This window comes from Aptenodytes patagonicus, chromosome 4 (genome assembly GCF_965638725.1).
Source record: "Aptenodytes patagonicus chromosome 4, bAptPat1.pri.cur, whole genome shotgun sequence".
Classification (NCBI taxonomy): Eukaryota; Metazoa; Chordata; class Aves; order Sphenisciformes; family Spheniscidae; genus Aptenodytes; species Aptenodytes patagonicus.
Window position 1 is genome coordinate 31714887 of NC_134952.1, and position 118328 is coordinate 31833214.

Sequence of the window (118328 nt, forward strand, 5' to 3'; positions counted from 1 at the left end):
TAAATACGAGTAAGGTCCTGAGCTTAACTCTATTCCTATTCAGCAAAGCCACATAAGCTTGGGTTTAATCCTTTGCTGAATAGGGACGGGCTCCTAAGTCAGCTGCAAGATAACTGAATTTGAAGGATCAGGGAGAGTCACTCTTGCCCAGTTAGAGCTGTGATGTGCTACAGTCTGTCCTCTTGGCCAGCAGTGTTCGTGCACCTCGCCAGGCCAGGCCACCAGGCACAGACCCATCACGCACAACACCCAGTGCTTCTGTCCCTACATCCCTGTCAATGAGAGCAGGAGACAGGGCCACTTACACCCTTCTGAAATGGTGTAAACGAGTGGCAGTGCAGCAGAGGTCTTTATCACTTATTCCCCTGTGCCCTGTCTACCCTGAGCGCTGGCTCAGACAAGCCAGCCTAGAAGGTTTAGTGATCCTACCTTGGCTGTATTTCTTCTTGCACCTATGGGCTGCATGGTTGGAAAGAAAAACTAAATTGTTTATGTACTGGTCAAAATTGCTACCATTTTCATCTTCCCTTTTTTGATTCCTTTAACTACTTCAGGACTGGGAGTGATTTCAGCAGGAATAGTATTCTGTATGTAAAGCACAGCAGAGCTATGGGTATAGCAGAGCCAGTGCATTGCTCTATGCTCCCGGCACGAAGGGCAGAGGCACATGCAAGCAACACATCCCTATTGCTCTGACAGTCATCTTGTTGCTGTCATTTCAAAGGTTTTAAGGCCTGTCAGGGTAAGACTTCGTTAAAACAGCCCAGAAATCAGCAGCCTGCATCTCCTCCTAGGTAACAGTGCGAGCCCCATGTGACCTCAGCTTTGTTTTGAGTCTGGACAATAAGAATATTTATTAACTGCTGTCTCCATTGCTGAACGGCACACAATGAATCTGGCAAGTAAGTCGCGATGTTAGCCAAACCTGCTTGCAGTATCTGAACACAAGGGCTGAGATTATTTATCGTCGGAGACCCCACATGCCTCAATCATATCTACCCGCTCATAACCGTTTATTTTTCTAGCCTCTAGTTCAGAGAGCAACAGAACAGCCTGTCAGTGCAAATCTGTAGGTAAGGCACTACAAGTAATTAACTTGCGGATGACCTTTTATTTGCTTTTACCACTTCCAGATTTTTTTTTTAATTATTTTGCCCAGCCGTGCACACAAATGCGAATGAAGTGGGTACTGGCACACTTGCCCAGCTGTATCACAAGAAGCCTTTCTGGCTTTACATGTGTGTATCAAACCAAGACCATTTCCACTGGGAGAAGCTGCAGTGTATTTTTAGAAGTGCTTTAAAACCAGTGTCAGCCCCCAGGTCCCCTCGTTTGGCTGCTGCCATTTTAAGAGAATTGCCTCTTAATTCTGTGCCCCCGACTCAGGAGCTAATCCTGCGCCGTCATGCATCTGACAGATCTGGTAGGTAAGGAAAGCTCAGCCCTCCTACCTAAAAATCACCAGATACTTATCACTGATTAGCTGCAACTGAACATGCTTGCAGCACGCAGTGCTCTTCAGGCCCTGTTTCTGTCTCGGCTGTAGTCAATATTTGTCACAATTCTACAGGGGTTTGTAGTGTTAAGCCTCTAATAAATATTTATTGAGAAAATTACTAATATAACACTTTCCTGATAAATATTTACTAGAGATTTTCTGTCAGGAAGCACACCGAAGAAAAAAAATTTCCTTTAAAAATCTGTTACTACAAAAAATCAATTAGAAAAGCAAGCCAAGATAAAAATTAATCAAACAGTTGGCAAAAAGAAGTGTACAAAGCAAGGGAAGAAGTACACAGCAAAGTAAGGGTTTGCCAGAATAAAAGAAGATGTGTGAGCTAAAGGGGAGCTGATTCTGTTCCCACTCCCAGTTTCATTCAGAACTAGACTGGGATTTGTAACCAAAAGCTACAGATAAAACTAATTTCCTTTGAATAAAATCACATTGTCTTGCACAGAGACACCTTCATCTGGAAATGCTGCAAAGCGGTATTTGTCTCATTTCCAACCCGCACATCAGACTGAAAGCTTGAGCTCAGACGTATTTAGGATCAAGTCCTGCTAAGATAACTCAGCAGTTTGAAGCACAAACTGTTAGCACAGACCTTACACGCTATCTATGCTATCAACTTTTTGCCCTTTATAACAATGTGTGAATACTTGTATTAATAAGAAAACAAAGACGTTAAATTATCTTGCAGATATTGCTCTGAGTTAATCAGGAAGAGTTAATTTGCCAGAATTATATTTATACAATAAGGATAAATGGAAAAAAAATTGAATATTCATAAACAGCTTTCAGTTCCCCTGTGACATGTTTAAGTTTAGCAACACAAATTATTTTCTACAGCTGTTTTTACAGCTGTTAACTGTACTTAGGAGTTGAAAACCTGAATTTCTTTCTAGTCACAGGACATGGACAGTAAGGGTTCATTGAGCCGCTGTATCTTTCCCAAGGCAAGATCACCAGTAATTATGAGCAGATACATGAATGAACCCTATGTCTTCATATTATGGCACAACTCAGCAAAACACAGATAACAGGTGAAAAAAATACACATCTGCATTCTGGAACACAGCAATAGCCTGGCATTTTCAAACCTAGCATTTGTCTTGATGAAGCAGGCAGTATCATCTCTGGAACACAGGCGCTTTCTTTAGCCTCCCATACCAAGGGAGAGGTGCCCACTCCGAATGATGCTCATTTGAGAAGGTGCTTCTGCTACTCAGTAATAGCATTCCCATAGCCCACAATAAACGTGGGTGATGTTCTTCAAATGTTCTGGTATGGGATTTCATGTATAGACATACTTTCAGGCTGGCCCTCTGAATGAAAAGCAACCTCAAAATGGAAAGGAGCCACAGAGTGGTCCACAAGATGCAATGTAGACAGTGTCTTTCTCTTCAGATAGTTTTGAAGCAACTTTTATCCTCCTCCAACAACTTCTACAGCCCCAGAGAACAGCAGCTATGTCCCAAACTCCCTTCTGTTTCCCACCTGATTCTTATGAAACAGGTACCAGCATTAAAATACTTTCTGTTCATAGTCCCAGAGGGCGTAGGAAAGGGCCACTAATGCCATTCATTTCCATGGAGCGCATAAAGCAGCAGACAGGTCTTTGTTTCCTTAAGGAAATTTTCACCCTTCCCAATTGTGAGTTATAAATGTTGCTATTACCTTTCTCATTGCCTGCCAAGTTTACACAGAGCTTTCCATCTTCAGCTGATAGCCCTGTTAAAACTAACTGCCCTCCATGGCTTTTATCAGCATTGGTCTTTCTCCTCTGGCAGGCAGTCGGTGCCCCTGAACTCTCAACTCTTGTATTTGAGTCTGAAAGTTTCTACAGGAATCTCAAGGAAAAACCTTTACTTTTGAACCTGTGCCTGAATGTAGTCTGTCTATTCCAGGAAAACCCCGATCATTTTGCAAGCTAGGTTCTGGCGTATTTCTAAAGTAACATAAAACAATATACAGAAGACAGAGACAGGTGAGTATGTCTTCCATAAATCCTTTGAGGACTTTGATACAGAGTCAGAGAATTATTTGCTACTATTAAGGGTCTGAATTCTGCTCCTGCCAAGCCCTAGGGTTGTACCACAGGCCGGTGCCCTTTGACAAAGAAAGTGTTAGCGATTCATTCCTGAGAATTTTAAGTCATCTTCCCTGCCCTCATTTTAACCATAATTTACCTATAATCCTAAGTAAAGGCTTATTTATTTTTCATTAAGTTATTCTGCAAATCAAAATGATTCAAGTGATAGTTATGAGCTTTAGGTAGTTTTCTCCCTTACAAACTTCCTTAGATAATGATAGTTTTTTAAAAATCCAAATGCAGGTTCATATATCAAACAACAACTTGCCCAGACTTAGCCTTCACAGCACGTGACCGGCCCACGATCAATACTATATCATACAAGCTGTAATAAAGCTGCTTTTATTCTCAGGGTGAAACTCCAAATTGTCTCAGATTCCAAGTCGACTATGTCGGCAAGATACTTGCTAGCTGTGACCAGTGAAAACTCAGCAAATAATAGAGCTGAATAGTGAATAAATCACGTATCTTAGTATCATGGCTCTAAGAGATGTAGAAGTCATGCCTTGAAGTCTATGGGTTCATGTGTATGAATTATGCATTAAGAGCTATGCAAACATAACAGTCTTTATCCCAGGAGCACAGCACCAGTCCTACACGGGAGCTCTCGTCTTATCAGAGAATAATTCCTGCTTTCCATCAGCTAGTGGAAACACTCACATTTTCTAATTTGAAAGCCAAGGGCACGTAGTGATCCTTGAATGGTGGGAAGTGCGTTTCAGCGCAAGTTTCTCACATCTCTAAGCGCACTTTTTTTGTGCTCTGAGATTTATGTTTTCTTGGCCCCAGTATCTCGGTATTATCTTCCAATGATTAAAAACAGTAGAGCACAGGCTACTATTTTAACCTTCAGAATGTAGCGATCTGTTGGCTTTCTTGGTTTATTTTCCCACAAATCACAGAAGTGTGTGACTTTACCCCATTATGCTAATTAGCTGAATCAAGGAATGTTATACTAATTAAAGTTCCTAGACCTGCTGGTACCAACCAACTAAATTAACATAGATTATCATGTCCTGTAACTGAGTATCTAGATTTTAGGGTCCTCACCCATATTGGCTTTAAGCATGTTCATAAAGGTCTGAAGGACAGTGGCCTCGATTCGTACTTTCAAGGTTGCCCTTATCCTAAATTCACATCGAATCCTGTCTCACATAGATTACCAAGACGCCCACCTGTAGTTATTTTACTCACAAAGCTTTTTGAGCTTTGTTAGCAAATTAAAATCTTCCTTGGAAAAAAAAATCTGAACACAGCAACCAGCAAAAAGTATCTGAGGAACAGAATAATTTCCCTATTCTCCCTTATAAATTAAAAAAATAAACCAAAATCACCACATAAAATCAGCGGGTAAGTCTATTAAGTCCAGAGTTGCTGTGAAATCTGCTCCGGGCTGGCCAGTAAACTATGCTGATTTTTGTCCCTCACACAGACAAATTCTTTCGAATAATATGATGGTCTGAGTTGGCAATCTCCGAAGCAGACCTTTGCTCTCCCACCCCTACAGGCATTTCATGAAGCGCTATCAGACATTACGGTCCACTGTGGCCCACACGAATCTAGCTTTGTGGTACATAAATTTGAGCTCTGATCTGTTCTCTCCAGCATTTTCTATATGGTTCAGCCAAGCCTTGACCCTCCTTCCCACCTTTTGCACAGCATCTTTTCAGGTTCTCTCTCCATCCTCCTTGGTGAACAAGTGATGTCTCACAGAAGTCTATAAGCCGTCCCCGGCAGGTCTCCTTTAACAGGCAGGAAATGCGAAGCAGTTACATTTACAGATAACTCTCTTGCGTGGCCCAGGCCTTTGTGGAAAAGTGCTTTTCTTAATCAAGGTGAAAGCCTCGTTGCTTGACACTCATCGAACCAACTCTAGATCCAGGAGCATAAATAATTTATACCCATTTTTATTCCAGATCCTTTAAGATTCTCTTTCCACCAGGAGGATCTTCACCAGGGAGGACAATTCAGCTCAACAGCTGAGACATCTGTGTTTAGGAAGAAAAAACCTGGCACTCTGGAGGTACCTGTCTCCATCAGTTATACTAGGAAGCCACCTAACTAATTTCAGCTAGATAGTTGATTTTTAGATGGGTAAAGTTAGGTAAGATGAACTCCACCCATTAAGATGGGATAAGTGTCACAGAGCTGAGAACAAATATTTGCCACGAAAAGCTAACACGCAACCACAAACGTTTGCAATTGTCAAATTGCAAAGCCTACAAATGCTATCGGTATATCGACTGTTACAAATCGCTAACGCCAGGAGGGGCTGCGAGGTGAGAGCCCCGCAGGGCTGCTGGTGGAAGGATGCTCGGAGGATGCTCGGGGACCGCCCGAGACCTCCCGGGCAGCAGGAGCTGGAGCCCAGCGCAGGGCGGGCGGGCTTCGGGGGAACCGAAGAGTGCTGGTGCCACCTAGAGGGAATTATTGGCCTAAAAAGTGGGAAAATCATTACCACACACGGGTGATAGAGTGTGCCACAGATGCACAGCACTGGGGAAAAAATTCCTAGAGGGAAGGGCTCTTACTGCTGTGCAAAAAATACACACAATTACGAGAAGTAGCAGCGTACAACTTACATCTTCTCAACACAACTTGCAAATATAAACATAGAAGGCGTATTTAAGATGACTAACTGCTGATTCCTCCCTCCTTCAAACCATTTCCCAGGCTCACAGCTGTATTCCTTCCCTTCTTCCTCCAATTATCTGAACTCTGAGGAAACAGCCAGCAAATTGACCACATCTGGAGTTCGGATCCCGCTTCCCTGGGCTGCTGTAGCACCGGCTGCGGCTGGAGCCAGCTGGCCGGGGAGGGGGGGGTCCTTTGGGCGTCCAGGAAGCACCGACTGCGTGGCCGAGAAAGCCTCGGGGATGCAACTTCACAGCCCTCTGCTGATCACCAGCTTTGCCGAATGACCCACCTGAAGCCTAGCATCTGCCCGTATAACTTAAAACTGCTCTGCCTTATAGCGGGAAAAGAACCAGCATCCACAAGCAAAGGAAGGGACCGGTGCATAAATATAAGTCACCTTCTTTCTTCCACCATTAAATCTGTCACTTGCAACCTATGGTTGACTGTGATAACTACAGCAGCAATGGTATCTCATGGGGACACTGTGGGACTTGGTGGGGAACTGCTGATGGGTGGACTTTGCAGCTTCTTCATCGTAGATTGAAGTAATTTTTGAGCAAGTGTTCACCAAAACAGTGCTTTTCTCACCCTTAAGCTGCTGCACGTGGTCCCTGCCATGGGCTGGTCTGCAGGCACGGCATTCATGCTGTGGCTCTTACTTGCCCCACAGGAAACCCCACATGGTAGCAGTGCTGGAGCCAAGGAATAAGACAGATACTAGAAGGGATCTGATTTGTCTGTTACAGCTGTACTTCTCAGACACTCATTTCTCCCCCTTCTCACCTATGTATCCTGGTAGAGAGCAGAGCAAGACTTGGCTCGTGCCAACTAAATCCCTCTTTGCCTGACTTTACTAGTAACATTGCAGTCAATGCAACGCGGACGGTGACACAGGGTGCCAAGGAGAAATAGTGCCTTGATCCTACTATGCACTACAGACCCACGCATAGAGCCTTTCTGCTCTGTGTTCCTTAAATAAAGGTTAACTGACGGAAGAGTATTTGATACTAGACATCTGCTAGTTCACCAACCTCCTTGAAAGCTGTACCTTCGAGACTCTGGGTTAGTTAAATTTAGGAGATGACTGAAGCGCCAAAAAGTTGGGTACCTGTCACCCCAAAAGGGAACATGGGACAATGCACTTCGTGTCTCTGGGTGAGTGTGACTGTCCTGCTGGAGTCCTGCTGTCGTTCATCAGCTCTATCCCCCAGCAGCACACCTGTAGGCCCATTGGCTGCCACTGCCTCACGGGCACTGTAATGGCCACATTCCTTATCCTTCACTTTACAAACACCCCCAAAGCCCAAACTGCACAGAAAAATATAACTTGGGTGCAGTGGAAGCCAAGGACCTGCTCAGTATGCTGCAGGGCCGGGCCATGCCATACACCCAGCCAGGAGTCTTCAGACCATGATTTCATGAAAATGGCACCCACACTGGCCACCAAAATTGCTGAGCAAAGCTATTTTAAGTTTTAAAAGTTTGCTGTTCAGAGAAAAGGAAAGACCCTCTTTATGGGCCAGACCGTTGCTCCCCCTTGCCTTATCTGTCTTGTGAAAGCTGCAAAAGGACCAGCCTGCAGAGACAAGGCTGCAGTGTGTCTCCTTCATGTTTCAAAGAGGAGCTGAGGCTGAAAAGAAAGAGGTATGTCTGCTGTGCTTCAGAGACACATGCTGCAAGAGCAGGCAACCTCCAGCTCTAGGGAATGTGCAGCCCAAGAGGACATGGGGCCTCAAGTCAGGACCTGCAGAAGCACATCGCTGGCATGACCTGTCGCGGGGGGCTCCCGTGCCGTTGCTGTTTGCAAAGAAGACATGGCTGCTCCCTGCTTAGACAAGGCCTGCTCTGCCCAAACCAGTCACCGCAGCAGCACTTTTGAAACATGGCCGTGTGGGATGCAGAAATACATACCTGCCTGTGTGCTCCCCGGGACAAGGGTGGCCACGGCAGAGCAGCTGCTGCCTGAGCTCCCCGGGGCACGAGGCTGGGGAGCAGCAATGGCAACACCCCTCCCTCCTCCCCAGTGCTACCTGGGCACGCTCTCCTGTCCCCCACCCTCACCAGCTGTGGGATTACCCGCACCATCACCTGCTCCTCCCTCCCACACCCCAAAAATGTCCACCCACCTGCCTGGTATCTTCACCTCCTGCTAATTACCCAAAACAATTAGCCATGAAATCCCCGAACCAGATTTAGGATTCAGTTATACTGAATTGACAAGAGAATTAGACTGAGCTCCAAACCTGGACATAAATTACATCGACTTTAAAATATTTATTATAATCCATTATGCAGATATAACTGGAGAGCTACCAACATATGTTTTAGCAGAAAATGTGAACTCCAATGATTTTTTCCCAAAGCAATGTTATTGATGTCATGAGTGCTTCAGCTGAGCATGTGCTGCTTTGCAGGATTCACTGATAGGATGGATTAACAGAGACATTCATGTCAAAATAATTTAGGGAGGGTTTATACCTGTTTAGGAAAGTACATTGGTAAAATTTAAAAATTTTCTTTCAATCAAGCGTGATCTACACCAAGAAAAAGATACTATATGGGTTTTGTAGCTGGTAGGGATGTAATTAAAGTGCTTATGATGTAATTCAATCCCATATGGGAAAAAGTCATCAACACCTTTAAAGATACCTTGGGAGGTACCACTACCAAGGCAGCCACACCAGCGTCGTGGAAGCACGTCTGTATCAACAGAAGTTCCTCCTGAAGTCAAAAACCTGTGTGTACTTCAGGCCTGAATCTCAGTGAGCTGCAAGGTGGTGGCCATTGCTTTATTCTCTTAATCTATTGATTTCATGTTGGTTTGAAGTAGCACTAAAGACTAATAAAATTAGGTTGTCCTGTATCTAAAGGCTTGGAAATACAGTCCAACTATTTTTGCCTTAGAATCCTGACTTAAAATCTTATTTTACCCTAGAGCATTAATAAGTACTAGCATAACTATGCCCACACTAAACATCATTACTTTTCTCATATATATTATGAAAAGTTCGAAATATCTTTTGGTGTCTCCTTGGAGGCAGCGAGTCAGATAATTGAGTCAGTGATATTTAGTCAGATAAACCAACACCTGAACGCCTGCCAAGTGACACTCGGGTTTCTCTTACGAAGGGAAGGCTTGACTCACATCCCTGCAGGAGGGATGCGGGCAGGACATTTTTCGGGGGGGGGTCAGAGGGAATTGTCTCCCTCTGGTGCCAAGCTGGTTTGGCTTCGTGATTTCTCAGGGCAAAAGAAAGGCAAAGAAAGGGTTTCCTTTCTTGTCATGACAAAACCTATAATGTTAGTATAAATAAAATTCTGAACACGGGACCCCACATACATGTAACACGAAGGTGGCTGACGGGTAAGCATGCAATTGAGAGAAGTCCCGAAACGGGAACTCGGCGGGATTACAGGCAGCTGCAGGGAAGTTGCTTCTGGCTTACCGGAGGAGACCGCGGTGTAACTAGCGGGTTTGTGTCTCCCCAGCGTTGTTAAACCTGCGACAGCTTCACTACCGCCTCTGACTCTAAACGAAAAGATACGACGGAGACAGCCCAAATGCTGAAAGATGCACAAGGTAACGTTATAAACACAGATTCCCCACCCCACCCCACCCCACCCCCCGCGCTGTTTTGGGCGCCAGCTGCAGGGACAGAGCACTGCGACCACGACTCCTTCATCCCCCGGGTCCCTTCGATTCCCCCGGGGCTCACCCTCTTTCCCGAGAGCGGGAAGAGGAAAAAAAGCGGCCGCCGCCAGGCCCCGGCCGCTCTCGGCGGCGGTGGGCGGAGCGGGGCGGGCCGAGGCCGAGGCCGGGGCGGGCCGAGGCCGGGGCCGAGGCCGGGGCCATGCCGGCGGTGCTGGGCGCCGCCTGGGCCTTGCTGGCCGCCGCCTTCCTGGCGGCGCTGCTGCTGCTGCTGCTGCGGCGGGCCCCGGCGCGGCGGCTCGGCGGCGGCGGCGGCGTCGTCTCCGACCTCTTCCAGGATCTCATTCGCTACGGGAAGACGAAGCGTGGCTGCGGGCAGCGCCCGGCCTGGCTGCGCCTCCTCCAGGTGCCCAAGAGGTGAGGGGGCGGCTTGGAGGGCAGCGCTCCTCCGCGCGAGGCGGTTGCCTGCCGCCATTTCTGTCATGTGAATGCTGCGTGCCTTAGGCCACAGTAGCATAGGAATAACTATATATGCATTTCAATTAACTCAGCTGAAGATGTAGAAAATAAATAGCATACGCAGATAGCATCGCGTATTTTTATAGAGTTGGGCTCAATTTTTTTGCACAAGTGTTACTGTGTTTTTAGAGATGGTGTACCGAGGAGCATAGAGACTGCGATCACACAGAGTCCATATATTCCAAATTGGAACAAAAGCCTAATCCTGTGAATCCCAGTCCCATGCGGTATTTGCAAAAGCAACCTTCCTGCAAGAGTCGGGTCAGGGACCTGGGAATATGGATTCCCGAGTGCAACTGTGGCTGTGCAAATACACTGCAGGTTTACTGTTTTAAACCGATTCTCAGTTGTCATCTTCTTCCTTCAAGATTTAAAGTGTGACTTAGGATACTAATAACAGCATGTTAACACAACGATCTGGACCCTGCATGAACAGTCTCTGATAAGGCAAAAGAACCGCTGCATTATCCAAACACATCTCTTAATAGATGTTTAATAGGATGAAAGAGGGAAAAGAGGGGGGGGGAAAAAAAACATTTACAGCTTTCTATACGTTACTGGGATTTCATTGTTTTTGATCAGCCAAGATTGGTGACTAGAACTAGCCTCTGACTTGAACATAGGCGCGACAGGATCTTGCAAGGCCAGCAGGACAGGACTGGGAGGCTACTTAACCCAAAGATCCAATCGCCCCTAATGTAACGATCTTGTTATCACTGACACATTTTATATACACAGCTTTCAAACCAAATGTTAAAAAAAAGTTTTGTAGCACAGCATGTTATTCATGTAAAGGTTGTAATGTAGTATCTTGGTTATCAGGCTTCTGGTTACAGAAAATACTCAGGGATGTGTTTAAGCTCTGTGGTACCCTCAGTGAAAATGAGGGAGTCTTCTCTGACTATACAGTTATATCCTAGTTTTGTACCAATAGTTACATTGTCAAGACAAGGCCATCAGCATCTTCCCATGGTACGTATTTCATCTCTTTGCAGGTGTTTCCAGGAGTCCTGATTTTTATTCATAGCCAGAAGGACTTTTAGTTTTAAAAGCAAAAGGAAATACTGGATCACCTGGTTTGAGCTGGGTATTGTAGGCTGTTCAACTCCATCCAGTAACCTGTCTTGACCGTAATGTCTTGCATTTCAGTAATGCATAATTTGCTTTTATAACCGCATTATGGGGTTGGGGGATTCTTTGTTTTCTTCAAAAAAACATGTGGTCTTGCCTTGTAATCACCCGGTCGTATTGGTGGTCTCTCCTTTTTTTCTGTATGATTGTTGCAGACCTTGAACTTGCAGAGAGACAAGATATTTTAGTGTACAGCTGAGTAATTACTTCTGGGTGCCTCTTACCATCTGCGTTTGTCATTTATGAACTTTAGCATGTCATGTAATGCATCCATTAGAACTGAGGAAAGTGGGAGTGCTGCTAGGCGCAACAGCCTGGAAATGCCCAAAGAATTAATTTGGATGTGCTTTCAGTGGTGTAAATGATAAAGTTGTGCACATCATGATTCATTGTAAGCATTGAAGAATACCTTTGCAATGTGTGGTTTTCACTTTCTCCTCTTTAGTGCAGCTATGGTTAGTAAGGTAAGCTAAGTTAGGCAGCATTTTGCTGCTGTTAGGGTTATTCCTGCTTGGTACCACTGGAGTCCCGAGTTCTCTACTTATTGATGTGGGGACCAAAAGGGAATGTACTCGCCATCAGGCAAGCATGTCCTGCAGCTACATTTCCAACTAAGGAACAATGAGAACATTAATGAAGACCCTTTTTGTTCCCACAGGTGGTTTACTCACTTTTATGTGGTTTCTGTGCTCTGGAACGGCTTTCTGCTGATCTGGCTTTTCCGAGCTGAGTTCCTTGGAGGGTCGCTCCCATCATGGATTCAGCATGTGCACCGTGCTCTTGGCAGAGACTCTCAGAGTGAGGACACGGGCAAGTATTCCAGCTATTATGATGCAGCCATATAAATATTAGAAAGCTGCACTACCATCCTGTGCTGAATTTGTATTCTTCAAGTGCTACTTCATCAGCTGCTTTTAAACTAGGCTCCAAGTGACTTTTCTGGAATACCAATTCACTTTGTCATTATTCAAGGTAGAAATCATTCTAATTTATGGATAGCAGTCCTTTTAGCAGAAAGGGCCATTAGCACCTTCTAGAAGTATTCTTGCTGCGGTCAGCAGTGCCTCACATGTACAAATATTTTCCCCAGTGCTCAGTTAATTTAAAATGGGGATAAAATTTTGCTGTGGGGAGAGGAAAAAATAGCCTTTTTGAAGCACTTAAATTGTTCCTATCTGTCTCAAAGTCGCTGTTTCTTATCTGCACGCAGATAGTGAGCATTTCTCTGCGCTCCTGGTTCTCCTGCTGCTTTGGCTGCATAGCTGTCGAAGACTTGCAGAATGCCTCTGGACCAGCGTGTTTTCCAATGGCGTCATTCATATCGTGCAGTATTGCTTTGGACTTGGTTACTACATTGCCATTGGCTCAACTGTGCTATGTCAAGTGCCTACTAATGTCAGGAATGGTAAATGCCTGCTTAGTTACTACCAAAGATGCTGGTTTACTCCCATTTGTTTCCATTGTGTCAAATGGTTTCGTAGAGGCCTGCTTGTGTGAGAAGTGTGTTAACTGATGAGACATAAAAATACTTACTGGCATAGTTGAAAATAACTACGTTTCAGTATATCACATAATCAACCAGCATTATACACAAACAGACACACAGACACTGACACACACTTTCATGTTAACCATCACTGTTATTTCCTGAAAGACATCTCACATAGATACTTTCAGAATCATTACCGATCAGTTTTGCATTGAGATACATATACTTTGTGAAGGACAGTAATAGGTACCAGTTCTCAAATGCCACTATGCAACTTCAGTTCTCAAACTGCAGTTTGGTTTTTTGTTGTAAGCTTTCCTGTAAGGTGAGTCTGCAAGACCGTCTTGGCCATCTCTTTTGTTCTGCACTGAGAACTCGCCACTGCTCTGCCTTGCATCAGTCAGTCTCTTCTTTCCCTCGGTACTGTAATGTCTCCATTAATACAGCAAAAATTTGAATTATATGACTTGTTTCTGCCAACACATTTCACTGAGTCTCACAGCTGAGCTGCTGTTCCCCTGCACAGATGAACCATGAGCTGGTTGTAGGACTTCTCCCATGACTAATTTTTGTAAGGTGGTCGTTACCAAGTATGTAACTTTAGTGAAGTTTTTAACCGCTTCCAATCACATCAGTTCTAGTTTAATCCAGTGATTTTTCAAAAGAACCTTCAGATCTCCTACGTGTAGATAAAGCCTTTTTCTTTCTGGACCTGTCTTCTACTTTTCACATCTTGTAGATTCTTAGAGATGGTGTATTGGCTTGTACGTTGGAAACCATCCTTGATACAGTTAACATTTTTTTGAAGGCCTAAATGGTTCGCACTGTGCGTGTGTGTGTGTGTAGGTGTATGTATGTATGTATCTCACTCAGTGTGAACAGGACAAACAGCTGTGTACTTAAATGTTGACCTGAGCCATGACATCTTTAATTAGGATGATAAGAATTACCAACAGTGTTGAATATTGAGGTCTTAGACTATCAATTATGTGTTGGTTGTACATCATGCTGTACCTCAAGCTACTGGATTAAAAACTAGGTGTATTTTTAGTATAGAGCTCTGCTACCAGCAGAGCACTTAAATGATGCAGGATTTAAAAGCATCTTTCAAGGAATTAGAGGCTCACTACTAGGATTTTGTAAGACAGTAACATTTAAAAAATGTATACAATGTTTTGGGATGATGCTTGGGAAGGTATTTCCTGGCTGTATATTAATGAAACATATTTCATTCAGGAGAAGTGCTTTCTATGCAGATCTGCTGGTATCACATTGTAGGAATTACAACGTACATTTGGGCCTCTCTTCACCAACACAGATGTCTTGTGATTCTAGCTAATCTTAGAAAAAGTAAATCAGGTAAGATGTTTCATTTCTGCCAACCATTTACTTAGGTAATTTTTTCCTGGTTGTTTCAATAGGCTTCTGTAGCTTCTAATACCTTAAAACACGAGTATTTTTCAGTTCCAGTAGTGTGGTCCTCTCTATAAGACTTTCAGTAGATAAAATGAGGCTGTTTGAAGAAGAGATTGGATGGCTGAATGGGGGGGGTGTCTGTGTCTGTGTCTGTATATATAGTTCTATAGAACTTAAAATGAAGGTCTAGCTTCTGGTATCCTAAGGACAGACACATGCTAATGCTTAGGACTTGTGCCACTCCTTGGGGACCTCACTTCTGTCTCCATATGGGCTAAAAATAGGTTTCCTTACTCTGTATTTGCGCCAAACAGCCAGAGGTGGCATCTTATTTCATTAAGAAGTGCAAAGCTGCCAGATCAGATGGAGGTGGATGATGATGATAACTTTAATGAGCATGTTGTTCTGTAATTATGAGTAGAAAAGTTTGTTTAATGCACGTTGTTCTCAACTAATTTCTTTCTGTTTGCTTGCAGGAAAGGTCGTAAGTCTGAGCCACAGTGTACCTTTCGGAGACTGGTTTGAGAGAGTTTCTTGCCCTCATTATTTTGCAGAGCTCCTCATATATGTATCTATGGCCGTCACGCTTGGATTTCACAATGTGACATGGTGGTGTGTAGTGATGTATGTTCTTTTTAACCAGGCACTGGCTGCTGTTTTGTGTCACGAGTTCTATCGGAAAAACTTTAGCTCCTACCCAAAGCATCGAACAGCATTTATACCATTTGTTTTTTAGAATATTTCTTCTAAAAGTATCTTCAGTGCAAACTGGGAAATGTTTTCTATAAGGGAATAAGAAATTTACGGTTTATTAAAGCCAAGGTAAAATCGCACATTTTCTCTAATTCTAGCTTAAAAGCTCATAATTTTAATGATAATCTCATCCATGTTACCAATTGATGTGGGGAAGTGTAAGGTCTCTGCATATCATATAAGCTAAAAAAAGGTTTACTGAAGACCTTAATTCAAACTGAAGAGATGCTAATTGGCTCTTTTCTGTTTTATAATCATATCTTATGCATAAAACACTTGCTGTTGTGCAGCAAGCCCAAATACATAGACGTGAAAACTGTGTAGAGAAAGGAGGGTGCAGGGAATCATTTGCACTACTGTATTTCATGCCTTGTCTAATATTTAAGCATATTTTTTCCTAGTCTTTTCTTTGAATCACTTCAGAGGGAGGCAAATTCTGTATTGTCTTTCTGTGCTTCCCTGTTGGTAATTAAAACCAGTTGCTGCTTTATAACTTCAAGCACAAAAACCGGTGGAGAAAGTGAGAAAGCTGCGGTGGAGGAATGACTCATGCTCAGCAGCGGAGAGAGAAACAGACCCGTTCTCTGCATTATCTCTTCTGCACCAAAGTGTTTTCATTCATTGATGAAAACTCCTTGTTTATCCCTAAACTGGGAAAATCGTGGAAGGTTCTCTGTCTAGAGAGACAGTAGAAGAGAATTTGCAGAAAATCAGTGTTCTTGGTTATGGTTCTGTCGTCCTTACAGCAGGTTTTGAACCCTTGTGTGTTAGAGGGGGCAGTTATGCAGGATGACCGTAACCACGACTACACTGCTTTTTAAACAGCCTGTGAGAGCAGATGTAATGAACTGCCGAGGCAGAGAACTCACAGAAACCAGTACCTGACAAGCATTGCAAAGAAATTCTTGACTGGGGAGATGATGTCACTCAGCACAGGGGTTTTTTGCACTTAACCATTGAATATTTTGGTCCTTTTCATGATACTGGAGTGAGTGATCAGTTTGCATGATGGACCAGCAGATGGATGCTGGTCTTTCAACGTGTTTTCTACTTACATGCATATATTATTTTGTATGTGAGAAGAATTTTTATATACTGAAGTATACCTTATGAATTATCTGATTAAAACAGTTTATTACACCTTCTATTTTGTATAATTTTTCAAAACTGAGCTATGTATTTGCAAAACTTGAGCAATTACTTTGCACAAAATGTTGGTCCTCTCTTGGCTCTCGCAACCCTCTCTCCATCGACACTTCCATAGCTTCAGTTCACCGTGGAATATAAACAACCCTGTCGCGGGACCGCGCCTTTCCGTATTACTCTTTTTTAGTCATTCTCGGGAATCCCCCCTTGAGCCTGCCTCCGAGCATCTCCTCTTCTGCTGGCGTTCTCGGTCCTGCTCACTAGACTGTCAGTTGCTTCTCGGGCAGCACGTTCCTGTCCTTGCCCCGGGGAGAGCATCGGGGCGCAGGGCCCTCCTGGGGCCGCGCACGCCCCCAGCGCTGCTTTGTACTTCGGCTTGCAGAAACCTGGACGTGCCCAGGCCGTTTCTATGCGGTTTCTTTGCCTCCTCACGCGGCCGTTTCGCTTTCCGTCCCTCGGCGCCCTTTGCCTGCCCGCAGGCAACTCCGAACGGAGGAGGGACGCGCTTCGACTCGCCCGCTCCCCCGGGAAAGCTGCGCGGCGGCCGCCCTGCCCGTCCCCTCTCGGCGCCGGGAGCCGGAGAAGGGGTTAGAAACCGACGCCCGGGTCTCATCCCGGCTGCTGCGGCGCTGCCCCGGCCGCGCCGGGACTCGCACGGGGTCCGGACCGGCCGCGGGTCCCCCGCCCGTTCCGGGGGCGGAGGGCGGGGCGGGGGCGCTCGTCAGCGGCGGCCTCAGCCAATCGGCGTGGCGCGGCCCCGCCCCCTCGGGCCAGGCCGTTGCAGGAAGCGGTTGGGGGGCGGTTGCGGAGCCGCGCGGCTGGGGCGCTGCGGGAAGGGCGATGACGCGGCGCCTTTAAGAGGGCCTCCGCGCGGGCCGCGCCGTGCCGCCCCCCCTCACCACCGCGCTCGGCCGCCATGGGCTCGCCGCCATCCCCGCCGCCGCTCCCGCGGGCCGCTGCGCTACTGCTGGCGGCGTCGCTGCTGCTGGCGGCCCCGGCGGGTCTGCGCGCCGCTCCGGAGGAGGAGCCCGGCAGGAAGAAGGAGCCGCCGCCACCGCCGGCGGCGCAGGGAGCTGAACCGCGGGCTGAGGTGAGGTGAGGTGAGGCGAGGCGAGGCGGGGCCGGACCGGACCGCGCCGGCTGCCTGCACAACGCCCCCTCCTCCCCATCTCTCAGCCGGGTCGCGGGGCCGGGAGCGGCCCGGTCGCCCCCCGCGGCAACTCTCAGCCGGTGGGGAGGGCCCGGCCTGCAGGACGCCTCGCCTTTCGGAGGCCATCGGACTCCTAAATTCCCCTCTTTTAGCAGAAAAAGGGGAAGCTGCAGGGTCCCCTAACGTGGGAATTTAGGTCCGACGTGAAAAATGGGCTAATGCTTTTTTTCACCAGATAAATATTTTTGTGCCCCGCTTGCTTGCATGCTGAGGGGGCGAACCGACCCCTCCAGGTCTTCCTCACAGAAGCAGATGAAAGCAGGCTTTGTTGCGACTCAAAACCTGCCAGTTATTCCTCAATACTTAGGATTCATTTATTTGCGTTAAAACTTCTTAAATGGCCTTCTTGGTTAGGGGATTCTAGTGCCGGGTGATTGCACAGAGGGATGAAAAAATTACTAACATACAGCTTGATGTAGCATACAGAGCATGCCAGGTTTTAAATATCAAACCCAGGAATTTACAGCACTGCTAAAGGTGAAGGAACTCTGGGAAGTTGCCGTGTGTCGTACAGAGCATGGAAACTTCTAAATATCAAAACAAAAAACTTACAGCACTGCTAAGAGTGGAATGCTGGGAAGTCACCATGTTAAAACACGTTGCAATCTGTCTCTGCTGGTAGATGTGCTGAAACAAGCTTTCTTACCCATCTCTGGTCAAGCATGTGAACATCGAGTTCCTTGTTTTGGGTCTTGCTTTCGACTGTAGATATCTTAATCTCTGTAAAAGTAAACGCTTTGGTGACTAAGTGAGATCTGGAGTGTGCTGGTCTGGTTTGACCACTGGAAAGTCTTAAAGCTAGTTTTCAACAAACAGAGCATCCACAAAAAAAAGCTGATAAAAACTTGTGTAAAATTTTAATGCGGCTGAGATGCAAAGATTCTGCAAGGGAAGAAACTGATCCTGACAATTTTAGAAAGGACTTTGTATTTCTGCTAAGCTATCCTAGTCACCCAATTTTAGTTTGAAGAGTTTAATTCTTAATATTTATATCAGAAAATTGCTTGTTTGGTCAAGGTCATAAAGTAAATAGCCGGGGATTGTAAAGACAGCAGTATCAGAGCTGAACTAAAGCAGCTTTCCCCATGTTTTGTTGTAATGGTGGTTCTCATGTTCTGGTAATAGTGTGCACAGTGAAGTACTGCTTTAATAATCAGTGCACGATCTGATCTTCCGAAGTGCCTAACTAGCAATTTGAGGTAGGTGTCAGCCAGTAACTAGTTAATGATCATTTATGCGTGAGAGGTGTATACTTAAAATGTCACACTGCGCAGTATGATATGACAGGAGAAATACAAGGCTCAATGCTTCTGCAAACTAACTATTCAAGCCTGATTAACTAGTGGTGTTTTTGTTGTGTTTCCCCCCCCTTACAGAAGGGGTCCTCGCCAGTTGCTCCGGTTCACATTGTCAATGAAGAGTCAGCTGACAAGACTAACTTGGGCTTTATTCATGCATTTGTGGCTGCTATATCAGTCATCATCGTATCAGAACTGGGGGATAAGACCTTCTTCATTGCAGCCATCATGGCAATGCGGTACAACCGTTTGACTGTACTGGCTGGTGCTATGCTTGCCTTGGGACTGATGACATGTTTATCAGGTTAGCACTCTTTTCTTCTTGTTTCATCTCTTAAAATGTGCTGGGTACATATTTATCAATAAATCTTAATTGAAATTAAAATGAAGGTAGTAGTTATATGCAGTTTTCTGTTTTGAGGAGAGTGTGATGGTTTTCCTGGGGACCATGGCTCAGATTGAATATTTAGGCTCTTACCTGTAATGAGGTGTTTGTGCTCCCTAGACCTCACTATGAGTTTAAGGAAGAGAAATGGGATTGGGATCCTAAGCGCTTCCTTTGATTTTTGGGCCACTACTTTCCTTTTTATTTTTAGCTTCTCTTAAATTAGCATGCCTAAAGGGAGTGTGGGAGTGACTTCTCTTTTCCCTCCTAAGGCAACAGATTCTTAATATGATGACAGATTTCCCTTGTCTGACTTGTGTCCCTGTATGTGTGGCTGTTTGGATTTCTGCTGGGAGCTGCGTAAGTGGAAGATGACGTTCTGCTGTGATCCTTTGGGATGGGTGGTACTAACAGAGCCAAGAGCTGGTGGGGGGAGGAGTGAGGTGTCAGGTGGCACTTGAGGAACCTGTAGCTGCGGGTGCTTACATAGCTGTGATTGTAAAATGGAGCAGCCTTCAGGTACATCAGATGCAGCATAAATTTTGTGGTAGATGTGTTCATTTCTAACTATGCCCATTTTGGAAATAATTGAAATAGTGTTCATTGGTTTATATGCACTGGAGACAGCCGATTAACTGGCTTCAGGCTTGTTGGGAAGTGTTTCTATGAATGGTTTTTGGATGTGTAGCTATTGCTGTATATATTGCTGCAATTATTGCAGTCTTGGAGCAGTTTCCATTTGCACTGTGTGTAATGATAGCATTGTATGAGTTTCTTCTACTACTCACTTAGTGTAACAGTCTTTGATGCTTCTTCTGCTTCTGTACTTCTTGCTTCATTTAGTGTTATTTAGTACCGCAGGCAATGCACTAATCGGTAAATCTTGTAATCTCTTTTCTCCTGCCCATTACGGCTCTCCCATTTTCTATACTAAGTCTTTCTTCAAATCTATCTTGATGCTTTTTCATAAAAGCTTTCTTTTCTGCTTTATCCCCCAGTTCAGAGGTTCCCAACTATTTCTTCCTTTTCAGAAAGGAGCCTTTTTTCTTTTCTTCTTCCCCCCGCCCTTGTTTTATACAAGCTGTGTCTGGAAACTCCTGGGGTTTTTGCCCACCTTGATTTCATGAAAACGTGCTCACTTAAACTCACTGGCTCCAAGTAATCACTACTTGGGGTGTTTTTTCAAGCTGTGCTTAGAGACAGTTCTACCCTTATGACAAAATAAGCTGCCTTATCATTCTGATTATTTCTATGCTTGTATATGCAAGTAATGCTAACAAAAAAAAAAAATCTTTTTGTATAGTTCCTTGCATTGCTTTATTTTAGTATTTTCGGTCTTTAAAAAGAAGCTTAGTTTAACTCCCTTTTTATTTAGCTGTGCAACTAATACTGTTATTCATATACATGTGCCATGTTTTCTAATAGTACAGCCTGATTAACTTTGGTCTCATAGCGTTACTTTTGGTAGTTGCAGTGCAGATTAATTTCCAGATTATGTAGTAACTTCTGAGTGAATTTTTCAACTAGGAAAGTGTGTGCAAGAAAATACACATGGTAATATGCTTCCTTTTAGCTAATTGCACATGGAGTAAAACAATAGAAACAGTTGTGAGTACATGGTCCAAGCAGCCATGAATGTTGGGTGAGGAGTTTTAACTTCCTCTCATTTATACAGGCCTTCTTTGTCCGAAACTGCTAACTAGTCTTACTTTGTGAAGAAGCAAGTACTTTGTCCTGGATACATATTTCTTCTTCTTTGAGAACTAGTTTTGGCTTAGGTTGATCGCCTTCAATACCCGTAAAAGTAGATGCACCGTGGAGGTAGCTTTTTGGTCTTTGAGTGGGATCAGTGCTTTTAAATTAAAGGAAGATCAAAGCTGGTCACGTTGTGTGTTTGTGGGGAGTGTGGGAGAGAAGGGAATAGTAACATGCAGGTATTTGCACTTGGCAAAAGAAGACAGACGTGGATTCACGCAGCTGAATGATTTGTGGGTATGTCTAGCAGATTTAACTTGCAGAAAATCTTATTCTAACTTTATCTGATAAATGAAATGATTGGAAAGAGATGCTATCCAACATGTAGTCATATAAAAAATGGAATTAACTGGTATACACCATGACTAATCTAACATGATTACAGATGATAGTTTCATGGCATGCTTGGAGAAAGGCAGGACTTGCATAGTCCTTGATGGGAAAGATAATGTTGCTTGGACTGGCTCTTGGGAATAGCAGCACATCAACTTTGCCTGGTGTGCCTTGTCTGTGTGTTAATAGACTTCAGTCTCTGGTACGACCAGTAATGGTTGGAGTTACTAGAGTGTTGTTATCTTGCAAAAAAACCCTAGAAAATTATGTAAAACTAACAGAAGATGCAATATTTATCAGTGGATATTTGAATCACAGACTTTGCTAGTGAGCATTTCTTAGATATGGGAAAAACAATTATGATCCTTATGCTTATTTTTTTAAATGACACATTTGTTTTCTTTTCAGTTTTATTTGGCTATGCCACCACAGTTATTCCTCGTGTGTACACATACTATGTGTCAACGGCACTGTTTGCAATTTTTGGCATCCGGATGCTTCGGGAAGGCTTGAAAATGAGTCCAGATGAGGGTCAGGAAGAGCTGGAGGAAGTTCAAGCAGAAATTAAAAAAAAAGATGAGGAAGTAAGTCATAAACTTTCTGTGAATTATGGCTGATGAAATAGTTACAGCTGTGAAGCTGCAGAACGGCACTGGCATGTTTGGGGGGTTCAGTTGTGTCTGTGATTGATAATCTGACACAGAAAATGTCTGGTAAATGGGACAGAAGTGGCCCCTGGAGGCTGTTTCAACTGGTGATTCCAGTTCTGTGGCAAGCCTGGCTTCTCAGGGAAAAAGGGACTTTCTCCACAGAGTCCTTTGGGGTTTGGGGAGGGGGGTGCGTGTGTTAAGCATTACTAGCAGAGAGGATATCAACAGTTTACTCTTGCCTCTACTTTTATTTCTTTTCGTGGTCAGGCAGAATAATGCTGAGGTTTGTAGTGTTGCAGCGGAGGTCTCTGTTGTAATAACTTTCTAAATATACTGGTCCACTTCTAAGGAATAGTGTGGAGTATTAATCTTATTTCTTTCAAGGTTCCCCCCCCCCCCCCATTAATTTTATGAAATCCTAATTTGAGAGCCACAACCTGGGAAGAGGGGGATCCCTGCTTTAAAAATAGGAGGAAATCTGTGGTTAGAAACTGGGCATCATTCCTACTGAAACTGCTGCGTAAATGCAGGCAGTGCAAGATGGACGATAACTGGAGGTTAGAGGTCATTACAAGTGTATATATGTATGTGTGTATATGCACACACGTGTGCGTGTGTGCATATATACAGCTAGCTAGCTTTTTAAAATGGTGTCTAATATAAATAATACACTGATAATGCAGTAGCCAGTGGCTAATAACATTTCAGATACTAGCTTTACAGTTTAAGTATTTCATTTGGGTTGTTTAGATAACATTTCTAATCTTATGGTTGGGTTTGTTTCCCCCCCCCCCTTGTCCTCCGCAGCTTCAGAGAACTAAACTGTTAAATGGGCCAGGAGATGTGGAATCAGGGCCAGGCACTACTATACCTCAGAAGAAGTGGCTACATTTTATTTCTCCAATCTTTGTTCAAGCTTTTACTTTAACGTTTTTAGCAGAATGGGGTGATCGTTCCCAATTAACAACCATAGTCTTGGCCGCCAGAGAGGTGAGTGTTGCAGAATGCCCACTGTTCTTTTGCCCTCTTTGGGTTGCCTGCAGAGAAGCGGGAGAGACAAAATACTCTTGCAGGAGGTATCAGATTCACGCCTGCTGCCTTGCTGTGCCTTACTTAGTGTTACAGATGTGCCGACACCTGAAAATAAATGCACTGAAGCTCTGTGTATTATTAAAACTATTGTTACATGATTGGGACTGCACAGGCATTTCTGGAAGTAGTTTTATATCATGCAGCTGAATACAATTGTTTTTGTTACAGTGTTGAGAGATGTTACAGAACCCCTTTTTCTTTGATCTGTGTGGTCATACAGTTTTAACACAGTAGCTTTAAAAAGAGACCTTCGTCCCAGCAAACTTAAAGCTGTTAAAAAGATGCCTCTTTTTAAAAATCTAAGTGACTACGATACGGTGTATAGAACTAAAATAAACTCTAAACTGCTGTGCAGTAATACTGTAAATGAAATGACATTCAGCATGATGATTGGAATGTATATGACTATTATATTTAAAGGAAAATTAAGGCTTATAGTCAACCTTTTAATAAACATAAGTAGCTTGCCTGTGCTCTTTCATGCATTGAGATAATTTACATTTTTCCCTAGGACTCATACTTCTTTCAGTGCACTTTTAGACCTTCCCTAGGGATAAATCAGGCACGCGTGATGAAGGAGGCTATAATCTGTAAGAACCTCTTTATTACAGTGCAGGGAAGGTGCTTAGAGCTCAGGAGGCAGGGAACAGCAGGACGAGAGGATGATATTGTTCAGGCAGTTACATGCCATCTTGGAAAATGAGGAATTATTACTGCCTCTGCGCAAGTTTTTATATGGTGCTAGGCAAGTTGCTTAAGCCTATCTTTTCACAGATGGTGGTTGATTTCTGGGTTGCATTTTCTGAGTGTCCAGTTAGGAAGTGTCCATCAGACTCTGTGGTCTGATCTGTGAAGTGCTGAGCATTGCAAGTAAAGACTGTGGATGTTGTGCCTTTGCTGTATGTGTTTGTGTAAGTGCTACAAAAACGAACACTACAAAAAATGAATTGAAGGTATCTTGATCTTGGCTTTCAAAATTAGTGAATGATTATGATCTGGATCTTTTTTCACTTTATCTGTGAGATTCTTTTATACCCCTTTGTTTCATAATATATTCAGATAAATCCTAGTTTGTGAAGTACTAAGATACACAGCAGTGCTTATGAGGAAAGAAATTATCTTCTTACAGAGATTTGAGTAGTGTGGTAAGTCAGCTGGCACCATACATTCTTCAGTGAAAAGAAAACAAAATACTATGTGAATGTTCATTAAGTGAGTAGTGTTCATCTTGTCACAACAAACAAACAAACAGGGCTCCTTAGGAGGGAAAAAAGGTGATAATTTGGCTGCCTCGGTGTATACACCAGGGGAAGGAGTTAAGTCTGTCTTAACCTAATCCTGACAACAGTCCTTAAGAACTTGATTTTACGCCTTAATAGTTTACTGTGTATAAGAATTGTTCATCTGTTTAAGGAAACAGAAAAGGAAACTCCGTAGTGTCCTACTAGACTGGCTTTGCCTCGGCTGCTGCGTCTGAGCACTTCTGCTCCTGGAGATGCTACGCTGAGGGAAGCCGTCCTAACTTGCCACCTAAAAGGGACAGCTCTAGGGAATGGGGGGTGTGAGATCTACCCTCTGCCAGTGGGGGCTGTACAGGTAACTGCTGCCAGCAGAGGGAAGCAGGGATTTCCAGGAACTTTGGGTCCTGCTCCTGATCCTGGAGGCAAGTGTGTTCTGCTGGCACAGCCCTGCTTCTGACCTGTGCTTCTTGGTGGTTTCCTACCTGTCCTCTGCTCGGTGCTCGCCACCTTTTCTCACTGGCATGTGGTTTTGGTTCTCTTGGCCAGTCGATGTTGTCTGTTTTCTTCGTACTGTATCATTTCCTAGATAGTTTTGCTGTTTGCCTGTTAGAGATTTCATGCATTCCTCATGTGAAGGCAGCAGCTTTTTTTCCTCTTGGAGCTAAAAGTCTCACTTAGAGATGTGGAGGGGACTCAAGTCCACTTTCCGTCATTTATCTTTGCATAGCAGAAAGTCATGCTCCTACCTTGCCTTCTTTATCAGTCATTAAAAGATTGATTTCTGTTTCAAATGCTGAAGTCTTCTGTTTTTGAGCTGTTCAATACATATGCTGCCCTTAACTGTGTAATTTGTAAGTAGATCTGAGAAACTCCTTCACGTAGCAGACTTGTTCACGTATTGAGTAGCTGTTTGTTATGCAGTGATGTGAAAGCTGTCATTGACAGTAAACTTTGAAAACAATTTATTATCCTCTGGACTTACATTCTTTTATACTTTCCTCTTTGGATGATTGGGGGGGAGAGTGTAGAGCACAAGCTTGTGAAGCTGGACAAAGGAGTCTGTTTTAGCTGCTGAAAGCTTTCATTTGCAGTTCATGGATTTATTTTTCTCTTTCTTTATAATTAGGTTGGTGTTCTTCCAGCTGATGCATATTGTGTTTCTCAACAGCTGCCGCCTTCCCTCTAGAGGTTGTTTAATTGTTTAAGTACAGCAGAGTGATTTCTGGATCTATATTTAACGACTTGAAGATGCTTCTTGGTTGAAACATGCCATATGCTCCTATATTAGTCAGATTTAGATTTAAGTCTGTCTCGCTAGCTGATGCACACTGTTACTGGCCTTTAAGGCAGTGATGGATAGCAGAGCAAACACCAGAGAGTATCTTCCATGCTTGACAGTGTGCGACCGAGGAATCAAGGCATTGCTCCTTCATGGCAGGAGGTTGCCGTAGGACGAGTGGGTTTTCAGCCGTGCTGATGCTTCTCTTCTGGTTTTTTTTTTCCCACAGGACCCCTACGGTGTGGCGGTAGGAGGAACAGTGGGACATTGCCTATGCACTGGTTTAGCAGTTATTGGAGGGAGAATGATTGCACAAAAAATTTCTGTTAGGACCGGTAAGTGAAAACTCACTCCATCCAAAAAAAGGCGTTAATGCTGGTAACGTCTATGGTGTAAATGACTACATGCTTGGGAACAGTGTTTCTCAAAACTTATGGAAAACGCAAAAACGTTTGTTTGTGGGCTTGTTTGTTTGGGTTTTTTTTTTTTGTCTTGTCTTCCGTCCCACCTCCCCCCGCCCCATAGTCAGCTCCCCTCGTGGGGGGGTGACCCTGGGCTGTTCCCAGGGCTGCATGGCCCTCCTGCCAGGCAGAGTCCGAGCGCGTGCCACCACCCTGCGCGGGCTGCTTCCAAGGGGTCTGGCCTTAATTGAACTTAATGGTTTACTGACTGATTTTAAGGAATCAAAATGGGTATTGTAGCTCCAGGTTTAAAGATGGACACAGGTGAAGCACACTTTGCTTCACTATTAGCTAGCTTGTAGGAGACCAGAGGAAGGAAATACAGTGTTTTGAATAGTCGGTATGTATTGTTCAACAGTGGGTGATAGAAATTCTGTCGTAATACTGAGTGCAGACCTTCAGGTGGGCAAGAGAACTTCATACTTGCAACTTATGTCGTTATATAAAAGCTTTAAAAGCTACTCTGTGTGGCATAAATGGTTTGGGGTTTTTTGTCATACCTGCCATCTGTAACAGGAAGTACCCGTAAGGTTACACTGGGTTGGGCTTTTTTTTCTTAGATTAGTTTTCAGCTTGTTTCAACTGTCAGTTGAAACTGTCAGTATTCACTTACCACAGGAATAGCTTTTTTAGGTTAGACCAAAGATCTCTCTAGCTCCTTAGCTTATTTAGAGAAGAGTAGGAGAACGGTCCAAATACAGTGGTGCTTTCCTGGAATACTGTCCCAGCCTCCAGCAGACTGTGGCCATTGCAAGCAGTTAATGTTCTTGATACTGTGTCTTTCAATATAGTTACCTGAACTGTGCAAAAAAATGCTAATTAGTGTGCCACCCTTAACTGATGCTTGCTCCAGCATGAGAATATTGTATCTTATTTTCCCCCATACAGCCAAACATTCAACAGCAGGTGTCAACCTTGGTTTTATACTAGCTAAAGTAATAAGAGTAAAACAAAGCTTCCTTCCAAGGACCAGAATATATTCCTGCAGATGCAGGTAGGCAATGGGATGGTATATGGGCATCCTGACACTGAGCTAGAAACAACATCCACTGTTGGCAGCATAGATTTTAAAGTAAGATTATTTGGGAATCAGACATTTAAAAAAAAAATTGTAATGTGTCATGGAAGATATTTAACTTTCAGTATCTGATTTCTTTTTGGTTTGCTTTTTCTTTTCAGTGACAATCATAGGAGGCATTGTCTTCTTAGCGTTTGCATTTTCTGCACTATTTATAAGTCCAGACTCTGGTTTTTAAAATTTTTCGTCACTGCAGAAGAGCAAGGATTGGAAGCATCGAGCAGCTATCCTTGTGCACTTTTGTATATAATGTACAGAATTACAGTTAAACAAGCACTGAAGATGAGACACTGAACTTTTTATAGCATATGATTCATGGACAGCTTCCGCAGCGGAGATCTGCTTGTTGTCTGGTTTGTTTATTCTGTGGTGCCTGCTCCCTTGGTGGGATTTGCGTGGGTTTCTTGCTTGCTGGACCTGGCTCAGCTAAGTTTTGAGGGATCTACTCTCATAAGTATTGAGGCTTCCTCTTTTCTTCCTCTGTTACACATGGCCACCGTGCCTGTTTCTTCAAGAGCTGATTCTTAAGGCTTCCTGAAGCAGACTGTGTCTTGTTCCATATTGCTCAACAGACGGCGTTAAGGAGAAAACTGCTGGCTCCCACCTCCAAGGACTTCGGTTCCAGGGTGCACCCGAGGCTGGATAACCTAAGCAACAAGAAACCTGGGAGCAGTTCCTATGCCATTGAGTGGCTGAGCCACCGACAGAGTTTTATAAATTTAATTTAGAGGGAAGACTTCTTAATCAGGGATTTTTATCAGGAAATTGATGTGTGGTGATTAACAACCTACCATGTTCAATATGCAGTCTGTCTGGAGCAAGTATTATTTGACTCTTTTTTTTTTTTTAAATTTTGAAATATTAAAGTATATGGAAAGTAATAAAGTGGTCCAACTTAACAATGTTCCGTTCCCGGGATTGAACAGTAATGGAATTCTTAGATTTAGATGTGTTCCTATTTTTGCTTTTTAGGAATAGAAATGTAATCTGGAAGAGTATTAATAAAATATAGTGTCTCCATTTGAGTTATTTTCAGTATTGTTTTTGATGGTTCCCATAATTCCTGCCACAAAGGTTTACCTAGCGATTATGTACTTAAGGTGAGGAAAGTTTACTGAATTTATGTTGGATACTGTTGTAAATGCCAGTTATAAAAACTTTGAAAATGTTGACCACTGAGGATATGTGGGTTGCTGAAATACATGGCTTCCTCTGCTCTTCAGTGATTTGGATTCTGAGCCAATGGCTTAAATAACCCACTAAGATCTACTCAGTAGCAGTCCTGTAAAATAGAAGATGCGGTTTCTAGTGTTATGAATCTGCCTTACTGAAGCTAAAGCCAATACGGAGCATTACAAATTTGACCAGTCCATTTGTAGCTCACAAACGGAGCAGTCCCTAATCCTTCTTTTAGGTTTCTCTGCCCAGAAAACCCCTTAATGCCACATTTCTCAAACTCTGAAGATGGCAGCAGCGCAATGCCTGTCATGCCCGCTGGTATGAAAACAGGCTGCAGTTTCAGGCTCCAGGTCTAAATGTTCATGTCTTGGCCTGAAGGAAGGGTGCCCCTGGCAGCATGAACGCTAATTACTAGGTGAGGCACTGCGTTGGTTTGGTGGTGTGGTGGTTTGGGTTTGGTTTTTCTCTGTTGAACCAAACCCTGTAGCCAAAACCTGCAGCTTTTTCTTTCCCACAGCCTGGAAATACATGCTCTCTGTGGTGTGTTTCAGCTCCTGTGTGGAGGGGATTTGTAGCAGAGGTCATGTTAAAACAGGGCAGGAACAGGGAACCCAAAATAGGGAAGAGCCTAAACTTTTAACTGTTCAGCGGACAACTGCTTGTTGTATTAATCAGAAGTGGTGCTGCTGGGCTACAGTACGGTTCATACAGATGTGTCCTGTGTAAGGTAACTGGTACCGCGGTTCATCCTGCTGAAAATTCTTGCTCAGAATCAAAAAAGCCAAACCGGTTGGCCGTTCTCTAATGTCAAAGCTTTCCAAACTTTATATGTGCTGCTTAAAGCTGTTTCAATATGAAAACGATTAGGATCAACAGAAAAATGAATCTATTTAATGTGTTGTTTATAGAGGTAAGTGTGAAGTTGCAGAACAAATCTCTGCAACTTCCACACTTGCATTTTACTGTTACAAACTTACACGTGATGCAAGTACTGCTTTTGACCAGTCATAGCAATGTATTTGGCTGCTCTCTAATGCTAGCTAGGCAGGTAGGAGTTAGTTTGAACAGTGGTCTTACTTTTTTTTTTTTTTAAAAAGCACAAACATTGACTTATCTTGGAAATCTATTGTAAAATGAGATGGCTCATGAAATCTTAGTAAAAGCTTTGAAAGGTGCTTTAGTAGTTGCTGCTAATTACAGTGACAATGTTGTGAAGTGCTTGTTGGCATTTTTCACAATTTAAAGAATAGTTGGGATGTAGCCGAAGCCTGTTGAAGGTGATGGAGGACTCCGCTGACCTATTTTTAGCAGCACTGTCTGCTGCGCTGTCTCTAGCACGAATGGTGTCCTGCCACGGTGTCTCAAAGCACTTGCGCCCCGGCCATCTCTTGCCTGGTGGCTGGTTCAGGGGTTGGCATTTTGGCAGCTTCCGTTGTACTTCTTTCTTCTATTTCTAGCGCGTTGCCATCAGAGAGGTGTGTGGCTGTTCTGTCTCGAAATACCTGGATACTTGATGTACAGGTAATATCTTAAGGAGTGTGTGTGTGCATACATATATCTAGCTAGCTAGCTATACGTAGCTTACCCTTTGGGGTGAGTCTGCATCAAAAACTTGAGATTTTGTTAAAGCCTTTCCTTTGCCTACGCTTTCCTTAAGTAGCGGGTGTTAACTGAAGAGTTGTTGTTGGTAGGGTGAAGTAAATCTGCTTGCTAGGGCTAAAGCACATTCCGGGAGGATACGTGAGCTGGGTCACTGGCCCCTGGGCTAAACCACCCAGGGCAGGAGATGTTGAAGGCAGAACGTGAGGAGATCTGGACCGATGGTGCAGTGACTTGTGATGCCCTCTGAATTCAGAGGGTGGGGAGCTGAAAGCTAGTGTTTTGCTCACACGCATCAGCATCTCAAGTGTCAATAATTCATTCCCTGCCCCTCCTTTCCCCACCCTGTGCCCAAAGTGGAAGTTAGTGATCTCTCAGTAAAAGAAACTCTGTCTTTCTACTTCTCCTTATGCCGAGAGATAAAGTGGGAACCATGGGGCATGTCTTTCTGATTGAACGTGCTATGCCGTTCAGCAGGCTCGTGGGTTGCACCTTTATCTAACTTCAAGATCCTCAAATGAGCTGAAATGCGTTTTAACAGCAGGGCTGGGCATAAGGGAATGGATTCTTTGTCTTTTCAGCAGCTAGCTGTAGCACTCTCTTCCTCTCTTCCGAGATACTGTCCTGACGAGTTATTTACCAACTTGCAGGAGCATTAAGCCTGTGCATTAAAGCACCAAGGCTGAGCAGAGTATGCGGATGACCAGATTTGGGGGTGGGGAGAGGGGGGAAGATGTGATGTTGTAGAGATGCTCAAGCTATGAAATTGTAGCCAAGTGCCTGGGGAGAGTGGTTTAGTGCTTTTGGCCACATCAGCTTGCTCATGGGGAAGAAATACAACCACACCTGTAGCGGCAGTGTTTGAGCTGCTCTCAGGTAGGTAGGAGGAGCATTTGCAGGGCTGGGAATTGCAAAATCTCAAGGTTTCAGGATGGCAGAGCAGGCTTGAGGCCGTACTGGTGGGGAAACCTGTCCTTTATAAATGCTTCTGTCCTGAGGTATTACGTGTAGCTACTTCCTAGATGGTGGTACGTTTGGGGAAGGAGCTGGTTGGTGTATTAGCCAGCCAAGGCCCAGCTTTTTCAGGAACAAAGTATAGAAAAAGTTTAAATACTAGTGCTCTTTCCCTCTTAAATGGAGGTAAGTTTGGGGGTTGCCTTGCATTTTAGAATATGAAAGAAACACTTAAGGTAAGTAGCTGAAGTTTTAATTGTCACAGTCCTGTGCAGTTTCTTGTTCTTTTGTAGCTGGAGAACGTGGAATGCAGCGAGCAGGTGTTGAAGGGAGAGCTCTGCAAATCGTTGCGCCTGCAACATGGGAGATCGACGGGCAACTGTCCACCACGGGTTTCCCATCCGTCTTGCAGCTCTCCCTGCTGGGGTGAGATGCATTAGCAGCTGCAGCCGATTTCACTGTTGCTGCCGAAGGAACCTCCAAAGCAGTGTCTCACGCAGGAATGTGCATCTCTGCATGCGCACACAAGAGCGGTTTAAAAGTGCGCATCACCTGGAACTACTCATTTCCAGGCTTGAGCAACAGAAACAAAGTGGAGACGATGACGGTCCTACTGGGATGGAAAAAAAACCTCGCATCAACTGAGATGTTTAAAATGAGAAAGAGCTTGTGCTTGTTGTTTTTTGAAGGTGCCTATTACCAATCCTTAGGCAAAGCCTGTCTCACTACATCGTACGTGGCAAAGTGCAATAAGCAAAATTAAGGTAAACTTGTAATTTCTGCCCTGCCAGGACAAAGTTTTTCAAAGGAAACCTATTGAACCAAAGCACAGGTCCGGTTCACAAGCAAGCCTGTTCCTCCTAGGGCAATGCAACCAGGTATGCATATGCTGGGCTGGTGCTTGGGCTTGCTGTTTTGAGGTAGAATAGTCAGATACTAAGTCTGGAAATCCAAAAGTTAATGAGCAGCTCTATTCACCCAGTGCTGTACGAGGCAGCCTGCTGCTGTACAGGCTTCCCTGCGCCTCAGCTGCACCTCCTGCTTGGGGCAGGCTGCACAGCAGCTGGAATGCTGCCACCGTATTCACGGGTTTTTTTACACTGTATTCATGTGTTTTACAACACATTTCTAGAAAGGGGTTGGTGGTTGAGCCTCAGATTTTTGTATATTTAAAAAAAAAAAATAAAATCTCTGATCTTGAATTAAGAGAATCGGGCAGTTTCATCCTAATATAACCCGAGTTGTCCTTAATTTCCAGAGACGTGGAAATAACGATGTAATGGCACTTGCCATACTGACATGGCATGTTTCCATAGGTGACCTCGTACAGCCCCTGAAGTCAGCACCCTTGGCAAGTTACAGCCACAGGCTTTTGCTAATGCAGATACAGGTTACATTTAACCCGTAACATTTTCCATCTGTATGTGCCATGTAGTACAGATGTGTATTTCTTCTGGATTATTTAGCTGTACTTCCCAAGTGAAAATATAGTTGCCAAAGGGTCTGACAGTGATAGAGACCGTGTGCTGCAAAGAATGCTCGTAAGACCATGGAAATTTTTGTTCTTGTTATGTGTTACCCTCGAACAGCTGAAAACTTCTGGAACTTGTATCACTAATGCCCGAGACTCAGAAGTGCAACTAACCTTTGGATTGCTAATCTTTACAAGTACTTAACAGTTGCATTCTCGTGTAAGTGTGGTTTTTGTTTCTAAGTTTGCACGACAGCAAAACGCCATTGAACAGCATTGCTTCAGGTGTGGCAGCAGTTATAATTACAGCTCTTCTTCTTGATAAGTTCATGGAAAAATATATTGATATTTCCAAAGTTCAATTTTAAGAAAACTGATAATCTTGCTTGCTACATGCTATCGGCCTTATCGCTGGTGGGCGTTGACAGTTTTTAACTACAGCATTTCTATAGCTAATTCTGTTTCGACTCCTGGGGCACAGGGAGTTTATGGCATCTAGAAGGCAGATACAACTTGCACAAGTATTATTTAATTCCTGAAGGCAAAAGATCAGTATCTTCACATATATCACATATCACACATAATATCTAGTGTGATATTACAGAAAGAAAAGGACTGCAGACTGTAAAAATGGCTAAGCATATTTATCATTGTCTCCAGGCATTCAGCTTCAACCACAGGATTTCCTTCCCTCCCACCTTTCCTTGAGCATTTAATTAATTTCAAATTATTAAATGCTTATTATTGACGTTCACACTTTGATCAGTGCAAAAGGATGAGGGAGAAAGGATTAGACCAGCCTGGCAGGTTACACATTATCACAAGCTCTTCAAAGCAATGCGCTAACGAGTTGTGCTCTCAGCTAAATGCAAGTCTCTCCTGCCTTTTCCAGTGGCGTAGCCGACGTTTCAGATCATCTCTATTCCTTTAAAAGTATTTGACAATTCACCAGCAGTGGGAATACCCAGGGAGGGGAGTTGAAAGAATTAAAGGAGGGTGTTTTGGCCATGCCAGAAAGTGAGGGGAGGGCTATGCTTGATAAAGCCTCCCGCACACACGCGTAGGCTCTGCAGTGCTGCTCCATCATCTGGAGAGGACAGGGACTGTACGCATGAAGATACAAAAGTAGTTTTAAGTTGTGCACATTCAAACAAGTGCTGCGTGAGTAAATTCCAAGGCAGTAATGTAAATACACAAATCAAAGGTCTCTAGCCTTTAGAGTGGGGCATCAATTTATAGATACACAGAGAGAAGACAAGAAAAAAAAATACAGTATGCATTTTTACTAAGTCTCACAAATCATTTGTCTGGGCGGGGGGGGGAAGATAAAGTCAGCATCAAGCAGCTTCTCAAAAGATGGTTCTGGGGGTGGGGGAGAGAGAGTGCCTTTGTTACAGTCGTGGGAAGGGTAAGAGAGCGCTTCACTGTGAAACTTGGATAAAACTGACATCGAGCAACTCAGGAAAAAAAAAGTCTAGAACCTTAGAAGCTACAAAAAGTGAAATTTTAAATGAGTTACATTTATTCAGTTAAAAAATTGACAGTTAGTAATGGTCACATGAACACCAGGGAACTGTATCTACATTTCCTGACGTCAATATGAGCGGCACTAGGGTTTTTCTGTTTGTTTTCTTTTATGTATACAAATCTAATGCCAGTTAAAAAAATACAAAACAAAACTGGAACCCAAGACACTGTGAAATCAACACTGCTTAAAAACTCAAAATTCAATCTGATATATTTGAAAATAAATAATTTTTACCTTTCTTGTTAAAAAAAGACAACTTGCCAACTGCTTTCAAAGCAGTAACATCTTTAAGACCATTCCCAGAAGTGTTTCATAAATAATTACCCATTGATTGTCTATTAATGCAGCATCTGTCAGTCTCAGCTGGGGTCTCCATATTAGGCCATACAGTATTTTGTTCAGACACAGTGTTTTGTTTTGTGTTGTGTTTTTTTCCCCCCTCCTTTTTATTTAGGTACAATTTCTTTGAATATAGCATATCATGCTGGCAAAATTCATGCAGATGACATAGCATGAAGCATAGCAGAGCTTAAAATCACCTGTTTAAAAAAAAAAAAAAAGACAAGGAATGTAGTGTTAAAAATCATGATAGTGAAAAAGCAACCATCCAGTCTCATGGACAACCAAGACAGTTTCAAATGTTCTCTCACAGTTGTCTCATCTACTACGATTTGTTTAAATACGCCTTTTTAAATCCAAATTCATTTAATTCTCTTCAACTTTTTTCCACCAGGGATAAGTAAAAAAATAAAAGGTTAATTATTAAAACTAGTCTCTTTTCCCTTTTAATCAAAATAACCATTTTCCAGCCCTCTGACTGTACGTCTAATTTTAATAATGATTTCAAATAGAGAAACTTATGAATCTGACATGTTTGACATCTCCGGATGCCACGACATTTAAAACACTCATAACAATACCTGGGTTAAACCTCTGAAAATATAAATGGTTCTTGAATCGACTTCAACATCTGAAAAAGGCCACATCTTTAAACCTTCAGAACATTTTCACACAAACTATAATCCTAAGGGACACTTAGAATTACTGAGCAGGCAAAGGAGCCTCTGGATGATCCTCTCTCATAGGCAACTGTGCAACTTAAAAAGTCTCCTTCCAAGGAAGCTATCATCACTAATCCCTCCCCCTGGCCGTATAAAACACAAAGCCAACTGGTTTTAGAAGCCTTTTTAATCTCGCACTTTGAGCCTCAAAGGATCGCCATATTAAAGAAACATTTCCCAGAAATGCCTCTCTTGACAGTTTTATGCATGTTATTCCTCGATGCCCCCCCTTTTTAACAGTTTCACTGACTAAAGAAATTGTTTTTCAAATAGTCTTTTCAGTAAAGTGCTTGTTATTACTCAAAAATAAAAAAAAAAGAGAAAGTGCTATTTGAGTCTTAAAAGAATTTCTTTTTCTGTGAAAAACTGCCTGATATAGCTTTATTTTATTCATTTTTACATAAAGCTGAAATGAAACCTATCATCTCTCGTAAGGATACCGGGTTACTAATTTTGGTGTTTGGCAGTAGGCAAGCTGCCCACAGAAGGTGGCGACATACTGGAACCGTAGTGCAGAAGGTAAACCTTCTAGATGAAATGGAAGGCATATGGAGAGCTCCTACTAGAATCCTTTCATATTTATATACAAATATAATATATATTAAATATAATATAAAAATAGCTATATTCTTTTTCTCTGAAGTTATCCTAGAAGCTTTTCTTCAAATCCTCACCCATCGCAGGCAAACAATGTCTGTCTCCTAAACGCCATGCAACTATGCTGTCTTTTTCACTCCATTATGTATCACCAGCCCATTTCTTCTTAAATACAATCCTCTCCCTAACAGGCTCCTTCCCTTCTGTCAGACTCATTCTGTAACGCTTACGCTCCAGAACCTGCAGCATCACAGCATTCATCATCGTGCTGTTTATTAGGATGTTGCAAATAAGTCTATGACTGTAGTAAACGAGTCGGGCAGAAGCAAAAGGCTGGTTAAGAAAGAGGCGATAGCCTGGTCCTCTTCCCACTAAAAATCAAGGACAGTTCAGCAATTGAGTCAGCAACAGGGGAAGCTGCAGACCCTTTAAAGATACGCTTTTTAGTCATTAGCTGTGAAACAAAGCATCTGCATCCTTGCACAGAATCTGGACCAAGTTCTACGTATCGCTTTTGTAGAAAGTTTGCCTGATTCGTGGCAAGAATTTTTCAAATGCGTGCTGTATTTTTCCAGTTTCTTTGAATTTCCCCATCCCCTATACTTTCTCTACTAGCTGGTAGCTCTGTAATTGAATGGCCTCTCTCTGAGGTTACAAAAAGCTTCTTGATCAAAGCGTACATTTCTATAGTTCTCCTTCAGCAGCCATGCTATTGTCACCATCGAATTTCTCTCTCACCTAGTTTAGCCTTTTTACTGACAGACCTATAGCAGCACACCAGAGTATTTGGGAAGGGGGAAATGGGAAGAGAAGTTTGAATGAAGCTTTATATAAAAAGCTGCATCATTAACTGTCTGGCTGGTATCTCTATTTTCTGTAATTCTCAGTGTAATAGCTTAATAAACCTATTTTACCACTATTCAATAGTTCTAACAGCACTATTAAAGCTCTCCCACTTCTCTTTTTTTAGTGCTATATTATCATTGTAATTGGTTAATTTTTTTTTTTATCTATCATCTAACCTATTTTCCATTAAGCAAAAGTACTGATAGCACAGACCTCTAGTCAACGCAGCTTAATTTAGAAACAGGTGGAACAGCGTGGTAGGGATAGAAGAGCAAGGCAGGATTTCTTTACATAGAACTGTACAGAAACAGGTTTCTGACAATTATTCCAGCCCAGAGAATGCCAGAAATCCCTTTAAGGAAGGGGAAGTGTTCCTTGCTATGTTTGGTATTGGCATCTGTTCCTTGCTCCAGGTTGCAAGAGGCTTCTTGGAGCAGAAAACAATCTGATTCTCTTTGGTACTGTGTTTCTCACACTCTCCTTCCTTGTTCGCTACTGTGCTTTTTGGTGCCAAACTCTTGCTTTATAACTGGGGAATAACAAAGATCTAACGGTGGGACACGTGCAGAGGCAAAGGCTAGCCTCAAAACGCAACCAACTGTATCAAATGCTTGGCTAAACTGGTATTACCTTCCTGCGGGTTTGGTTCATCCAGTAATACAATCAAACTGTTTCATAGTACAAAACAGTCCATCACCGTTTGGTTACATTCATTCAACTCCTCCTCAGTATTCAAGATTAATCCAGCTTTCTCTCCCTAGTACTAATTTTAACTGCCTTTACTGGTTTTGTTTTTAATTATCAGATCTATCAGCATTGATTCATTTCCCTTTGAAGTTCTGGTTTCCACAAACTAGTACCATAAAAACCTACTGAACATTTACTTAAAATAGCACATCGTATCTGTTGGAACTTTTTATTTTCTTTATAAAGTGAAGTTGCCTTCTGAAGTCTTAGTTCAGTGATATCTCTTAAATCAATAGCCTGGTAGTGTTAAATGCAGTCATGATCTCCCCCAACACACACTTTTAACGCTACAAAAATGATTACAAGAAAAACCAAAACAAAATCAGCTTACTATTCCTCCTCCTGCAAAAGGAGAAATGTGTACTTCTAGATTTTTTGATCTGTTAAGAGTTATTACCTCCAAGGTCTGAGATTTTAGAGACTCTTCTGTTTCTGGCTAGTGTTTGAGGGGGACTACCACTCAAAAATGCTCATGTTCTCAACTCAGACCATTATTAAAATCAACACAATACAGAAATAGCTATGAAGTAGATACACAAGTTTGGTTGACAATGTACTAAGACTTCAAAATTGAAAATGGTTACAGATTCAAGACGTTGTAATTCAAGATGTTTAACATTATCACCTGAATTAAAATCAAGGCACTATGGGTTTTGTTGTTGTTGTTAAAATGACCCTGAATTAGTTCTGACTAATTTTTGAAGGAGAATAAAAAGATTCCAACATATTTTAACAAGTTACAATTCTCACCACAGAGAAAGTGGTTAAAAAGTGCCCAAAAGGTTATTAAATGTAAATATATTTTTGTGCAAATTACTCCTATAACTGAAACATTCTTGAAAATTACTGTCATTTTTTTTTAAACCTTTTACATAAATATTTCCAACTATGAACTATATCAAAAGATAGCTTTGGGGAATAAAATTCCAAACCATCCGCGAGAAAGCAGTGCAAATTCCTATTTTTCAAATAAAATGATGAATTAATTATGAAATGATGGATGATATTCATGAATCTGAATGTCCTGAACCCTGATGCATGATCACCAGTTCAAACAGCTTAATCAATAATTTAACCTCGAGAAGTCAACTAACCAACACACTATACCTCACCGAACAAACCCTGACATCACAGACAAAGCACAAACAGGAGACTTGTGCCCACATTTAGGGTGAAAATAATGATGCATCATGTTGTAAACAAAAGGGTAGAACAGAGGAAAACATTAGTCTGAGTATGGTGTGAGAATTTAGGGAAACATATTCAAACCTACAAATAACAGGTTACATTTTCATGCATCATATAAAATATTTTGCTCTTTCTTCTTTTATGCAGACATATACACAATATTTTACAGCATCTGTACAACAGAGAACTGGATTTCACACAACATTTTCAAAATATTTACTGTCCCATAATCATCTGAAAAAAATTAGATGGTTTTTGGACTATATTCCTGGCATTTTTTTCTGCTAATTCAAACAATTGCTCCATGTCCATTTTAATACTTTAAAAATGTACAGGATTGATAAAAATACCAATATTTTCAGCATCCCTCTCATTTCAGTCACATGTTGAGATTTCACCTGGACAAATTAACACATGGCAGCAAATCCTTTAGAACACAGAAACTGGGGCAACTATCAAAGTTGGCCGTGTCCCCATCGTCGTCTTCTGGCTTTTCTTAACAGATTCCAGAAGTTAGAAGTAGGTCTCAACACCACGGTGTTAGAAAGCCTTCGTACTGCTACCTCTGTAGCCTCAGTGCAACCGTTTGTGGAGCAGCCCCCTCCTGGTGGTTTGCTTCAAAAAGAGGCAGAGCCCCACACTATTGTGGCTGAACTTTGGAAGGATCAGTCATCTTGTCAGTTCTGTGTCGCGACAGTTGCTGCTGCTGCTGCTGCGACTGATGCTGCTGGTGGTGGGACTGAGTAAAAGTGCTTTGTTGTAGTGGGAAAGCAGCAGAGAGGATAAGCTGAGCTGACTGATTTCCATGAAGTAACCTGGATGTCTAAAACATGCAAATAGGGAAAGATTATTTTTCCTGCTGCACTGAGAAACACAGGCCTAGCTGCTTTTTAACTTTTCACAAGGGTTCAATCAAAATAAACTTCTGATTTGGTCATTTAGGCTGAGCAGACAATGCAAAGATTAGTTCATATTAATAAAGTTAATTAGCGCATCTGACCAATTAATAAAGCAGCTGTAACTGGTCTTCGTAATTTCCCGTGACAATGGGTAGGAACACATGGCAATTTGTCACCATTTCAAACCACAAGAGCATAACAGGGCTTAAGGAATCTATTTGAACAAGTGCAGGTGGCTGTCATTGCAATCAAATGAAAAAACAGTGCATGACCTGGCACAGATCACATGTATCCCCCACAGCCAAAACGAACAGTCAAAGAAACTGCCGCATTTGCAGACCCAAACATCCCCTTGGAAGGGGATTAATTACTATTGGAAACAGTACTTAGTTTTAGTATTCATTTTCTTAGAACCAAAAGATGGTGGTTACTGAAGAAAAGCAATGAAGGATGGGTACAAATGCACTTGGACGTCTCAATCCAGAAACACGTTCTGCAGCAGGAAGCGAACTACCTCGTGGGCTGCACCCACAGAATCAGGCTGTGATCTGCCCCAGTGAGCAGAGGCAGGAAAAGCACTGTTCCTTTTCTCCATTTTTAAAGAGCATTTGCTTCACTTCAAATTCTAGCACTTTAATAGTTTGTATTAAAAATACTAAACTTTTGCCTAGAAAGAAATTCTAGGACAGGAACAGGCCTTTGGAGATCTTCATCTTTCACAAATCTTCTGTTTTTCACCAGAATGAAATCAAAATTGTACAAAATTTTTAATTTAGAAACAGCTACAGATACCACCAACCTGCTAAGCAGCATTGTTGTTCCAGTATTTATCTGAGTTGTCAGAGAACACATTCAAATCTGCACTCTAGTTTGATTCAGTTCAAGACTCTCCCACTACATAAATGAGTGCTGAAATTCAAATCACTAGGTATTCTTCAGCTCTCTTTTTGAGAGCCAGCTTGCAGCTGAAAAGCCTTTGCCTGATGCATGACTGAAATTGGTATGTTTCCATGAAAGATTTTTTCAACAAGTCAGTATTTTCTATCAATGACCTAGTGAAAGAAAACTTTACTCAGCCCTAAACAGAACCGTAACCATTCCTTGCACATATAAATGTAGGTTAAGCCTCCAATTACTTACGGCATTTGTATATATTCCACCTATGCACAGGATCCCTCATTTAGTGCAAATGGGAGACCACACATAGTAAGAAGAAATACTTGCAAAATAAGGATTTTTAATTATGTATACTCTTAAAGAGTAAAAAAAAAAATTGACATTCCCAGAGTAGTTAAAGAATGTTAAGAATGTGCACAAACTGACAGTGACAGTTACATGGACTTTATCTTTCTTTGGAGAAGGCAACATCAGAGGCCAAATTACGATTTTTTAACCCACGCCTCCTTGGAGGCCCTTCCTCTCTAGTGTTCTAGCTACCACTGCATCTCCCTCACCAAAATCATCTGCTGGGTGAGCTATGTGCCAGTGATTAACTGGAATCAATAAATGGCAACAGATTTCCCCATCAATTCTTTCTACCCTCTGGTTCTTTTCTTTTTGTAGGCGTTTCCTGTCTCTAAACTCCTTGGGTTTTGCCTTCCTTCTCTTTTGATCCAATCTCTCTTCTTTCTCCTCTAAACCAAAGTTCTTCTCTACTCTCTGCTTACAAGGTTACTTGCTGCTCAGCCTCCCCTGTAGCCTAGACAGATGTTCATGCCCCATGTTATGGGGCCATGTCTTGCTTTGGGCTGCATGCTGCTTTCCAAACCAACCAATTCTGTTTGAGATCATCTCTCATACCTTCTTGCATTAATACGTGAATGCAAAGAAAACACAAGCTGTTTTAAAGGAAAACGTCTGTTTCTTCATCCCATGCTCAATCAAGAGCAGCAATTCAAAGGGAAGAAGATATAAAATAGGAACAAGCATAGAGTGAAATTGCAGGAAAGACCACCTCTCCTTTAAGTAGTGAGACTTTAGAGAACGTCTATGGAATAAACTTATCTCATGCATCAGGCTTGTTCATAGGTTACTATTTTAAGCACTCTGTTTTCAGATAAAGCACCCCTAGGATAAGCCAGCAATGCTGAAAGTGTCAGGACTTCGAAAAATCTGTAGAGAATGCTGCGTTACCTGTAGGAACTGTTGGGGCTGCTGGGTCAGCTGTGGCTGAGCTGGTTGCTGAACTGTGGTGAGCTGCTGCTGATGGTCTTGCTGATTTTGCTGCTGCTGCTGCTGCTGTTGCGTTATTGACAAAGTCTGTGGCTGCTGCTGTTGGGCAGCAAAAGTGGGATAAGCTGTCACCACCTGTCCCATAAACATAGTACTTGGTACCATTACCGCTCCACATGCTACTGGGGCCGTGACAAGTTTTGTTACAAGTTGCTGACCTTGAGAAAATCTGTTAATGGAAAAAGACATTTGGAGTCCCTTGAGGAAAAAAAAAGTCAAGCATCACGTGCACTTGAGAAATGCAGATTTGTCAGGTTCATACTTTGCTATAACAACATGGGTTTTGATAAGCCTGCGAACATGTTATTTTGGGCAAGGTTTAGCTTAGCAGTTGTATCCATATATAGTTAAAATAATAAATCATGTGATTTTTAATACTACTTTAGTTCCTTTTGTATATGATGTAGGTATGCAAGCATATCATTATAGCAAGTCATCTGAATATTGGTCTTGAAGATTTACCTGATTTGTCTATCCTGTGTAAAAGTGGTTACTGCAGCAGCATTCTGGTTATTGTTCTGTGGTAAGCTAGAAGGAACCTGGACCACATTTCCTGTTGTTGGCTGAGAAATCACCATAGTGTTATACAAAGGTGCCGAGACTGTGTTCTGTGACTGACTGGCAAGAGAAGACTGTTGATTGTGTCCACTAAGTACATTTTGTTGATTATGCTGAAAAGAAAAAGTATTTTTTGAGATAGTAATTTGAAAATAGCCAGGTACTACAGCTGTCCTCCTCATTGTTATTGGCCACACTTCACAACTGCCAATGTTTTTCTATTACAAATGAATTCTTAATTTAAAGTCGACAGGTATTTCTACCAGCTGAGGATTTGGAGGTGGGGCTGACCCTCAGGCATCTGAAAATCTATTAGACTAACCTCTTCTCTTCAGGTTATTTTTTTCCTCAATTTTTCAGCTACTTGCATACTGTTTGTTCACAATCTTATTTTCCACTCCTTCAGCATCTCTGTGCCAGACAGACTAAAACGTGCACATCACGTCAATCAATTTGTTACTTGAAAGTTTGGAACTAGCTTACTGCTGAGATGATAACACTGTCCACCACTAGTCTGCCTCTTCACAAATCTCAAAAACAAAGTATGGAATTTGGATAAAGGTACAGAGGAGGGTGACCACAGAGATCAGAGGTATAAAGAGCTTCCATACACAAAACGGTCAAACCCATTAGAAGCGTTCAGCTTGAAGAACAGGAGATACATGTGACAGAGGACTGAAATCATGTATGACTGAGAAGATGAAAAGTGAATAGCTGCTCAGTATGTTTCCCAGTATATGAGCTGGGTGGCAGGTTTAAAAAACAAACATAATCATATTTCACAGAAAGTAAAGCTGTAGAACTCACTACGAGATACTGTGCATTTCAGAAGTTTACATGGAATCAAAAGAAACTGGATAAACTCATATAAGAAAAATCCATCAAAGGCTATTACATTACAGATGCAATACACCTATGGCATCTGACTGAAACTGAAGAGTAGAAAAGTCAACTGCAGAAGCCTAATGTATGCTTGTCCTGTTCCTACGCTTTTCTAGGTATTTGCTGTAGACCACTGTCTGGACACTGGGTTTCAAGCACACCTAGTACAAATCTCTTGTTATGTGTTCTGTCAACGGACAATTCATAGCCATTCAAAAAAAGGCAAGCTAAAAGTTTTCTTGATACTGGTCTTTCCAAAAAGCTACTTGTTATTATTTACATGCCTAAGTCTTAAAATAAAAACAAGAGCTGAAATTGCATTAGCAAGAACAGAAATGCATTTCAATTGTAAAACTTCGAACATGATGAAATGAATATGATTCAAAGGACGTTGTTCAAAAAAAATTTGGTAGGGGGATGTCAGGGAAGCTATTGTTGTGTTTCAGCTGTGGTTTTGAGTATACATTCTACCCAGCAAAATCAACAATGAGAATTTTACCTGTGTTGCAGTACTCTGCAAAGGCTGTTGTTGTATCATGTGTGGAGTACTTATATGGCCTGCGTTCATCCCACTTTGAGTCTGATTAGTCTGAACAACTTGACCTTGCATGTTTATTGGTGTAAGCTGCTGAACATTTGAAGAATTTCCAGAAGCAAGCTGCACAGAACCAAAGTTGAGTCCAGAAGTTGATTGCTGCAAGAACATCTTAAAAAAAAAAATCCACAAGTTAGCTTTTAAGAAAAATCTGTTCAAGAAGTTTTAGAGAAACTAAACTTAATTATTTTAAATCAATATAAGATAAAGTTTCATCTTAGTTATTAGAGGTGCTGAAACAGCATTGCAACCACCAAGAGCAAGAGGCCCAACTCCCGTATAGGGTCAGTATTCAGAGACTCGACTCTAACTGAGAAGAACGAGAATCCTGATTTCTAGAGCCCTAAACACTGTTTAATATTTGTTCTTAAAGAAAAAGTACTATTTAGAGACTAACCTGTAACGTAGTCTACAACTGCCTAAAGACAAAATGTATTTGAGATCACATTTCCATTTGTAGGATCTTCAGCAGTGATACTAATTCAAATGAAGAAAATCTCAGAATCAATAGATCCAGGCATAGCACCAAGAACGTAATCTTCCTTGGCAATCAAGAAATCATAATTATTATACTGAATTTTCCAACATCACTGTAATAAACTGAATTCAGCACAAAAATATTTGAGTCTTTACAACAAGTTAGGCCCAAGACTGCAACGAGACAGGATAATAAGGTAGAATGTGCAGCACTTGGATATTTTTTCCCTAGTTTCCACAGTCCTGAATAAGGTCCCTCCACAGTGCATGGGAAGAGAGCTGTGAATCTCTCCTTTTGAGGCATTTGTAAGGCAGTCTACTGCTGGCAGGCTTACACTAGATACAATAAAACACTGAAAACGGCACATTCCAGGAATGTAAGCAACATACTCAATACTTCCAGAAAGTAAATTTTTCTACTCTTTATTCACAGTTCACACTGAAAATATTTATATTCTTTCCTTAAGGTGTATTTTAGTTTTTTGTTTTGGTTTGGGTTTGTTTTGTTTGTTTGGGTTTTTTTAACCAGAAAAACCCAATAGGATCATTCTTTTCTTCCAAAGACAGCTGCTGAAAAGAGAATGACAAAATTAGAAAAAAATATACTGGTTAAAATACAGAAACCAGGTAGTCAGCCGCTAGACTACGTAATGCATCCTCTAGACTTCTTGTCTTTCTGGGTTAGTAACTATTTCAGTACACCTTGCAAAGTAGAACCACTTCACCAGGAGGGTGTATAGGAGGACCACAGCCTGGTAGTTAGGACAGCCTAAGAAACTAAAGGTATGAATTTGACACCCTTGAGCTAAAAGGGGAAATAAATGCTTATCTTGCACATTCTGGATGAATATTCTAATGGCTGCAAAACTATACAAGAAGTAACAGCCACTGCATCCTTTTACATTTAGGCATAAGCTAGGCTTGAGCTGCTCAACACTGAAAAGATACACCGGGGCACTTCCAGATACATTCAGAAGCAAAATGGCAGGTACCTCAGAACAGTAGCTTCAGATGCTGTGGATTTTAGGCACATTAGGTCCAGATGACAGCTGACAGGGGGTAGGGAGGATCACCTTGTGGAATTAAGTGCCCAAGTCTCATTTTAGATGCCTAAATTCTCTACAGACCAAGCCTGTAAGAGTTACACTAACTCACCTGGAGTCCTTGACCGTGGACAATTTGAAGCTGCTCTTGAATCTTACGCAACTCTTCCTGCTGCCGATGAATATTTGCCTCTATCATGCGTGTTCTTTGCTCTAGCTGGTCCTTTAGATGCTGCATAGCTCCTAATTGAGCTGAAAACTGAAACACAGGCTGTAGTGCAATGAATAAATTAAAAGCTCAGCAAAAATAATGACATTTTATATACAAGCAGTAAATACACTCCTCCACAGTAGCAAAGAAATCAAGCACTGCTTTTTAAACTGCTAATAACCGTAATATGAGGACAAATTCATTAGTATGAAAATGTCACAGAACTCACATTTAATTGATTTCACATTTAATTGATGCATCAGAATTGGTGAACCAAAAAAAAAGTCCGTGGCAAAAGAAATTGACTGCTGTCCAAATCACCAAGACTCTGTAAAAAGCCTTACTAATTTACATGGCACTGCGGATGTTAAAGCGCTCTCAGGTTAAAAATGAGAATTGTACCAGTTTACCAAAAAAATTCACCCAGAGCTAAAACATATGCAAATAAATTGGGAATACCCTCAGTCATGAACTGTTGAGGCTGAGCCCACAGAGGAACGGTGTTTGCTACTTCTATTCTTCCCTAGACATCTGCTATGGGCTACAAGACAATACAACCTTTTGATACTTATATCCTATCTACAGGACATAGATCTTCAGTTGGACCTGATACCGCTGTTCTTATTTCACAAAACTCTTTCATACACTAAGTTGCCTTGTGTTACAAGCGTATGTGTAGAAAGTTAACAGCATAGTAGATGGATTTTTAAATTAATATCCTAAAATATTTTGTCGTGTTATCTATGTTTCTAATAGCCAAGGCTGAAAACTATATCCACACAAATAACGGGAAGAAAAAAATAAAGGAAAAGTGTCAAATTGGGGAATTTGCTCATTTCAAGAGAATAATGTTAAAGGTGACTTTGGCACCCAAGACCTCAATTTCTGAAAGAGAAATTATCCTTATATTCAGAACAAGACTGTTTAAAAAATAATAAACAATAAATCAACTTAATCCATACCTGGGACATGCCAGACTGGAGCTGTAAAGTTGCAGGCTGAGACATCGCTGGCTGTGCTACTGGTTGTCCAAGAGACTGGGAGCTTAAAGACTAGGATTTAAAAAATTGTTCCATAACTGGAAGAGAATGAACTTCATACTTGACATGAAATATTTCTTTACATAAAGTGTCAATTCCAAAATAGCATCATATGAACATATGATAAAAATAAGTAAACGTTTCCTGAAATATCTAACCTTAAATATTAGAGAATTAAGAACACAAGAGCAATTGATTATATACATAATATATATATAAAACTTTTCCACTGCTACAAATATATAAAACCAGTAGGTATAAAACAGGAAAAACAGAAATTACAATTACAACTGTTTTAAAAGTCTTATTTGTAGGAAGGGAAAAACATTTGCAACAAGTTTGGAAGGTGAAACCTTTGATTTATTCTTAAACTAATAATCTAAAAAAATGCATATTTTAATAAGCATTCTAATTTTGAAGTGAATGTATTAGTTCAACTGGAACATGAGCACCAAGTACATGAAGCATGACATTTTCTCACATTACCAAGATTTCAGAAACTATATTGTTCCGTATAATGTATGCCACGGCCAGGATGCTATGTTCTGGCATCCTGGCCTGTATCAGCAATAGTGTGGCCAGCAGGAGGAGGGAAGTGATCGTGCCCCTGTACTCGGCCCTGGTGAGGCCGCACCTCAATTACCGTGTTCAGTTTTGGGCCCCTCACTACAAGGACGTCGAGGTGCTGGAGTATGTCCAGAGAAGGGCAACGAGGCTGGTGAGGGGTCTGGAGAACAAGTCTTATGAGGAGCGGCTGAGGGAACTGGGGTTGTTTAGCCTGGAGAAAAGGAGGCTGAGGGGAGACCTCATCGCTCTCTACAACTACCTGAAAGGAGGTTGTAGCGAGGTGGGTGTCGGTCTCTTCTCCCAAGTAACTGGCGATAGGACGAGAGGAAATGGCCTCAAGTTGCGCCAGGGGAGGTTTAGATTGGACATGAGGAAAAATTTCTTTACTGAAAGAGTGGTTAAACATTGGAAGAGGCTGCCCAGGGAAGTGGTGGAGTCCCCATCCCTGGAGGTATTTAAAAGACGAGTAGATGAGGCACTTAGGGACATGGTTTAGTGGGCATGGTGGTGTTGGGTTGACGGTTGGACTCAATGATCTTAGAGGTCTTTTCCAACCTTAATGATTCTATGATTCTATATGAAAGTATTCACTAATATTCTTAGAGTAATAAATCTACATGAATTCTCTATAGGGATACAAAGCATTACATTGGCAATTTTATATATGTGTATATATACATATGTACATAATACATATATACATATGTGTAATTATGTATATAATTGCTTATATACATATATATATTAAAATGCAGAATCGTAGAAAGAAGTTATGTATGAGTGAAAGCAGATTCATACACAAACTTGCAAACCCTAATGCTAAAAAATACTTATATGCTTAATTATTGTATTCCCTTAAAATGTAGTACACCCAAGTTGCACATTGATGATACAATTCTGATACTCACGTATTCCAAGTGAAACTGTTACAGTTTAAATTATGTGTTTTCAGACGAAATAAAACAAAGGTTATATGGATTTAATAATACCTTTTAAAGGTGAATTACACTGATTAAGTGCAAAATTTTTCTCTGAAGAGTTACCTGACTACTCAGAGATGATCTTCTTTGCGCAGTCTTTTCATGACCAGATAAGCTTTGCCTTGAAGGAGTGCTAGTGTCCACTGTCATTTTAGTTGGTGTTGCTGACAATGTACAGAGTTACAACAGAAAGAGACATGTTAACAGCGATGTCAATTCTGCAATGCAATAATCAAATCACAGGAAGCTTTTCATGAATAAAAAAAGGCTTAAGGCTTGGGCTCTTTTTTTACTCGGATATCCAACAATAATGCAATCCGATGGACTGAAATAGGCTGCTATTGTACTTTTAGAAGTAGAAGTCACTATACAACCTCTGAAAATCTGAGTGGTCAGCAGATCACTGACCCATCAAAAAGGACATTTTCATTTGCACACTTTTCACAAAATGATTATTAACTGCTAGCTATGCATTTAATTAAAGTAAGTAAAGTAGAAAAAGCCTTCACTAGGAAGGCAATTATATTACCAACAGTTGGTGCTTACATGAATGATCTGATACTGCAGTATGTGAAGATTTTCTTGAACTCCTGGAGGAAGCAGAAGGTGTGGGGCTGGTATCAAACCTTTCCAGTGCTTCTTTGAGACTCACTGTGTTTATATGATTGTCAGACCCAGAGTCCTGACTCTGAAGAGACACACACAAACAACAATTATTTTATCTGATTCAGCACACAATGTACATTTCTGTTAGCAAATATCTAAGACCATGCTGTGTCTAATCAACCCCCTTACACAGGTGACTGTGCAGAAGTAGTGACCTGGTTGATATCTGTAAGCTCAGTTTGCATTTGTGGCTTTTATCCTTAGAAAAGAAACCAAACCAAAGCCACATAAGCCTAGAAACCAAAATGCATGCAGACATAGGCCACAAACTGCTGAGCTGACCGCCTTCTCTAACAACTCAATTCACTCTGAACACTTGTGTCATGAGTGAACTGCTTACTCTTTTGAGGAAGGATGAGTTAATTCCTTTAGAAGGAGCACTGTCAAATGAAATTTGCTGAACTGCTAAGGGAAAACATTTCTGAACTGCCAGAGGAAAACATGACAGAGCATCTGCACAAGCTGGCTTATCTAAGACTCACTGAGCTTCGAAGGACATTTAATTCAAAATGAATTTTGTATACTTCTACAAAGTGGGACAGTCACACAATGGAACAGTTCCTGCTTTCCTCTTGTGAATTCCTTTAAGCCATCTTTGTGTGTTGACCTTGGTTTTTTGGACTATGGGTGCTTCCAGTAAGGAAGAACATTTATTTATAAATCAAACTCTGCAGGAATCAGATCGTAATAAGGACTTATGGATGTTGCCGTGTTATAACTACACGCACATGAACTCCTGAAAAGAGGAGGGTAAGTGTTCAGGGCAGAATACAGTTAAACAAACACCCTTCCTAGACTTCTTTGATAATTTTAAATAGTCATATTATTTAGAGATCAAAATAATTACTTCATCTGTAACAGGACAAAACACTTCTTGCTGCTGTGTATTTGCTTACATATTATTTTTAGTATGAAAGAAAGAAGAGGTAAAATAAAATTATATAACACACTCACTTTATCTGCTGTTATCTCTGGAAGAGACTCCTCAATACCAAGTTCTCGTCGCCTTTCTGCTCTAACTTCTGCATAACTAGACAAGAAAACAAATATGACTACTATATTCTTAGATGATTTAAAAAACATACCTCAATGACCTGGATGAGGGGATCGAGTGCACCCTCAGTAAGTTTGCAGACGACACCAAGTTGGGCAGGAGTGTTGATCTGCTCAAGGGAGGAAGGCTCTACAGAGGGATCTGGACAGGCTGGATCAATGGGCCAAGGCCAACTGTATGAGCTTCAACAAGGCTAAGTGCCAGGTCCTGCACTTCAGCCACAACAACCCCATGCAACGCTACAGGCTTGGGGAAGAGTGGCTGGAAAGCTGCCCAGCAGAAAAGGAGCTGGGGGTGTTGGTCGACAGCCAGCTAAACATGAGCCAGCAGCGTGCCCAGGTGGCCAAGAAGGCCAAGAGCATCCTGGATTTTATCAGAAATAGTGTGGCCAGCAGGAGTAGGGAAGTGATCGTCCCCCTGTACTTGGCACTGGTGAGGCCGCACCACAAATACCGTGTTCAGTTTTGGGCCCCTCACTACAAGAAGGACATTGAGGTGCTGGAGCGTGTCCAAAGAAGGGCAACAAAGCTGGTGAGGAGTCTAGAGCACAAGTCTTATGAGGAGCGGCTGAGGGAACTGGGGTTGTTTAGCCTGGAGGAAAGGAGGCTGAGGGGAGACCTCATCGCTCTCTACAAAGGAGGTTGTAGCGAGGTGGGTGTCGATCTCTTCTCCCAAGTAACAAGCAATAGGACGAGAGGAAATGGCCTCAAGTTGTGCCAGGGGAGGTTTAGGTATTAGGAAAAATCTCTTCGCTGAAAGGGTTGTCAAGCATTGGAACAGGCTGCCTGGGGAAGTGGTTGAGCCACCATCCCTGGAGGTATTTAAAAGAGTGTAGATGTGGTGCTTAGGGACACTGTTTGGCAGTGTGAGGTTAGTGGTTGGACTCGATGATCTTAAAGGTGTTTTCCAACCTAAATGATTCTGTGATTCAAAAAACAAACTCCTCAGAGGTACCTTACTTACAAAGTATCCCAGGAAGTTTTCCCATGATTCTTTAAACTGCTATGATTTCTCTACCTCCAAAAAAACCAGCAATACAGCTCCCATGCCATTAGAATTTCTCTAATACAGATTTTTAAAAGATAACTTACCTTACAACAGTGTGCGTACAGACAATAAACTCCGGCCTGGAATTCCACTGGTGATACGTGATATAGTAATGTGTTTGCAGCCAAATCCATTGTTGTCCCTTTGTAAGGAATCTGTAGTAACATGACTTCCCTTTCCCATATTGCATTACTATAAAAGTGAAGAATAAAGTTTACTGTCTTTCCAGTCTGTAAATATTGCAATTACATAATAAACATTATTTCCTAGCTCCATATGGCCCAAAACCATGTCCAAATCCAGTATTATGACAATGAGTAAGAACAAGTTTAAAACTATAGCTTTCTTCCAAAAAAAGTTTACACTGCATTTTTCAGAGAACTGGAGAATTCAAACTTCCATTTTTCTGTTGTTTTTTTTTTTTTTTTTTTTTACATATTGTGAAAAATTTATGTGCAAAAAATTTAAATACAGCTTTATAAAGAAAACCATAGCTAAACAGAAAGCTTATTTTATTAAATGTTTAAACAATTTTTGCATTCATTAAACATCACAGAGCCTTTTAAATGCTATTGGAAGAACTGGAGAAGTATTAGTCATAGTGCTTTGCACTCCAATTCACCACAATGAAAACTCTAAATTATAAGATAAAGTTAAATCTGTTTTGTAGTTCTGTATCAAAAGAAAAAAGATGAAGATCAGCAGTGCAATAATGTCAAATGAATGGGAGTAAAGGCACTTCACACAAAATTTCACTACAACATTTGTACAATTTAACAAACTTTAAATGGACACCTATAAAGCAAACCCGTTCATTGTAGCAACTTAGTCATACTCACAATGCTCGTGACATTTTGCCAGATTATCTAGATCATCCACATGATAATAATCATAGCCTGATGTTCCCAAAACTTCAAATGGAAGATAACCTATTATCGGAGGTGCCCTAATTAATACAAAAATTAATGTAATTTTATTTTCACACAAAAAAACCCAACCAAAAATTATTTCATTATATAACTTTTCTTGTTTACAGTATGTGCTCTGAAAAAAATTAAAAATTAAACTCAACACAAGCCATGAGTAGTTAATGCTGATTAGTGAACTCTAAATATTATAGCCACCACTGTGATTCAGCTACTATTGCTGCTATACATAGAAGGAATTGCACCTGTGATCCAAGAATAGGAACTTCCATTCTAAGCTATGTCTAGATGTGAACTCTTCATTGGGTTCTTCAACAGTGCACATTTCCTAAAAAGTAAAAAAATAAAAATCTCTCTCAAAACTGCTCTATTCTAATTCATAAGGTCTTTCGAAATTCAGACTTGCCTAAAGTTAGTAGGTAACTCCACAATAGTTATAAAGTTATTTTTAGACAGCTTCATTGTTTTTGCTTGTTTAGATGCATAGTACTGAGGTAGAATCTAATCTCAGCTGTGCCAGGCTGACACTCAGTTGATTTAAATGGAACCACCCCGGCGTGAGATTAAACTCCAGCTCAGTATCTACAACCACAGTAGTACCAGCAGAAATCAATAGTTCCTGCAGTTATGCTTTTAACTTGTAACAAGCAAAAGAAGAGATGAAACACTCCCACCAGACACTCTGATTACAGTATATGCTTATAATGGGTAAAACCCAACATTAGCAAGATGGTCACATTATTTTGACTTTAGGAACAGGATTCTTCCTGTTAGTGAATAAAGAGTACTCTAAATCACTTTGCCTTGAGGGCACAGACATGTACTACAAACACCACACTATTCTTATGTTTAGAACTCATGAACAGTAAGAGAATGATTGTATTTCCACTATTACAACAAATCCTCGAAGTATTCTATACGTCGTTTTAAATGTATTCCGCTCAGACATATGTGCAATCAGTGCATGTCAGTCAATTTCTATTGTCCCTTTCCAGAGAGGTAAAGACGGCCCACCAAGTACTGTGCCTCATGCTGAGATAGTAACGGAGCTAAGTACCCCAAGCCAGTCGGTTCTTTTGCAAACTCCTCTAGTACTGCCTTACAAGAAGAAAGATGGATGATGGAATACATGCATACATACAAAAACACCCCTCAAAGAATTACAATAAAATTAAAGATCAGTAAATCTTTCTTTTTTTGGACACCTGCACACGTTTGTCACACTTGTAGGAGCTTGCAATGGTATTCCCATTGCCAGGAACACAGATGATGATCAGATACAACAGTTTCCTAAAGACTGCAGTATGGAAGCCCCTGCTGCACTGACATAATATTCACGACAGATGAGGACAGACAAGCACACTGCTGCTCTGCAAGTATCTATAACTAAAATAGTCCTGCGGAAAAATACAGTAGAAGACTAACTGTTGTTCCTACAAAGGGACCACCTTCCTTTTCATTCTTTCAGGTTGTAATACAAAGAGTTTAAGTGGATATTTTGCAGTTCTTTAAATAGATATTTCTAAGTTTTCTTTCTATGGAAGAAAAAGTTAACATATCTAGGCAATGTTTTTTCCTCACCTTCATCGGTGTAAAATCTAAAGACAATGACCAGAAGGTGAGTATGATGGAGGTAATGAACAAAATCACTCTGGGCACAAATTTGTGGCTCTTGGTGTGACTTCCAGTTAGCAAGACTTAACCTTCGAAACTGAAACTACCCCTAAAACCCAAAGCTCATCTACTTTCCTAAGATTACAGCGTTTAATAAAGCACCACTCATAGCAAAGTAAAAGAAATGACAGAGCAAGCGTATATCCTCGAGATATACTTTTGATTTGTTGTTTCTTTTAATCTAATTATTTTGGCACAAGTCAAAACAAAAGTAAAAGTAACTTAAATGCAGGCAGTAAAATCACAGTAAAAACACCATTGTTAGAGAGGAGCTGGCAGCAGGTTAGTATCCGATTACTCAATGCATTTATATTAATGATTTACAGATATTCCACTGTAAAATACCCCTGGGCAGAAGCTATCTCGTTCAACAAGGCATCTTGTTGAAGTTGTCAACAAGGCATCTAGAAAAGAAAGGACTTTCATTTGTAACAAAAAGTATTCTGGTAGAATCCTTTTGGCTGGATTAATCCTGCTTTCTTGATAGGATTCAATCATTTACCAGCCAAAATGCAAGACAAATGTTCTAAAGAATGTGTAGAACCAAATTCCTTCACTGGGGAGCAAAATTTGTGGCACATTTTGTTAGAAAAGTGGTGGGGTCATATGCAGAAAATAAAAATGTGAACCTTCAGAGATTATTCTCATGAATACTACGGCTTTCTGCAAAAGCACTGTATATCCTGGAGAAATTACATTCTAGGTAAAAAAAACCCCAGAACCGTATACCATCTGAAATAAAGAGAAAAAGTAGTAGATGAGCAGGCAGGTTCTACCTTAAATAAGGCTATCCAGTACTAAAATACACATCTTACTACTGGCTGCATCACGCATCTGTTAGTAAAAGTTACTGGGATGGTAAAGATCCTGACATAACACTTATTTGCTAGAGTCTAGTCAATGCTAGCCTCAATAATAACAGAAGGTATCAAAAGAGTATAAACAAGTATTGTCAGATTGAAAGTTTTCACTCTAATGTTAGTCTTCTTCACAAGAATATTTCTTAGATGAACAGCACTAGTCAAAGCCCTTGAGAGGATCTTAAAACCTCTGTAACATGAAAGCTTCCTTAGGCACTAGGGGCTCAGAAGTTCAAGTAAAGCGGAATGAAAGTTTGGCCAGAGTATAATCTGTAAGGCTTTCGCCCTCAGGAGACTGAGACCTGAAAGATCATAAATGGATGTTCCTCAACTTCCAAATGTCCTGTTCCAGAAGTAGGAAACACAAAAGTTTTACTATAGTACACTCTAAACTGTCAGACTTTAAAAGATAAAAATATTTGCAAATACTGCCGGGTTGGTCTTTTTTCTCCAAGTATTTCATGAAGCAAAAATCACACATTTAACATCTCTACTAACTGTAGGCACAACAGGAAGAACATTATTTAGACCCGCGTGGGAAGAAAAATGTCAGATGAAAGATTTCCATGGCTTCAGGAAAAATAAACAACAAACTCTCTCTGGCATGCAGTCTGGAGCGATCCAATTCCTATTCAGCCTGACAGAACTGAAGAAGTTTATATGATTGCTCCACAGGCTCCCTACTACACTTTCAAAGTGCAAAGTATGTAGACCATGTCTTCAGAGGATACCACCAACAATCTTCAGTTTAAGACACTAGTGCATTCAACTTATATGCAGAATATTTAAATGTTCAGAGTTCTGCATGACAGACAGCAGCTTAACCAGGTGCCATATACATTTCATGGCATTTCTTTACAACTGAATTGTAAAAAAAATGTTCGATAGTAGACTATTCTGTACCTTGACTAATATATTTGTAGAAAACATATCATCTGAATCACAATCACAGCCTATCCAATACTGTATCCTGAGTATTTATTTTGATTCATTTTGGTGAGGAACAGGCTTATACTTAGCAAAGTCTATAAATTTCACACACATCCAATTCTAAACTTGTAAAGATATCTTCACTGTGCATTAACAGTTAAGCAAAACATTCTCTTGAAACAACTGAGTTATTGAATAACAAACAGTACTGAAACAAAACAGAAGATCTTTATTACCTCAAACCTGACTCTCAGTTGCTGACAAATAATTCAAGCTTTCATTAAGCCCTAAAAGATTTGCTTCTGTGTTGAACTACAGCAAGATCAGCAGCAGCATAAAATTCACATCCAAATGTCAACTAAAATTACTAATTTTTCCAGTGAAAGTGGAACCTCAGTGTTATCTTTCATTGTGTTTAAGTTAAACTTGGTACATTATATTCCTATGGACTTCTAAATTTATTTCTGGCATGTTACTATTTTATATGATTATTTAGAAATGGCACTCACCATAGCAACTTCATTTGATACTTTGCATAATATTTAACCTATTTGTATGTGAAGTAAGAAACACAGACACTTCTAGTTTCATATAATAAAATGCCTTATGGTTTTCATTAATAGTATTTGAAATGCTGCGTGCACTCTCTCTGAAGTTTTCCTGTTCAGAGTACATTTAAAAATGATATAAAAGTGATTTCATTTGTACATACCTTGATAAATTGAGGTGTAGCTAATCTAACTGTAGCTACAAAGCAAACTTTGTCTTCATATGAAGGCCGGTGCGATCGCTGAATAGTTCCTTCAAAACCATTGTGCGCAGAGTTGGGAACTGAGGGAAGATAGATGAGGTCAACACAGATTACAAAATAAGCATGGAGGAAAATGGCAGTAATATCACAAGACAAATGCCCAATATTTATCTAATGTGGTTTGCTTATAACTTAACGTGCATTAAGAAAACTGCTACATATAATATATACACATATATGCACAGGAATAGTAGTTGTACAGTAGTAATGGGAACACAACCATCACCTTTCTCAAAGAACTAAGATTACAGTTAACATGGTATTATCTGTGACAAAGCAGTTTTAAGAAACTAATAACAATTCTAATCCTTCTTGGTAACTACTAAAGATGACTGGAAAACATCTTCTTCAAAAATATCTTTAAAGTTTCTCTTTTGTATCAGCTTTTGCTAACTTTTTCTTTTGAACTCTGAGGTAAGTATTTCTTTTCTAGGCTTCCATCACATTCAAACGACGCGAGCTGAAGACAAAACTGAGTAACAGAACAGTCAAAGGCACAACAATTATGTACGTGAAAGAATCAGGACACCGAGCTGAGAACAAACAAATTCCACTTACTGAATCACAGAGATGGATGGAATCATAAGGCCTCAAAGGATGGACTAGACCTCAAAACAGATTAACCTTATCTTTCATTTCCAGCAGATATCAATTTAGTTTATCTTTACTAAGGTCTAATGATGGTGACTCCAAAACGCTGTCAGGCTCATCCAAGCCTAACAGGTTTTAGTTCAACTCTAGATTAGAACTTCTACTGAAGTTTCTTCATGCAATTTAAGCTTACAGCTCCTTGCTCTTTCCAGCAGAAAGAAAACAGGTAATTTCCTTCCTCTTTATCTTATCCCTTCTCTTTTGTTCTTCAGAGTTTATCTTGCCTTGTAAGTTAGATTTTTAAATTTCTGATTGCTTTCATTGCTCTACTCTGAACTCTCTCCAGCTGCTTTACTTACTCCCGACAAATAGTGCCAAAAACTGGATGAGGACATATAGGTGCTAAGAAGTGCAGTGGGATTATTTCATGTGGTTTAGACTATATTTTAGAAAGGCTTTTGCATTTTCACAATTTGGTGATTGGTCACGTTCAGTTTACATTCCACAGTAACTCCTTTTTCTAAAGGACTGCTATCTAGCTGACTGTAACCTTTTCTCCTGTTCATATAGTTTGTTATTCCTAAATGTAGTAACTTGCATTTGTTCTTATCAATTTGTCTGGGGTTTTTTCCCCAAAATAATTTATTCTCTAAATTTGGGGCTGAATTCTTATCTTGTTTTTAGTGTTCTTGCATCATTTCATGACTGCAAACTACGTTCCATTATTCATAACATTAATGAAAATACTCATCAAATCCAGAAGTCCGTTAAAACTCCATTTTGACAGTGAACATTGGTAACCTTTCCAAACAGTTTCTGCAGCTACTCTCCAGCAATTTCAATTAACATGTGCTTCCCTTACATGTTTGTGAGAACAGAATATGATAACTGCCAAAAGCATATTAAAAAAGTCCATCATTTATTTGCGCTTTGTCCTCTTATCCACACAGTGTGTTACTCTTTGGTAGAGGAAACTGAATTGATTTGATGCTGTTCCTACCTGAATGGTTGCTATTCCATTCCTTCCTAGCTTCCTGAAGCTCACATATAGTTTATTTGTTCTGGAATATTTCCCAATATTGAATTGCAACCGATAGGTCTGCAGTTTCCCAACTCCTCCTCTTTCCAAGACTAGCACCATAATTGGCGTTTTCAGGCCTGTTTCTTGTCTTTCCTGTAATATTACATACCTGCATTTGGCACTAACACTCAATCTCTCCCCATTTTGTAAGAAAAATACTGGTATCACGTAAAAAAAACATAGGTTTATTTACAAGATATTGGTTTTGATAATATTTTTGGGGGTGATCTTTACAAAGATTTATTACCGACCATGCTCCACAGCCCATTTGTCTGGCTGACCAAATAAACATGCCTCTCAATTAAATAGTCAGCACAGGCAGGCCAAACAGATTAGAGATGTAGTAGGGAAGAATAATATTAGTACATAACTAATAAAAATAACTTCAATGGAAGGGAGAAGGAACTCAGTGCGGAAAACTGTACTGGCCCATCCACTCATCTGAGTGGTAACTCCTGTCAGTAAAAGCACAGAATTGAAATGGGAGGAAACCTACATTTTACTTCCCAGCTCACTGCATAATGAGAACTGCAGGTACTCAGTACCACCGATCTTCAAGTTACCTAGTCACCTGCTTAAGTATGGATTATGCTTAACTAAATTCAGGCTCTTTATTTTGAAGCATTTACTTAAATTTCTCTTAAATTCTTTTTAAAAATGTTTTACACGATACTAGTTTTCTTTAATTGAAAGCATTAAGCATAATTACTACATTTTGCATTCAAACGCACAGACCTGTAATACCTGATAGGCAGTTTTTCTTCTTTTTCATTGAAACAATATAGAAGTGATATAACTCTGCTTCAAGCTCTTCTTTTGAAAGACTGATTTTAGTTCATCATTAAGTTCTCCACGATGGTCCCAAGCCTGTTTAGCTGTGAAGCTGCCTAAGTATTCCGCTCTAACATCGCTGAAATTACTTACCGTTATTCAGACACTTGAAATTTCCTATAAATTTTACATATTCGTATGTAGGTTGCTCTTTTGGATCTATTGTTCCTCGCAGCATATGGCAACAGAATTCTAGTTGATTTTTTGCTGAGAAAAGAATAAACAAATTAATAGGCTACATGCTTGATGAAGCGCACAGGCAACATGAAATGGAAAGCAGGAATAATTAAGCTGCATACTTATTGAGATACTGTAAGTGCTGTGATTACAAATGGCTACAGCCTCTGCTTTTAACCAGAGCAATATTAACTAACCTAAAGAAAAGGAGAACTCCTTTAGAATTTGTGCATGAAGGGCCTGAATGCTAATGACATAGAAAACCCCTGAAAACTAGAGCTATTTTAAAGAAGCAGCTGCCCTAAACTTAAGTTTACTAAAGCATGCACTTGCAAAACCCATTAGGCTGCTATGTTTTTATTCTCGCCAAGGGCTACAACTGTCTAAATAGAAGCTATATAAACAAGATGAACATTTCTAATACATGGGAAAGTCATAGACTGAAATGCAATGCAATGCTGAAAATTTTACTCTTCGGGGGGAGGGAACCCACAAAAAAAGTGCTTCTGTTCTTCAGGGCTCACCCATATGTTTCTGCTTAAATAACACTGGAAAAAAAGAACTGATCACATGTGATACAAAGCAGATTATTTTTAACAACTACCATACTGGTTTTGTCTGGGATAGAGTTAATTTTCTTCATAGCAGCTCATACGGTGCTGTGTTTTGGATTTGTGACTAAAACAGCATTGATAACACAGGGATGTTTTTGTTACTGCTAAGCAGTGCTGACACAGAGTCAAGGCCTTTTCTGCTTCTCACCCCACCCCACCAGCGAGCAGGCTGGGGGTGCACAAGAAGCTGGGAGGGGACACAGCCCGGACAGCTGACCCCAACTGACCACAGGGATATTCCATACCATATGACGTCATGCTCAGCATATAAAGCTGGGGGAAGAAGGGGGGGGACACACGTTCGGAGTGGTGGCATTTGTCTTCCCAAGTAACCGTTACGCATGATGGAGCCCTGCTTTCCTGGAGATGGCTGAACACCTGCCTGCCCATGGGAAGTAGTGAATGAATTCCTTGTTTTGCTTTGCTTGCGTGTGCGGCTTTTGCTTTCCCTATTAAACTGTCTTTATCTCAACCCACGAGTTTTCTCACTTTTACCCTTCTGATTCTTTCCCCCTTCCCACCGGGGGGGAGTGAGCGAGCAGCTGTGTGGGGCTGAGCTGCCTACCGGGGTTAACGTGCAGTAACTACTTACATTTTAAGTATTCTGGTGTCAATGAATCACTTTCCAGCAGACGAGAAGACAATATTTTATAAATTTCTGAATGTTCCCCCTCTGGGATAAAATTAAATACACTCTGATCCACAAGATCAGACTGAAAGAAAAAGATTTAATAAGCATTAAACTAATGCAAGACGTATAATGTCACAAAGCCTACTATTTTAATGCAAAACAATTCCACAGTTCAGAAGAACATTACTGACTCAACAAAGCCACCTGCTGGAATACACATGAATATTTTGCAAGAAATAAATGTCACTTTGATCTGTCTTAATTTTGACACCGCGAACCATTTAATGAAAAACACCATGAACGCAGCAGATACACATACACATTAAACTACAATGGAGCTTGCATTAACCTCCCTGGGATGCAACAATTCCAAGTAAAGGAGCATTTTAATTAGAAATTACAGGGTGTTGCTCTAGGGCACTGTAACCTGTCGGTGGCATCCAATACATTGAAATGATATCTTGGAACAAAGATAGCCCCTCCCTACATCATATAGGTTATTATGTTACCAATAATTATATCCAATTGCAATTGATTTTATGAATACATTTTATAATCAGTTCTGCAACAATGTACACAAAACTGGTAACAATAGAGATGAATGCCATAAAATTGAACAACTGAACAACTGATTATATGCTTAAATGTGTTTGATTAAGTATTCAGAAAAGAGAGATCATAGAATGTATGTTTAGAATATATAAATCACACCTAAAAGCAAAGAACAAATGTGCCTCTGAGAACTTGGTAAATTCTACTTTAAAAAAAAAAAAAAATCACCAGTACCTGTACATTTTTCAAAATTCTCAGGCTGATATCATGCATACCTTAGGGGAATTTGGGTTTTGCAGAATCATTTTTTACATATGCCACTCCAAGTTTTACAAAATACTCTTATCACAGTAAGACAACTCGCCTTTAACAGTAACTTGTCCTTCTCTTCTAGAAAAGAACTCACTGTTTCACTCATCAATTGTTTGCATTTTTGAGTACTAATTTGCCTCATTTCAGAATAACATTATTCAAAGGTAACTTTAAAAACTAGAATGTTAAATTTACCAGTGAGCAATGCCACCAAGACAAAAGATGAGTGAATGTGATAAAACCCAAAGTATATACCTATCTTAAAAAGCAGAACCAGCAGCAATGTATTTCTTGTAAGAGTTCTTTGGCAAGAAAGGAGTAAAAAAGTAGTTTAAAAGAATTCCAAGGATACAGCCCTTTAGCAATACTCTTCTGATCATGTAGAGGCTGTGATAGGTGTGAACTCTAAAGGGTCTCCTGCAATCAACTGTGTTATTTCAGTTATGGTGAAGAGAAACTGATGCTAGCCTGGCACTTCATAATCCTGCCTAACAGAGTGCCGACTGCATTCTGTGTTTCCAAAGGAAATGTTTAATATAGGAGACAGACCAGTAGGAAGGAGTTGTGCTGAAGAAAAAGCAGAAGCATTAGAACAAAGTATACATCTGTTCTTTAATGCCAAAAAGGCTAACAATTAATTAGTACTCATAGCAGAACACCATCCATAGACAAACTGGTATGTTACTGAAAGCAATTTGTACTTACTGGCAAATGTTCAAGTAAGGGAGTTATACTTTCAGACACATATATTATATTTCCATCTGTCATAATTGCTAAAAAAAAACCATCAAGAGCCTGAAATTAAACATAATGGGCAGTTAAATAAAAAGAAACAGAGCATATTAAAAATGTTAAGCTATATTCAACGTGGAAAATAATTTAGACCAATTTTAGTTTAGTATATTATAAAAAAGAGAATGCCTTTCAATACTGAAACTTCTTAGTCTTGCTTTTACACTACGAGCATTACAATTCCCATACTGTTCTGTTCTTAATCTGTGGTTTCAGAAGCAAGTCCATATACAGCTAGCCACTGTTTCCCCCATCTCCCACTCTACCTGCCTGTTATTTTTAATTCCATCATCATTTTAAACATCAGAAAACTCAGAAAAATGAGCTAAAGACAGAAGTAAGAAAACGTGGAAAAACTAAGAGAAGAACAAGTAAAAGAGGTGGTGAAATCAATGAATTTCGGTATTTAAAATCTCAATATTCCCAATCTCAAGAAAAGAAACTTGTAGCAAGATTTTATTGAGACTTGAAAACTGAGATAGTTCTGACTGTCTTATCTTCTACTTAACTCAAACTTATTTCCACTGAACATAACACAACTATCTTTTAGTTGAACGCTACCAAACATAAAAGCATGACAGAACTGTATTTCTAAATTGGAAATTTTAAAGCTCGCATCTTTGAAAAAAATTTTTATATCATATTGTTCTAGCTTTACAGTCACTAGTTGCAGACATGTATTTTGTAAGAGTACTTGAGAAACACCAAAAACAGCTACAAAACCCCTTGAAAAACAGAAGCAACTACTTCACTAACTTGTTGGAAGAAATATGCAAATTCACCACAGAGGATTTTTTGAAAATTTTTTAAGTACAGAAAATCAGAACTTTTTACTTTTTTAAATCTGTGCCTCAAAGAAAAGGTTTAACTATGGAATGAAAATTAAAAGTGCTTGTTCATTTACTTTAATATTTTTCACTTAACTATTACTAGAAATTGTTTTACTAACAAGATACAAATGACTTATTCTCATTTCCAAGGAAATGATAGCTTATACTTAAACTTTATTTCTAGTAGTAATCCAACTATTCATGTAATCTTCTTTAGCAAAATAATGCTCACACACCATTTTTGGAAAGTGTAACAAGCAAAGAAATTAAACACTTTATTGCTCACAAGTTACATGGATGTGTTGAGCCTTTTTTATAATTAAGATTTTAATTTATGCATAACAATTCTTCATTTAACAAGTACCTTCCTTATGTTGATAATTTAAAATATCCACTTTCCTTTGACAGTAAATATGTTCAGTTGTGGCTTTGCTGTTATGTTTTATGTAATTGAAAATGCAGTTAAAAGAAAAACTGTTTTGCATTACACTGCATACATAGGAACTTTATCTTCATGAAAACGTACAGTTACACTTAAAATACGGAAATAAAGAGTTATGTCATCAAACTGAAAAATTTCATCATGGAATGACTCCCTGTGAGGAAATATTCTACTCCCAGAAAACCAGAAATAACATACCTCTAACATTAACTGTGTGAACTCTTCATTACTAAGGAATGTCGGTTTCCAGTCCTGTCGAATCTCACTGGCATCTGATTGTGCAGTAATTTCTACAATCAAACATATATACAATATAAGGATTCACACTTCCAAAAGCCATTATTTTCCCACTAAGCTACATATACACAGTAGGAAATAGCAGAAGGTTCTCCAGTCTCCTCTGTTGTTCATTCATTACCTACAGATGTTGTTCCTTAAACAGAAAACAAATGTCTTCTCCCCTATGTCATAATTAGATTTGTCTTCTCTTTCCTTCTACCAGTTTGTGCTACAGCCCTGCCAGACTTCAAGGTAATGCTGAAGTTAATGACAGTAAGTAATCGATTTTGACAATGGAAAAATACTCTTTCCTCTGAGACCATAATAAAATGTTTTATTGAGAGCGTTGTTTTCAAAGATTTAGAAAGCCAAAATTCCTGATCAGTTTAGGTCATAAAAAATGGCTAATCCTCAAGTATCTCAGCCAACCCTCGTCATTCTAACCTTTGCCCTAAAAATTGTCAGTCCTTTCTCTTCTTCCCACTCTTTTCTGCAAAGAAATAAGGTTACGTTAAAAAAAGAGTAGGTTTTCAACAGAGACTGTTAAGAGCTGTATGACAGGCTCCACTGCAGAATTACTGTCTGATTCGTACACAGAGATGAATTTTGAACGGAGATTCTGTAGGACTTAAAAGAAATATATCGATTAACTTCCCATACATAGGTTGGAGAAACAACGGCTGCTGAGCAAAACCAGACCCCAGGTTCTGAAAGCTGATGCTTCCTTATCAGCTGATAACTGAAACAAGAAGCAAGAATGCGTAGTACTTCAGTTTTGATGAGCAACAAGGGCATTACAGAAGTACTGGTTGTAAGAACAACCTTGAACAAGTAATCGTGAATCAAGTATTTAGAAGAATCAAAAGAACGAAACCATGTCTTTAATGCTTTTGTTTTCTAAAGGACAAGTCTGTACAAAGGCTGTAAGCTAGTTTGTTAGTTCAGATGGCTCAGAGAGCACAGAGACCTGGAATTGAGTTAAATATGCAAAGGGCTGGAACAGTTCAGAATTTTGGTTCCCAGACTGAAGGGGGGAAACTTTACAAAAGAGCCTTAGACTTAACTAAAAGAACAGTAAACAGCAGCAACATCATGCAAGTAACTGGCAAGAAGTGGAGAGCTGCAAGGAGAGGGGAAAAAAATATCAACGAATAAGATGGACCAGAATTTCCAACGATCAGATCTCACAAAAGACATAAATTGATCAGGCTTTTGCTATCTCTTTTGAAATGGTATCACAAAGCAGTAAGAGTGGGCTGGAGAATAAGGGTAACCTAAGTATAACCCCAAATCTAACTTTTCAGTCAGAACAAATACATTGAACACTGAGGGGCAAGTCAAAGGACACGGAAATGAAAAGCTCTGCCATCAAAGTAGAGGCAAAATTCAACGAACTTAATGCATTCAGTCCACAGGACATAGATCATCTCCACTTTAGAATTGGAAAAATCTGATTCATTGGCTCATTCTGACCCATATAACCATCCTACTTCAGAACTAAAAAAAAAAAAAAAGGTCAGTCTGGCTTCTGCAGTAGAAAGGATTTATACTAAATAAAAGCTGAAGTTCATGCCTTTAACAAACCATTCTGAATTATCTTACCACAAGTACAGGTGTTCTTTTACATTTCCCACAATTAGAACAAGTATGATATTGGAAAACAGAGCCAAAGTAACATGGAAAGAACTTGTTTCACTTGGTAACTTCAGAGAAGTGCCTAAAAATTCTGGCAAAAGTTTGCATTCAAAGATAAATGGCACTGAGGTCACGTTCCTGAGCTAGATACCAGACAGAGGACCATAACCAAACTTGCACATTAAACTCCAGTCTCAAATCCTGGATCTGAAGCAATTCTACATCAGCACTGAGCATCCTCAAAAGAAATTGCCAGCTAGGCAAAGATCTGTAGCATTTATCTCTGGGTTTTATGTGTATCAGTCTACTAGTTGTAATTATAAGCAGCGAAATTCTTCAGCATTTCATAATTTTCAAAAATGTCTTGTTTACAAATTCAAAGGAAGATGATAGACAGTATTAGTCAAGGAGAAGCTCTCAGTAATATAGTTTCAGTGTGTTTAGCCTGCTGTTTTTTCCCAATGAGGAACAGAATCCACACTGGCCAATAACCAGCTCAGATAGTTCATCTGGAGCTGCCGCCAGAGTACCAAGCCCGGCCAAGGTGGAACTGGTCCAGAAAGAACCAGAAGCAACGCAGTTAATCAAAACCTGGTGGCTGAACGCAGTAGGATTTTCAACAATAAAGCAGCTAATCAACGCTGAACAATTCATTTATTGCTAGGGTCACTCTGCTTTACTGTAACAGATCCAAGCACCTCAGGAGGCAAAATATGCTTCTGACCTTTGCCAACACTTTGTCCAAAACATTTTAATGTAAACCAGTACAGAGCAATGCCAGTAAGCACTGGCAGCCAGAGCTTTAGAGACCTTAATACGATATGTGCAGTCACACAAAGCTGCACTCTGTCCCACCAGGTGAAGGACAAAAGCGCCATGCTCTAAAAGGCACCCATCTCCAGAGCTGCTTTTTTCCCCTCTATCCTAAAAAAATAAAAAATAATAATGATTTAAAAAAATAATCTCAGAAAGCACTTTGGAGAAAAAAGTATGACTGGTGCTGCTGGCTGGCTGACACGTGTTCATTCTACACTCTGTATTTTATGATAGGAATCATCAATACAAGATAAAGTGATTTTGAAACAGAACCAATTTTCACAAAGGCCTTAGAACCTACAGAACTGACTTTTACAGAAAAGGACCCCTCATACTGCTTTTCTTTTTGTTATGAGACACACGTGTCTCAGAGAATTAAAACAGCATAATCAATATTTAATTGGCAAAAAAAACCCCAAACCTATAAATTCTCACACAAATTATTCCCCCCTCCCTTTCCATTTTAATTGTTATGTTTACCCTTCTAATGGCACTATTCAGCACACATCTGGTGCTACTTGAACCATAACACTAATGGAAGAGACATGCTAGGGCATGGAAAAATATTTATCATACCTTAACGTACCTTAAATTGACACACATACTGTTGATAAATACATACTAATTCATGCACTTAATAGCTTTACTTACTTTATTTTATAACCTTACAGCTGCTTCTTTTGTCCCTACTGCTTTCTAGTTAGTATGCATGCTCAGAAATTACTCAGGGAAATGGGTTAACTAGCAAAAGAGTTCATTTTCTTGAATTTTTAATCTTGTTTTTGGCAGTGTGAACCACAAGGTGCCATATTAAGAACAAGTGTAGGAACAGGAACAGGGATTTTTTATATACATAAATATCAAACAGCCATAAATAAGTGTATGCTTGGTCGAAGAATTTTTCGTGACAGAAACAACAATCTGTAATGAACTTCAGTACAACATATCTGGGTATATCCCACCATCAGCTGATGCAAACAAGCAGAGAAAAAAAGCATAGCAAGGATGTTCAAAGACATTCATCATTTTGACATTTCACATGATGGTTTACAAAACAACAAACACACACTCATTGGCTTACACATCAGTGGATGTGTCTTGAAAATTAGAAAGTTCAGCTAAAAGTATTTATAGATTTTCTGGGGTTTTTTTCCAGCTAAAAGGAAAAAAGAAAATGTACATGCTCCTGGTCTGTATGCCCACTGCATGCCACCCTCTCTCATCAAACAACCTACCCAGTAACACTTGCTGGAGTCCACAATGCCCTATTGCCTTATCATCTTTGTTAAAGCAGCCAGTTGCATAGATACCTGACATGAAAAGACGGAGCATTAAGTTTCCTCGGACTAGCTTCTTCAGTGATTTATCTTGCTTTATGTGGAACTTGGAGAGACAAACCAACTGTTCAAACCAAGCCAGCCTTATCTAAATATCAAAATAAGTACTTCCAGCAAGTACTTCCACTGAAATGGATCAGCAGTTTTCCTGTGAAGCAAAACTTTTGATAACTTGCACCTTATGAAGCAACTATATTCTAAAGGTCTCCATCCATCCAGAATAAAAAACTTCAAGGTTATTTCAAACATAAATGCTTCTCTTTATGAAATAGACTTCTTTGACAACTATGGGACAAAAAAAAATTAGTACTGCCTTTTGCAAAATATTAGCAAAACCACAGTTATATCTCTGCTACCTAAATTATGATCTTAAGAATATCTTTCTTCAGGAGCTCTTTATATTTTTTTGACAATTTCCTTAAAGGAGCTGCAAAATTGTTAATGTTTTATGTACTAAGTGAATATCATTAAAAAAAAATTAAGAATTTACAAATATTTTTTTTATTGTTACAAATAATTACCTTTGTGCTTCCGTAAAAAGTCAATGCTCTTCTGCAGTACAGTGGATTTATCCATCTTCCGAGCATTACCTGGAAGCATGGAACCCAGCTCTTTAATAAGTACATTAAACTGATCTCGACGTTTCTTTTCAGACTTGTTTCTAGACACTCTGAAAAACAAAACAAAAAATGTTTTATAACAACTATGAAACTTTCTTCTAATAAGCTGCATACTACTGCCAGGTTCCTGATGCAAACAGCCCCTTAAGAATTTCTGCTGTGAGAACTGTCTCAAAAACACCTACTCTGTATTTCTGACACTATTTTTTAAGAGTGGCTTCCTCCTTCTCATGGAGGGGTGCAGCGAAGCCTTTGGAATAAAGCACCCTTTTACAAAAATACAAATCACTGAACCACAGTTATAAATATACAACATATCTGAAGAATAACAGTAAAAGAAATGCTGTTAAGTAATATGGTTATGTATAAAAGAATCACATTTTTATTGTTTAGAAATCACCCTAAGTTCAAGTGTACAAGTATAGGACATTTCTTAGCTTTAAATAACTTAAAAACTTACCTTTTTGCTTTATCTTTGTCATCTTCTTCCACCAGCCCATCAAAAATGCTTCCATCATTTCTGAAAGAAACAAAAGGAAATAAATGTTGGAGTGTAGAATTTCTCTCTTGTGGAGTCCCATCACAATGAAGGGGAGGGGAGGAAGAGCTCATTATTCATCACCTCCATTACACCAAGAAACTAAAGCACTGTTTTACTGTGATGTCTCACAAGGACCATCATCAATAACCTGAAGCCAAGTCTGCTATAAGTTCTCCTTGTAGGACATTTACTAAATAGAAAGCAAAAAACCTTACATTTCTGACACAACTCAAAGGATTTTCACACTATTTCTAATAAGAACTTACAACCCTATGCAAAAACTTAATTGAACACTACTTAATTTTATTTTTCTATCTTCTTGATTATTTGCATTACCTTACCCTTTTGAAAACATGAGAGAGAACATAAATAATTTACTTTCACTTATTGGCAACTTCTATTCCAATTATTGGAAATATTTACAGCAAGAAAGTACATTTTTCTTAAATACTGAAGTATTACTAATGGAAGAGGGCTGAGGAATATGCTATACTTCATCCATGTATGTAATTTTATAAATATACAATTAATATTCATGTTAAACAGTAACAGTAATTATTCATTATATTTGCTTCCTCACCAAATATCACAGAACTTTTCCTCAGCTTGACAACTGTCCACGTACTGCTAAAGACGTATTAAAATGTCAAAAGGAGAACATGTTTTCCTTTGAAGATACCTCAGTATACTTCATACAACACCTTTGTTTCATTTCCTTTTGTTTTAAAAGTCAAGTCAAAACTGTTGTTCTGTTTTCCAAAACTGCTGTATAATGGACTTTCACATTTTATTTCTCTGACTTCTTCTCTCTGCTTTCAGTCTATCTAGTGCTGTCCACACCGACCTCTGTGTGTCCACCCTTAATTTTTTTTATCCTAATGTCTCCTTCCCTTAAGGCAAGTAACTGTCTTTCTAAAAAGCTTACCTCATCTCTCTGATTTATAACTGATAAATCATCAAGCAATTGTACATTATGATAAGCAGTGATGTTAGGAAGTAATTATTTTGTATGCTACTTCATAAACATAAAGCTTTTAAAAGGAATTCGTATATTCAAAAGGCTGAAGTTTCAGTGAAATACCACAAAACCTCACTAAAATAACTGACAAGTCAGACAAGCATCTTAAAAGTTTTACCCTTTGCTTTTACTGTTATTTATTTTGATCAGGTTTAACTTTCTGTAAATTTGATGCAAGTTTCATTTCCTGAAGTCTCAAAAATGGTAGTACACAGAAAATTAAGGACAGATGTTCACCTAAGCTGGTAAGAAAGTCCAGCGCAAGGAATCAAGTAGAAAAACATGTCTCAGCTATTGCTTTTCCCTTGAAATAGGTTAGCAGGTCACTTTACTACCATCTGCAGCATCACTAATTGTTTAAATGTATTTGTTTTCCTTAATCAAATATTGAAATACTAAAAAAAAAAATTCAAGTAAACATTAAAAATCAGCTCAACTTGCACAGATGCTGTTCATGGCTGAAAACAAGTAATACATTTTAAGATTCATCTCAAACAATAAAAATCAAAACAACATGTCTAACAACTGCCAAAATAACTTTGTCAAAAATAGCCAAAAACTCACTCCTCTTACTTTTTGCATAAATTAATATTCTCTATATATTAACCATAAGAAAAATATCATTAAAGAAAGCATTGAACAGTAATTCCCCCAAAACTCTCAGTATCTATTAACATACCTGTCTGCAATGGAGCTCATTTTATGGGTGCTTATGGTAAAAAACATAACATATCACACTTTAGTCTTGTGGTAGACATTTGTACGTTTGCCTATAAGAGAAGAAAAAATATCAAAATGTGACTGTGGAGGAACAAACATGTTCTTCAGTAGAGCATGAAGTTTTCATTTGCTCTATAAGCTGCTCTTAATCTTCCCTTCTCTTCCAACCTTCTGCTCTGCCCTCCTACCTTCTCTAATGCAGTCTCCATTACCATCATAACCTGGACTTTAATACCTCATTTTACATGACAGAGAGTTCAAGAGAACACTGTTTTATTAAATGCCACGATAAATAAGTCTGGACTAAACCAATACAAACCTTTTTCTGACTCTGACTTCAGATATAGCTTTTCATTTTTATTTTAACTTTTACCTAAAAGACTTATAATTTTGAAGGTCGAACAGATGTAAAATACACTCCTCAGTAGTAATATTTAGAAATTGTGCAAACAGAAAGTATTTGGGATGTAGCATTTTACAGCTATAATTTATTTCTTACTGTATTTTTTTCTTGAGCACATTGTTATAATAGACTTGTGAAATAATAACAATAAGATACGTATTAGAATGTGCTCTCCATACTGTGAGAAAGTTAATTAACCTGGCCATTCTTAAAGCAGTCACTTACTCATTACAAAGTTTCAGCAGGAAGCTTTTGGTTTTCCAGCTGTACATATGATTTTGAATAAAGAATGTGAATTAAATATTAATAGTGAGCATAGGAATACAAAATTAAAGTAAGTATTTAATTCAACAAGTACCTACTTTTAAGTACCAAAAATTACAAAATTACACGGGTTACAGAAGGGTTGAAAGTCAAACATAAACCAATACAATTAAACCTTTTTCTTTGATATAGAAAAGTCAGTTGTCAGAGGCTGCTTAAACGGAGCAGCAAGATTGTAACATTGTCAATGATTAAGGAACAACTGCATGGCAGCAAGAAGTTTTATATGAGCTGAACTTGCAGATCTTCAGGAATTTTTACTATGTTACAAACTTAATAGTAAAAAGGCATTGCATTTATTTCAAAGGAGCTGGTTTTAGTCACTTCAGTGACTCATAGTTTCTGAGAAGGAAGGATTTGTTTGTTTCTGAGAGTGCCAAATCCAGTGGAACTTGCAGTGTTAATACCACAAGAAATATGGCAGCAACTCCATGATCCAGACAGTCTGCAAAATGTTCCAGGAAAATCTTATCCCAGTTTTTTAATATATGGGGAAACTGAGGAAGAAAGCTTATGTTTCAACCAAACGGTCTCAGAGTCTACAACAGCCACATACTATGCAGGTTTGCTTCACAAGACTAGTATTTTTGCCCGCAAAGTTTGATAACTTGGGTGCAGCGGGAAAGTGAACGGGAGAGCTTGTGCTGCAGCACAATCTCTTTCAAGATGCATCGCAAGGTGTGCATGCGGTTTTGCCCAAATGCCCCATGAGCCCTCTTACCCACTTCTTCAATTAATACGTCTTGCCTTTATTCTCCAACATCTCGTGCTCTGAAGACACACTGGAAGCAAACCATTCCTTCACTCCAATTCTTCAAAATAACAATTACACTGGCCATACTGACAAATGAAATTCTCCAAATTAGTTGGCCAAGTTTATAAAGTAATGGAGTTGCACTATTTGAAAACCAGCCAGAAATGGCATGAGAAAAGTACATTATGAAGAAGTGTTTGTCTGAATTTTTGTCAAAAGCACACAACAGACAGGTTGCTCAGCAGTAATCACTGGCATGGAATTAAGTTTAAAATCAAGACACCAATTAGAAACTTGTTTTCATTTAGCTTACATAGTATGCACTAATACAGGTATGCACTAATTACACTTTTAGCCCTGTGTTAATTTTTAAACAAATTTGATCCCTAACATTATAGGGATCAAGCGTAATATGAAATTCTGTAGGACAAATGATACATTGTTCTCTTAATCTGCAAAAGAAAAATACATGTACAGCTAAGTACAGAAAACTTTCACCTGTGACATAACTGACATCTTCATTATTCAGAATCAGAATTTAAAAGTCAGTATTTTCACTTTAACAAAGCACTCTATTTCTAGAATTCAACAAAATCATTTGCTTGTTACAGTATACAGATCCTATGTCAGAACTTGCAACTTAGATTTGGTATCCAAGACAAATAGTTAAAAGAACATAAAGACTACAGGAAATGCACCTGTAGTGCATTTGTTTCTCACTTTTCAAGGTCTGACCCTTCTGTCTTTGCATCCAAATTTGCAAGACACTGAACATTCTCAGCGCTTATACATGCCAATGGATAAGACTGCAGAGATAATTCCAATGAAACCAGCCAAGTTTAAAGCAAACACTACAGAAATCAAGGACTATGTCTACTTTTGAGATTCAAATTCAGTTATGTTCTGGAGAACAAAAGACACTACTTAACACTGCTACTCAGCCCTTCAGTGTTGATAATTGAAAGCCACAGGAACCTTATTAATTATAAGAGTACAAATTTACCTTTTACGCTTTAGGACTTGTTAAAGTGTGAGGTTTAAGGATGAAACCTGGTTGCTTTGAAGAACAATGTGGAGTTACAAGTATCCTCTTCTGCAGAAAAGCATTAAATTCTGAACTGTAAAAAAATAAAAAAGGAAAGTTTTAAAATCAATGAGTTTTAAAATGATCACTTGGGTTTTTTTAATAAAAGAGAAGTAATCATTCCAACAAGAGTAATTTATAAATGCAATATTCTGCTTATTAAAAATATCCCAAGTATTTCACTATCCGAATTCACCTTGTTTTAAAGCTCTTCTCCTTGATAATCAGGATATTCTGACACAATTTCATCTCTACTTTAAGCTATCACTTTACGCCTATCTTTAATCTTGACGTCATTTTTACTTTTGAATTTGGTATCACCACCTATGTCTTCACTTCCACTTGTGACCTTCAAAGTATATCTTTATACCATTATTTAAACACCTTTTCCGCTGAAACTCTTACTTGGGCCTCTCCTGGCTTTCTCAGTTACATCTTCTCCTCTCCAAGTCTCCAAAATCGCCACTCTCAGGACTCCAGACTGTATAGAATGCTGCTGCTGGCAACTAGGAAAGCTGCCCAGCTGCATTATTGCTACTCCCTCAGACACAGCCATTAACCCCTTCTTTCAAAACCCACTTCAAAAACACTTTCAATAATGTATTCCAAACTTACTTCACAAATGCACTCGTTCCATAAAAAAACTCAGCACCAGTATAAGTGATCACCAACTTCCAGTCTCTTTATACCACTACATTTCATTTGTAAGTTTCTTCCCTTGAACCATGCTACTTTCCACATTTTTGTTACATGAAATCAGTTTTTTCTCTCATCTTTATCCCGTTTCTATCTGCCTTGCTTACTGTTCTTCAAATAAAATGTATTCGCTATACAATGTACTTGTACCACTTCTGAAAAATTTTATTTTAAAGTATATTAAATTCTAAAAATGAAGCTGGGATCTAAAAACTAAGCTTATGCTACTCTTAAATTAATTAATGGATTTTATGGAAAACACCAGAATTATCTCTTATTTGATTAGAAAAGTTAGGTTTCTCCTTCTCCTGCACCTAACAGAGGCTCTTAAGCGGTTAAAACACAGATGCAAATATTAACATAGGAAGTTAAAGCACAGCAGAACAATCAGCCAACAGGAGAAAAACAATTACAGCATGATTCAGTGAAGCCACTCGTTCTTTTCTGGCCAAATAACCTGCTGGCCCATTGACCTACTTTTTTAGGTGCTTACAGCCTCCTCTCCTATTCTGTTTTGTTCCGTTTGACAAGTGCAAACATTAGTAGTGACAAAGAGTCCCATGGAAGTCTAGGTTACAGAGACTGCAACATGAAACCTGTGTTTTTAAACTGCTTGGAGTCGAACAACTCTGCCAACTCTCACCCAGCTCCTAACAGAGTTCTAATGAGGAAAAGTTTAGACCTCATCTCTGCAGTATGTAGAGGTGCATTTTTAAAAAAATCACAACTAAACTCTTAAGACAAACACCACAGGACTTAAGCACAGAACTGTATCTGATAATGTCTAAAACAGAACTAAAAAAAAGGGAAGTTTTTAAGGATATTTCAAAAAGGGATTTTAAGATGAGGAGGAAAGGAATATGCTTATGTCATAAATGAACATAAGCAACCTTAAACCAGACCAAAAGGAAAGCTAATCACAGTGGAAAAGCTTTTGTAACCAAAACCACATAGATCTCTAACTCAGTAGAAATGGCATGCGTGTGAAAGCCAGCAGAAAGGTTAACACGCCTACACGCCAGCATTGTCAGCCACAAGTGTTCAAAGGTCATGGGTCTGTCTCCACAATTCATGAGGTTTTTTTAAATACAGTGAATTATGTGTATTTGCCTCTAGATACTGTGTCTTTTGTACACATTCAGTGCACGTTTTCAAACTTTTCTGCAATCAAGAAGGCTAGAAACTTACTATCTTTAAGAAAGCTGAGGTCCTCAATCAAAAACCTTAGCTGCTGCCATGGATATATAAACTATTAATACACAACATTGCTCAATCTGTAGCAAAATCACAAAAACTAGCAACGCTGCAACTTCTGCACTATGCTGACTTATCACTCATGGAGAGGCAATAAGTTATTGGGTGCCAAGTTATTGCTTGGCCAAAGAAACAAGGTTCTGAATAAGTCATAGGGTAAAAAGCCACAATCCAACCTAAGGTAATAGTGAAAAGCTCACACCATGTGATAAAACATTCCATGTTTTAGACTGAAAGAATTTCAGTAACTTCAGTCCAATTTTATTGTCAACACTGGTATGCACGTTGGCGATATTAAATCTTAGAAACAAATTCAAAGACTGAACAAACTGTGAAATTACACTACAGTCTTGCTCATGACAGATGTTCTGTCAGGACTGGACAATAGTCAATGTGTTGCCTGTACTTAATTTTGTATATAGTCAGTGACTGAAACCCTTACGTCTCCAGCACTTCACCATAACAGTAACATTGCTAAATGTTTTTGAGGAAGAATCAGCATTGCCCTTATATTGTAAAAAAAGATTTTTACATAAATGTCTTGGGTTTATAAGTAATATTTTCATGACTTTACAGATTACAGCCCTCAGACAGAATTAATGTGCGGTGACATGTATTATTAAGACAAATAATTTCACCCAGGAAAGACCACAGGAAAAATACAGGAAACAATACAGTTTTCCAACACTACAGTTTCTGCAAACAGAAACAGATTAACTTCTTTAATACAACCTGATCTCGCTGCCATAATCCCATTTTGTCAGGGGAAAAAAACTAGTAGTTATAATCACTGAGGATTAGCTTTAGAGAAGATCTTGTTTAAAGAATCAAAATCACAGCACACCAGTCTGTGCTTCCACAGCACCTGATGCCCCAGCAGAGCTCTAACACTAGTTACATACCAGGGTAAGCAAGCCAAAGAGCAGAAAAATCACACTGTGAGCCAACAGCTAAGCCAGCACCAAAAGCCCTATTCATTATACAGATTCTGAGGATAATTATAAACCTTCTCGACACTCCTTTCCAGGAGCAAAGAAACATTTGCTTCTGATAACTCGGATTATGAACTTCTGGGGTTTTACTCTACTGGGACATCCCACCATAATGGGCAAGCAGAGATCCATCCATTATCTTGTCCCCAGAATAGCACATCACTATCACTCATGTTTTCCATTTTGCTCTTTGCTTCATAGATTTACCCCCAGCCCAACCATTTTTCTCTTTAGCTTTTTCTTTTTTGGAGGTGGGGTAGAGGGGCGGAGAAGGGGAAGAACTTATTTTGGTTTAGTTCCTCTCTAGTAACCATAGACTTTTGTAGAGAGCAAGAGATGTTTAGACAGGTAAACCATGACCTGCTCTCGAATCAGATACAGTTTGGCCTAATAGAACAAGCTAACAGGTTTCGAGATACTTGCTCCTTTGCTTGCAATGGTATACACACCAACAGAAAGCAAATTAGGGTAATGACTGATTGATCCCTTCTCACTAATCAAAGGCTATCTGTTAAAATACTATGTTTTTAAAATGGACATATGTCTCTCATTTTCTACCTCAAAATAAAAAAAAGGCAAACCAAACAAAAATATCAGAAGATAGGGCTGAAAGGAATTTCAAGAAATGCTGTCCAAACTTTGCAGCTGAAAAGGTTATTCTAGCAGCTGGGAATAGTCATATATTGCAACCTTTTCTCTATCATGCCAACAAACCAACTGTAATCTTGGTCTGTACTTGTGCAGAAGAGCTGACACATTCCAGAAATGTCATTTTCTGTAGATAAATGCACTGTAACACCAGGTGTACGTCTTCACCTGCTTCACATGAAAACAGAGTAGGAGAGAGCTGCTTCTAGTGCAGACATCCACACAACTTGATCCCAGATGGGCTTTTAATAGCAAAATTTGTGAGTGGACACGAGCAGCCTGCTCTGGCAGAGCAACTTGCTTAGGGCCACTACTTTTGCAGGGAGTAGACAACGACGCATCTGTGTACAATATAATGAAGAAAGGGCAGTAGGACAGATGACAGGCGGTGTGGGTTGCCATTATCAGAATAACTCATCCAGTCTCAAGTCTGTTCCTGAGGGACTTTTGGGAAAGAGGGCAAGGCCAAGCAGTCTATAGGAGAGATGAACTGCCTGGTAGGAGGCCTGTTGTGGTAATGGTCAGTGATATCACAGATTTAGTCGAGTTACAATGGCACTTGAAAGAGTGCATACTATTTGCCCACAGACCTATTTGTAGATAGTCCAAATAAACAGCAGCAGTTAGACGACCCTACAGATCACCATGAGTAGGAGGCAACATAGCAACCACAGAGGTGAAAAGAGGTTACGTTCTTAGAAATGGTTTGTCATACAGATGTGTCCTTGTCTACTCCCTGCAAAGGTAATAGACCTAAGCAAGCTGTTCTTACAAGTTTGGTAAAACTCACTGTAAATAATATCCTCCTAGAAACATAGATGATGAGGATTAGAGGAAAAAGAAATTCTCTCCTGCATTCTTCATGTATTAGACTGTCCTGCCATCAGGAGAGAAGTTTGCTCTGTAACTTGGGACTGAATGCAGTTTGCAATTTCCACCTCTCTAGCTCACGGTTAGAGGAAACACCCCTGCCCACCACTCCTCTGTTCCAGATCATTTGAGTTGATCTCTGCTTGATCAGCTGTTCTGCTACCACCATTCCACTCTTCTCTGGAGTCTGCATCTCCTTCCCCTTCCTCACCACAGAGATGGGCCCACAGCTCCCTCCCTGATAGGGTGCAGCTCTAATCTTAGTTCAGACTGCAGTGAAGATATGTGCAAGAAAGCTGTAAGAAGCCTCTGACTCTTCGCCTGGGCTACGTTGGAGCCTGGCCCATGCCTGGTCACGTACACCACTGCTCTGGCCTGACTCGCTGATTTGACTTCTCGTCTCGTCCTCAGATCTGCCTCCTCTCCAAGAACTCGCTGGCAATCTGGGCACTTGACGGAGCCTGGCTGCCTTCCCCTGGGAGCAGCCTGCCCCTCCAACTCCCTGGGAGTGACCAGGAAAGCACTCAGCAGGTTGCCAGGCTTCTAACAAAACTGGTCCTTGACAGTAGGGTGCTGAAGCACTTACCAGGCTTTTTTGCCCCTCCATCCCCTTCCAGGCTGCTTGTATTATCTTTGCCTTCTAGGATCCAAATTAACTACATTTGGAGATACCTGAGGTGTTGTTTATGCACTCCCTTCAAACTATTAACAAAGATTATTAAAAGAAAGTAATTATAATACTGATTTTCAGAGTTTGTCAGTAAACACTCTCCATGTTTCAGAAAACTGTAAAGGATAATCAAGAAAGAGTACAAACCTAAGTCTATAAAATAAATTCGAAAGGCAGTGTTTAATGATCCAGTCATCAGAAACAATTGCTATTCTTCCATATTCTCATTTAAAATACTTTCTCAGTCCTTTGTAGTCACAATTCCTTACTGGAGATCCCCTTCCTTCAATAACAAAGCCGTAAGTGTGGCAGAAATAATGCTTGTAAATCCTGTGCCACTAGTCTGTACAAGAGAAAGACTGTGGCTACATGTTACGATTCCACTTGCACCCACTTTTATTTATAAAGCTCCACACTGCTTCTTGCCACCCTTCTGTGGCTTTTACTGGAAGGGCACACCCCTTCAGCTCTGGCCACACACTGAAGTAGATTTGTGAAATGATGTGTCTAAAACAACCCACATATCACACAGTTTTAAATACAATCTTTATTGTCTTGTTCTTATTAAAGAGTGTGGCTTCATGTACCTTTGAAAATTGGCACAGCTGAGGAACAGTACCCCTCTACAAAGAGGAGCAGGAACCTCTTAACTACATCTGCCACTGCTGGATCTGTAACAGGGAACCATGGGTTAGACTTAAGTGTATGCATTGTGTTTGCACATCTGTAAATCTCCATTTCCTTTAATGGGATTCTGGGCAGAAACATCCTGCAGCCAGTCAGCTCAAGAACAGATAGTAAATAAACACTGCGCTGTGGAAAAAGTGCTGTAGATGGTGTAAAATCTGGAGATTCTGCTATTCTCTCTCACAGGAGGCATCTAAACTTGGTATATTTTACAATGAACAAATAAAATCCCAGCTTCCTTCTTCCAGCTCCTTAAATAGAACTGAGAAGGTAAGCAATTGACAGGTTTTTTTCAGAAGTTCAAAAGGGGAAAAAATACCATATACACATGCTCAAAAGTTTAAATTCCCACTGAATATTACTAATTATCCCAGAAAATTGTCTGCTACATACAAAACAATGATTTTCGACAGAATAAAGTTACCAGACAAAAAAAAAGTTCTTCACTTGACAATTTATCAATATTAACAGAAATTTAAGGAAGAAACCTTTAAAATATGGTACCAAGATATGTATCCTGGAGTTAACAACACTTTGAAATGATTCATCCAATTACAAATGTGCATATTTATGAGACAGTGTTAGCAATTTTATATGTTTTGTATCAGATACAGATGTTAGTTTAAACAACAATTTGTCTAAAATGATTTGTCATTTTTTCCTCAGAGCATAAATAATACCAAGAATACTAATAAATCTAACCAAAGAGGAAAAATTAAACACTTTATTCCTACACTGAAAAATAGACACGAAAATTCACCGAGAAATGAGACAGATCAAAGAGTTGAACACTGTTTTTCCTCTACCCCAACAACAAGAGAGAACAATGTCTAGATATAGAAAGTAAACTAATTTTTGAAAACTGTCCTGGAGAAAATTCATTACCAAATTCAACAGACATAATTATTACACATTCAAAGCAAGATAACGCCAAGTAAATTCTTCTTCCATTCCATACAAAATTGCTGCTCGGTGTTGATATAAACTCATGTTTAAATTTAGGAAATGAGACTTTACAATTATTATTACTGCAACAAAAACAAACACTCAGCCATCCACTACAATTAATCTTGCAGAAAAACATGAACCTACATGTTAGGCAAGCACCTTAACTGCCAGACTTTAAGTATGCATGTGTGTGTTGCGAGGTGGAAAGGTAGCTAAAAAGCAGTTTTTGAAATTCACACAAATGAATCTTTCTAAAATTCTATCCTAGACCAGAAAAATCTACCCAATGAAGACTTATTAGCTTTTATATCCAAATGAACACTTATACTTTTTGCATATCTCACTATTGCATTGTAATATCTTCAGAAAACCAAGAAATCAACAGATGGCCAAGAGGGTCTTGTAAGAAGTTAAGTGATTTCTGCATCCCATGCCTTTACAGTCTATTTAGGAGAAATTTTAAGGATATAGCTATGAGTCTTAAATCAGTTTTGCTTGATTTATAATCCACCTTACCTTTTAAGGGGCAACCAACTCTTTCATATCAACAACTTATTCCTTTAAGATATCATTATCTAGAACATCCAGACATCAAGAAACATCTTACCACTTCTCAGTCATGGACACATTAAAAAGGGGTGGAAGGGGCAGAGGGAAAGCGGCATGCCATGCCAGACAACCCAATAAAATGATCTCAAGTTGGGTTGTTGATTTGGTTTTTTGTTTGTTTTTTTAAACAGGTGACAGACTTATTCCTAACTCATGGACAGGGTACTCACCTAGGATGTGGGAGAAACAGACTACTTCCTCTGAATCGGTCCGCAGGTGAAGAATTACCACACATAAGATAGCAAGACCAATACATACATAGACCATGCAGGTAACTACATGGCTACAGATACTAGGCACTTCACACCCTAACAGTTATTTATATTTGTAAGCACTTTTACCAAACTCCTTGGTCAAGCTGCAACTTTTCATAATGTTAGCCTTTGATCATTATTTTGACCACTCATTTCCACACCCATATTAAATTCCCTCTCTTCTGCTAGCATTAGTATCTGTGATCACACAGTCAACACAGCCTAAAACTGGTCCAAACTAAAACTAACCCAAACACTGTTTCATTCATCTAAATCAGCTAAATTCGTTTCACCATATGGCGGCTCAAAAGCTGTGTTGGCACAGGGGAAGGGGAAGCAGTGAATCACCAGGTTAGACATTTTTTGGCAATAATGCCATTTCATGCTGACCTACACCATGTGTTAAATTACTACCAGAGAACAAAATTAGGAAAAAATGAGATTTAAATTTGTGCTCAAAGAAACAAGCGTTGTAGCTACTACTTGAGAAGTCTGCTTCATATTTAAATGAAACATCTGTACTCTCCCCATGCATTGCTGTATCTCATGTGGCAACCCATGACAAATGAAATTTTTGGACAGAATGAGGTTTGTTTATATACACTGATCCAGACTCATGGATCAGCTTCTGAATGCAGAACTCAGCCTTAGAGTCAATGGGAAACTCAGGCAAAATGTAAAGCACAGGAGTATACATACCTGACGTGTTGCTAAGTAGTTATCAACCTATCTATCAAGTAACATGTTAATTAGCATGAACTGTGACTGTTTTAAGATGATCCTCAGTACAGATACTTATACAAGGGTATTCACCTAAACGAGTAATATGAAACTAAGAAAATTTAATGAAAGAATGATTTATACCAACAGCAGCTGTCTGTAGGTCTTAGAATTGTACAAGTGTACCAAATGGACATATATAAAAAAAGGACAGTTGCTAACAGCAACACACAAGAACAAGTGACAGGTGTTTCAGAAAGCTAGTATTTAATCTGAAACTTAATTATCCATCTCATGCAGAAATGCAAACATGTAAATAAAATACTTTAAAAATATTTAGTGATGGGCATAATTTTTTCCAAGTTCATTGCACAATCCTTGATTTGTGCAGCTGTGGAAGTGCTTCTGATGCTTAGATTTCCCAGCATGGGTGACTCATGCACAGCTAAATTATTCTGTAAAGCTTCTATGAAGAGTGGACTGTTTGACTGCCTGAAGAATGGAGTAGGCAGTGCACTTCACTGGAAAGAGTCTTCAAAAAGAAAGAAGTGAGGCTTCACATTCACATTTCCATAAAATGAGAGAGTAGGACCATTTTAAGCTCCAACACTGAAGCACAGTCCAAGTCAAAAAATTACCAAACAAGCAGCTCCTCCTCCCTGTCTCCCCCCACCCCTTTCCCCTAGAAGTCCTGCACTTCATCCTGGACACCAGAAAGCAGTAACAAAAGAAAAAAGAATGAGGTAGTAGAAAAACAGAACAAAACAAAATATGGGAAACGCTAGGGGATGCTAACTTCGGTGTATTCAAAAAAAGATGTGGCAAAATACGCTTCTGTTTTAGCATGCTTACTGTTATGTTCATAAGATTAACAAGATGTAACAAAAGTAAAGACTTTCTAAAATTCTGGTGTTTGCCAGTGCATCCTTCAGTTTTTCCCCCAATACAAACTACCTGTTATAGAAAAAGCAAGTTTGTACATTAAATAAAAACTCAATACTATAGTTACAGAATTCCAAACCCCTGCATTGCACTACTCCTTAATTTCATTAAACAAAACACTAGAGTTACTCTTTTGTCAGAACTTTCGATATAACAATCCAGGCTCAACTGGAATTACAGCGATTGCAAAACCTGAGATACAGGACAAGTCCTTCATATTACACAGGCAACAAATGCCTTAATAGAAAAGGGAAAAAACAAAATAAAAAAGTTTTGCAATTGGTGCAGAGAGGAAATGTCTTAACTGTTGTCTTGGCTAAAAAATGGACAAAACCAAGGCAGAAAGCCTTCACTTTTCTTGTCCCTGGAAACTATTTGCAACACACTTTGCAACCACTTTGGGGATAGATGTTAGGTATGCTTTTGCCACCCTGGTATAAGCAAGAATCAGAAGGAAATGGAACATCAGCCAACATTTAGTCAATAATTGAGACTATTATTTAGTCAATATTTAGTCAATAATTAGACTTGCTCAGGCAGGAAGGATGGTGCATTATTTTAACAAAAGGGATAGTACTGCCTGCACTAAGCAGAAACAGCAATGCAGCAATAGAAAATAGCATATAAAGTCAACTCTAAATTTAACGTAATTTTACTGCAATCATTCTGCATATATACGGAAATAAAAAGGAAGAACATCTTTACTTAAGTATTCAAATCTTAGAGCACTGAACACAACTGAATTTCTGAATGTTCAGTAAACACTGTTCAAAGGAAAATTATAGTTTGAAGTAGCACTGTAACATTTAACCAACTGTTCTTTAGCACTCTGTGTTTCTAAAACATTATCAATTTGTGTAGATATCAAATTTGCCCAAGTTCTTTCTTCATTCTCCTGAGCAGCAGCAGCATGCACTCCTCCTCTGTGGCTTGCTACTGACATGAGCAGAAACTTTCAGAGCTCGTGCTGACTAAGCGAGTCCAGAAAACCTACTGAATTCACCTTCTGAGGGTCACCAGAGAGGCAGCGAAAGCAGACCAAACAAATTCCTTGTTCCCATAGATCAGTATGCTCTTCAAGATGTTGAGCCCAGTCAATTTAATTGTTAATTAAGTTGATTAGTTACGATGACAGTATTACTCTTCAAGCATTAGGAATTTTTTAAATGCAGGCTTTCTGGACCTTGCAGACTAATTCAACACCCAACAAATCTGTCAGTTATTTCCCATTCCCCCAGCTCTTTCAAAAATATTTTAAGATCACAATATTGACTGAAAGGCATAAAACATACTATAACTGAGGAATTTCTAAGCCAAGCTTTTTTAAGCTTTGCTGCTACCATATTCGAGATAAGAAATTTCAGGATTAGGTCATGGGGGGGAAAAAAAAGGTGCAGCTCCTTTTTGTATTTTTGGAAATTCAGATTCTGTCCTGATACTTCCATATAAACTTTAAAAAGTTTCAGAGGAGTCCTCAAAGTTATTTATGTGAGAACTATTAGTCCCTTTTACCATCTACAATACTCAGCACAAAATTATATCAACTACTTGGGACCATACTCACTACATTTACATGACTGTAAACTCTTTTCCTCAGCTTTTTTCTTTTTCTCTTTTACCACTTCCCAAGCTTTTCTTTCACAGAATGATCAGACCACACTATTTCTACTTACCAAAACACATCTCGGTATGCTTACTTCTTGCCCCTCAAAGCCTCCTCTGCACTCTCAAGTTCTCAACACCTCCCAAATTAGTACCACCATGTTTTATTTGCAAACATTTGGAACCTTCCCTTCCAGGTCATTACTGAAGATGCTAAAATTAGCATTGCTTAAAAGACTGCCATCTCAACTAGCAAGTAGGACCTAGTTAAAAATCAAGTTGCACTAGACGTATTTTACAATTAATATTTTAAATCAAAGCAAATGTGATAATCCACCTCTCACAGGCTCTTTTCCCACTTTATTAACAGAACCTGACTTAGATCGTCCAGCACTTAAGTCCTGAAAAGTAACATTAAGAAAGTATTTATAAAGGCATTATAGCTATTCCAATTTTCAGTTAATCTATCAGTTATCAAAAAGTAAAACTATAATCAGGTTTTATTTTCAATGGCAATTATCTTCTGCTCAGAACATTGTGAATATGGTTTCAATGACCTAGGATCTTGCTAGTAGCCTATTTAACACTGGTATTGAGGAAGGGGATTCCAAAAGCTATCAATAGTCACAGGAAATCCTGAAGCTAATATAAATTATATGTTGAGGCCACATGCTAACAGGGTAAAACAGCTGTATGTATTTAAGCATACATTAAGGCTTGAAACAGTTCAGTTATGCCTAACACATTAACAAATATGCCAATAGAGTGAGAATGAACTATACGCTTCAGCATAACCATGCAATATTTATAAGACAAGATTACTTAAAATAATGAGGACTCTTTATAACTTGCTGGCTTACAATTCTCACATTTTGACTCTCAACATTTTTCTTCATTTTAAACTGAGGCTTGTACCTGCCTCAGTGAGGCCTCCTCCCAAAGCTGCTACATGAAGCAGCTAAGTACTAAATTTTCATTTTTACATAATGCATTGGTTTTTTGCTAGCTGAAGTGCTACATACACACGTGGCAGTAATAATGCCTCTTTTAGAAAGGATTATACAAATTGAAGGGAGAGATGCTTAAGCCTAGGAAAATAAAATATGCTAACTTTTATAATATGTTTATGCCAGTTACAACATGAGGGAATAGACTGAATAAAAACAATTTAAATAACACTGCAAATAACTTCGTTTGAAAAAAATCACTGGCTTTAATAAAAAAAAAAGTTCTCCAAAATGCTGCTGATACTTGTGCTGCTACAACCTTAGATATTTTCTTTTAATGATTATATTAAAGGGCTGTTGTTTTAAATGTCCCTATTGATAGAAATCTTACTTGAATCTTGGAAATTTTCTGGAAAAAATGCTGAAAGCTAAGGCCTAGATTCTGCAAAGATCTAAAAAACATGAAATACAACTGAGTTTAGTCCTAATCATTGGCTTAGACATGCGGGATATTACACTAGCAGTAAGTATACAAAATTCTCAGGAACCTCTGAACTTAAAATTACATGGGGCAGATGGGGAGAACACTTAACAACTGTTACTCCAAGATAACATGAGTTAACATTGGCAACTAAATATTACTTAAATTTCCAAAACCTTAACAACTGCCATCTACAACCTCAAACTGAGGAATTCAGTCCAGGGGAAAAAAACAAAACAAAACAAAACTGTCTTGATTCATGACAGCTCAATGCACAGAAAGATTGTAAGAACTGCAAACACCTGTGAAGACCATTTCTTTCATTTTTTGTCTTGTTCCTACTTAATGACTACAATAAAACACTGGAGCTGTTTTTTTTTCAATGCAGATGAGCAGCTCAAGCAAACCACGTGGGGTAGGAAGTATACAAACTTTAGAATTCTATATAAAAATTATGAAATGAAAGAAATCAGAATATTCCTATATTTAACAATTTAAGAATATAAGCAGGGAATAAAAATAGACTAAACAATCAAAATTTCAGAAGGCAGTTATGATTTCGCCATTTGATTTACTGCAACTTGTAGTATTTATCTGTTTCCTTGACAGTTTGTATTAACAAAAGTTGCAAAAAACATTTGTGGCACTTTGAAAGTTGTAAATATTAGCACCGAAACTTACGTATCTATTCTACAAATCCACCTATATCACAGATGTTCATTGCCCTCATCTACTGACCTATAACCAAAGTGAACAATTTTGGCTATGTCTCCATTAGCAAGTAATCTGGAGCAGTAGAAATGGAGCAGTAGATCAAAGCAGCTGGTGCTGACACTCATGCTAGCTGTTCAAGAAGGTTTATTTTGGATTAGATTTCACCTGGTCTTCAGAAGCAAACATCACCATTACACAGGCCATTCAAAGTTTTCCAGTGATTAAATAATTGATTCAGACCTGTATGTCCCCAGTAGAGCAGAAGAGCTCTTTGCACCTGCAGCAGAACTTAAAAACTAGTTTTCTGAGAAAGGAATGTAGTTCAAACACCCTGAGCAAGTATGTGGTAAGGGGAAATAATTGAGAGATTTTCTCCAAAACAGTATTAATGATCCAAATCAAAATGGTAATGCATGCACTGGAATTGTATCCTACCTTTCCAAACCAGATTAACCAAAGCAGGTATCATCTCACAAAACAGAATACTTGAGGGCACTGAAAGACTCTAGAAAAATTCTGTAAGTTTTTATTCTTAACTCCTCACATGGCAATCTACTGGCTATCACAAAAAGAATTTATTTCCCCTATTCCAGAATTCAGAAGACAACATAAAACTGGATAGCCCTACCACTTCGGCTTCATTTCTCTTTGCTTCATTTCTTCACTCCATCTTTTATGTCTTTTTTTTTTTTCTTTTAAATATTTTACTTCTTTTCTTGTTTCCCCCCTTATTTCTTTCAGATTTTTCTCCCATTTATTTATTTATTTCCTCCTATTACCTGTGCTATTAAATATAGCAAGAGAAAACTGAAGATTCTGGCATCTCTGACCTTTCAGACAGAGCTGTCAGTGTTGTTTTTATATTTGGAAATTCAGATGGTGTAGACCGAGACAGGCATGTAAGCACTACTACTGTGATTTAACTTGCCCTAACTCAAATGAAATTTAAAAGGGCTAAAGATGAACATGTGTTTGCTTCAATCATTCAAATTGATCTCTAAATCCAGTGCTAAGCAACCATGTGAATTGAGAAAAAGCAGATTAATGACACAGAAATATTAGTCTACTATAAGACTGATATTAGCCTGGTTCTAAACATCATCTCAGAGAACAGCCACAGGAACACCATGACAGAAATGCTAAGGGAAACTAATCAAGCAACTTATGTTATGGAAGAACTTCGTTACAGAAACACTAGATAAAAATATATTTGGTGTATACACAGCTTTTTACCTTAGGAGTAAAGCCAGGAATATATTGCTTAATCTTTCCCTTTTTTTTTTTTCCCCTTTCTGAGCTATGTCATTTGTTTATGTAATAATTTAATCTTCTAGATTTGAGGTTAAATGCCAGAGTTTCCCTTAGCGTTGTAAGTTATAAACAGGATTTTGCCACACACAATTAACTCATTAGTTGCTTAGAATAATCAAAATATTCAGACTCACCTAGTTTCACTGACATTCAATATACAGCACCCAAGTAATTTTCCAGAAGAGTTTTGCAAATGAAAGAATGGGTTTCACTCCGCATTTGCTAAAATTTAGATGAAAAGAAAGTCAGAGCTCTCTAAAGCAATTCCTAAAGAAAAATTGTCTTTTAAGAAAAACAAAAAACAAACCACAAAACAACACTATACAAACCTTCACATGAACATAAATTGAAAATTTTAATTATAACCACAATCCTTTTCATTTCAGAAGCTTCCTTCTGTGTGGACCTGGGCTTCAAAGCAAAACCCAGAGTTTGTAAGTAATTCTGGTTTTAATAACAAAAAAAACCAGTTAGCAGCAATTTTCATCAACATTAAATACAACTTATTCCATTGATTTTTTTTAAACCCTGTTAAACAATTACAGAATTCAACTGTAATTGAATTATGAATTCAACTGTAATTCAATTATGAATTCAATACTGCATTTTTAATCCATAAAAATCTAAGAAGCAATAAATCATTCCATTTACTCCTACACTGAACACAAATTCCGTCTTCCTGTAACTCATGAACACCAGACCCTCTTAGGTCACTTCAACACAAAAATCCCAAAGTATTTGAAAAGAAAGTTCAGTGCAGTCCTATAATAAGCAAAAAGGAGGGGCGGAAATGTTAAGATATCCTCCACACTATACATTCTAGTTTCAGCAAAAGAAAGTGGAACTATGAGTCTCCAGCCTGTCTTGTAAGTCTGCCTTCATTTGTTTCATAATTTCAATCTTTAGACAAACAAGGCGGTGATTTCTCCCACATAGCACCTCTCCCTCCTCTCTGCCTGGCCTAGAGCATACCTTTGCTTTGGTCAGCAACTCCACTACTTTATTTCATTAATTTAAGTCAACTCCTCTGATCCAAATGTAAAACCCAGGATAATCTCTTCACTTCCTCAGAAACAATCTCTAATTTCCCTTAAATCTCAGTTAGGAACCAAGAGACCATTTTCAGATCATTAGCTCTCTATATCCTATTAAACAAATTTTGATTTAATGAGTTGAAGTTTTTCTTCACTGTGATAGGCAGAGCAGCCCCAATAATTACAGCCAAGATAACTAACTGCCCTACAATACTACATCTCCCATTCTTTGTGGATGGGCTCTGATTGTGGGGATGCTACTCCTTATTCATTGCACTTCTACAGCAGGTGTGTAAGAACAAATCTGAGTAAGAGTGGTTTGACTTCACTATTCTCCTGAGTAAATGTGTTTTGCCCAAGTAGTGACATGGGCATGTTTCCAGAGAAGCACAGAGGCACTACTGCAAGCACTCACACATGCACACAAGTCAGTGGGAAAGAGCACAACAACTTTCAAATCTCTCTTCTATTTCTACAAATCAGTGTCAAAAGCCTTTTCTCTCTATTTAGTTATTTGCTTTTCACACTTCTATGAAAAACATTTAGAAAAAATGTATAAAAAGATGTTTTTATATAAGTAAACACAAAAGTTCTGTTAACTTAAGAACAGTTTTAAGCTGAGGATTTTCAGCACAAGTTAAAAAAAAAGCTCTCAGGAAGAAACGCAAGTAAATGGACTAATGAAAATGTAAAGGTGAAAGAAAACAGCCCATGGAGAGACAAGCAGTAAATAAAGCTGAAGTACACCCTGGAAAACACAAATTCTTAATAAAACAAAGCAGGTCCTCATGTCTAAAAAGGTTACCTGAAAAGCAACACCAAAGATGCACAGCACACATAAGTTTTCAGGATGCTCAAAAAGAAGTCTTTCCTAACTTTTAACCACACACAGTATGCATTGTTCAAAACTATTTTATTATGATCTGTTCTGAACACAAGAGCAGCAATAAAGAAGAAAAAAAAAAATCAAAGTATATAGAAAAGTTGAATGAAAAATGCACAAAAGTTATATACTACTGAAGCAGCATTTGAAGGACAGAATCAACAGTAGATGAGGGACGGGTTTAAGGAAAAGCACAAGGAGTGCAGAAGAAAGTCTCCTTACTCAGTGTTTGTACCTGACATTACAATGGAGTGGAGGAGATTAGGCCTGTTTACTTCTCACAGTCCAGCTAGAACATGCTCAGTAGCTCTGTCTGGTTATGACTAAAAGGATTTGGAATATATCTACCTCATCTGATCTGGACAGATGAAAAGGATTTAGGCAAATCATTGAACTGGTACAAACCGTATTTTCAGAAATCTATCGTGCCGCCTAATGTAAGAGTTTGGGATGGCACAAAAAAAAAAAAAAAAAGCCTGATACTGCAGCATAACAGTTTAAGTTTTTTACTAAAACCTTGAGTGCTTGCTCTAACATATGCAGGTGCTTTGTCTTCCCAGTGGTAAGATTTTCATCGCATTTTGAATCAAGAAAACAGTACGTTCCTCCCCCTCATCTCATTCTCAGACACAAGCTGACTTTTGGTAAAGTTTTAGCTGAAGCAGATATACAACGCAAAGAATTACTGCTCAATGATTTAAGTCTTGCTAAATTATAAGCAACTAAAACCAGGGTCTTAGAATAGAAAGTGTCAAGCATCATTAACTACAAGCACTGCTACCTGTAACTCCATTCATGACCAAACTTCATGCATGACCAAACACCTCCAATGCATAAGCCATTAGGAATATAGGAAGGCTTTCTGTCAGCAAGACAAAATAATCCAGTTTCAGCAAGATCGGTACAATGTCTGATCTACCTAAATAGATCAGTTTCTTGGGGTTTTTTTGACCCAGTCAAAAAAACAACGGAACATCTGTAAAAGTTTAACAATAGTATCTACTTAGAAAGAAAAAGCATATAAACACATACATGAAGGCTACAGGGGGCCATGGCCATGATCCTCATGATACATCAAATCAAAACCCCTTTGTCACTCATAAGATGAACCTTAAACAAACGACCCTGTCTGTCGTATGTTTCTCTTTGCATGACTATGGATGTACAAAGCAATCAGTAACCTTATTGCAAGATAAGACAAATCTTGCAAAGATGAAAATCTGCACCTCCTGGCCCATTTTCAGCTGGATGGTACACAGTGTCCAATCAAGGAGGTGGGGAAATGCAACCCTTTCACAAGTAAGATGGCATGATCAGAGATATTGCTACTTGAACCTATTAAGATGCATTCTTTTGCTTTCTATATATTCTTACATTACTGGGGTATTAAGCCCATCGCCACTTTAAAAAGAGCATCTGCAAGAAAAAAAGCCACTCAAAAAAGCTGTAAGCACAGCAATACATATGCTCATTCACTGCAACACATCCCCAGGAGAGATATTAATTCAGTCTCCAGAAACCACAGGGCCACATTAGCACACTTCATTGCTGGGGACACTACCATCATGAAGTTTGGTGGGTTTTTTTTTTTCCTTCTAGTTTCCAAGGCAGCTCAGGTACAGTTAGTTCAATTGTTTCATTCCATGCTCCAGTGTACAGGATGAAAGCTTATTAAAAGCTTATTTGAAGTTTATTCTTGCCCCTACACAACATTAATTTCAATCTCAAATTGAAGTGGAATGTCTACCTTGCCTGAGGTTGAAAGAGAGATGCTTCTGTTTAAAGCGTTACTGTTCTAGTAGCAATAAAATCTACATACTTACTTAAATTACCTAGAAATGCATTGTGCCTTGTAGAGTGGGCGGATAGCATTAGTAGTCCAAATGTGATGTCATCTGAGCAAAAGTCTTCTTTGGCACAGTCTTCTGAAAAACAACAACAACAAAAAAACCTACAGTTCTATAAAGATGAATCCATTCAAAACAACTTTTAGAGGTAAGCCCTTGATTGCTGTTCTCCGTTTCCTCTCCTGCCATTTCAGTCACTTTATTTCCATCCCTAAACTGTCCACAATTTCACTTTCCAATTCCTCTATTCAACATAAAGAAGTAAATACACATGAAGGAGAACTTCAAAATTGCATACCACCTTTTACATAGCTCTGGCACTGCCTGAAATCCAAATCTGCAAGACAAATGCAACAGCCTAATGGTAACATTAAAGTTACAGTTCTAACACTGCCTACAAAACATTAATATTACAATTATTATATTACAACTGCTTTGGGGTATATTATGACCTCGCAGAACATCAGTAATACACCAGGCAAATTTCTGGAAAGAAAATACATCAATACAATCTTAACTATGTGTGTGTATTATGGTTCAAACAGGACATGCGATCTACCTCAGAACACAGTTTAAAACTCTCAGAGAACATTGCACACAACAGCATAAGAAAGTCTCAAATATCTTCCCCTCACTAATGAAAAACTAATTTCAGTAAGCTGTACTGAGCAGAAGCAAACTACACAATAGATATTTCTATACACAAACACTCTACTTATTCCACAAAGAAACAGCTCCCCATCTACTACAGATCACAAATTCTGTATTACTACATACAGTGCTGTGTTTTAAACACGCATGCACCAATTTGGTAATATAATCTTACTGCTGACAATCCTGCTGGGAAAACTACTGCTAGTTATCACTATTGACACTTTCTATTCAGCATTCCCATGTGACAACGTATCTCCTTTAAGGTATACATAAATCTATTTCCTTCTTCCACCATATGCAAGGATAGGCAGATTTCCTTTGACATAAGATAACAAAGAAAAGGAACTTCAAAACCCCTGTTCTTTACCACTTTGTCCCCCAGTACATACAATGTAGAAAGAAGCAGCTGTCAAGCTGGGGAAGAAGAATGCCAATGTTTGAAGAAGGTCTACTAGACAAGCCTAATGGGATAAGAAAGGTAGCCTTTATCATCTACTTACTTATACAGTAAAATGAAATATTCTAATGTTAGAAATCAATGTTTTGAATCAAATACCAGTATATAGATAAGAAATGGCAAACTATACTCTGTGGGGCAGGAAAAGTGTCTAGATGCCAATTTAAAAAACAATCTATACAAGTTTATGAGAGATTATTTTTCATTTCTTAGGCCAGCAACACAAAGATTAACATAACTCAATATAAATCAACCATAAATTTAATTGTCCATATAAAGGTAGTACCAGTTTAACTAAAATAATTTTGAAAAGCAATTTCAGTTACTTTAATGAAAAAAAGTTTGTGATCCTTTTGACTTAGATAAAGTGGTAGTGCCTCAATTACCTTTGGTGTTAGAAGCTTCTATAGCCCCACCTCAACTGCACTGAAACTCATAAAAAGTCCTCCAGCTTATACAAAAACTGGGTGTAATAGGAGGTAGTCAGAGCAACATGAATGCTGGAGATTGAATTTTCAGGCACAGTTGCCTGTTGTTTTGCCACTCACTTTAAAAGGAAGTTAAATTGAGAGCTAAATTTCTTCAGGGGTTAAAAAAAATTCTTAGTACTAGAATTTGTGTCCTGACTTTCCTGCCAAACCGATCAAACCAGCATATTCTCAAATCCTTTTCCTGTCTCATCTTTTTTTTCCTTCATAAAAGCCAAACCTATCAACATAATTTATAAGTTTCTACATATCTTTTTCCTGCCCCATTTCCTAACACCTTCTAGTTACTCTTCATCTTGATTCAGACGACTCTTCTGATTTTATTATGCTTTCTAGATCCTGCAAAATAACAGTTTCCCTCTCTTCCTTCAAATCCCTGTACTATTTGGACTTGCTTTATGCTGTCTTTTGCTTCTATATTCTCATCTTCCTCCTTGCTGATCTACCTTATTCTGTTCTTAGAAACGACAACTTGTTTAATTCACTCACTATGACTCACATTCATTTGAATCCTTGTCCCCTTTTCTGAGGTCATTCTCATATTCTATGTCAGTGAAATTCAGATCACAAGCTCTTCAAGGCTGGAACTGTATCTTATTATCTATGAAACATCATGCAAAGCTTTAGTGCTGCACAAAATGTTTAACTAATGCCTCTGAGCTGGAAAAAAAAAAAAAACAATTTTAAAAAACACCGAACTACAGTATTTTAACAACAAAAACATTTTCAGAAAACGTTATTTTAAGCAAAATTGCTGAGATATTAGAGTTATCATTGGAACTACCATACTAGTTCCAAACTCTCGTTTCATCCTCAACCATGCAACTGCTAGTAGTAGCTTGATTACATATAATGAATGTTGCTGCTGTGGATGGCAAGAAAAACTTTATTAAACCACATTACTACATTAAAACTGACAGCGAGGAAAGCGTGTGTGTGTGTGGGGGGGGAGAATCTGCATTCCTATTCTGACAGTTCTTGGAAGCTGTGATTCATGCTGCTACTTGCTTTTCTACTCACAGTCAGAGGAAAATCCGGTTTCCTTTAGAATATTTGTTGTTACTATGAAAACTACTTTAAAATAAGCACAAGTCAAAGTCACCTAACTATTTTGCAGTCCATTATGATATTTTAAAATGAAAGTATTTTAATACTTGAAATTAATGAATTAAAATTTGTGAATACTATAAAATTTGTGAAGACTATATTGGTTACTGAAGGCTTGAAAAGTATATTTGACATTACTGAGCAGGGAATTCTCTAGAAACGAAAGTAGCGAGCTAATAAAGTTTTCTTCACTTTCACCATCACTAAGTCTATCAGAAGTTTCTCTAAACCTATCAGCAGGACATACTACAATTCTCCACTGAGACTTGATAAAATCTTACAAGTTTAACATAATGAGGTAAATTTCAGTCTGCTGTTTATAATAATTAATAGGTAATGCAAATATAGGCAAGACAGGAAAGAACCAGAGAAATGTCGTTCTAGACAGAAGTCCAGCTCCTTCTGCTTTTCTACTAATAACTCCGTGTTACAAGACAGAGGAATGGGCTTACAGGAAATCCCATTTGGGAGGTACTATCTTTTGTTCTTATGCTGAGAGAAAAATCTTACTCTTTGGCTATTAATGGACATATTTCATACAGTAACTGCTATAAACAGAAATATTTAGACAGCACCCTTTCAGTTTTATCTCTCCCCTATTAAAAGCACTTATTCGCTATGGCCTTTAAATGGAAAAGTCCTGTTTCTTAAGCTCAAGTCACACTTTCTTTTCCTCTTTACTCCTGAAAGTGAAGTCTAAGTTCTAGTTTTTTCAAAGAAATACATCAGAACCATTTCTTTCCCTGAAACAATGGGAAAATATGAATTTAATCACAGCTTAAAGCTATTCTTTTAATTTCAGAAGAATTTATTTTACATACTAAACGAAACTAAGAGTCAAGCAACCCTGCAGCCAGTGAAATATAGTATCATCTAATTCTGATCAGGACAATAATTCCCGGGTTAACGGTCAAAATATCTTTTACCAGCTCATCATCAAGCGAGTTCTTCAGCAGGCAGTAAAGCACAGTTCTGATAGCTCTACTCTCCTCTCCCCCATCATGAGAAGCCAGCTTCCCCTCCCATCATCCCTCTGACAAACCATGATATTCTCAGTCCCCATCCCCTTCCCACAACAGCCCAATGTTCTGCCTGTCTCCTCAAGTCCCGTTGGTACGTACAACCATCTCCTGTTCTCCTATCAAACACAGACCAAGCACGTGCTGAAAAAAACAGGTCCGTGCCAAACTCGCGTTGCATTAGCTCTCTCTCAAGAGAGGGTAGCGACACATTTCTCTCTACCCAGTTTGTCTATTTTCCCAAAACCTGTAGGAGCATTACAGTCTTGGAGATTTCTATCCCTCCTACAAACATGGTTGCAGTTGGTCAATGACGTCAAAAGCTTTTGGCGAATATGTAAGGAAAGAGTGAGAGAAAACAAGGAAAAAGCATAAATCACGTTTTCTTAGGAAATGGGGCTTAAAAAAAAGGCAACTCCCTACAGCTTTTACTGGAGAAAATTTCCTGGTTGTTTACTGAGCCAAGGGAAATAAGCAGATTTTGGCGAAACATTTCCCGATATTTTTGGCTTTTCACAACTTCACACTTAGGTTTCAAATCTACCTTTAGGGGACTAAGGACTGGGAAAGTTATTCCACGTAACAAGAAAGTTTCCCCCCCAATATATCTTGAAGCTTTTGGATGATTGATGAAAAGTCAGATAATCCAAACCTTTGGCACTTCTCTGACAAGATCCATCTGAAAAATTACAAACCTTCTACCTTACCACACCAGCAGGAGTTTACCCTCTCCGAATTCACAACCACCTTCTCACCAGCAGCCACCAAACTGATGGAATATTATTCTGTCAGGGTTCACGTCAGTAATAGCCACAACTAAAAAGGCAAAACCAGTCTCTGACATTACATTAAACATGCAATGAAATAGCCACCAAACTTATCAAATGCTCTTAAATGCCAGAAATTAATATTTACTATGTCATTAAAAACTTTAGTCAAATGTAAAAATGGCAACTTATGTTTTATTTACAACAGCAGCAGCATTTTCAGAATTGGAAATATTAAATTAGCTATATTAATACAACTTATTTCAAAGTATCCTTTTTTATTAGGCAGCTTAGCATCTCAAACTCTCATTCTCTAAGATCATAACTTAAAATGTAAAAATATATATTTCCTCAAGATTTCTAATGCACATGTTAGAAAAGTCACACATTATCTTTCCTCCCTCCTACAACAGCCACTTGTTACAGGCCTGCCTCCTCTATGTTCACAAATACTTGCCCCGGTGGTGTTTAAAAGAAAGTGCTGGAACTTTCTGGATATCTACCAGCTCAACAGATAATGAGATGCTTATGGGATCTGAGATCATCCTTCTGCAAGCAACTGAGAGATACTCACAAACTTGTGGAGCTGCAAGCTAAAAATTCTTGTAGATGACATTGTTAGCAATACTATATCCTACTTATAAAGCACTTAAAATTCAGACATCATGCTGGATGATCAGCCCATTCCCAGGTACTCCTTCTCTTCTAAGCATCCCACAGCAACACCACTACCATGTGATGAGTTAGTAATTAAGTTTTGCTGCCTGCTCTGGCTGTAATAGGCAATACTACCCTAAACTATAGTCTTCACTAAAAGATATTATTAGCAAGGCACAAAAAGGGGATTTCATACAACAGAATCCACAATTCTAAAGCACCAAAGCCAGGGAGAGTTGCATCGCTCAGCAAGACTATTGAAAAAGTTAGTAGAGATGCGAATCATAAAGGTAACCAGCAAACACAATATTATGCCTTCATCTTCACCTGTTTCCGAAGGCCCAGGACACAGGTAAGGTTAGTACTCACAGTCCTGGTCCCTGTCCCTGACATACATAGCTAAGCTTTTCCCATCAAAACAGGAGTAATGTATTCTTTTAACATGCCAGCAGGAGGAAAAAGATGTGCTCTCATTTTGTCCAGCAGCACAGGGACAGTTCCACAGTAAGCTCGAGCAGAGAAGTCTGAAAGCCAATCTCTACTCTGTCAGAAGGGATTCAAACCATAATCTCTCAGCAAGCTCCATGTTGCACTGGGAAGATGGATCAACTCATAACTTCTCATTTCAGTGGCAATCTTCAGATCATGGAAGAAAAAATAAGAAGTAAAGCTTTGCTGGACAGAGCAGAACCAGCAGTGTGCATGCCTCTCTAGGGAGAAGGGCACCCAAATGAGAGAGACAAGTCCTGGTTTCCAGTTCCTAACGGCATTTAAAATTTTAAATGGAAGAAAATATAAAAAAGTTTTTGGAACACAGGCCAGAACACAGGCACTCCCCTCCTTTTTCTCCAAGAAAATAAGTGGCCTAGTATCTCCCTTTGGCCCAATTAGACTTTAATCATCTTGTACACAAGGAAAAGTGGATTTTTAGGGTTTGGGTTTTTGTTTGGTGGTTGTTTGTGTGGGGTTTTTTTAAGGAGACATCAACAAAACCTCTTCCTCCTCCTCCCCCCTTTGTGTTTCTGAACAAAAGGGAGAGTCACCACAGGGTTTTGGTCTGAGTCCAATCCCATAGGTGTGCCTGAGGTGTGGTTTGAACATGCCTTTGGACAAGTGAATGCCTAATTTACAGATTGCCTAATTTATGAATAGTAAACAGATTTAGATGCCAAGATGCTCAGTGGTGACAAGATTATGGAAGATCTGAGTGAAAACAAAATTTCAAGGTGTTTAGAAAACTTTACTAGTGAAAACCTAGAGACCTGCAAAATTTAGCCAACACATGGCTACAATTTTATTTGGGGCTAGATACCCAAAATCCATCTAAATCACAGTTTTGATTCCTCTCTATTACTTTACGGATCTGGCCTTATACCAAACTAACATACATCAAAAACCTTCTCAGAGATACCTGGCAAATATCCTTTTCAATGGAACTCTAAAAGGACCTCTATAGAAGAACAAGGCCACATATATTAATTTTTAAAATCCACTTTAAATGGATCTGTCTTACTCCAGGAACTGTTTTCTTCTGTTTTAACATAAGCATAATATTCTAGTGCCATTTATCTTGTGGTACCAGGCTGTCATTATGGGTAAAGTAGTATTAGCTTCAAAACTGAAGCCTTCTCACGTACTCTGAGATTATTAAACACATAGTTATAAGGACAAAGCATTTAAGTAGCTACCTTTATGCCTAATTTGACTACATTCTTATCATGCAGATGAGGAATGCCCACAGTAACTACTAAGCTTCATAAGATTCACTCTCTAAATATGCCTTTATCAGTCTTGAATCTCATAGGGTATATCTAATTTTTAAAGATCTATATTTAATAAAATATTAATACTACTAATGATGATTTTATAATATACTCAGCAATGCTCCTCAGAACATCAGTGCAGAATAAGAAAACTAATTCAGTGATTTTAATGACAAAATGTAACAGCTGGAAAGAGTCCAAAGTACGCAGTGCTAAACTGCGGAAAGAATCTGACAACTAACAAAGCCTTGTTGCTTCCATATAATACTAAATATACAAGAACCACACAGCACCAGAACTTTTTACATATATGATTATATATTCTGAAAGCAGCTATAATTAAGAATTTATATTATACACAAAAACTATGGTAAGAGAATATTAAGGCTATAAAATTAAACACTCAGGCATGAAGTATGCCAAAATTAAAGCAGCCTTTGCATTACAAAGGAATTTTGTGGCAGCAGTAGGGGTTGAGAATTCAATCCTTCAGGGCAGCTCACAGCTGCATTAACCATGAGTCTCCTTTCTCTTCTGTGATTTTGCATTTCACATTTTTAACTCCTGCAACAAATGAACAAGGGAATGTCCATGAAACAGTTTCAAATTATTACAGAGCGCCATTAACTGAGTTTACAAAATAACCAACTGCAATAGCAAGTCGTTTTCCCCTGGTGGACCAGCTACAAGAGTGAACAAGGTATCTTCCCAATGGATGTCGCTAGATTTGCTTGTGCCAGAGTTACACTGAGACACTGGAATCTTTCATTGCAGACTCTGCTACTGACTGAAGGTGCGCTTCCTACAACTCTTTCTATTCTGAAAGACTGCTAAATTCCAAATACTAATACCAATACTAATAATAATAATTCAGTATTAGGAGAAGATGAGAGAGACAGTTGAATGGTTTGGCCACTGTCTGTCTGTAGTCTCGCAGATATTTTTTTTCCCCTCCAGAGATAAAGCTACCTTAAAACAGCTACTGCTCTCCCAGCAGCCTGGCGACTCTCTCCTGTTCTCCTGCCACCCCTTCAGTGGTGCCAGTACAGCTTTCTACAGGGTGAACCAGCTCAATTAACATAGAGAGGTTAAAAATACATTGCAAAATAAATAAATAGAAGGTAAGAATGACAGGAACAACTACTACTGTCTTTGCTACGCAACTATCTACTAATACCATCTATCCTTGGAAACATTTCTAGATCTGTTTTATCATCTGGCCTTTATAATTTCTAGCATTCATATGGAAACGAGTACTTTAAAAAGGCTGAAACACTAAAATGCACTTTTCTTTACTTCAAACATATACCAAAGTCTTTTCCTTAAGAAAAACTAACTCATTACAATGTGATGAAAAGGAAGGCACCTTAGCTGTAATTCCACTTCTTCCTAATTCTATTGTGTATTTTGTATTAAAGACTGTATTAGGGTACTAATTTTCTATTTTAAGAGAACTATCCATATTCTTCAATCTACAAAATTAGGTTGAAGCTGTGAGGCTTTAGACAGCAAATTATACACCTCTCCTGAAGGGGTGCATAGCTAAAAAAGGAGCTGTTTTCAAATGATGAAGTTACCTAGAGAAGAAAATTGCATTTTTGATCACAACTATTTTCAACACAAGTCTATTATTTTTAGTAAAAAAATTCACAACTTTTCAAGTTGATAAAAACACTTCATATAAAGAACATGTAGGACGCATGGGGGTCAATATCTCTACTACTAATTTATATCTTCAACTTTTTGCACAAATTCACATTTCACATTTTTAACTCCTGCAACAAATGAACAAGGGAATGTCCATGAAACAGTTTCAAATTATTGAAATAAATTCAGAATAGGGCCAAAAAAATAACAAAAGCCCAAAGCCCTCAAAAGCAGCAATTTCCTTGGCAAGACCAATCCATCCATGAAGATTCATGACTTCGGTGAAATTCTATACTAACTTGATAATTAACCAACACTACAAATTAAATTTGAAGTAATTGCCACTCAGTTTTTAAATTGCCGTGTACAAAAAGTGTAAAATTAGCTACAACAGGGAGTTTATGAGGTCCTTAGAGCATTAATAAAGAAAACACTCTCTGCTTTCCTCACATCCTTTTATTTTAGCTATATGTGTTAAACTTTTCTACGTAAGAACATGAAGCGGAAGAAATAAAAAATGAGACATGGATGAATGACATCTTAAACTATTAAATATCAACCCAGGAGTTATTTTTTTTCCTGCTTGGACTGTTTGTTAAGAAGAGGTAACTCTTGCCTTACCAACAAAATTCTCAGACCTTAAAAATGCTAGCACCCACATTCAACCAAAAAACTCTAACCCAAACATGTAATGTTTGGTAATCTGAAAGCAATGTCTGTAACACTTTTGAGAAAGTATCTTAAATGGATATATATGAAAATCAATAGTTTATTAAAAAAAAAATTGCAGTTACTTGTCCTGTCAAGTAGAATTCCTCTATTATAACAATCAAATACTGTCTAATTTCAAATAACAGGCCCCAAACCCACAGATATTCATAGACAAAATCAATTTTATTCCTGTAAGATTGAACAGTGTGAAACAACTGCAACTGCTCATATTGAACTTTGCCAGGACTACCACAGTTGAGGTGTATTTCTCAAGTACTTCTTTCACTAGAGTATTTGCTTAAACAATCCTCTTGCCTTCTGGCACACCTGTCACCCAGAGAAATGATCTAGGTTAAATATAACCACATTGAAAAAAAAAAAAAAAAAAGGTAGTTAATTTTAACCTGGATCATTTCCCCAACCCAGTTACAGGACATGGTTCCATGAACCACCGTGCTGGTACAGCTGAGGAGGGCAGCAAAGAGGTGAGAGCTGGGAGCAAGGAACGGACAGGTCTGTTTAAGTCAACACTGCCACCAAAAGCACTGCTTGTCAAACTATGTCATCAAAAAAAATACTTACTTGAAGGATTTAGAGGATCAGGATCTATGATCAGCCACTCCGCCTCTACATGCCACTTCATATCCCAGCTAGAACTATATCTGACTTTCCTTGTGCCTCTTAGTAGGTCAACTTTTAACATGCACATGAAAACAATGGCCTTATAAAAATCGCACTACAAATACGTTTTATTAGTTTACAAGCACTCCTTCTCCTGAAAAAAAAAATTTCGAATTTATATCCAGGCCCAAAGTACCAGCAATTTGAAAGTGAAGCCAACCAAAAATCCAAATCTACCTTAACAGAAACACAAAAATGAAGTACCACGGATTTCCAGTCCCTTGCTGGCCACATTTCATACACGCACGCACAGAGTATCTGACACACTGATTTTAAGGACACACGTAATTCGGGAGAGGACCGGGGGCTACCAAGAAGTCCTCATGTTTAAGAGCACGAACACATCGTAGGCACCGCAATAAAGTTATCAGAGGGGGGGGAAAGAAAAGAAAAAGCCCACGAAGCGCGTACTCAAGCCCGCACCCCGCAGCTCCAGTCCACCTGCCGCAGGGAGACTTCGCGCCGCAGGAGCGCCGGGCACCCTCTAACCGCCTGGAGCCCGATGCCCCGCAAAGCTGTCCCGACGCAGGGAGGGCCCGGGGGCCCGCCACGGCCCAGCCGCCGGGCGGGCACCTACCGCCGCAGCCCCCCGCGCAGCCGCCTGCCCGCTGTGTAAACACGCTCACCGCGCTGCGCGGAGCCGCCGCGGAAAAGCTCCCCCCACGCGTGGGGCGGCGGGGGCGGGCACCCGCGAGACGAGCTGCCCCACGGAGGGGAGCAGCGGCGGACGTGCTCCGGGGGGAGGCGCCGCCCGCGGCTCTGCCCGCGGCTCTGCCCGCCCCACCGCCGAGGGGCCGGCGGCGGCCCGGCGCGGTTCGGCACGGCGCGGCGGCGGGGGATGCCGGGGAGTCCCGCGCCCGCCCTGCCTGCGCGCAGCCCGGGCGGCGGGGGCGGGAGCGGCCCGGGCGGGCGCTGGGCCAGGCGGGCAGGGCTCCAAACGTGCCCGGGAGTTGTGACAGGAGCAAAGTGGGTCACCGGGCCTAGCGGGTGCCCCGCGAGCGCCCCCCGCCCCCGGCGGCGGCCGCCCCCGCCCGCGCCCTGCCCAAGGGCAGCCGCTGCCCTCCCGGCACGACGCCGCTGCCCTGGCGGCGGGGGACCCGCCGGCGCTGTCAAACTTTAACGGCTCCCCTCCGCGGCGTCCCCCGCCTTTCCCCCCCGCCGCAACCGGGCCCGGCGGAGCCGCCCGCCCCGCAGCGCGCTCCTTACCCGGCCCCGCACGGCCGCTGCCCGCCCGACCTCTCCCGGCGAAAGCCGCTCCCTGCGCGCAGCCCCGAGCCCGCCGCCGGCACAGAGCCTCCTCCAGCGGCAACACCAGCAGCCGGGCCCGGGAGTCCCCCGCCACCGCGCCTGCGCCGCCGAGCCCACCGCCGGCAGCCGCGGCGCCTCGCGCCACCGCGCGTGCGCCGAGGCGCACTGCAAGCCGCAGCACCCCAGCGCCTCGCGCGGGGCCGCCGCCGCGCACGCGCAGCGCGGCGGCGGCAGCCGGGGAGGTGATCCCCGGCTCTCCACCCGCCTTTCTACGCGTGCGCGCCCGCCCGCCGGGGAGCCGGCTGGGCTGCGCGGGAGGGGAGGGAGAGGGCTGCGCAGGCGCAGTGGGCGCCGCGCCTCCCTGACCTCGGCTCACTTCGCCTCAGATCACCCCGCTCAGTTCGGCTCCGCTCTGCTCGAGGAGGAAATGGCGGCGGCCGCGCTACCGAGCGGGGCGTGGGCCTTCGGCTGTCGGCCGCGGGGGGCGGCGCTTCCGCGGGGTCGTGTCCGGGCGCCTCGGGACCGGGGAAGTCCGACTCGGCGAGACCCGGCAGCGCCACGTCCCCGGCTCGGAGCGTCAGTGCTCGCCCGCTCGCTGGGCTGACGGTAGCCGGGGTGCGAGGTGGGGAGCGGGGACGGCGCCCGGCCGCGCTCCGCCTCCGGACAGCGGCGCCGTGGGAGGCTGCGAGCGATGCCGCCTTGCGGCACAGCCGGGCTGGCCCGGCGGCCGGAGCGGCTGCCGCCGCTGCCGGACGTGATGCTCCGGGGCTTGTTTTGCAGGAGGGCGCAGAGCCCGGAGCCGAGCCCTCGGAAAGGGTTCCGCTGAACGGAGGCGCTTCCCTGCTGAAACAGTAAACCTGGTACAAACCGCCGTTCCCGGCAGTCCCTGAACGTATGACACGGTACCCGGCCATGCGTTCATCCCCAGAGGGGAATAAGCAGCATCTCGGATGCTCTCTGGGAACATGTGCCACCACAAGTTATTTAGGGATACGAGCAACCCGTCCTGGCGGTGGTTTCTTTTATCGGTGTGCGTAAACTGGTAAAACTTAACGGAGTGGCAGAGAACTGACTTGACCGTCTCGGTCCTTTTGTCTGTGTACAGTGCTTTTAGTACCAGTTTTGGAGAATAGTCTCACCTAACGTTAAAAATAAGAAGTGGCCCTAACTGAGTTTAAAATCTCAACACCTGATAAAATCCTATAACTAAAATACTGTACTAATATTGCACGGTTTGTAGAATTTGTATTGTACAGTACTAGGCTGTTGAAGTCTGAGAGCATTTCTGGACCACCAAACTGATGGAAGGCTCACACAGCACGTAAGTTTCCACAGATGTGGCTGTATTATTGACTTTGCAGAGAAAGTTGTGAAACAGCCCAGCTAATAAATACAAACAGCATCAGGTTAATCAGAGTTAATCAGAGAGATAACTGATACCGCACAGTCTTTGTGTACAACTGTAATGGATTCCAGCCATACTGCCTACTGCAGGACTGGAGTATGCTTAAATGTGCAGTGATTATGTTTGTGTAAACCTGTTCTGCATGCAGCAGAACATAGCAGCGAACTCTTTTCTGTAAAATAAAACATTGCTCAGTGGTAATAGTATGTAAATATTCCCAGTTTTCTTTCTCAGTTACAAGGAGGTTTATTTTTCAATTGATCTCCTAAACAGCAATATATCTAACAAGCGTAATTACAAATGTGTATCTATAGAAGCTTAATTAGTGTTTGTGTCTGGAATGAAGTGAGGAACTTGACTTGGCTGCAAAATCTCATGGATTTTTCTTTCTGGATTGCTTTTCAGGTAGATCAGTTTCCCCATTCGATTCAGCTTGTGACCAAAGTCTTATGCAAAGGTATTTTAGGGACAGGAACCTCTTCAGCGGTAATGCTGCTAAAGAGCTAACAATGAGCTCAGTTTTTCCACTGGAAGAATTTTAAAAAGCATTAGTAAAAACATATTTTTGTTACTTACTGATTCATAATACTCTATTTCTAGCTTTCAATTGAGGAAAATGTGATATCTAATAATTTCATTACTCATGCAAAGGATAATGCTCCTATGATGAAGTGTAGTAAAGATAATAGGATACAGCAGGAGTGGAAAATCCAGGAGAAAATAGAGGAATATTTTCAACAAAAATGCATAATTACCAGAACTAGAATATGGCAAAGAAACCAGGAGGCTAAAAATAGCATCAAGCTGTATGTATCAAATTTGCCACAAGATCTTTAGTAACCAGTAGTAATTCTTCAGAAAAACATATATGGGAGCGTAACACCTACCTACTGCAATGTTGCGGTAGCAAATTACTCTTTGTGGCTTGCACATCTTGCGTTTTGGGATTTGACAAGATCAAAACAGGCAACACAGCTGTGGAGATGACACACATTTGCATTTTTTGCTGAAGTTACGGCCTAACCAAGGTCATTTTTTTTTTAATGCTGCTTCTTTTTTGAAAGTATTTTAAAGGCTCCTTAAGGAACAGGGCAGAAAGCTTAGAAATGGTGTGGTGGTTTTATGAAAATATTCTCCACCTAGAAATACTATTTTTCTGGCTCTTATTGTCAATGTGAGTTTGCTCTGATGTATAATGATAGTTTGTTTCACTCACAAAGGTTACATGAGAGCCAACATAATTTTCAGGCATTGCCAAATTATGAGCAGCAAATCTTTTGTGAATTATTGAATGGTGGGACTACATTGGGCCAGAAATGCAGAAATTTCCAGTGTACTTCCATTAACTCTAGCCATGTTTCCTACAGAACCGTCATCGCCATCTTGTGCATGATATACTTCAGGGCCTCTGAACAATCATCTGCTCAGAATGTTCCTTTTTGATCCTCGCTGGCATATTCAAAAGAGGATCTGTTTGAGAAAGCTGATTTTGAAACTAAATTTCACATCATTCCAGAATACTAAAGTCAGTGGATTTGACACAGCTGCTGACTTGGAAGCCTGTCACAATCTACATAATCCTTGTAAAGGTTGACTAACATTCATTCCTAGACCCTTTTCCTACAAATGGTGTAACTGACCAAGAACCAGAAACATCTGCTTTTAACCTGCAGATTCCTTTGGATTTTGCTGCTGCTTTGTCACATCTGATGGCTGCAATCGTGATTGCATGGTCACTTCACTTGGACATAAGTAAGGGTCACCGAAGGGGAGGTTTGGCACTTTCCTGTCATATCTAGTGACATATTCCTATTACTTCCAGTGTGACGACACTAGCACTTGTACAGTTGGTATTGTGCTTGTGTACCTCACGGCACCCCTAGTAGCAGGAGGGAGGTTCACCGCTAAGAGGAAGCGGTTGGTAGCACTCCTTTTATAGCAGCCAAGACTGATATTCACCTGATGTGACTGTGGAATCGTATCTAAAGTCACTGATGACCTATTTACATTTAAATCTACCAGTTAGCTTTCTAGTTGGAAGTGGCAGATAATGGCAGATAAGACATTATCTCTGAAATGTGTCTGCTAGTTATCTCTTTGAATCTGCAAAATAAAAGTTTCTAGAAGTGGTATCTGCCAGTAGGTATTAACTAATAGCACAGCTGTATCCTACTGGGTGAAAAAAAAATGGGTAATGTTAATTTTCTTGTTCTTCTTAGGTATCTGTGTGCCAAGTGTTAAGTGAACGGTTTCTGTTTCATTTTTCTTTCTGCATCCTGATGCTATAAACCATGTCAACTGCATATAACTAAATCTCCATTAGCACACTGAGATTGTTTTTTTGATGATGAGTCACTGGAAAAATAACATTAATACCCTACAATTTGATTCACTACTCATAATAAATAAAAATGTTGAATCAGGAGCATGGTCTCTTCATTCACGCATGTAGTTTTGCTTATCTACAGCTGTACTGTAAACTATTTTGTTAAGGTTATACATATTTTTGTTAGGAAGGAACAACTGATCCAACCGTCAGTATTCTAAAATAGTTGGAAGATTATCCTTGACACTGGAGAAGATTCTTGAACAGCTGTCAAACAAATGGAACTATTAGTTGATGGATTCGGGGCCAAATCCTGATTTGATATCGCTATACACGCCATTGTCTTCGGGTCAGCTTTTCAGTGGGGGGAACTGAGAAGGTCCTTGGCAGAGCAGAGTTACACTACAGTTGTTTCACTGAGAGTTAAAGGAGTATCTTGCAACCATGCTGGATAAAAGGAGGAAGAAAGTATGGATTAGAGCCCACCAGCTAATACCTTCCCCTTCCCATTCCATTTAAGCGGAGTTGGTATGAAATGGAGAATCCAGACTCTCGGTGTCAATGACAGCCATCTATAGGTATCCAAAGGTAAGGATGGCTTTCATTTACTACATCAATTCTCTTCCACAAATCAAAACCAAAAAAACATACAAGTGAAACAAAAGCTCTTTTTGTTTGGGCGTTTTTTTAATTGTTTCAGGCTTACCAAAGGAGTAAAAAACTGTATTTGAGCTGATTTATGTCAGAACAGATGATCTGCATTAAAATTTTCTCAAGTAATAGGTGATTTCATCACATCACTGCTTTTTGTATTGGCGTCTTCATGAGCAGAAATATTTCATGCTGACAGTGTCGTCATACTCAATGTCCTTTTTGGTTTTTTTTCCTAAGACAGTTTCTATTGCTCCAACTTCTGCTAGTTTCCATTCAAGCTCTGTAAAAACAAATGACAATTTATTCTGATAATTGCAATAAATCCTCACTTAAGAGGAAAAGGACTTTTATAAGACCAAGCTCCATCTCAACAACAACAAAAAATAGAGCCATCCTTGCGACAACCCAACTTTATCTCAGTAAAATATCTAACCGTGAAATTGCAAAGTATCCATGCTTACCCAATATTGTTACCACAGAATTACATAAATTAATTCTTTGTTTTTTCTAGACTTTTTTCTACAAAAATATTCAAAAACCTTTTCCACCTTTAAGCAGTGATCTTTAGGTCTAATGATTACAAACAACATAAAATTTTCTATAACGTGAATTATTTAAAAATATTTCTCATACCTTCCACTTTAAGATCTATTCCCCCACATTCAGCTACTCCAATGAACCTGCCTTTTATTTCACGAGTTTTATATACAAGTATTGTGGGTAAACATCTGTCACAGTAATTCTGAATGCAGCTGTTTACAATGGCTTTGAGAAACTTGACCTCTGGAAACTTTCTGGCTAGCAGGCTGAGATGTTCGTTAACCAATAAACACATTGGGATGCTGGAAAAGAATAAGAAAGTATGAGGACACTTTGGTGTAAATGATTTGCAAAATAACTAAACTTATTAAAAATAAAACCTTTGAAGAATAAATGTACCTTTTCCTATAGTCTGCTTCTACTTTAATTTGTTATAAGAATTGCACCACAAATTTTATTTAGCTTCTTCTAAGATCATTGTGATTTAAAGAGCTGTCCAAGTAAGAATTTTCAATGCATACGTAATAGGCACAGTCTATAAAATGTCAGTAAAGCTACCAGACACTTCAAGCATTGTGCCTCAGTTTTGATCTCCACTAAGATTTTAAAGCTCATTTTGTCCATTTATTGTAGAGTTTAAATGAGAATTTTTAATCTGTAATATACATTTTACTTTAATTTATTTGAACTGGCTTTCAGTTTAACATTTAATTACATCTTCATTCTTTTAGTAAAACGTAAGTAAAGTCAGGGAAACCTTTGTATAGTCATATTATCACCATAGGCCTGTTCATTACTTTCATAGCTCCTATTTGCAATGCAATCGCCATATAAACCTCAGTTAAAAAAGCGCAAACAAAACAACGGGGTTTTTTGTTCCCCCCCAGCCTGTTAACCTTTTAGAAGTTTGGATCTTCATTGTGACTGACTGAAGTTAAAGCAGCTGACTTAGCCTATGGACCCTCAAAAAGTTCCAGCAGCACCCTCCCGTGGCCAAAGACAGGTGAGGCAGTTTTGTTACTAGCCATAAGAGCCTGGCGATCTCATATTCATTCCTAAGGAATTTTGAGTTTCCTCACAGACTCGTATTTATGCAATGATAAAGAACAAAATTGGTTCTCCAGTAAACAAAAACAATGAAAAGCAAGAAAAGCAGCTATTTTCTTTCTTCAGATCTGTAAATTTAAATTATTCTAATTTGAACAATTTCATTTCATAGAATCATAGAATACCAGGTTGGAAGGGACTTCAAGGATCATCTGGTCCAACCTTTCATGGCAAAAGCACAGTCTAGACAAGATGGCCCAGCTCCCTCTCCAGTCAAATCTTAAAAGTGTCCAATGTTGGGGAATCCACCACTTCCCTGGGGAGATTATTCCAATGGCTGATTGTTCTCATTGCGAAAAATTTTCCTTGTGTCCAGTCAGAATCATCTCAGCAGTAACTTGTACCCATTACCCCTTGTCTTTTCCATGTGACTCCTTGTAAAAAGGGAGTCTCCATCATCTTTGTAGCCACCCTTTAAATACTGGAACATGGTGATGAGGTCTCCCCTAAGCCGCCTTTTCTGAAGGCTGAACAAACCCAGTTCTCTCAGCCTTTCCTCATATGGCAGGCTTCGCAGCCCTTTGACCATCTTTGTGGCCCTTCTCTGGACCCCCTCCAGCCTGTCCACATGTCTTTTGTATAGCGGGGACCAAAACTGAACACAGTATTCCAAGTGTGGCCTGACAAGCGCTGAGTAGAGTGGGATAATGACTGCTTTATCTCTGCTGGTGATGCCCTTGTTGATGCAACCCAGCATCCTGTTGGCTTTCTTTGCCGCAGCAGCACACTGTTCACTCATATTGAGCCTGTTGTCCATGAGGACCCCCAGGTCCCTTTCCACAGAGCTGTTCCCCAGCCGGGTAGATCTCAGCCTGTGCTGCACTCCTGAATTATGTTCAGGTGCAAGACCTTACATTTGTCTTTGTTGAACTTCATAAGGTTCTTGTTAGCCCACTCTTCCAGCCTATCCAGGCCTTCCTGCAGGGTGGCTCTTCCTTCTGAAGTGTCCACTTCCCCACTCAGATTGGTATCACGGGCAAACTTCATCACGGTACACTTGATCCCATCATCTGGACCACTTACGAAGATACTAAACAGCGTTGGGCCCAATATCGATCCCTGGGGGACCCCACTTGTGACAGGTTGCCAGTTTGAAAAGGAGCTACTTGCTACCACCCTCTGGGTGCAGCCTGTCAGCCAGTTCCCCACCCACTGCACAGACCACTTGTCTAGACCATAACGTAATTTGACTGACCTATTCCTATTGCTCCTGGAAATAATACTCAATTCCTGACAATTGAGAAGAATCAAAGCAGCTTCCTCCTCCCAACAGGCTTTAAAAGAAGGAAAGGAGAAAGCTGGTCTAAATCTAAAAAATGCATTAAACATTCCATACTAATTCTCAGTGCTTTTGAAAAACATCTAATAGAGTTGCTAAAATATGCTGAACTGGTCATGGGAGTCCTTTGACATTTCTCCTGGATCCTGTCACAACCTCTGCTACCATTAGAGAATTTATTGGGGAACTGATAAACTAACAAATTCCCTAGCTTTCCTCAATTTTCATAACTGAGACTTCTCCTATTGGGCTTTTGATTTGCTCGAGTCAAAGGGGAAATAAAGGTAGAATAATCCTGTTAGAGCACTCCTGCTGAGAGAAGAGTCTGCAAATGAACTTCCCTTAGCACAGACAGTGGACACCACTTTCTCAGTGAAATTTCCTGGCCTGTATCAGAAATAGTGTGGCCAGCAGGAGGAGGGAAGTGATCGTGCCCCTGTACTCAGCACTGGTGAGGCCACACCTCGAATACTGTGTTCAGTTTTGGGCCCCTCACTACAAGAAGGACATTGAGGTGCTGGAGCGTGTGCAGAGAAGGGCAACGAGGCTGGTGAGGGGTCTGGAGAACAAGTCTTATGAGGAGCGGCTGAGGGAACTGGGGTTGTTTAGCCTGGAGAAAAGGAGGCTGAGGGGAGACCTCATCGCTCTCTACAACTACCTGAAAGGAGGTTGTAGCCAGGTGGGTGTCGGTCTCTTCTCCCAAGTAACTAGCGATAGGACGAGAGGAAATGGGCTCAAGTTGCGCCAGGGGAGATTTAGATTGGACATGAGGAAAAATTTCTTTACTGAAAGAGTGGTTAAACATTGGAAGAGGCTGCCCAGGGAAGTGGTGGAGTCCCCATCCCTGGAGGTATTTAAAAGACGAGTAGATGAGGCGCTTAGGGACATGGTTTAGTGGGCATGGTGGTGTTGGGTTGACGGTTGGACTCAATGATCTTAGAGGTCTTTTCCAACCTCAATGATTCTATGATTCTATGATTCTATGAAATTCAGAAATCTCAGTGAGTTTCGGTACATGGTGATAAGCATACATAGGAAAAGAAATCTTTCATATAATTGAACAAAGGTGAAGTGATTAACTCTCACAAAGTGAATTAACAAATCAAGGAGGTCCCATGCTCTGTGATTCCATTGCCTCCAAACAATTGCTATGTCATTAGCCTATTGTATTTCATTTTTCTTGGTATTGCTTCTTAATTACCAGTTCAATTCTCTGTATTGAAGTATTCAACATCTTAAACAAGAAAGTAATTACTTTGACCGATAAAGATGAATTATAACCCAAACATCCTCTGGAGCGTTTGTAACTTCCTTTACATACTGCGCTCCACAAATTTCTCTTAGCTCCCCATACTTTTGCATCCTCTGAAGACATTTCCATTCTTGCAAGCGTTGCTGCCTAATTAAAAAGTAATAATAAAAATAAGCATTTGGAACATCTTAAATAAATTTTAAAATAATATCTAGTGCATCTCTCAATTACTTTAAAAATGTTTTGAGTAACCCTTTAGCTCAAGGTCTTCTAATGTAATTTCAGAGCTAGAAAGGCTTCTATGCTAATCTTTATTCAATAAGATAACATTAAAATACATTTTCTTAGACTTATGTTCCTCAGTATCAGATTTGGGAAACTTGAGTAACAAACATGTTGCACAAGGGTTTATCATTTGAGACAAAGCAAGAAAAAATTAAAGAAAGTACTAATTGTTTTTCTGATTCTGAAAATGAGACTAGTTTGAGGAAGAACTACTAGTACTTATACTAATATTTATGAGACAATTTTAAAATAATTCATGAAAATTGGAATGTAAAAACAGTAGATGGCAGTCTTCATCTATAAAAATATTACAAGGTAGAAAAGGAAAATGCCTCACTGAGCTTTGTTGAACTAAAAGCAGCTATTAATTTTATTAACTGAAAGCCACTGTAGAAGTGGCTTTTTCAAAAAAGATTAAATAATATATGTGCAAGGTTATTATACTCTAGCAACAATGCATGATAATTTAGGTTCACAACTTCCACATAATTATGTGATTATCTTCCTATGAGAATACAGCACTAGATACACAGTGTTAGAACCAGAATTGTTTTAGTCATTTTAACAAAGCAAAAGCAGTAAGTACAGGTAGAATCTAGACAGAGGGAATGTTTTGATCATATTAGCATTTTTATTCTGTGTAAACTGCATGTCTCATTTTTCTTAGTTACAGTACAAATCTCTGCAGAACTCAGCAGAGTACTTTGTAAAATACCTACAAAAATATACACATGAATGTCCAGTATAGCTAAAATTACTAAGTCTCCATACAAGCTGCCAAAGTCTTCTGAGCTTGAATTCGTAAATCATATTGACTCTGCATGGTACTGTAAGTAAAATGATTCGTGTACTCCTATTAAAAAGTTGAATAAGGTTGTGCCACAGTTACACCTAAGAACAGTATATGGTATATCACAGAATTACACAATCGCAGCATGGCTGAGGTTGGAAGGGACCTCTGGAGGTCATCTGATTCAACCCCGCTGCTCAAGCAGGGTCAGCCTTGAGCAGGCTGCCCAGGAACATGTCTGGACAGCTTCTGAACATCTCTGAGGATGGAGACTCCACAGCCTCCCTGGGCAACCTGCTCCAGTGCTCAATCGCCCTCACAGTAAAAAAGTGTTTCCTGATGTTCAGAGGGAACCTCCTGTGTTTCAGTTTGTGCCCGTCGCTTCCCATCCTGTCACTGGGCACCACCGGAAACACCCTGGCTCTATCCGCTTTATACCCTCCCTTCAGATATTTATAGACATTGACTAGATCTCCCCTGAGCCTTCCTTCTGTATAAACTTCAAACAAATATTTTCACAAAGTAAGAAATAGAAAAGCCATTAAAATTAATCTTAGATAAGAAGCAAAATAAACACAGCAGTTGTGTATTAGGGGTCCACAGCTGACTGGATAAACATCTTTCAAAAACACGCAAGTTTATCAACCAGCACCATTCCAGCACAGAAACTGCAGTGTATGATACAGTGAAACTGTAATTCATAATAAATTTTACGTTGCATTTTTATTTCAATAATATATTTAGAAAGCACACTATACCAGAAATGAGTGCTATCCAAAAGGCAGAGATGTATTTTGTTCATAATACTCAGACTAAGTATTTAATTATCAATTAAAAATACTAAATACTTTGGTTCCAGCACTGATATATAGTTTTCTTTAACGGCATGCCATCCTGATATAGGTGGCACACACTCCATATGCACAAACTCAGTATCTTTTACAAAGTTGGGGCCATGTATGTTGGGACCCTGTTTTTCCTAAAGTTCTTGTGCAACATGATAGAAAAGGGATACCCGTGACCAACTGTACATTTCCTCCTGGCTTGAAATCTACAGAAATTGCTATCCAGAAGAGATGAGAGAAAATGGGATTACAGAACTTCTCCTTTATTGCTCTAACTCCTAAAGACTGGCAGAAAGTCTTTTCAGAGTGATAGAACGAGAGGTGCAGTTTAATAAGGGAAACAGAGAATGAACCCTCCTTGTGTAACAGATAAATGTTGAGCATACAACACTTCAAACATGCAACGCCTCTAAACATACAGTAGCACGATCCATCTTCAGCTGAACTGAGGATGTGTAACAGTGGTTCCCACTGTGGCCCCTTCTATTCTTTTTCTTTTAAATATCCAGCTTTAAGACTAAATTAAGTATTTTAAAAGGGGAATAATTTTGTTCTAACAAAACGTCAAAGTAAAATATAGTGTAAACTGCATCTCTTTGCCACTGACAATCAGGAAGATGTAGGACAGTAATGTGAGTGCTGTCTGCTGGCAAAGGAGTGGAAGGTGAAAGAAGGCAGTTGTGTCAGTCAGCAGACATTACTGTTCAAAAGATTCTGAGTTTATGTTTCAGGAGCATGCACATGTACAATAGTGACATGTGCACTGTTAATCTGGATAGAAATATCTTACTATACCTGTACAATTCAATGGCTTTCCTATCAGCCTCATCAAAGTCATCTTCAGCTTCCTTTAATTCTTCAAGATTCATTCTTTCATATGGTTTCACTAGAAATAACAAACAAAAAATTAGTCACCTTTTGTTCTCCAAAGTGTCTTCAAACATTTTAAATGTATGAAAAGTATTACACAGACATGGAACTAATGAAAGAAAAAGATGTACTAATTTCAGAAATTAGTCAACTTTTGCATAGCTCTGGGTAAGAGAGAGAAAAAATGAAATTTATTTAACTATAAGTATACAGGAAGATACAGAAATACAGGAGTGGATTACTACCAGTTTTTCAGAATGTGAATCTTGCTTATACTGACTGTTTCCTTTATGAAATAATGAAAATGAGTTATCTGTACATGTTATATGCCATAATGTTTGTCACTAAGTGTGTTGTATGTTTAATTCAGAACCCTTTTTAAAATAACCATGTGAAAATAATAAAAATAAAAATATAATTATTGTACAATGTTTAAGTTACAAAAAGCATTATTGAAAATAACTCAGCTTTTCAAATTTTATTACGCTAATAGTATATATTTTCAATTTTACTTGCCTTCTGCTTCTTTCTGCAAGTGTAAAACCATTTCTTCGATTTCATCTTTTGGTTTTTCTTTTGAAGGAAGAATTCCAAAATCTCTCAGTATGTCATTCCACTCAGTATCTTCATTTGGATCCTGTTTTAATATTATGAAACAGAACTAAACCAACAAATCGGTCTTTTCCGGTCAACAAATTGAAAATCGGTCAACAAATTTTTTAAACCAAAACCAGCCCTTTTTCATTTTGACATATATTAAGGATGTAACAAAAGGAAATGATTACTTAAGGGCTGCAATACCTTCATGGACCATTCTCTAGAATGGATTTTCATTTGTCATTTTTCACTTCTGAACAGAAAACAGCAAGAAAATAGGAGAGAAAGAAAACTCAAAGCATAGATAAAAAAATCAGTCTCCAAAATATCAACTAAAAATTGTCTAAAACATATATGGAAGCCTACTTCAGAAACTCAAAACTATACACTGCTTAATTAAGCACACTTAAAGAAATACAGCTTTATACAGGCAAGATTTTTGTATCAGTATTTTTATGTTACTACTAAGAATAAGGTATTGTCACTGTGAATAAGCATGTAAAAGCATGCCTAGAATCAGAAGAAAAAAACCTTTTTATTTTAAATGAATGATTAATATTAATGTGTCAACATAAGCTACTTCATACACCATGTTTGTAACACAGGACTTCTGCAGGTGTTAAGTCTACATTAGTGTTAATTTTAATTAAATGGTTAAGATAAAGGAACTGCATGCTATTTATGAGACTGCATTTCTACTGAAACTGTCACATTAAAATAATCTGTTTATTGTAACTGGACCGGTGTTGGCATGGTAGAACAGCAACACATTAGGAGGCCTCTCATATGGATTAAAAGTAGTAACGCAGATTTTAAAACAGGTTGTTAATCAAAAAGTGTGGTATTTTTGGCCCTGAAATAATGACTTGTTTGAAAACCTTCATAGTGAAATCTCTGTATAAATATTTATATATCAGAAACATTGAATGATATTCATAATTCCATAATAATGCAGCATCAGGTTAACAAACAGTACATTACAAAAATTCTACCTGAGGAAATATCCAGGATTTCCACTGGATTACTACCATGCCCATGAGTACTACATTGGCCTTTCCAGCCAACGGCTGCCTCATTTTTATTCAACAAATCTCTTGTACAAAATTTAGCATGAGTGTAATGAAACAAATTCTAATTCAAATACTACACACGCCTCCACGAATTTCACAAAGGTAAAAGAAGTGCTTTGCATTTTAGGTGAAAACATACTTGGGAAAACCACAAAGACAGTAAATAGAATCAAGCTATTGCTCACAAGAAAGTTAAGTACAGTGGGTTTGCAAGAAGACTCTTACCTTTGCCAGTTTCTTCTGGCGTGAGTGAGGAAGCAAGACTTTGCAGGGTTTGGAGTGGAAAGGAAGTGGCAATAGTTATGGCAGTTCCTGCAACAGTCCTAATGCATGGGCTCAGCAAACTGCAGGCAAGGGTGCGGCTACCGATATTCACTACTAGTGGAGCACTCTGGCTTTGCAAACATCTAGTTCCTTATTGCTAAGATAAAGCAGAGCTTTCATACCAGAATACTTTAATTGATTTCTTCTGCAAAGCTCCAATACCCAGATTTTGGACTAGAAATGACAACTCCATTGTAAATAGTTAATTATAATATTTGGAAAATTAATTATGTTCTGTAACATACTACCATATTTTGTCATCAAGACTTTGAAATATACTAGCAAACTTACTTTAACTTTATCCATATATGAAAACGTAGATAAAGAATTGAGAATAAGTAATGTTTTCTCCTTCTTTGATTGAAAAGTAATTGATATAATCCATTGGAAAAAATAAAAGAGAGGCTCCATACATAACCTAATGAATTAGATGGTCACTAACGGGTCTGGAATAGGAAAAACCCAAATGAAGATTTTGCGGTAGTGTAATTCCCCAGGGTTTACTTACATAAAAAATTCTTACAGTCAGCCTTACTGCAAGTTTTCAAGCCTTCACCAAAGAAGAATTTTGACTTAGGTACAGTCAGGGTATCAAAAAAATCCACAGAACTAAGAGGACTACACGTCCAAGGGAACCACTCAAGAAACACGAGTGATTCACATGCACTTTGGCCTCCACACAAGTGCTTTAGTGTACGATTTCCTGACCTAAGTCAGGATCAGATTTCTCCACTTCACAGAATGGAAATCCTTCTCCATAGCAGGATTATGAAGAATCAGGAGGCATTAAAAAACATAATAAAAATCATCATCATAACTGGACAAATAATTTCAAAACCATGCAACAAAAAGGACTACTGAAACAGAATTGGAATGTAGGTAACTTAGAAGATTAGCTCTGGCCAGTTTTTGCCAGGAAAGTTTTTGACATTTTATGTTTTTCTGTAAATTTAGGTCCTACATAAAATCTTTGCACAGTATTTTAATTAAATGGTGTGTTTTATACTACTTCTATTTAATGTTTTTAACATTCAATAGGTTGGTGTAACCAGTTGTACACTGGACATTTTCTAGATGCTGTTACATCTACAAAACGTAAAAGCAAAAAAAACCTGGATCAAGAATCCTAGATCACAGTAAGCGTAACAGAAACAGGTATCTCTCTCTGATAAATCTGAACTCCAGTCTCAGGGAAGAGGAGATCAGAAGCTAGCAAACCTTTAACAATTTTTTATCAAATTGCGTTAAATAATGTTTAAAAAGTTGGTGTTAAGTGATTAGTTCAAGATTGCAGTAATATGCACAGAGGAAATAAATGAAAATGTGTGTCAAAATTTCAGAAGATATTTGATGGTAAGAATGCAGAGGAGCCAAGCAATGGCAAAAGTGATCCAACGTAAATTGGTTTCGGAGTATGAAGCTAGGCTGCAGAAGCAGTATTACTCCACTAGCAGGCCACAATCCCAAGTGAAAAAACTTCTCATGACACTTCTCACTGCTGCCAATGATAATGTTAATTACCAGCAGCTTTGCCAGGGGTAATGCATAGATCAAGTTTGGGAACCCACAGGCTGGATAACTTCAATCCTTAAGTGTAAATAACACTTCTGGTAAATTTAATTTTAAAAAGTTCTGGGTTTTTTGGCGAATGACATGAAACAAATTCTCAATTATGTTTTTAAAATATGCTACACCTACGATCGTCCAGCTATCAAAGCGTAGTGTTTTGTTATTCTTACAGGGCACTAATGATGGTTAATTCTTAACCATTAGAAACTCAGAGTTTCCTGATGTATTTGCACAAGAAAACCCCCGTCTGCCATTTCTCAGGACCCCCGCAGCAGCTGGGAAGGCTACGCAGGCCCAGGGCAATGACACCAGCTCTCTCTGCTCCGTGGGGCCCTGCGGCAGGCTTGGCCATGCCAAGGGAGCCCTCCCCAGTGGCCGGCTCTGCTCCTGCGCTCCCCACCACCTCACCCTTCTCTCTCCGCCCAGCAGGTGCGGCGGTTGCCTCAGGCAGCACGACAGGGCTCTCACAGCACCTCACTCGGCCCCAACCGCTCCCACCTGCAGCCTCCCCCATTTCCTTGGCGTCCCCACCTCAACTCCCTCATTGCTCTCGGTCTCAGCTGCTGCCCCAGCAGGACAGCTCAGGGCTGGGGTGACCCTCTGTGCCCACCTGCATGGCTCCCCCTGGGGCACTGCCTCTCCTCACTGAGGCCACCAGTCTGACCCAATGGTGGCAGGACAGCGGCGGCTGTTGGGGCAGGGCCGCCCTGCTCTCACCGGTTCTAACAGTGGTGGCGTGAGGCAGGTGAGCAGGGAGGCGGCAGCGGGCCCCAGCTGTTTGCCCCACCGGTCGTTGGTTACTGCTGATAAAACTGATCCTGTTTAAAAACATTTCAGAAGAAAAAAAACAGAAAACAAACAAAAATAAAATCCAAACAAACAAAACATCAAACAAGGGGCACTTTCAGTCTAGGCCACTTTAGGCCATGCTTTGGTGCTGGGTGTGACTGAAGGAGGCAGCCCTGCTTCCCTGCCTTGCCCTTCAGCTGTGGCCTGCTCATCCCACTGCCTGCTTGAGTGGAAGCTGTGGGACATGCGGTGTAAGGCAGTTGTGGGAAAAACTTAGATAATCTAATTTAATACAATACAATGCAATATAATAAGCATTTTGTGGCAGAAGGTCACACATTAGTTCTGACCGGGGCATATATAACTGGATCCTCAGTTCACAAATAATTGCACCAGTTCGACTGGAGACACAGCAAACTGTAGAGTGAAAACAAGTGAGTAAGAAGAGGAAAAGGAGTCCTTAAGCTGGTTTCTACCTCTGAGGCCATCTGTTTCCCCAGCTACCTTCTGAAGTTCAGCTGCTCATCCAAGCTTGCAGAAGCAGGAGTAGTAATGCTAAGGTCAGTTCAAACCGTGACCAGCCAATACAATGTTAAAAACGATAATCCGCTTCTACACTGAATGATTAGTTACTTTCAATATATTTACAACCTTAACATCGTATTTTAACAAAACCCTGGTGTGAAAACAAACTCGGAGAGAAGCTAGGAAGATTGCGAGGCTAACCTGTTCTTTTGATTAAAGGTTCTTTAAGTCTACATGAAAACCAGCTGAGTTTTCAAGTGAATCCTAATTGTGGAAGAATGTAAATAACTCAATTAAGTCTTCTTCTGAATGAGAACCATACTGCATCTGTGTTCTTAGTAGCTAAAAAAAAGATGCCATTGTATTTCAGCTGAATTAAAGTCAAGAGATTTCCTCAAAACTTGCAATTTGTTCAATTTCCTTTTGTTAAGGGAATAGAGATTATAATTTTTTTTTCAGCCAATGAAACACTATTAACCTTAAGGCTTACTGAGGACTGCCAACTCCTTTTTCATCAATTTAGCTCTGTAGATCACCGGCAGAGCACTTATCTTGACTCTGCAGACTGCCTGCAGTGAAGGAAGTACAGGGATAGAGAACATCATCTTGAAAAGCAAGCCACACCTTTTGTTTGGCCTGCTTGGATAAGCTGTGATTTTAAAGACTGCACAA

The 118328-nt window shown here is 39.7% G+C and overlaps 4 protein-coding genes across 8 annotated transcripts; 2 read left to right on the forward strand and 2 right to left on the reverse strand.

Annotated features, from left to right (window-relative positions):
- The first annotated feature begins 10081 nt into the window (after positions 1 to 10081).
- Positions 10082 to 16332, forward strand: SRD5A3 (steroid 5 alpha-reductase 3). Its single transcript, XM_076336268.1, has 5 exons — positions 10082 to 10296; positions 12188 to 12339; positions 12740 to 12934; positions 14255 to 14377; positions 14911 to 16332. The coding sequence occupies exons 1-5, from the start codon at positions 10082 to 10084 to the stop codon at positions 15168 to 15170; spliced, it is 945 nt and encodes a 314-aa protein (XP_076192383.1). The 3' UTR covers positions 15171 to 16332.
- Positions 16333 to 17138: 806 nt separating this feature from the next.
- TMEM165 (transmembrane protein 165) lies at positions 17139 to 28135 on the forward strand. Its single transcript, XM_076336269.1, has 6 exons — positions 17139 to 17423; positions 18920 to 19145; positions 21723 to 21898; positions 22772 to 22954; positions 25806 to 25911; positions 27217 to 28135. Exons 1-6 carry the CDS (start codon positions 17250 to 17252, stop codon positions 27291 to 27293), a joined length of 942 nt encoding a protein of 313 aa, XP_076192384.1. The 5' UTR covers positions 17139 to 17249; the 3' UTR covers positions 27294 to 28135.
- A 4692-nt stretch (positions 28136 to 32827) lies between these two features.
- Positions 32828 to 101487, reverse strand: CLOCK (clock circadian regulator). 5 transcript variants are annotated; one of them, XM_076336272.1, is made up of 24 exons: positions 101388 to 101487; positions 90216 to 90308; positions 86601 to 86688; positions 72041 to 72155; positions 69516 to 69606; positions 67738 to 67797; positions 67179 to 67327; positions 62789 to 62880; positions 61232 to 61321; positions 59624 to 59744; positions 58334 to 58447; positions 55639 to 55757; positions 51708 to 51790; positions 51376 to 51482; positions 50581 to 50728; positions 49390 to 49465; positions 48316 to 48457; positions 47833 to 47933; positions 46145 to 46234; positions 45084 to 45242; positions 43356 to 43562; positions 41879 to 42087; positions 41318 to 41585; positions 32828 to 39108 (listed from the first exon to the last, which is right to left on the reverse strand). In XM_076336272.1, the coding sequence occupies exons 5-24, from the start codon at positions 69560 to 69562 to the stop codon at positions 38926 to 38928; spliced, it is 2565 nt and encodes an 854-aa protein (XP_076192387.1). In that variant the 5' UTR covers positions 69563 to 69606; positions 72041 to 72155; positions 86601 to 86688; positions 90216 to 90308; positions 101388 to 101487; the 3' UTR covers positions 32828 to 38925. The 5 variants fall into 5 exon arrangements, with proteins under 5 accessions (XP_076192387.1, XP_076192390.1, XP_076192385.1 ...); XM_076336275.1 differs by having other exon boundaries at positions 45084 to 45230; positions 90207 to 90308; XM_076336270.1 differs by having other exon boundaries at positions 90207 to 90308.
- A 4494-nt stretch (positions 101488 to 105981) lies between these two features.
- PDCL2 (phosducin like 2) lies at positions 105982 to 113329 on the reverse strand. The gene is made up of 5 exons (XM_076337601.1): positions 113299 to 113329; positions 112708 to 112798; positions 109996 to 110139; positions 106448 to 106656; positions 105982 to 106094 (listed from the first exon to the last, which is right to left on the reverse strand). Exons 1-5 carry the CDS (start codon positions 113327 to 113329, stop codon positions 105982 to 105984), a joined length of 588 nt encoding a protein of 195 aa, XP_076193716.1.
- Positions 113330 to 118328: the final 4999 nt, after the last annotated feature.

Bases quoted from the DNA above. Each gene is read 5' to 3' on its own strand.
- TMEM165 (XM_076336269.1), top strand. From the start codon at position 17,250: ATGGGCTCGCCGCCATCCCCGCCGCCGCTCCCGCGGGCCGCTGCGCTA. The intron at 19,146-21,722 runs GTTAGCACTCTT...TTTTCTTTTCAG, and splicing joins ACTGATGACATGTTTATCAG to TTTTATTTGGCTATGCCACC. The intron at 22,955-25,805 runs GTGAGTGTTGCA...TTTTTCCCACAG, and splicing joins TAGTCTTGGCCGCCAGAGAG to GACCCCTACGGTGTGGCGGT.
- CLOCK (XM_076336272.1), bottom strand. From the start codon at position 69,562: ATGTTTTTTACCATAAGCACCCATAAAATGAGCTCCATTGCAGACAG. The intron at 50,729-51,375 runs GTGAGTATGACT...TCACTTTTATAG, and splicing joins GGCAAAATGTCACGAGCATT to TAATGCAATATGGGAAAGGG. The intron at 47,934-48,315 runs GTAAGCACCAAC...GTACATTGTCAG, and splicing joins TGCAGTATCAGATCATTCAT to CAACACCAACTAAAATGACA.
- PDCL2 (XM_076337601.1), bottom strand. From the start codon at position 113,329: ATGGTTTTACACTTGCAGAAAGAAGCAGAAG. The intron at 112,799-113,298 runs GCAAGTAAAATT...TGTTATTTCTAG, and splicing joins CTTGCAGAAAGAAGCAGAAG to TGAAACCATATGAAAGAATG. The intron at 106,095-106,447 runs GTATGAGAAATA...TTGTTTTTACAG, and splicing joins AATAGATCTTAAAGTGGAAG to AGCTTGAATGGAAACTAGCA.
- SRD5A3 (XM_076336268.1), top strand. From the start codon at position 10,082: ATGCCGGCGGTGCTGGGCGCCGCCTGGGCCTTGCTGGCCGCCGCCTTC. The intron at 10,297-12,187 runs GTGAGGGGGCGG...TTGTTCCCACAG, and splicing joins CTCCTCCAGGTGCCCAAGAG to GTGGTTTACTCACTTTTATG. The intron at 12,935-14,254 runs GTAAATGCCTGC...TATTTCATTCAG, and splicing joins GCCTACTAATGTCAGGAATG to GAGAAGTGCTTTCTATGCAG.